The sequence below is a fragment of the Lygodium microphyllum genome, chromosome 21 (assembly GCF_053477565.2).
Source record: "Lygodium microphyllum isolate KBCC chromosome 21, Lygodium_microphyllum_v1.1.10, whole genome shotgun sequence".
NCBI classification, from domain to species: Eukaryota; Viridiplantae; Streptophyta; class Polypodiopsida; order Schizaeales; family Lygodiaceae; genus Lygodium; species Lygodium microphyllum.
This window is the reverse complement of record NC_141155.1, coordinates 68,412,614-68,556,792: the sequence shown is the minus strand read 5'-3', so window position 1 is coordinate 68,556,792 and position 144,179 is coordinate 68,412,614. Positions and strand designations below refer to the sequence as shown.

Below are 144,179 nucleotides of genomic sequence, written 5' to 3'. Positions count from 1 at the left end.
GGCATTGCCAATGTGTATGGGTTCTCCCTTTGTGGAGTTTATAGAAAGGGAAACGTTGGACTACAAAACTACAAAACTATAAACGCATAGATTAGGCTTTAGGGCGGTTTGTCCTTTAACATTAGATTGACGCTCCTAGTCCGTGAGGCCGTGAGGGTGTGTTTGTTTGTTATGAGTATGAGGTCCGGCTAGTGCCATAGCCAGTGCTAGCCCATTTTAGGTCCCATCAGTGGTGCATTTGCTGGGAGCTGCCGATACGTGGTAGTTTTCAAATCTAGGGTTTCAAGGGACCCTAAATTATCCATAAAACGGGGTTTGTTCAAGGATTGAAAAACTTGGCTTTCCCTATACAAAACTTACTAATGGACTTAGTTAGTTATGTAGATCATGAGTCCTCTGCAGAAGATAATTTATGTGATGAAAAGAGTAGCCAATTAGTGGTTACCCCATCCTCTAATGCAATGGCATAGGCCGAGGTTTGCCTTGTGTGGTCTCTACCGAAGAGAAATCATGTTTAACCATCCATCAACTTAGAGGGCATGAAACAAGCATGTTGGAAACTAGGGTAGTTATGGCATCAGCATGTCATCATGCTAAAGCCATAATGCCATGGGAAAGTGCTGACATACGATGGAATATGCTTGTGGTTGAAACATCCCGTGTAATGGGGCCACCATGACGGCATAGTAGGCATCACAAGGATGTTAGAAGCCCTAGCTGTCAAGGGAAAACCGTTGCTTAAAAGGCACGGTTTCCAAGTTTTAAGAAGTGGTAATGATAAATCTGCTTTGGATAAGGACCCAAAGCTCTTATATAAACCCGTTATGGACTTTCCTTTTAAAGGGAAAGGTAAAAAACACGGTATGATCATTTTTATGAAGAAAATGAAGAATTTTTTATAGTTTATGATGATAATTATGTTCTTATTGGATGAAAATTTGTTTGTTTTATGTTTGCATTATGAATAATTGTTGTTTATAAAAAAATCTTGGTTTTGCAATGATTTACATGCTTGATTTAATTACTGTAATCTTGACAAGTGGGTTTTAAGTGGTAAAATGCTAGTTTTTCCGTTTCGGGTGGGGGAAAAGTGTTCCCATGGGGGGAATATGAAAGATAAATTGATTGTTAACATGCTGAAGTGAGTGGAATAAGAAAAACCAGAAAATAGCCTATTTTATTAATAAATAAATCAAAAAAATAAAAAAATAAGGAAAAAACAGAAATACGCTTTTAAAAAATAAGAAAAAATATGAGAATTGTTTGTGAATGTGTGGTAGTGGCGAAGCACGAGGTTTAGCCTCAATTTGCCTATCTCTTTGTTAAAGTTTGTGATTTATTACTTTTTCTACATCAAAACATGATAAAATGAACCTCTACACCTGTGCAACGAAAGCAATACCTAAACGTGGGGGGTTGGGAGGTTTGAATGGTGTGATTTGCATGCTGATTGTTGCTGATTTTCTGATGCACATCATGTCATAGAGTTTCGTGGTATGTTAATTAAGAGGATAGTAGCACGAGTGTATCTCGGTGCTATCCTTTCATCGCTGCAACGGGTTAGTGAATAATGCATTATAAAGCTTGATTGTACACAAGCACGTTGCTGATTTGAAAATGATATTTGAGCACTTTAAAATCATTCACTTTGCATGTGCATGATGATCATGGTATCAGAATAAAAAAATCCTGGATGCATAGCACTTGTTTTCAATGACAATGACTACATTGAGTGTGGCAAGGCATCCTAAGCCATAGGATAGACGTTGGTTCTTGGGGGATTATTTGGTGAGGACACATGGTATATCTCTTGGATTCGAAATGAAGAGTGGAGTTTGTTCGTTTGTTTTATATGTTGGGCAGCGCATCAAGGGGCCAATCCCTACGATGTAGGAGAGCTGCAGTAGGGCCGCGGTGTTTCTACCGAGAGGTTGCCTCCATGTATGTGATCGTGGCATTGCCAATGTGTATGGGTTCTCCCTCTATGGAGTTTATAGAAAGGGAAACGTTGGACTAAAAAACAACAAAACTATAAACACATAGATTAGGCTTTAGGGCAGTTTGTCCTTTAGCATTAGATTGACACTCCTGGTCCGCGAGGCCATGAGGGTGTGTTTGTCTGTTATGAGTATGAGGTCCGGCTAGTGCCATAGCCAGTGCCAGCCCATTTTAGGTCCCATCAAATGTCTTGTGGATTTCGAAGAGCCAAAAGAGGTCTTGACTGAAGGAAGCAATATGGAAACATTGTTTAAGATTGATATGATGTCCATTCCCTCTTAGTATGCTGCTATAACGCACTATGTATCTATAGGAGAGACTCGAGCTACTCTATCAAAATCAACATGCTTTAAAATTTGTGTTAATCACAGGAACACTATATCGGCAGGGGGTTGATTATATCTATCGCCAATGTGTGATGCTTGATGAGGTTCCATTTATCCTAGAGGAGTGCCATGACTCCACTGGTGGAGGGCACTTTGCTGGGCGGTTGATGGCATAGAAGGCTTTAAGAGCTGGATATTGGTGGCCATCCATCTTCCAAGATTCATTTGAGTATGTTAAGAGATGTGATACTTGTCAACGACATGATAGTAGGGAGAATAGGAAGCGACCACTTATCCTGATTATGGCTATACTTCCATTTAAAAAGTGGGGCATTGATTTTGTGGGTTCTATTACTCCGTCGTCTACTACACAAAAGCGATATATTATCATGGTGATTGACTACTTTACAAAGTAGTCAGAAGCACGAGCGACAAAGAAGGACGATGCAAAAGAGATTGCCATTTTCCTATTAGAGCAGATTATATCCTGATTTGGTATGCCAAAAGAATTTGTATCGGACCGAAAAACCCATTTCCTAAACAAGGTGATTAAAATCTTGACTGAAGCATGGATAATTAAGCATAACAAGACAACTCCTTATAACCCGCAGGTAAATGGGCAAGTTGAAAGCACTAACAAGCAACTTGTGGGTATTTTATTAAAAATAGAGTCTAAAAATACGTGTGACTAGGATATAAAATTGTATGTGGTGGCATGGGTGTATAACACAACAATTAAATGAGCCATTGGCCACACCCCATTCAAATTAGCTTATGGGGAGGAGTGTGTCTTGCCCTTAGAAATTGAGTTGCCGACCATAAGATCCACAATCAATCATTCTTTGGGTGATGAGGATGCCCTATTCGAGCGTTTTACGACTCTGGCCCACTTGGATGAGCTCAAAACTAAGAAGTGGCTAAGCATTGGATGAAGCGGCTACATGATTTAAAAGCAAAGAAATATACCTTTAAGAAGGGGCAGTTAGTTCTTTATTATGATGCACGGAGAGAACTGTTTCCAGGAAAATGTGAACCCAAATGGGACGGTCCCTACAAGATTGTAAGAATAGGGAAAAATAAATCCACAGCATTATTGGCTGATCTTGAGGGAGTGGAATTTAAAAATAAGGTTAGTCTTAATAATATTAAACCTTATTATTTCTAAATGCACTAACAAAGTAAATGCCTTGCAGGTCAATACTAGGTTGATCAAGGACCTACAAGAGACGAAAGGGGTTGATGGGGTGGCTGATTCCTTATTTGGAACACCCATACTTGGAGCAAAGATATCATTAGGGGAAGCTTATCTTTTGGAGCAAAGGATATAAGGTGATTGAACAAGAGGACGGATCATTCGTTTGGAAAATCAAAAGTCTTCTGTCATCACTGCTTACGAATCTTGATGAGTATCACTGTTACATTCAATGAAGAGGGTGAGATGGAGCCTTTAGTACATCCTCTAAACATGCTAAAGTTTGACTATCATAACTATGAGTAGAGTTGACTATGGCTGACTATGTGAACCCATTGTGGACATACACAATGTACTTTGATGGGGCGTCCAAGGGTCCCAAAAAGAAAGGGAGTATAGGGATAGTTATAAAAGACCCCCGACATAGAGTTGTAATGAAATTAGCCATTTATCTCGAGGTTGAATTTACCAATAGCATGGTAGAATACAAAGCCTTAATTATGGGGTTAAATATTGCTAAGAAAGGTGGTATCCATCAATTGTTAGTGTTACCGTGTTTCCCGCAGCATAGAGGAGCGAAAAATGGAAAAAAGAAAATAGCAAAAAAGGTGCAGGATAAAAGCAGAAAAAGACGCATTGACCGGTAACCAGGCCCTGAAAATTTTGAATGTTCGGGCACGACCCTCAAAAAGTCTCAGTGTCGCCCCGAGACAACAAAAGAGTAAAAGGTGCACCATTAAAATGTGGAAGCGCTCCCGAATCCTTGTAAAAGAGCACCAGGCTCGCTCCTGTGCAAAGTATATGCATTAGTTGGGAATAGGATAAATTAGAATGTTGGGAAATGGGAAAAAGGGCCTAGGCTATGGCCGGCCATATAAAAAAGGGAAAAGGGGATGACCACCCAAAAAGGATTTAGGGCTTTGTATATAAAGTTGAAAAGTGAATGAGAAGCTCATTCTTTTAGTGTGTGGCAAAAAGAGTCTTCTTCTTCCTCTCTTCTTATCTCCTTCTTGCTTGTGTGTGCTCTTGAGAGCGGGAGTGTGAGAGTGTGAGGGAGTGAGTATGTGTGGGAGTGAGGGATCAAGAGGGTGAAGCTCTTCACCATCTCCTCTTCTCTTCTTCTCTTCTCTTCTCTTCTCTTCTCTTGCACGTGCGGCTATGGAGGATGGAGCTTGGAGATGGAGGATGCTTGAGCTAGCATCAAGAATCATGGAGCTACCGGAGTGCAAGAGAGAGGAGGGTACTTGATCAAGCATCAAGGTAAGCTCACTACACTCATAGGATCGACAGTGCGTCAGCTAGGTGAGAGATAGCCATTAGAGCTCGCTTGGAACGCTTGAAACAATAAGCGGTCCGTGGGTCTTGGCAGTTGAGTGAAGGCTCCCACATTTTGGTTCCGACCGAGACCAACGGATTCAAGCTTGAGCACTTGCGCGCCTCATATCCAGCATCGAAAGAGGGATTCATCCCCGAAATGGAGCTTGAGATAGGTAGGAAGTTTGGGTGTTTTTGATCTTCAAAACAAGTAAGTATTTTGGGATATTTTGGTTCCTTGATGATTGGAAAACATGGAGAAATTAGTTTAGTTTTTTGCTTTCGATTTTTGTTGCATTTAGAGTAGGTTAACATTAGGAAATCGCACCCGAGAGGCATAGGGTTTGCTGCTGTAAAACATGGAGAAAATCGAGGAAAACAAGTGGAAAATGGAGGAAATGCTCATTTGAATGTGTAGGAATCGCAAGGAGAGTGATCAGTAACATCCGGATAATGTAAATCAGTAGGGTTATAAGTTCTTGAAGGGAAAGGGAATCCTCATTTGCAACCAGCTGAGAGTGACACAGAGAGAGAGAGAGAGAGGGAGAGAGGGAGAGCTTGGGTGACCCTTTCGATCGATCAGTGCAAGGAGTGACGTTGCTATCGGCGATCCCTAGGTATATAGATATCTCCCCCATCACTCTAGCATCATTCTTGTTGAATCTTGTAGCCTATCAGACGATTTTATGCTCGAAAGTACGTTCGGGTCGACGGAATCAGACACCCGATTCAGTGTCCGATTCTCAGAATCGGACGTCCGATTTTGAGAATCGGACGTTCAGACAACCGTTCGATCGAACCAACCCGTCCGATTTTGGGAATCGAACACTCGGACACTCAGACACTCCCCGTCCGATTGGACTCTTAGTTCGATCGTCCGATCGAGGAAATCATACTCACGAATTAGGACACGTCAGCAATCGGACCACATGCCTGGTCCGATCGGACCACTTGTCCGATTTTTGAAAATCGGACACTTAACCCCCTTCTGATTCTGAGACTCTAACAGCTCAAACTCGGACCCACCTGGTCTGATTCCTAGAATCGGGCCACTGGTAAATCGGACGTCCGATTCTCAGAATCGGACACACCCTTAGGCAGAAAGGAAAAAGAAAACATAAAAAATTTACCCCCACGACCGACTGGAAGAGCAACCCGCTCTAGGACAACATAGCGAACGCCTTGTAGGCAGTTCCCGACGTAGGAGTCACAACCAAGGGATAGGGGGACAGTGCTGGAGCACCCCCCAGCGACCTGATGCGTTGAGAACAGAAATCCAATCACAGGACCTGTGATCGACCCCCTAGTGAACAGCAAGAAGCAGCGCAGACCCTAGAACCCGCTAGAACGGCCAGGACTTGAACAACAAAGCTTATTAGGCCCGAGACGAGACAAGAGGGCGTAATCATATAGAGATTGATTGCTGCACTCACATTGAATTCCGCACTTGAAGTACACATAAGAAAGCTGAAAGCCTGATTGGGCACGAGTGCACGAGAAGCGACACACGCACCGAGTGACCTTAAATCGAGGGTTGTATTCAATAACCAAAGGAACTCACTCAGATAAACCACTCGAGGAACCCACCAATAGGAGAGGACCCAAGACATAGAAAAACCATCAACGCACAGAGTAGGACCAAGTAAGGAGTGCCACAACGACGAGGATCTGTCAAGTCCATTGAACCTGATCGACAGCGTAGTGGAGCACGAGAACTCGACCATGACAAAAGAGAGCTCCGACCATCGGTCTAATGGGGAGCTCGATTTGAATGTATTCTCAGATGCTATTCAGCACAGCTGGTGAGCAGTCACGATGCACATGCCCGGTACGAGCACCGAGGCAGGACAGCAGACGCAATCATTACAGATCTAGAAGAGGAGAGAAGGCTAGCTCGCAAAGCATTGCAGGGCATAGCCGAGTACAATAGGGATCACCAGGCTAGGAGCCAAAGGCAAAGCATGGAGCTGCATGAGGTGCAGCGAGTGTGCTGAACTTGGCTGGCCGAAACCAAATGGACCATGAGAGAGCACTAGAGGGAGACTTGACATTGAGCGAGCTTCTCATGAAACGGCTGCTCGATAATACAGCAGTAGAGCAGAGTGCCACTGCACTAGCGATGTTGCTGCTTGTAGGATTAGGGGCGAACCAAGGCTCAAAAAGCCAAGCTAAAATACCAATTTTTGCCAAGCAACTCAATAAGTACCAACCTCATGATGACCCATACAGAATTGTTGAGCAGTTTGAGCAAGTCTGCGAAGCCAATGGCCTCAACAACCAAACTCAACGCTAGCAAGCATTCGAGCTTTGCCTAGGCGACAAGGGTAAGACGTGGTATACGAGCCTAGATGTTGCAGAGCGAGCCAACTTCAATGACCTCAAGGATCTCTTTGTCAAGAGATTTGCCAAGCTCGGATACTCCGATAACCTGCTAGTATGCTTGATGAATGTCAAGCAGAAAGAGAAGGAGAACATCCGCGACTACGTGACCCATGTGAGGAGTCTCTTTAAGAGAATCCCCCTAGGTGAGCGACCGACTCACAGAGCAGTTTCGACTGTATTCATCAGCGGAATTCGAGACGAGGAGTTGTATAAGGCTTTGGCAGGCAATTCAAGCTTGCAGCGGGACGTAATGGCTAGAATGTTTGAGGAAGCCATCAGAGTCGATGATCAGCTGAAAGAGTGGAGCTCCAGGAGCTCAAATCTAGAGGAGACCAACTCGCGAATCTTAGAGAGAACGTCAGCCTCTAGTGAGCGGTCAATCCCATCATCCCAAGATAAGGGGAAGGCCACCGAGACAGACCATGGCTTGGCTGAGGTCAAGATGGAATTAGCTAAGTTGCAAGACATGTTGAGATGACCAACGAGCCCGCACGTGCAATGCGTGTACTATGGCGGAAACCACTTGCTGGCCGAGTGTCAAGACCCTAGGTCAATACCTTGTGCTAACTGCGGTAGGTTCGGTCATGATGTCACGCATTGTAGATTACCAAGAAGACTTCCATACTCGCAACCCTACGGCCAGCCTTATCTAGCGAACATGCCATAGCCATTCTTCGGAAGGGGAGCCCCATTGGCTCTTCCCGCGCCTAACGATATGAAACCAGCTGTCCCTAGAATGGACATAAATCCTATAGGCATTCCTAGACTGCCTGGTCCTTACGTGACCCACCCACTGAGCGACGCTCTAGTACACTACGTGGAGGAGCTGAATGATGAAGAGACCTACATATACCCTTACGTCTCGCACAATGACGAGGGCAACATGCTCCTCATGGATTATCGACTTGTGCCAGTAATGGAATTGGGAAGGGGACGAGGTAGGGGCCTAGGAGGGCAGACGTAGAATCCAGTCACCTGTTGGACTTGCGGTCACCCTGGCCATGTCTCATCACACTGCCCTGAAAGAGAGCAGCAAAACATGGATAAGGCTGACCAAAGGTGCGTAGAGTGTGGAATCACCCATCTTTTTGTAGATTGCCCAAAGCGAAAGCCATCCTCTAGCTCAGCCAACTTTCCATCTGTCCCACTAGGGCTGTTTGATATTGAAAACCTCGATGGGGAGGCCACACCTATTCCACTGCGGGTCATGACCCGAGCCCAAATGAAGCAGGCCGGCATCTCTCTCCCAGAACCTAGCAACATTGACGTAGCCTCGATAGGGAAGAAAAGTCGCAGGCGAAAGAAGAAGAGATCCGAAGCTAAAGTCGCACTAAAAATCGAGATTGCTACGACTCTACCTACTAGAAAGAAGGTTTCAGACGCAGAGGCAGAGACTTCAACCCCTAAGACGGCCGAAAAGGGAAACGCTAAGGTAGGGGAATATCCGCATCCGAAGCGACAATTAGAGGCAATAGAAAAGGTGAAGGAGGCTCAAGAGCATCTCAAAGATGCTGAGCCCATCATAGAGGACGAGATCGATGATCTCTCCAGCATAAGCACGTCAATATCACCGCCTCAACCTAAGTCGGCACAAGCAACTATGCCACAAGCAGTGCCGGTAAGACCAAGCCTTGACGCGACAGAGCCTCAGGACAGCCGTGCCCATTGGCCCGGACTATCTAGGTTAGGGGAGGGATGAGTATCCAACGATCTTCTGACCACGTTGGTGACTACCCCTGTAACACTTAGCCTGGGAGATCTTCTTAAGCAGCATCCTGCCTTATGGCAAGACCTTAAGCAGTGGGTTGAAGGGTCACAAGAGCAGGTCACGGCAGGCCCTCAAGACCATGATGCAGAAACGCAATTACCAAGTTTGACATTGCACTCCGTGCCTAAATCCTTGCACGTCAATGCCTTTTGGGAAGGCTCTGAGATGCACGTGGTCTTACCGGTCCTATCCTTAGGTGACACTATAAGAAAGGGAATCGTAGACACGGGAGCTGGGGTTAGTGTGCTTAGCCACGCAGTGCTTCAGACTTGGGGAAACCCGCCTATCGAAGCTGCTAGGTTTAATGTTACGCTAGCAAATGGTATGAGAGTGATGCCATTCGGGGTACTAAAGAATTGGCCAGTGAAGATCGCAGGTGTCCAGTTCTCTGTCGACTTTATAGTCATGAAGGGAGTGGACTACGATGTCCTATTAGGCCGACCCTGGATGCGCAATGCTAGAGTCATCGAAGATTGGGGTAACAGTTTGATCTTCCTTGGCAATAGAAGGGACGCCGTAAGAATAGAGATGGACACTTGGAAGACCTCACCAGTTGACCTAGACGCCATCTCTGCTATGCTCAAGGGGAATACTCAGGTCAAGAAGCCCTATGGGCCCTTGACCAAGTATATCCCATGTCCAGAGGATGAGCGGGATTGGATGCATGTTCTTGCTACAATTGACTTGCCCTTCTCAGATCATGAGGCGTACGAGCAAGCCATCAAAACAATTGGCAAGTCCAACAAAGCACTCTCTACACTTGTCTGCATGATGGCAGGAAGCCGCCTGAGCTTGTCACCTTCCAAGTACCATCCAAAAAAAGGGAACTCCAGGGGATATTGGAATACCTAACGGACCAGCTAGCTGGCAATCCAGCTGCAAATTTCAAACCACTCCAGGATCTCTTAGAGGAATCCAAGTGGCAATGGACCAGGGTGCATAATTAAAACCTCATGTATAACTGGGCCCTAGTTCCTGACCAACGGCACGAGACATACTAAACGCTAGGAGACGACGAGCAGTCGGATGACAAAGATTCCAACGACGAATACAAAGACTGCCAATCCTTCAGTGATAAGAGCGAGGATGAAGTACATACCATAGAATACGACACTGAAGGACGAGAAATTGAGAAAATACGAGCAGACGCCAAGCCGCAGAAAAGGTAGACCCTTAGAGTAGAGCGAGGAGTCATGTGCATGGAATGCGATCGCGCTTGGTTGGAATGCATAGGAGCCATCGACCTTGAGCAAGCAGGCCTAGCCGAGCCAGGAATGACATCAATACTTAGGACCGAATCGCCATCTGAACTGCAGCCACCAGGGGAGACCACCTCTTCCAGCGAGGATGGAGGGTTTGACTCTGAATCAGAAGTTAGTTCGGACAGTGATCCAAAGATCCCTTGGTCGCCCACAACCAAACGTACCAAGGGGGACCTACCCGTCCACCTGAGCCGCAGACGGTTAAGGTAGGAAAAGACAAAGCAACCCAGGGATACACGAACCGAAGAACAGCAGAAGACGCAGGACCTCTCTAAACGCTTCACGAAATTCAAAAAAGGGGATAGGGTAGTAGTTCTGTTAGGTGCCAAATGTCACGGGCAAAGGAGCAAACCAATCAAGGGACCCGCCAAAGTCAAGGAGGTAGACTTAGCACAGGAAGGGGAAACACCCCGACCAGTGTTCATTGCCGATGACTTGACTGGTGAAGAAGAAACAAGTCTTGTCACTCTCTTGCGAGAGTATATAGACATGTGTTTCGGCATTATCTATTGGCTGCACCCTTCATCTTTTTCGTGGACCATCAAGCCCTACTCTATTTAGTAAACAAACCTTGTGCTACAGGGCGCATAGCTCGATAGCTCCTCCTACTTCTAGAGTTCGATTTCTCCGTGGTAGTACGAAGAGGAAAATAGCATTACATGGCTGATCACATGTCACGCATCCCCACAGGAGAAGCCGTTGGACAAGGCATCGTTGACGAGTTGCCCGACGCCCACCTATTCCACCTGTCCAGCAAGAGAGACTTATTTAAGGCTGATCTAACAGCATATTATGCGGATGACATAGTCCAAGTGCTAGAGCATGGACTACCTAAGCGACCAATAGAAAAAGCCCAACTTAGGCGCTTGATCCTGAAGATTCAGCCCTACCAGTTGATTGCAGGCCAAGTCTATAGGCTGGGGTAAGACGGATTGCTATGTAGATGCATGTGTGAGAATGAGATGCACAATGTACTCTCAGAGGCACACAACGGCATCGCGGGAGGACACTTTAGTGGAGACACAACATCACGGAAGGTGCTGCAGTCTCAACTATAGTGGCCCACACTTTTCCGCGATGCCAAGCGATTCGTCAACAAGCATTGTGATGAGTGCCAACGGAGAAAAGTCCTGATTGTCCAATAAAGGACTTATTGCTTCTGAGTTATTCCGTGAGTTTGAAGAATGTTACAACCAATTGGATGCACTTGAGCAAAGAGCCCTAAACTTGGAGAAAGTGGAATTATTCTTGCATGCGACTGATCCTGCAGTTCAGGACAAGTTGGCAAAGCTTCTTGAAGACCGTATGGAGCCTATGGGATTGAAGACGAATTGTCAAGATGCTATTGATGTGGTTTCCACATTGACAAAGAGGCAGAGATGGAAGGCTTGCTTGCAAAACGGCATGCAAACACCTCTAGTGATGTCTTCTCCTTCCTCGACTTCTCCTACTTCTCCTATTCCTCCTTTCACTCCTTCTCCTACTTTTCATCATGTGTCTATGCCTATTTCTATGCATGTACCTATGCCTATTCCTGCTATGCTTGTCAGACCATCTGCCAAACCAATTGTCGAGGACATGGTGGAAGAAATTTCAAAGAACTTGAAAAATCTACAAATTAAGATAACGAGAAGGGAGCAACAACAACCACTTAACCCAGCTCTAACTTTTGGCCCAACCTCTTCTACTCCTATGAATTCTACCAAAAATGATCGTGTTCGCTATTGCATGTGGTGCAATAGTCCAGACCAGAGCGAAGGACTATCAAGACTTTGAGGAGAAAAAAAGATGCAAGTTGGTGGTCTGGAAGGACAGGATGATATGTTTCAAAGATACAGAGCAATCGATCAAATCAAATTTTGGCAAAGGAGGTATGAAGAATTATTGGAGGAATCTTGCTTATGCTCTTCTTATGTGAAGCTTCAATTGGAGCAGTTGCCAAAGGACAAGTCTCCTTTATGGTCGTATGCACTGCATGCAAAAAAGAAAGGTAAAGCTTCATCATCTGAACTTTCAACCATAGGAGATGTGATCGGAAAATGGACTGAATGGAATGATCGTGTAGATGTCTTTTCTGCCTATGCTTACATCGTGAAATCTCAAGGATTTGAAGTGCTTGTTGAAGAAAAGTAGAAAATAGATAATGATCAACCTGAAGGATCGAAGAGGACAACTAGAAGGAGTGAACCGTTTCTTCAGTCTTCTTCTTCAGGACTGGAGCAGAGTATGATTGACGTACAGAAGCCAAGAGTACAAGAAGATCAGAAGGCCCCAAAGACAAAGGATCCGAAGCCGAAAAAGCACATGGATTCAAGCTACTATTCCAACATCGAGACGACCACAGACTTGAAAAATGTACTTGAGGATCAAATTCTTCATTGCAAAATTGAATTTACTCTTGGAGAAGTCTTGGGGATTGCCAAAAGAGAATTTCATGATGTTATTATTGACATCATAAAAAGAAAATGGCAAGTTATTGAAGAGCCAACACAGGATACCATCGAGAGGCTTTAGTTGTTTGAGGCTATTCTCTATGGGTTGCAAATTGAGGAGATTGATTCTAAAGAGGAGATTATTGAGGAGTTTACAGATGGATCTCTATGTGTGCAGTCCAAGAAGTATCTTTATCCTTTGCTTCAGTCCATTTAGTATGATGAGAGCGAATATGCACCTAGATTGGTGCTTCCTAGCCATTTTTCTTGAGGTCACTGGGCTCGTGCGACTACAAAACTATAATCAATCTTGGAGATACTGAAACTCCCTGTGTTTCTTTTTTGGATCATGGCTTCGAGATTAATTTCACAGTGCAAGGTTTATATGATACTAGTAGATGGCTAGTTGATGTGGATCATGGTTGGCACATGCATGCGGCCAACAACACTGCAAGAGATTTGTATGTTGCTTGTCCAAAACTAAAGATTTATATTGGAGATGTGGGTGAGTCTTATCATTTCTTTGTACAGAACTCTTGTTCTTATCCTATTATTTTGGAGCAGCCGTTTATTGTTAAGTCTCGGGTAAGGTTCTAGATGATGGGTCTGCCTATGCATAGATCCGAAGCAAGGATGGAAGAGAGTTGTCCAGTTCATGACCATTTGCATCAATCATTAATAGAATAAAGATTCTTTGAGGGATTCCCCTTTTCCAATAGGAGAGCCGAATTTTTGTTACGGATTTTTGTTAGATACCATTGTCTTGCGAGACAATGGTGGTACGAGTCAAGCAGGGAAAGCTCTCACCTCCTAGCAGTGGAAGTTTTTTCTCATGTGTTTATGGTGTATCCATTGAAAGTACTTTGTGTTTTCAGCATATTTTTGGCATGCCTAGAGCTGCCATGTAGTATGTAAAAAGAAAATAAAAAGAATTGATGCTTGCAGGTGTTTTGCAGGAAGAAGACTGAATAGATGGTCTCTATGATGGCCTTTCATGCTCAAATACCATGGAAGAACTTTTGGTATTGTTAAATGCTAATAATCAAGATTTGTCATATGTCTTACAAGAATTTGGGTGCTGAGGATTCTCAACAAAAAGTATTCCTTGCTGACATATTTCAACAAAAAGAGTTGGATGTTGTTGTTTATACACAGCAAAATTTGTGTTTACCAGGGTATTTCCATTGAGGGTTGAAATTTGCAGGTTGTAGCAATGAAGCCAGAGTTTAGACAAAATATAAGACAGTTGACAAGAAGGTTAGACCAGCTTGCAGGATTGCTACCTTTGGATAGTGATGAGGTTAGGAGAGCTGCTATGCAACCTCCTTTGCAAGATCATGTAGGTATTGGACATAAGTTTTTAGCTAAGATATTGAAAGAAATGAAGATCGAGACCAAAAATTTTCTACTTCCTGAAGAGGTAAGATGTTTTGAAGAGATGTTATGCAGACATGAAAAGTTTTTTCTTTCTTTCCACATGAGATTGGATGCATTGACCTTAGGGTTGTGACACCTATGGTTATTTTTACCATTCCGCATGTCCCTTGGAATCTACGGCCTATCTCTGTGTCGAGGCTCACTTTTACAAATTGGTAGAGCTTTTGAATGAGAAAATCAAGATGGGAATTTTAGAGTCATCTTCAGCTCCATATTCCAACAAATGGTTCACAGTTCCTAAGAAGAATAGGATACTCAGATTTATATAGGACCTACAGCTAGTAAACAAGGTCACTATTTGAAATGTTGGTGCAGGACCTATTGTGGATGAGTTTGCCGAAACTTTTGTTGGGCGTGCTATCTATTCACTCAGAAATCTTTGTTCCAAGTATGATCAATTCCAGCTTGCCCTTGAGAGTAGAGATTTGACTACGATGAAGACACCCTTAGGCCTTGTCCGAATGTGTACACTTCAGCAAGGAGCAACTAATTCGGTTGCCCATATGATGAATGGGATGAACAAGGTTCTACGAGATTTTATTCCTAAGCTTACTATGACTTTCATTGATGATTTTTCTATTAAGGGTTGCTTGGAAGAAGGAAAAGAAGACAACCCGATATGCTTTCATGAGCAAGGTATGATTATATGGATATTTCTTATATTGATGATGCTGATGATGGGGCTGATCTTTTAGCCATGCATGCTGATCATATTTTTCATGTGTCTGCTTTGGAAAGCTTTGATGAGTCTTTGTATACAAGAGAATATTTATATATTGGGCATTATTTGAGTACAATGTCTAGACAGGATGGATGGACTAATGCAGACTTCAAGAAGATCAGGAGAAAAGCTTATGGTTTCTTCTTGCAAAGTGGGCTACTTTGGAAGCATCCACGAAAGTGAGGAGGATAGCCATTGAGAGTTATTTGTGATAGAGCTTCACAGGTGTGGATCATGAAAGATATCCATGAAATTCTTTGGGCTGGGCATCGAGTTGTTTGGGCGATCTATGAGAAGATCAAAGAGTGCTTTTGATGGAGAGGCATGTACAGAGATATCTCACAGTTTGTTGAGACATGCCCTAATTATCAGTTGTTCTCTTCAATTAGGCATAAGATGAGCTTCATCCTACCTACCCGCTATGTATTCATTACAAGTGGGTTCTTGATTTGATTACTATGCCTGTTGATTTATGGCAGATGTGCTACATTATTTTGGCACGACAAGATCTCACAAATCAAGTGGAAGGAAGAACATTACAGATGAAGTCTACTTCAGTGGTTTGTAAGTTTCTGTTGGAGGATGTTATTTGCAGGTATGATGTATTGGAAAATTTATTGCAGATAGAGGTGAGTTGGATGCTGATAAGGCTAGGGAATTTTTCTCTCGCCTTGGCATTAAACTTGCTTTGACTTCAGTATATAATCCAAAAGGCAACACGAAGAGCGAAGAGGCCATCCACCAATTGTGAAAGCCTTGGCCAAAGCATGCGGTGGACTAGGTCAGGGAGTGGCCTAGATTGTTGCCTTATCCCTTATGGTCTGATCGCACTACTCATAGTGTGACTACATGTTATATGCCAGCTGAGTTGATGTATGGGCAAAAGTCAGTCATGCCTAGAGAGACTTGTACACTTTCTTGGAGTGCTTTACCGTGGCAGCAAGAAGAGATGACTAGAAAATATCTTTTGGCTCTTCATATTCATCAATTGGAGAGAAGACCTAAAAATATTGAGAGAGCAATTAAAAATCTCAAAGAGGCTAGGATTCGCAACAAAGACCACTTTGATAGTAGACACAGATTGAGGCCTAAAGAGATTAAAGAGGGAGATTGGGTGTTTGGTCTATGACAGCAGTCTAGACAACCAGTATAGTGCTATCTGAAGGTTTCCAAATGATGGTTTGGGCCCTATTTATTGCACCATGTCCATGACAATGCTACATATTCCTTGGTAGAGCTTGATGGTACGGCCGTGCAAATTCTCATTGCAGCGAAGAGAATCAAACTATTCAAAAGAAGAGATGATGCAACCTATGTAGTCGAGGAGTTGGATGATGCAATTTATGATGGACTTGAGCCAAAAGATGAAGATGATGATGTGGACATTACAGATGATTTTACAGAAGATGAAGAGATTGCTTTAACCGTCAAGCGTTGGTGGTGACGAGGATGGGTAGTTGTGGCCCATTCAGAGGATGTGCAGGTTTGGAGGGGGTGGATATTGTGACACTACATGTCCACCACTGCAAAACTAAGGGTAGATTTTTCTGCCAAGAATTTGAAAAAATTAGTGAGCCTCATTAGAAATTTGTTTTCCGTTTTTTGTATATCTTTTGTGTTTGCATTTGCATGACGCACGAGCACCTGTAGTTAGGCTAGGCACAATTTCTTCAATGCATTCACAATTTTTTTTGTGGAAGTATCGCTCAATTGATTGCATAGCATGGACTCTAATTTGCAAACTGCATGAGTGATTGGGCACAAAGTTATTTTCTAAAGCATGTTCCTAATAGGGCACAATTCATGGAAAATTGGTTCACATGAAGGTTTCTATTCTAAAGACTCGAGGACTTGGTGAAAAGATTGTAATTCGGAGAAGTTGCCAGTACAGACGATATGTCTCTTCATAAGCAAAATTGGATCATTTTTTTTTATCAATCTATGAAAGCTAAAAGTTATCCACTCATATCATGGATATTTAAGTGGAGAATAGCTACATCTGACACATGCATTCTTTGTGGTGATAGTAGAGACTTGACTATTGTCCTTCTATTTTTTATATATACTGGAATTACCTTATTGGCAAGGTTTTTCACGAGCTTGAGATAGCCATGTAAATTGGAGCTACCCAGTGCAATTTAGAAAGAAAAACAAAAGCTAACATAAACAATGGCTCCATCTCTCACTACTCCTACAAGGACTTACATATAAATTAGGACTCTTTTTACTTCCTTAATTATTAAGGAAATCATCATTTTTTCCCTATCCATATGGTAGTGTCAAGCGGTGAAGGTGGCCGATGAAAGTGAAAGGTTTTTGCTCAGTTGGTTGCAACATTTTGGCTCCTCCCTTTCACAACATATGTATCAGTGCAGATGATTTACATAAGTTAATGAAAAGAAAGATCCTCAAGCAAATCAGTGACTAGTGAATCGAGAGCATTATAAATGGAATGGCAGAACGGTCAAAGCAGATAGGCATGCGCAGAACATATGGCAGCTAACAATAAAGAAGACGATAGAAAAATCTTAAAGATTTTTGAAGCCCGTGAGGGATGACTAACGAAAGTATTGACTTCGATAGCTTTTTCTGAGGAAAAAGCTCTAATAAGCCGCATAAATTATCTATAAAAGCATGAAGCAGGGCACGGCATAGGGGGGGAAGAACGAAGGAGGATGGGACACAGCAAAAGAAGTTCTCCCAGTCGATGTAGCTGAGGGGGGAGAGAAGCAACAATGAGTTGATGTTGACAACAGCTAGGATGAAGGAAGGAGAAGTTGAAGTTAACAAAGACGAAGACAAGATGCACGAACATGAAGGTGATGAAGCAGACGAGAGACGAGGTGATTGTCAACAGCACTCAACATGGCAATTTTGAAGTTCAAGCTTTGGCGAACGAAACGACAAGCTCGTGTCATCATCTTCGGCTTCAGTAATTCTGGATAGATGAAATCTGGTGGAGCTCAGTTTGATCAACCGAGTTCAAATTGTGACATGCAGTTCAAGAGGCTACTGCAACAACAGAAGAGAGGACGAGATGACGTAGCTGAAGGACCACTCGATGACTTCCACCAATCGTCGTTGCCCAGCTTATTCATTGTCGTCTAACACTTCTGCCTTTCTACAATATCGACATCATCTTCATGCTTGAGGATAAAGAAAAACTTAAAGTTGATCTTGCTCGAAGAAGAGTCATCATAAGGGCTGCTTCATGGAGATCCAACAAAGGCGACTCAAGCCACAACAAGATTCAATTGATCAGGTTGACTTACCCTTGCCGGCCACAAGTCTTGAAGCATCGGCAATTTGTCTTTAAACAATAGTCTTCTTTGAGTACCCACACGTGGCTTTTCTGCAAAAGCTCCAACAGAACATTGTTGCTACCTTACCTATTCAGAACTTCATGGAGACAAGTATTGCCTTTTCTTTCTATCGAGTCCCTTAAGAGCTACAACTTGAGGACCTCAAAACTCCATATTGATTAAGCCCTCCCACTTAGCCTTTTTGCTCAATTTTTGTGTTCCTCCAGCATCAAAAGGAAGCTTATCTCCTTCTTTAATCTTCTTGAGCTTATCTTCATATCCTTGATGTTAAGGATACCCTTATGTATTAACATCTTCAATTATCCATTTTAATACTTAACCATGTCAAATTATCCTCTCTTGAAAGTGGGAATCTTTAATTATCTTTTGTGAAGGATAATTACAAAAGCAGCTTGTAAGAAGAGAAGGTGATCTCTTTGCCTTCACTTTGCTCCCAATCATTTTCAACTACAATCAAAACATCTTCTTTATTATGATATTTAATATGTATAACAAGTATACATACATGAATTTATCTTGAGTACTCTTGATCCATTATTCCCATCTCACTTAGCGTCCCTACGACGAGTGACTTTCATGAACCCCACACGAATCCTGTGCGCGACAACGTGCATACATGTCACACAGACAATCGGACGCACACAAGGCACTTAAGAGTGGGGCCTCAAATCCTGAGTGGCTAGACGCAGATGACTGTTGGTGCCGACTCAAGGAGGAGGCTACAAATTCTCCAGGACATTGGAGACAACAATGGGAGGCAGCGAGGGCAGGATTGGAGATAGGAGTGGTCCATCATCTTAGGAGTGGTGGCCACAAGACTTATCTGGAGGACTTTGTAAGTTTTTCTTCTATTCTTCTCGCTTATTTTTTTTCAATATCACTTGTACTGACAATCGTGTTTCTAACAGTTGTATTTTTTTTCTTTGCAACACTCCATTACAAACAGCAATCCCACCGGCCTAGAGACTTGATATCCAGAGAGACACGGTCTCACAGCATTGATCGATAGATTGTATGCACGCGACGGCCCAACAAGTCACTCATCTTTCTTGTATGTAGTTACTAATTTTACTTAAAATACATTATTGCATAGTGGACTAATGTGTAGTTGATTTTTTTTTTGTAGAGTCCATTCGATGCTCCTTTGCAGTGGGACGAGCTTTCAGATAGCTCACACTTGGATCTGTGGAGCACACATCCTCTTCTTTTTTGGTCATGTGATTTATATAAGCATTTTCTATGCACTATGTTATTATCATCCTTTGTATCTTACCATGATTCGATGATCGCTTTCATTAAGCAATCTTGTATTTATTTTATGTATCAGTCTAGTTGTGGATTCAAGTACACTTTGCCTTCATTTTGACAACCATTTTACACCTTACTATAACCCTTTTGTATAGCCCAAATACAGCAGATAGAGTGCTACATGTCGTAGGGCAACAAGTGCTACCCTGCCACCAAAAAAAAAAATCTATGTACCATCACTATTAGCATCACAAATTTACTGCACACGTTGTAGTTTGCATCATATTTGCATCGTAAATAGCGACGCAATTAGGGATGGTTCTATGGCACCGCTAGTACCAACGTGTTTAGCAACGACCGGGGAATTTTTTTTTTTGAACATTTTTGTCGCTTTGAATGTCGATATGAGGCATGTATCTTGTAGTGGTGGGGTGGTTAGTTGAATAGTACCTTTGCAATGATGGTGTGAACATGTTGACCTATAATTATGTTGACTCTCTTGGGATATACTAGGTGGGTCTTGGTGAGGGTAGTGCCTTGATGTGTGTCTAAGGGGATGTGTAGGTAGTTAGATGACACAATTGAAAGACAAAAGGGTGTTGATGTGTCCATGTGCAAATTGCAATGACCTAGTTGATGAAGAATATCAAGGCAATGTCCAAAGTTATGGATTGCTTAGATGTGTGTGCAAATGAGATGCTAGATGCAAGAAGTGTACTAAGTGGTTGGCCTTGATACATTAAATATGTCTTGAAAGTGCACATGCATGGATCCGAGTTGGATGAGTGGCTAATGTGAGTTTGTTAGGCTACACTTGTCTTACCTATTCATGCTAGGGCTAAAGGTGTGTGCCACGATATTTGCAACCTTTGAGAAGCACCTAACCTAAGGGTATAGAGATTAGTGTCCTATTCTAAGATTCCCACTTGGCATGACCTACACACAAGGTATGCTCTTCCCACAAGTTAGAAATGAGCATGCACAAGAGTGAATGTGTCTTAACCTAGGGTTTGCACATTGGTGGTTCAGGGTCTCTAAGGTCTCACATGTCCTAAAGATAGGTCCAAAGATGAAAAGGATTGTACCTAAGGGAAGGATGAAGGTGGTCAAGCATGCAGTTTCATTTTACTTGATTTGAGTGGTCATTGGGGGTGAAGGTGGGAGTTCGCTCTACTTTAGGATTGAGATGCTACCCAAATAGGGAATGGCACCCACTCTTAAGTCAAAAGATATTTGCTAATGCACAAGGCCATGGTCCTTGTAAGGCCAATTTGAGTGTCTACTAGCTTCTAAGGATTGAGATGCTACCCAAATAGGGAATGGCACTCACTCTTAAGTCAAAAGATATTTGCCAATGCATAGGGCCATGGTCCTTGTAAGGCCAATTTGAGTGTCTACTAGCTTCTAAGGTCACTTGTCAATGACTTAACAAATACATGCCTTCACAAAGTCAATGGAGGGAGAATCATGTGGACTCGTGATTTAGTTTTGTTGTTGATGGTACTCTGTGAGTTGCAAGACCTTATTGCATGCTAGGCTGAGAGAGGATTCCATGTTCTTGAGCTTCACCCTGAGGTTGGTGGTGTGACCCTTGTGTCCTTATACTCCAAATGGGTTCGTGATGAGTTGTTAGGTGAGTGTTCTTACTTTAGGATTGAGATGCTACCCAAATAGGGAATGGCACTCACTCTTAAGTCAAAAGATATTTGCCAATGCACAAGGTCATGGTCCTTGTAAGGCCAATTTGAGTGTCTACTAGCTTCTAAGGATTGAGATGCTACCCAAATAGGGAATGGCACTCACTCTTAAGTCAAAAGATATTTGCCAATGCACAAGGCCATGGTCCTTGTAAGGCCAATTTGAGTGTCTACTAGCTTCTAAGGTCACTTGTCAATGACTTAACAAATACATGCCTTCACAAAGTCAATGGAGGGAGAATCATGTGGACTCGTGATTTAGTTTTGTTGTTGATGGTACTCTATGAGTTGCAAGACCTTATTGCATGCTAGGCTGAGAGAGGATTCCATGTTCTTGAGCTTCACCCTGAGGTTGGTGGTGTGACCCTTGTGTCCTTATACTCCAAATGGGTTCGTGATGAGTTGTTAGGTGAGTGTTCTTACTTTAGGATTGAGATGCTACCCAAATAGGGAATGGCACTCACTCTTAAGTCAAAAGATATTTGCCAATGCACAAGGTCATGGTCCTTGTAAGGCCAATTTGAGTGTCTACTAGCTTCTAAGGATTGAGATGCTACCCAAATAGGGAATGGCACTCACTCTTAAGTCAAAAGATATTTGCCAATGCACAAGGCCATGGTCCTTGTAAGGCCAATTTGAGTGTCTACTAGCTTCTAAGGTCACTTGTCAATGACTTAACAAATACATGCCTTCACAAAGTCAATGGAGGGAGAATCATGTGGACTCGTGATTTAGTTTTGTTGTTGATGGTACTCTATGAGTTGCAAGACCTTATTGCATGCTAGGCTGAGAGAGGATTCCATGTTCTTGAGCTTCACCCTAAGGTTGGTGGTGTGACCCTTGTGTCCTTATACTCCAAATGGGTTCGTGATGAGTTGTTAGGTGAGTGTTCTTGCTTGAGTCAAAACCAAGTTGGAGCTGACATAACAAGTCTAACCCTGCTTGGGTCTAGTAAGGCCAATTGATAACACCTATTAGGTCTCAACATTGGGTAAGATGAATTGACTCCTTAGCCCAACTTGTAAGCCACTCATGATAATGGACAAGGCTAGTTTCTTGAAATGGAGGATCCAAATGAGGGGTTCAAAGGTGGATTTGATGGGAATTCAAGTAATTAAGGGTGATTGAACATACACTACCAATTTGTCTTAACGTGTTCTCAATAAGATCGGGTTGCTAAGGCTGGTAGCCAAATGACCAAGCATAGAGCCAAACTGACCTTTTAATGTATCCGAATCCCAAATAGGCCTACTTGATGAAGAACTTAGTTTAGATTGCACAATTTGTTTATGGTCAGGGCCTATGTAGTCTACTCGTGGTACCCAAAAGCCTTAATAATCCTCCAATGAAAATATTATGACCTATTTTGGGCTTATGTGGTGATGCAGTAGCTTACAAGCTTGATTTGAAGCACTTGTGGCTTATTACCAACTCTAGGGTCCTTGGGCCTGATTTGAAGAAGCTCTTTTGAGGGAGATGCAATCTACCTAAGTTGAGATGTGGTCAATGAAATTCATGTGGCCCAAGGCGTGAGCACAATGGCTGGGGTGATCACTTGTGTGTCCAATGGTCTTGTAGAAAGACCACTTGGATGGTTCAATGGAGCAAAAATATCTATCATGGCCTATATTTAGAGAGCTAATCGGCCAAGTTTTTTTGCACTAAGGCTTGAAAGGCTTAATACAATCGCCCATGGCCTATGTGTTGGGCAATGGCCTAAGGTCCACCCCAACGATCATTCATAAGAATGAAGGTCTAGGAGCCTAATTGGAAGGCCTTGGAGCCTTCAGCCATTTGGCCAAAACCAAAACCTGCTGGAAGGGCCTGGTCGGGGAATCAGCCTCCTCCCCTTTAAATTCGAACGAATGTAAAGTGGCTTGTCTCAACTCTTCCGATTCGTCAACCTCTCCGATCAACTTGTCAACAACCGCAGCGCTCATCCGCGTTGTCAATTTCTGATGCTTTCTTATCTCTGCTTCTCTCTCGATGCACGTCGTCAACCTGGATTGCTTCATCTACCACATCATTGATGGCAGAGCAATTTAGGAGGCCCAAGTTTCCTACCTCGGTTTCATAAATCTTTTCATCGTGAATTGCCCTAATTAATTCTTTGGACGTAGCCTTGGTAGCGGGTCTTTTAGCAATTGCTATGCATTTCAATGGGCTTCTTACTTTGGAGACATGGTCTTTCATGCCCTCCTCCTCTTCCTCCTCAATTTTCATTAACTCGACAATGAAGTTGTCATCATAACCCGCCCCTGCAAATGATTACTAAATTAATATTTGAGCAAGATGAATGACGATTTGTTAGTGGCATCTAGCTAGGCAAACCAAGTTCCTCCCTTCTCTCCAAGGCACAGTCCGAAAGCTTACACCTATTTAGTGTCACTTGTAAACGTAACGTATTCATCTTGTACACTTGCTCAAAATGTTCAAGGAAGCTATAAGGGTCATCTCTTGCTTGATATTTTTATTGTTGTACCACTGACATGATTTTTGCTTGACCTTTACATCTATGCATATGTTCCATTCCTACCAAGAGAGTTGGAGAATTATGTATACGTACTTTTAACATATTAGTGTGGTCAAACATGTATCATTGTACTAGATCCAATAATGAATCTTGTGAAGAACTTGCGGCTCCAACACTCTTCAAATGCTATCCATTTTTGCTTGCATAGTTACAAGCCATTGTTTAGTGTCATTGTTGATGTCCAACAACTAGTTGAGGGTGGTAGTTCCTTGCCCTTGTAGTTCCATGAGTTTCTATCCCATAGCTTTAGGGGTCATGGTTGAGATATCAAAGTTAGCTACCTATTGGAAGCTATTGATAGTGGCTTAGATGTTATCCAAGCCTCCAACTGAAGTTTTACCTCTCTCCATTGTACTTAGGACAATCCTCATGGTCTCTTAAGTTGACTAGATGAATTACATGGTTGATCAAGTCAAGGATAGGTGTATTTTCTATATCAAGGGAGTGGCTAGGATGCGGGTCTCGATTGGTTATACGAGTTAGGAGACTACGTCCACTTCTTAGGCACATGTGCCTATGTTGTCAAGTCCTAGGCTTCCTATTATTGACTCAGCTTTCTATATTTATGTTATTTTTCTATACTACTAGTTTGGTCAACTTGTTTGAATAATGTTTTGAATACCTAAAAAGTAACAACTTATTTTCTTAACTTTTATGAGTTCTGGTGCATTGTGTGCAAACAGGCTTTTCAAACAATTAGTGGCAAGTCGTTAAACTCACATCTCTTTGAATAATTCACTTGTCCTTAAGTTTGAGTTTCAGAGTTTCAATTGTTGTTTCAATTGTGTTGTGTGTTTTGTCTTGTCTTGTCTTTTTTCAGTGGTTTTGTGTTTCATTTAGCTTTTGGTTCAATTTGTGTGGTTTAATTGTTTGATTTCTTTGATTTCTTTGGTTGAATGTGTATTCATGCACATGATGTAATGATGTGTGGTCTTTCTTTGAGGTACGTATGTATTGTGGAACGCATGGACATGTGTGGATGAGCTATGCATATGAATGTAATTGCAACAAACTACGTGCATGGCAAATAGGGAAGTATGCTAAGTTAAGTTAGTGCAATAAATGAATATTTGTTTAATGCTTGTGTAATTCTATGATGTGTGAAGTTTAAACACACTTATGCACTCTAACAGCGCTCATGGAATGCATCTAGATTATGTGAAGAGAATTTGGACAATTGGCATGCATGTCCATGCATGCACTATGCATGTGTGCACTATGCACATACCCACATGCATTGGATGAACCTCAATGATTTTATGCAATCGCTTACATGCGGCTATGGCCTTAGGGTTCCCTAGCTTGGTATAAGGTGGGATGTATTAGCTATGTAAATCTAGATGTGGTGTACTATGTATGTGCATCATAAGGTGTGCATTGTATACCATTCATCATGCAATATACACTAGTCCATGTTCATGTGTGTATCGTGCAATGTGCATTGGAAGTGATGCATTCATGCATTGAGATGTAGTGTGTGTGGATGGGTGATACAATGTGGGTATGCACTAGGTAGCTTGGCTATGAGGTGTATGTGTGCTCGTATGCATGTGTGCATTGTGCATCATATACCATACAAGCACCATACACTATGCATTTTGCACTGTGTACCGATCCATACACTAGTGCAATGTGATATTGTAAGTGCAAGATAACATGGGATGGTGTATGTTGACCTAGGTGTACTGCAAATGAATTAACATAGCCCTACTACATGGATATGTACTAGTGCATTGCACACCTGTACATTGTGCATCATGCACCATGCATTTTACACCAAGTGGTATGCGGGGTTAGGTGTGGGATATTGAAAGCTTCTAGTATTGGGTATGGTGCACAATGTGTATACTTCATGAAAGTGATTTATGTTTTATTATCTATGGGTTTTTAATTTTTATATAATATTTATAAAAAATAATTTAGTGAAAATTCTTTACCTAAATTTTTGTTATGTATGAAAAATAGGGAAGGGAGGGGAGAGGGGATGGGGATGGGAAAGAATAGGCTACATGATCCCTGAGAGATGAGGGGCTAGGGAAGCCTCCATAAGATGGTAGTCCCAATGTCTTATTAGGCCCCTCCCTACTAAGGCGTTAAAGTCTTATAGCTTTTTTTGTCTTCTACAATATGTGTGTGTGTGTGTGTGTGTGTGTGTGTGTGTGTGTGTGTGTGTGTGTGTGTGCGTGCGTGCAAAAATAGATGGAGAATAAGTTTGAGCTAAGTATATTTGACTGTGGAATTTTGGGTATGTTACATTATCTTTTCCTTAGAGAAATCAAGATATCTTGATCTTGAGAGAAACTTGGGGTATTCTTTTTGGAGGATGGAGTACTCAATTTAGATTGCATCCCTCCAAAAAGTCTTTCCATTGGATTAGATATTTACATAAGGTTTGATTTTTCAAGGGTTTTTTCCCAATTTCTAGGGTCCGGACTCAAGGATTCCTTGGGTTGGTATTACAATTTATTCATCATCAAGAATATATTCTAGATTAGGAATATAGTATATTACTAAGCTTATGTAAAATACATTATGGATCTTTAGATTAGGAGATCAAACGAGCTTGTATGCATGTGTCCTAATTCATTTTATGATTTTGTAAGGCCCATGATACCTATGACTAAGCTTTTTGAACTTCCCAAGAGAGATAGAGAGCCTTTCTTGGGTTGAACCCTTAGGAAGACCATATCATCTTCCTTAAAGGCTCAATGAGTCCTCTTTTGATGCCAGGAGGCATATTACACAGTGGATTCCGTGTCACGGTGGATTCTGTGAGATTTTACGATAGATTCCGTAAGATTTTATTACCGGGGCTCATACACAAAGTGGATTCTTTGTGCGAGAAGTCAATGGGGATGCCTATCCTTTTCGGGTGTTTTGTTAATTTAGTGTGTACATGGGTGATTCCATAGAGGGTGATTCCGCAAAATACTTATTTAAATTAATAAACGTTTATGAGTTTAGAGTGTGCACTCGTGATAAATTAAGGTTAGGATTGATTTCTAACCAATTAATTTATTTATGTAGCTGAAGACTGTTAGGTATTCACTTTTGTCCGTTTAATTGTATTATTCTACTAACGATTGTGAATGCTTCAATTGATGTGTAGAGATAGCAACGGTGGCAATGGACAGCATTGGAGGATAGCGTGTATTCAAATTTATCGTCAATATTTTGATGGGCACATATCTTAGGCATGGCACCTATATTTTGTCGCACCTATTTATCAAGGCGTTTGATATTTATTTATTATTTTTGTATATGCATGGGCGCACGATTTAGATATTTGTATTTGGACATTGTATTTGGGTACGCCTGACTTCTTGGGCGCCCATTAGCTTTATTTCTAGTTGGCACAAAAGCAAACTCAAAAGCTAAAGCATGCTATTTTATAATTTGGGCTATTATTTGAGCTTGAAAATGATTAATATATGAAATACATGCTTTGTGGAGCGCTCACACAAGGCATGGGGGGAGATTGCACCCAATTGGTCTCTTATTCATGTCGTGCAAGCTTTCTACATTGATTTGTGTGCAAAAAATAGAGTTCTTTTGTTCTTGGGGACCTTCTGACGCTCACTATACGCACTTACAGCATTCGATCCCTGCACCAGTGGTATCAGAGCGAAACTGAAATCGAGAGCTTCCAATCGCTTACCATCTTGCGTGAAGGCGAAGCTCTTGGAACGATCGAGCTCTACAATCAGTTTCATCGCGAATGGTCAATACGGGTGACTTCCTGGCAGTCAAGAACCCCTATTTGCATCCTCTAATCGCGAAGGACTGCCTTGAGAAAGCAGAGGACCACATAAATATCTCCTTCTTCAAGCCATTTTGAACAGAGAACAGTAAGATCCATATCTCCAAAAGTTTTAAAGCTTTGAATTAAAGCATAAGTGATAAGCTTATAAGAAGCTTTAAAAAAGCTTCAACACGAAAATTCGTCACTGGGCGGCAGCGGCATCTTGACATCAGAATCGGTGCAAAAAACAACCCTCCCCCTAAATCGTTGACAGTCAGATCTTAAGCTTAGTAAAATAAGCTTTAAAATTTTCAAGTCTACAAAGTTCACCAAGTTCTCTTACTCTTGCAAGTTCTGTAAGTCATAGAGGTTCAAAACAGACTTACTTCAACCATTTCCATAAAGGTTGTTCACGCGCAGAAGCACAGAAACCGTTTATTTCTCTCTGGAAGACCTTGTACCTATTTGCAGACTTGCTGAACTAGTTTCAGCAAACACAGAAGGTCATAAGTAGGTCATACGATGATTATACACAACTTCTACGAAGATAACGAATACCACAATTGCAAAAGACAAAGCCTACAAAAGCCAAACAAAAATTTATAAGCCTTGTATGCCCGTCTTTGAGTTACGCTCATCCCGCTAATCAGATTTCGAGAGTGTGAGGTCTTTTGGATTTTACAGGATGACGGAACAACACATGGACAATCTTATGGCTGAAGGTGATTTACCCGAACCAACGATGGAATAAAAGATGGATTTGATTATGATGCAGCTTGATGAAGAACGAAGAGCCCGACAAGCTTTGCAAGTTCAATTGGCCAATCTACAACGAACTATCACCGACAAAGATGAACCGCAACCCGAAGATTTTATACGACGTACCATCGATGCGATGCTCGAAGCTCAATCCATCCACAAAGAAACAAATATAAGTAAAAGAAACTTCAAATTCCGTACTTTCAATGGATCTCGAGATGAAAAGACTGTACTTGCATTTATTAGTCAGTTTGATGATTACTTTCATGAAGAGACATATGTTGAGAAAGATAAAATTAAATGTGTCACTAATCATTTAGTCGATCGAGAATCTCTATGGTGGATGGTGGTTCACAAGAGCATTGATTGTCCCACTACTTGGGAGAGTTTCTAAAAGAAGTTTTTGTAGAATTTCCTTCCTCCTCAATTCCATGAAAAAGCTATAAAGCAATGGGATCTTCTACAGCAAAGAGATCGCGAACCTATTTCCCAATACACTGAATGTTTTTTGAATGCCTAACTGTAACTACGCATGCTCGAAGATGTACCTGAAGTGACTCACAAATGCAAGTTTATGTCTGCCCTACTTGGACATTATTATGCTGAAGTCAATGTGTTCAAGCCAATAACCCTTGAAGATGCAATTTCCTTGGCTCATGACACTGAAGACAAGATTCGAGGAAGAGACAAGCGTCCACAACAATTTCAAACTAATGGTAGCTATGGTTCCAAGCAATTCAATTCAAATTTTAGAAAATTCAATCAAAGTCGTTTTCTTCCATCTTCATTTTGTAAGTCTTGGACACAATCACCTTCTTTGCCATCAAATACCAATCAAAATCCTAAGCCATCCTCACAGCCAAATCCCAATATTCTTAAACTTCCTGCAATTACCAACAATGTATCTAAAGCCAAACCAATAGTTTGTTACAAATGCCATCAACCTGGACATCTAGCAGCCAATTGTCAATCGAAAAAGGCACTTGTCCATCTCAATTATCTTGGAGCAATGGAAGAAGAAGAATGTGAGGAAATACCTGACTTTACGGAAGACGATGACGACATTAGTACTACTTCATATACTTTGCCAGGTATGCCAACTCCACATTCTTTGTTGACAATGAAATGTTTAGTGCATGGTAAAGAAAAGATTATTTTGCATGATGATGGTAGCACATATGATTTTATTTCTGCAAAATTAGTGAAAGAATTGAATTTGCAAATTGTTTCTACACATTATCGCATTAAATCAGCATTCCTAGGCACAAGATATAATGGAACACAAGAAGTGCATAACTTAGAAATTAAAATTGGTGAATATACTGAACGAAGGAATTTCCTAGTTGTACCTTTGCAGTCTAGTGACATTATCTTAGGTATGCCTTGGCATCATCAGTATAACCCTGACATAGATTATTCTACGTATTCAATTAAAATTTATTTTCAAGGAAAACAAATTACATTGCATGGTATGCACGCTTCTAATAATTTTCCACTACTTACTCATACTCAAGCTAGACGTGCATTACGTAAAAGTAGAAAATCTTATTTAATTTGGGTGAATGAACTTCAAGCTAAAGAAAAACAAATGCATCCTAGGCATACACAATTTCTTGCTCAATTTAAAGATTGTTTTGCTCATGATTTACCACCTGGACTACCACCGTCACGTCCTGAAGATCACAAAATAGATTTAATTCCTGAAACACAACCACTATGTAAAGCACCGTATAGGCACAACCAAATTGAACAGAAAGAAATTCAAAATCAAATAGAGGAATTGCTTAATCGAGGATTAATTAGACCTAGTAGTTCTCCATTTGACACACCTGTTTTATTAGTAAAGAAGAAAATTAATACTTATCGCATGTGCATTGATTATCGTGCCCTGAATAAAATTACTGTTAAGAATACATATCCAATTCCTAGGGTAGATGATCTTATGGATAAACTACAAGGTTCTGTCATATTCAGTAAGATAGATCTTAAATCTGGTTATCATCAAGTAAGATTGGATAAATCTGATATATTCAAAACTGCATTTAGAACACAATTTGGACACTATGAATTTCCAGTGATGCCTTTTGGATTAACTAATGCACCTGCTACATTTAGTCGAATGATGAATCGCATATTTCTGAAATATCAGCATTGTGTTATAGTATTCTTTGATGATATATTGGTATTTAGTAAAAATGAGAATGAGCATTATGAACATCTGTCTTTAGTTTCCAAGTTGTTAAAAGATAATCAATTGTATGCTAATCCAGAAAAGAGTGAATTCTTTCAAACAAAAATTGAATATCTAAGTCATATTGTTTCATCATAAGGTATTAAGGTTGACCCTAAAAAGATAGAAGCAATTTTAAATTGGCCCATACCCAAAAATGTGCATGAGTCACGTTCTTTTCTAAGTCTTGCTAGCTTTTACAGAAAGTTTGTAAGGAATTTTTCATTACTTGCTTTACCTTTGACTAAATTTTTAAAGAAGGGTATTGAGTATCACTAGTCTGATAATCAACAAAAATCTTTTGATTTATTGAAACATGCATTAACCCATGCTCCTGTATTACAACTACCTGATTTCAATAGACCATTCTTTTTAGTAGTTACTGATGCTAGTGGATATGGAATAGGAGTAGTCCTTATGCAAGATAATCATCCCATAGCCTACTCTAGCTGTAAACTGAAACCATCCGAACTTAAATATTCTACGTATGATAAAGAATTGCTAGCTGTAGTACAAGCCTTACGTCAATGGAAATATTACTTAATGGGTTCTGAATTTATGATCAAGGCTGACCAACAAAGCATTAGACATCTCCTTAGTCAACCCCGAATATCTGGCAGACATATTAAATGGGCAGCTTTCATTCAGAGTTTTTATCCCCTTATACAATATCAACTAGGAAAAGAGAATGTAGTAGCCGACGCTTTAAGTAGAAGACCAACAATTCATAATATTTCTGTGATAGCATTTGATTTCCTTATCCCTATGAAAGATACTTATCATCAAGATCTTACTTTTTATGCTGATTGGAATAAATTAGTTGCAAATAATTGGATTCCTATTGATTCACTGTCTTACAATAATGGATTCATGTTTTATGAAAAAAGATTATGTGTTACAGTTCCATTTAGATCTTTTGTATTGAATGAGATTCATTGTCCTCCATATCAAGGTCATAGAGGTATTATATCTACTTTGTGTACATTGACTGAAGATTTTTATTGGCCACATATGGACACTGATGTATCTAACTTTGTTTCTAAATGTTTAGTTTGTCAACGAGTTAAAAGACACCATGGTAAACAGTATGGTTTACTAATGCCCTTATCTATTCCATCACGACTATGGGAACAGATTTCTATGGATTTTATCACTGGATTACCTAACACTAAAGCTAACCATGATATGATTTGGACTGTTGTCGACAGGTTTAGCAAACAAGCATATTTCATTCCGTGCAAGAAAACTTTAACTACATCTCAAGCAACTCAATTATTTTTTAAAACTGTTTTTACTAATCATGGTTTACCAAAAGTTATTATTTCTGATCGTGATTCTAGATTTGGTAATAATTTTTGGATTACTCTGTTTGCTAACTTAGGAACAAAGATTGATTTTTTATCTGCATTTCATCCTGAAACTAATGGTCAAATAGAAGCTACTAACAGCACTATTTTAGATCTTTTACGTGCCTACAGTATTTCAAAACCACACACATGGGATACACATCTAAATTTACTTCAGTTTGCATATAACAATACACCACACAGAGCTACAAAGAAAGCACCATTTGAAGTTATTTATGGATATAGATCGCCTACACATGTTGCATCATTATCAAACAAAATTCAGACTACTGATGATATTGCTAATATGCACGCTACTATTTTTTATGAAGTTAAAGATATGATTGCCAAAGCCCAGCTATCATATACAAAATAAGCAAATAAGAAAAGACAGGCCATGAATTTTAAAGTTGATGATTATGTTTGGTTACGTATAGAAAAACGTAGATTACAAAGTGTAGATAAACACCCAATTGTGAAATTAGCACCTAGATTCTATGGACCATTCAAGATCATTCACAAAATCAATGACAATGCATTTAAACTAGAACTACCACAACATTGGAAAATTCACAACACCTTTCATATTAGTTCATTACGACCCTTTAGAGGCCAATTACCTATACACCCTGTCTATGAAAACCCACCTTTGCTAGATGAAGAGACTGAAATCCTTGAGCTTGAAGCTATTATAGATACTGACTTTATGACCACTAGAACTGGCCGTAGATATTCTAGATATTTGGTCAAGTTTGAAAACCATCCTATTGAAGAGGCCCAATGGATGCACGCTAGAGACTTAAATGCTTTTCCCACTTTATTAGCTCTACATTGAGCTAATACCAATTGAGGTCAATTGCTATCCCACCCCGGGGGTATGATGCCAGGAGGCATATTACACGGTGGATTTCATGCCACGGTGGATTCCATGCGACGGTGGATTCTGTGAGGTTTTACGATGGATTCTGTAAGATTTTATTACCGGGACTCATACACAAAGTGGATTCTTTGTGCGAGAAGTCAATGGGGACGCCTATCCTTTTCGGACGTTTTGTTAATTTAGTGTGTACATGGGTGATTCCATAGCAGGTGATTTCGCAAAATACATATTTAAATTAATAAATGTTTATGAGTTTAGAGTGCGCACTCGTGATAAATTAAGGTTAGGATTGATTTCTAACCAATTAATTTATTTATGTAGCTGAAGACTGCTAGGTATTCACTTTTGTCCATTTAATTGTATTATTCTACTAACGATTGTGAATGCTTCAGTTGATGTGTAGAGATAGCAGCGATGGCAGTGGAAAGCATTGGAGGATAGCGTGTATTCAAATTTATCGTCAATATTTTGATGGGTGCATATCTTAGGCATGGCGCCTATATTTTGTCGCGCCTATTTATCAAGGTGTTTGATATTTATTTATTATTTTTGTATGCGCATGGGCGCACGATTTAGATATTTGTATTTGGACATTGTATTTGGGTACGCCTGACTTCTTGGGCACCCATTAGCTTTATTTCTATTTGGCACAAAAGCAAACTCAAAAGCTAAAGCGTGCTATTTTGTAATTTGGGCTATTATTTGAGCTTGAAGATGATTAATATATGAAATATATGCTTTGTGGAGCGCTCACACAAGGCATGGGGGGAGATTGCACCCAATTGGTCTCTTGTTCATGTCATGCAAGCTTTCTACATTGATTTGTGTGCAAAAAGTAGAGTTCTTTTGTTCTTGGGGACCTTCTGACGCTCACTATGCGCGCTTACGGCATCCGATTTGTGCACCATCTTTAGATCAGTGTAGGCCTTCTATCGAGGCCTTCTATTGATCATATACAACTTTTATATCTTGTTGAATTGCTTTGACATACTCTTGCATGCCATTTAACATTCTTTTAGAGGCTTTTAAAGTTTATAATTGGATCAGAGAAGTTTAGGGGAGATAGCGCTCTTACCCAAATAATGCTTGGAATGGGGTCATTTTAATGCTTTGTTGGAATGAAGCATTGTAGGTATACTCTATCGAATGAAAGGTATTTCGTTAGCTTCTTTGGCTCAAACTACAATAAGCCCTCAAAATATCCTTTAAGACTTGGTTTACTCTTTCTATTTGTCCCATCGATGGCTTTGCTCATTTACAAGGACTTGATTATATGTTCAAATATTATGAGTATAGTAGGATTTGAACATGCAACCATTAGATTAAAATATCCTCCAAACTGCATGTATGGCTTTCGTCAAAATATTGTACTAAAGCATAGTTGAGTCTCAATGGCTTGAAAGAGACTTACTTAGAGTCTGGAGGTAAAGAGAGTGTCATAATCGCTAATGATTCTTTTCAGGAGCACATGTAAATGGAGCATCTCCTTGATAAAGGTTTTGGTAATGTCAAAAGCTATATGGGTTGATTTTACAAGAATAGCATGAGCTACCTTGGTAAGCATGTATACTATCGCTAGGATAGTATCATATCCTCCTTGAATAGTGGGTAAACCAACTATAAATTCCATGTTGATACATTCCCATTTTCTCTAAGGAATATCAAGGGGATGTAATTCACTAGGAAGGCCTTGATCCTTCACAAGTCAAACATTGTGTTACATATCTTAGGACATATGCTTTCATTCCATGTTAATAGTAGCTTTTTCTGGCCACATTTAGAGTTTTGGCATATCCCAGATATTAGCTATATTGGGCTATCATCATGAGCTTGCCATATTACCTTCTTCTTCAACTCCCAGCTTTTGGATACATAAAGCCTATCTTGATAATAAAGCAACTCATTTTGTAGAACATAATCTTTGAATTTGTCCTTCTCATTTGAGGTCTTCTTTTCTAGATAGGTAATCCTATTCATTTCTAGGTAATCTAGATCTTTAGGGCATTGGGTAGCCACTGCCTCCAAAATGGGACTACTAGGTATTGAGATGAGACTTGCAAGACTCTCTTACCTTGTAGGGTTCTCAATTATTAGGATCTGAATGGTGAGTGGAAGGTGGAAGCACAAGCAAAAGCAAGAAGAGTACAAGAGCTATGGAGATTGAAGCAAGAAGAAGAGAGATTGGTATGTGGGAACTCCAATAGTCACAATGTGACTTGCCTTTCCTTATTTATTTGTCACTGACAGTGATGGGCACCTACAATCTGCACTATACATGTGTGCGGATCTATATATGAAATAAATATAGGTAGCTAGTCATAGGCAACCTTTAACACCTAATAACCTCTAACCTAAATACCAATGTGCCTCAGTGAGGAGTTTTAAAAAAAGAGAAAAGTATAACATGTACATAGAGTACAAGGGGATGAGGAAAGATGTCATCTCATCCTATAAATAATCACCAAAGGACATATGGTACTTAGCATCATCCAATTGTTCAACTAAACTAAAGCTTTTCATCAAAGCCAAGACATGGCATACATCATGAAGTACAAATAGAGTAATAGTAGCAAACTACAGTCTAACATCATCTATGCCAATGATATTCAATGTAGTGTCATCCCCTAGCCTTAAAAACCTATAACAATAAGGTAGTTGTGACACCAATGGTGATGCAGGGTAGCATGAAAGAAAGCCCTCAAATTAAGAATTCGACACTGAGAGTAAGCAAACATTGCATTAATCAACTGAGTAGCATCAAGAGATAAAGTAACTTGCAAGAATTTAATCATTAGAGCGGTACTCCAATGCATTTATCTCCTCTATCTTCACATTGGACTTGAATACAATATCAGTGGACTTTGCATTTTCATGTAGTTTTTCCTTTCCTTTCTCATTGTTTCTATCATTGCTCATTTTATGGCACTACCACCTAATATAACCATGTTATCCACAATAATGGCATCTCAAAGAGAACTTACATCTATGGGACTTACTACAAGATTGCCCATGAGACTTAGACTTGCCCTTGTTGGGCTATAATCTCCTACCATGATTATTAGAAAGATAAAGATATCTCTCCTAATATTGATACCATCAAAATAGTTATGTAAGGATGTGTCATTATCCTTCTTCTCTACTAGGACATTGATATTTGGCTCGGTTTTACTATCATTTTTACTGTTGTAATAAGTAGAGCTGAAGGATATTTTATTAGTGAAAGCATATGCCTATTGCTTGTTGATGCTTCTTGGCTATTTGGGATGATATATTGATGTCTATGGTTGATTCCACATGCTTTGCCATGCTTCCAGAATGCTTTTGGGCTTTGATTGGGCTCACTTGGATGTTACATTGAGCTTTGGATTTTATTTGCAGTGAGCTTGAGTATGCTATACCTCATTTTGAGCATGTTGTAAAGTGCAAACTGTTGTATCATTTATGAGAGTAGTCTTCTTCATTTGATGCTCTTTTGGTCATAGTTTATGGACAACTCATTATTTGGTTTGTACCTCTTATTTTCAACTTGTTTTGGCAGTGGATTTGGGGCTATTTGTAGGTATTACAATAACTCGTTTGGTTTGCATTGTGTCTCTTTTTTCTTGCTGTATGACTGGTCATTCAAATGATAGTGCCATCTTCAACATTGAAAAGTTGGATGGCAACAATTATGGTTATTGGATGACCCAAATTTTGCAAGTTTTGGTGCAAAAATCTCATATTAGAGTGATCAAATGTAAAAGAATTAAGCCTAAAGGTCACGATTAGGATGTATGGAGTGACTTAGATGAGCTTTACAAGTCCACGATTATCTTATCCCTCAACAAGAAAGTTTATTATAATGTTGTTACAGATGGGCAATCTACATGGGAGAGTTGGTTCCTTTGCCTGGTGGAAAGCATGCATTGCCATGTAAATGAGTGTAAAAGTTGAAGAGCACCTCTAGATATTCCAAGCCTATCTATAAGGCCAGATTGGTTGCTAAGGGTTTTAAACAAGAGCATGGCATTGACTTCGAGGAAGTATTTTCTCTTGTAGTCAAGATGACTACCCTATGCCTAGTACTAGCATTGTTTGCTCAGTTAGATCGGTACATTTATCATATTTATGTTAAGATAGCTTTCTTACATGGGGACTTGCATGAGTAGATTTATATGTAGTAGCCTAAGGGCTTTGAGGAAAAAGGTAAGGAACACCTAGTGTACAGATTGAGAAAGAGCCTTTATGGCCTTAAGTAAGCACCTAGGGAATGGTACCATAAGTTTGATACTTTTATGCATTCACATGGCGATACAGTAGTGATATGGATCCATGTTTATATAGAAGAAGGCTCCTGATGGCAACCTTTTGATTTTGACACTCTATGACGACTACATGTTGATTGCTAGGAGAGATCTTGATGACCTAGATGCTCTAAAAAGTCAGCTCAAGAAGAGCTTTGAGATGAAAGACATGGGACATGCCTCACATATTCTTGGGATGCACATTACATGTGACCGCTCTCAAGAGCTTTTTTACTTGTCACAAAAGGAGTATATGTAGTAGGTCCTTGAGCGGTTTCATATATAGGATATTAAGCCTATTGGCTATCCTTTGCCTTCTCATATGAAGGTGATCCAGATCGATTGTCTACAATTTGATGAGCAGAAGGCCGAGATAGCCAAGATCCCTTATGCATCCACAGTGGGGGCAATTTGATGTATGCCATGATAGCCACTCATCTTGGCATAACTTTTGTAGTGGGAGTTGTGGCACGCTATATGGCTACACCTGGCAAACGGCATTGGGATGCCGTCAAAGATATCACAAGGTATCTAAAGGGCACAATAAATATGTGCATATGTTATGGTGACCAAGATATAGGAGCCATGGGGTACACTGACTAAGTAGGACATGTAAACAATAGAAAATCCACTTTGGCTATGTGTTTACCTTTGCTGGGGGTGATGTTTCTTGGATATCTAGGGTGTAGAGATACACGATACTCTCTACTACTACTACAGAGGCCGAGTATATTACAACCAAACACTAAAGCTTGCAAAGAGGCTCTTTGGTTAGGCCATCTAGTGGCAGACCTTGGTATGACTGACATGGTTCCTACATTGCATTCAAATTCTATGAGTGCTATCCAATTAGACAAGAATCTGGAATTCCATGTAAAGACGAAGCACATTGAGGTGCAATACCACTTTATCAGAAAGGTCATTGGAACACAAGTCTATTGACCTTGTCAAGTCTCAACTGACCAAAATCCTGTAGATTTACTCACGGAAAGTCTCTCAGTAGAGCGTTTTGCCTTCCTTAGGAAGTTGATAGGCATTGGATAAGATGACCTCTATTCCTCATCCTATTGTACTCTATGTACACATTGTAATTTGTCAATTTTTTTTTCTTTTTTCCTCTTTACTTGAGGCATATTCACCTTTAAGTGGAAGGTTGTTGGGGGTAAAGGAACCTATTCCTAGTCACATGTGTATTACTACACCGACAGTACTCGCATTTGCACAATGCACGGGCACCTATAACTATCACTTCATTTTTTATTCTTTTAGTGGCATTTGAATAAAGGAGAAGCCATTCACATATTGTGACTGTTGGAGTTCCCACATCTTGACTCTCTCTCTCTCTCTCTCTCTCTCTCTCTCTCTCTCTCTCTCTCTCTCTCTCTCTCTCTCTTTTACTCACCTAGATCTATGATGGATGGGATGATGAACTAGGAGATACTCTTGAGGCTTCCTTACTTCGTATTCCACTTTCAATGTTTTGTTCCACCATAGCTCGCTTTCTCTCCCTTTCTCTAGCAAGTGTCTTTGCTATATCCACCATAGGCTAACCTTTTGCATGTAGGTTATCCACCATAGCTCGCTTGCTTGGAGCTTATCTTCCATAGCTTAATCGACATGCCATATCCCTAAGTATTCCTCCCTCTTCCCCAACTACCATAGCTCGACAATATCCTTAGCATGATAGGATGGGCTCCCCTCTTCCCCAATGGCCATGCCCAATGGTAGCATTTGATAGCCTCAATTGCTTAACTATATCCTTCTCTATGATTTAACGCCTTATAAGATCAAGGACAATATTCACAAAAAACCAAGCTTTTATGTTTTAAAAAATGTAAAACTTGTTAAAATTTAAAGTAGAAGGTTTAAGACTTCCAAAAATTTGAAAATTTCTAGTTATGGGATAGAATTTCTTAGCTTGTTAGTCATTTTTTCTTGCTAGATTTGGACTTGTTAGCCTTGCCTCGAGGTCCCTTTCCACTTGTAGTTCGGGATGTCCCTTATCATTTATACTCAGTTGTCCCCTTGCTACATGCAATAAGCATAGGCATTCCAAAGTAAGTTTAAGCAAGGACAACCCAATTGTAAATGGCAAGGGACCTCAAAGCAAGGCTAATCAATCCAAATCTAGCAAGCTAAGAATTATATCCCATAACTAGAGAGTTTCAATTTTTGGAAGTTTTAAACCTTCTACTTTAAATTTTACAGGTTTTTTTGAAAATTTGCCAATCAGTGTTTTGTGAATACTAGCCTTGGTGTTGTAAAGCGGTTAATCATAGTGGAGGATGTAGTTGGCCATGACGTAGCTAGTCTTGATGACATAAGTATCCCAGTCCAACAAGTTGTTCACCTGATTGTAGGGGCAACTGAGGCTATTAGATTTTACCATTGGACATTGGCAGATAATGCTAAGGGATTGATAGATCCCACCAAATCTATGGTTATCAAAATTGGCTCTATCAAGAGAGCGCTTGAAATCCTGTTCCAAAGAATATGAGGAGGAAGGAGGTAGTGGTGGCACAATTATTGATATCAATAGGAAACTATCTTCATTAGTTAAGAGGATTGTAAGGGATCCAATCCATAGTTTGGAACACGATCAGCTTGAACATGAATAAAGAAATAGCTTTAGTTTTGGTTTATGCCTTGAATAACTACAAAAATAGGGATTGAATTAGGAATTCACTAAAGAGCTTACTTTTCTCAATCATCCTTATTACGGGGGACTTCAATATGGTGGAATCTATTTTTGACAGGCTAGAGGGGCTAGGTAACTAGGTAAGTGGGTCAAAGAAAGAGTCTTGGGATAGCCTCAAAGGTTTCCACATCCTAGTGGATGTCAACCCTAATATGTGTCAATAGAATATATAGCCTCAACCCTAACAAATGAAGTGCCAATAGAAGTTGCTTTATACTATAGCTCTCTTAGATCATAAACCAATCCTCACAACCCTTGCCTAGGCCTCTTCATCAACCCTTAGGATTGGTTGGTTCCACACGGATCCCAGCATCTTCAAATTCTACTACATCTAGCACATCATTAGTCAGATTTGGGCCACTCCCTTCCCCTCTAGGGGTAGCCTACGGTTGATTAGTATAGCTGTAAAGGAATTCCAACATTTCCTTAGCCAAGCTAAGCACCCCCCAAGCATGGTTTGACAACAACAAAGAGCCAAGACCTATCGAGAGAGCCAAGACCGTTGAAGTGGAAACCTTTGAGGCTAGGGTATTAGTTTTTTATGCCAAGAAGCCACTCATCCAATATAAATCACAAAAAGACACTTCTTGAGAGAATGGCCAACAATTGAGTGGTGAAACGACCACACATGAGTGACGTATCAATTGTTATGGTGGATAGGAAGCTCGTGAGGTCATGGCATGTGATTCCCACGATTTCCCTTAGATAGGATGGGGGCCTTCTTAGGACATTGGAAGTTTCAATTATGGATACTATGAGCCTATGGGGAGGATTGAGTATTATCTAGTCTAGGATACGTGCTCTAAAGTAATAGTTTTTTATGCCAAGAAGCCACTCATCCAATATAAATCACAAAAAGACACTTCTTGAGAGAATGGCCAATATTTGAGTGGTGAAAAGACCACACATGAGTGACATATCAATTGTTATGGTGGATAGGAAGCTCGTGAGGTCATGGCATGTGATTCCCACGATATCCCTTAGATAGGATAGGGGCCTTCTTAGGACATTGGAAGTTTCAATTATGGATACTATGAGCCTATCGGGAGAATTGAGTATTATCTAGTCTAGGATACGTGCTCTAGAGTATGCTTTGTATGAATATGTTTTAATCAAGTAACATTTTTAAATGACATTTTGACTTATTTTTAGGTATGTGCTTGGAGAATGTGTAATTGACCCATACGTAAAAGGTCTAATCAAGAAAAGTGACAAAATACAAGGGTACATAAAGTACAACACAGGATGAGAAAAAGATGGCATCTCATCTTATGCCCATCATCTTCCTAAGAAAGGCAACATGTTCCACTGAGAGACTTTTAGTGAGCATATCTATAGGATTCTTCTTAGTCAAGATCTTGATAATAGACTTGTCTTCTACCACCTTCATGACGAAGTGATAGCACATCTCAATGTGTTTTGTCTTCACATGAAAGATTGGATTCTTGGTCAACTGAATAGCACTCACACAATCCGAATGGAGTGTAGGGATCACATCAATCATGCCAAGGTCTCATTAGATTGTCTAACCATAGAGCCTCCTTGCAAGCCTCAATGGTTGCTGCAACATACTCGATCTCAGTAGTAGAGCCGGCAGTGCATTTTTGCACCCTAGACATCCAAGAAACAGTACCTCCAGCAAAGTTGAAGACATAGCAAGAGATGGACTTCCTACTATCAGCATGTCTTGTAATTAGAGTCAATACACCCCATGACTCATGTATCCTAGCCACCATAACATCTGTATTTTTTTTATGTTCCCTTCAAGTACTTCGTGATACCCTTCATGGCATCCCCAATGCCACCTACCAAGTGTAACCATATAGCATGCCATGACTCCCACTACAAATGCTATGTCAGGATGAGTGGATATCATGGCATACATCAAAGTGCCTATTGCAAATGCATAAGGGATCTTGGACATCTTGGAATTTTTCTCATGTCACTGCAAACAATCGGCTTGCTAACTAACCTTCATATGAGAAAATATAGAACAACCGATAGGCTTACCATCATGCATATGAATCCCCTCAAGGACTTTCTAGATATACTCCTTTGATTGGCAGATAAAGGAGCCCCTTAGAGCAATCACACGTGATATGCATCCCAAGAATATGTGAGGCCTATCCCATGTTCTTCATCTCAAAACTCTTCTTGAGCTAAGTTTTCAAGGCATCCAGCTCATCATGAGCTCTCCCAAAAATAAGCATATCATCCATATAAAGTACCAAAATCATAAGGTTGCCATCACGAGCCTTCTTTGTGTATAAACACAGATCCATAACACTACGATTGTATTCCTGTGAATGCATAAAAGCATCAAAATGTAATATCACTTCCTAGATTCGATTCCTGCTTAAGGCTAAAGGCTCTTTCTCAACTTGCACACTAGTTTTTCCTCCCTTCCTTTTTCCTCAAAGCCCTTAGGCTACTCTATATAAATCTCATCGTGCAAGTCCCCACGTAGAAAAGATGTATTTACATCCATCTAATAAAGGTCTAGATCTAGCCAAGCAACCAATGCTAGTACCAAGCATAGGATCTTCACCTTGACCATAGGAAAAAGGATTTTATCTAAGTCAACACCATATCCTTACTTGAAACCTTTAGCTACCAATCTGGCCTTATGAGCAAGCTTGGGGCATGCATGGATACTTTTCAACTTGTATACCCACTAGCATGGCAATACCTTCTTGCCATTAGGCAAAGGAATCAGATCCCATGTATGGTTTTTCTTCAAAGAGCCAAGATCTAACTACATAGCCCTCTCACATGAGTGACTATCATCTCTATGCATGGCCGCATCAGAAGAGAGAGGCTCACTTGCATCTGTCACCATAACATAATCCATGGAGGACGTAAAGCACTCACCAACTAGGTAAACCACTGCCTTGCTTGAGGGCCTACCACCATGCGTGTGATCTAGCTACCCACTGCCCACCTGACCTGCCTATGATCAACCCTACTCGAGGAGCTAATGCTCTAGCTAGCTATATTGCAAACTCCTCCAGGTGTATGTGTGGGCCCATCTTGTGTAATCTCTTAACAATTTACTAAAATATTGAGTCTTCTTTGTTGATCAAAAAATAAAAAGTAAGAACTCGTTGATTTAAAAAGATGCCTTCAATGATAAGAGTTTTCGATCCTTTGCCTTACTTAAAGAGTTTTCAAATTCGCATGGGTCCTTCCAAGGGGACTTCCAATCTCCTTCTCACACTCTTTTTGCCCCTTACTAAGCTGTATCCCTTAGGATAATGACTTTGATCCCACCCCTTTGTGTGGGTTCTTCAATCATAATTACAAAAGACTCCCTTGGTTTCTCACATTTCTTGGATGCTTACAAAGGGAACATCAAAATCACAAAGGTTTTTTAGTTTATAACTTCACTCAATTTCTCACTTTCCATACCACTCAGAATTGCAACTTGCAAAGCTATACCATGGGCAATAGTCTCATCACAAGATGCTCTTGTTAAGCTCCTCCATTGGAAAAACTTTGCAAGAGCTGCAATGTTTGTGAAATGCTATTTCTCTACGTGCATGATATATTTCTCAAACAAATCCATGTTCAGCTCCTCAAACTTGGCATGTAAAATGGAAGAATAAAATTTTATATCTTCGTATAATCTATCAATTTCAATGCCTATTTCTAGGGCAAAAGAAAATTTTATATTGGCTTGATCACAACAATCATGTAATCTTCGAACAGCTACTCCTATGGGAGTACATCTGAAGCTATAAGAATAGCCAAATAGTAGTGGCTATCAATTGAGACCAGCTTTCAATACCTAAAAATGTGGGAAGCTTGGACTTAGAGGGGTTTCTCATAGGCTATACTTAATCAATTTCTCATAACTACGTGCAGGTATGCTAATTGTACCCAAAAGAGGAATAGATGGAGAAATGAGACATAGTTTAGACTGCAAAGATTCAAAATGACTTGCAATAAATGCACAATAAATAGGTAATAATTTATATGCATTAAATTCACAAGGAATGGGTTATATACAGTTTATGTGTGAAAGTCCTTTAAGAAGTGATTGTCAAAAAATCCCAAAGGATACTCATCTTCTTAACGAATTGGAGGAAACTCAACCTTGGTCTAAAAATTTCTAAAACCTATATTGAACTAAGTCCAACAATGCATAAGGTGATACTGAGGTGGTAGTGTAGGATTGGGGCCCAATCGAATGGATAAGCTGTTTGAAACAAAGATCAAGCTATCGATTAAAGGGTCGGATGATATTAGAACTTTTGTTCATAGCTGACATCTAGCTCTAGTAGAGCATCTCAAAGTAGACTGAACCTACACAACAGGTGGATCCTGGGCCATCGGAACATCAGTTGTTGCAAGTTGTCTAGCTAGATGTATGGGAGCATGAGGCTTCTCTCAAAGATCACCCTATATACCTCACCGGCTTGCTCAAGCGGCGCTGCCTATACTTCTTTTCCTCATGGAAAGCTACATCATGGCTACGGATAATCCTATGAGCATACAAATCCCATAGGTGATAGCCCATCTCACCTACATTCCTATAACCAAGAAAGATGCATTTCATGGACTTAGGATCCGACTTATTGTGCTTCTCCTTGGAAATATAGAAAAATACCTCAGACGCGCAAAAGAGTATATAATAAGGGTTTCCTATTCCATATCTCCTCTGCAACCTCGCAATCAATAGCAGTGCAAGGGGGCCTGCTAATCAAGTGTACAATAGTAGTAACTACATCTGCCTAAAAGTGTTGTGGTAAGCCTTCCTAGCTAAGCATACTACAAACCCTCTCCTAAATCGTCATGTTCATGCATTTGGCAATACCATCCCATGGAGGGTTGTAAGGAGCGGTCAACTAACGCTTAATACCCTGCTCATCGCAAAATTACTCAAAAGTTTTTGAGACATACTCACTTCTGTTATTTGCCCTTAAGCATTTCAGCCTATATCCAAACTAATTCTCAACAAGAGCAAGCCAACGCTGAAAGAGGTAAACAAGACATCCTATTTATGCTTACTTGGATAAGCCCAAACCTTATTTGAGTAATCATTAATGAAGATGGCAATGTACTTCACACCACCTAGTGAGCAACTAATGAGGCTTGGGACCACATACATCCAAACAGATGAGAGCCAAAGATCAGTTATGCGCTTCGTGCCAAGCTTCTTATGCATATTATAGGTCTAGTTGCTATATAGACAATGATCACAAGACTCAAAACACTTATAGTCTAGGGGTGGAAGATATTATAAACCGGTAAGCATTTTTATTCCTTTCAAATATGTGCCCAAGGCAACAATAAAAAAGAGATACATGTGGAACTGTAGCAAGACCAAAACATAGTCAACTAACCTAGATATAAGCATGGATAAAGGGTACTAGACTTAGCACCACATGCAATAACAAGATTCCTGTAGTAAGACCAAAACATAGTCAACTAACCTAGATATAAGCATGGATAAAGGGTACTAGACTTAGCACCACATGCAATAACAAGATTCCCATAGGTAATCTTCTATGAGGAATCATCAAAAAAGACAAAATAACATGTATCATCCAATGTGCTAGCAAAGATAAGGCTCTTTGTGAGAACCAATATACAATGTACATCATGAAGAGTGAATATGGTGCACAAACCAACCAGTTGGACATCACTAATACCAACTATCTCCAATGCCAAGTCATTACCCAAACAGACAAATCCAATAGTAATGTGATATGAGTGAAACCACTCTCTATGAGGGGTCATGAAAAGAAACCCTCAAATCTATAGACCAACATTGACTATATATTGACAAAGCATCAGTCAATTGTGAAGCATCCAAGGAAGATGCTGTCAATATGGGATCATCAAACACATCATGCTGCATTGCATTAATCTTCTCAATCTTGACACTAGACTTGTTAGGCACAATGCTACAATCATGATTCTTCTCTTATACCTTCTTTTTACCGTTTTCCTTGCGCTTGTCTTGGCGCATCTTATGACATTGTGGCCGAAAATGACTTGCTTTTCCACAATAATGATAAGTATGACCAAAACTTTGAGACAATTTTGGCTTGACTTCGAGTATTTCAGTGACAAATTTAAATATAGAGAAATTGGATATATTACAATTAAGCAGTAATAAGGCCACCACAAAAGGAATGATTTCCTCCTACTACAAAGGTTGGGAAACCAATGGGACATTTGTTATAATTTCCCACAAGTTAATCTACTATGGAGAAGAAGCCTCCATGAGCTTAGCACAACGTTAAATTAGGTTACCCTAATTGAGAAACTTCATTATTTGATAGCTTCTTCCTTACAGGAACTTTCGCATTTCATATAGGCATATGATGGATTGTTTCTTTGGTTGATGATAATGTAGAAAACTCTTTCTCCTCCACTCTATATGACTACTCCACAAACACCACATCACAATTGTTGGTGTTGAATGCCACTCTCTCTTCTTCAAGTATTCAACAACTCATTAGAAATGAACTCCTCACCATGACCACTATGGAGTTTCTTCATATTTTTGCCCCTTCATTCTCTACAAGCTCATGCCACTATTTGAACCTTATCAAAAGCTTCAACCTTGTCTTAAAGAAAATACACAATGTGTACGTGATAACTCGTGATGGATAAAAAGTTTCTTAAGTATACACTCCCACACCTTCATTAACTCTCTCCAACTTGAACCATTAGTCAAGTCCATGTAAGCCATCACACAACCATCTAATCTACAAGGTTAGGCCCTTCCAAAAGCTTCAACCTTATCTTAAAGAAAATACATGAGATGCACCTAATAACTCTTGATGGATGAAAAGTTTCTTGCCAATGTTTGAATGTACCAAAAGCTTCAACCTTATCTTAAAGAAAATACACAATGCGAACCCAATAATTTATCATGGATAAAAAGTTTATTGAGTATGCATTCCCCTACCTTCATTGACGGTTTAAAACTTGACCCATTGGTCAAGTCCATGTAAACCATTGCACAACCATCTAATCTACAAGGTTAGGCCCCTTCGAATGTCTAGTATATAACCCTGCCAATGTGAAGTGTCCATCATTGCTATTCCTCACTTGAAAGCCTTACAACATTGGGCACTTGGAGCATAAATAAGCAATTGGGAAGTGGGCATTTGAGTGACCTCCAACGCTGTGAAGTGTTGCTTCCCAATTTGGAAAGTGTCCGCATGCACATTGCACAGGAGTGTTCATGTCATGAATACTTTCAGTTTTGAACTCAAATCTTACAAAGATAACGGTTCTAAAATTCTTAAAGTTGCATAGATCAATTATTGAATTGTGCGTGTATCGAGTGGCATTGGCCCTAGTCTGAACGATGAAGATGTGGAAGCCGGGGGCGATGTTGACAGAAGACAATGTGCAGCTCATATCCTGGTTCAGAAACTGGAGAACAGCCCTTCTTCTAGAGGTACTTTAACTGACCCACAACTTGAAAGGGCACCGAGCAGGCATACAGCTCCACTTTGAAATATGGTCCAGGAAACGTCACCATACAAAATACAGCTGACACATGCACGAGAAATCGGACTTGACAGACTTCTAAGAACACATTTCTAGCCTAAAGGATAAGTGATCCCAATGTTACACATATCGAACCATCACATCTTTCATGGCCATCACAAGACCGATCAGGATGGTGGTCACAATGGTACACACATGGCATTCACATCTTCATGGCCATCAGAAGACAGATCGGGATATTAAAGACTATGATAATCCATGCATTCGCTTCTAGATGGCAAGGATTAAGATGGTCAAGGGTATAATCCATGAATTGAATTATAAATTCACATGGAGGACAGTCAATTAAGTAGGTTGTCATACTTACCAGTGTTCCACTTGTCCACATCGTTCATTGGAGGCCTTGCACTGATATTCTTCACTGATTAATAAGGTGTGAGCAGCTTGGAAGATCGTATGTGCAGAGTGAAAAGGCAGGATTGCAAACACCGTTGCTCTATACATACTCTGGTGAACTACATAAAACCATCGTACAAAAGTCCAACAATCGCCTCCATGTGATATAATTTTAGGACATGCTCATTTTTCTAAGAGTCGCCTATATAAGATTTATACAGTATTATGAATGCATTCAACAGTTCGTGACTGAATGGGACAGTGTTCCTTTACCATAATTCATACATGGGTTACAATGACAACTTTCATGCGGTCAGCAAGACAGAACCCAGTCGCAAAAGCACAAAATCAAATGGTAACCAAGTACACTAGTTCTAGGTCTATATATCCAGTCCTCCATTGAGGCAACATAAAACTGTGTTCAAAGAGTCTTTGATCCCAAGAGCAGATGCATTGCAAACCAACAACTGCAGTGATGGACAGCTGTTCCTGCCAGTCAACTTATATTGAACTACACTTAAGTCTGATAAATTAGCAGGAAGTATTTGTATCGGGTTTGGCCATAAGAACCCTTGGGAGTTTCCTATTTAGTATTGTACTTGCTACTTCTACAGTAGCGAAAGCGAGTAACAGATTTTGTGCAGTCCACAAAAGGTATGGATGGCCATTCATTTGGCCCCTTGATAGCTAGCTACATTGAATGCACCCAGGCAACAGTGGAGTTACATACATTTGAAGTGTCTCATTGCTGCTGAAAGGCTGTAGTAAAGTTAGTACCTTTGAAGTTTGTCGTTCAATGATCAAAGCCATAGTATGGCCAATTAGACCATTTATTCAAATGAGTGACGCATTCTTGACAACAATCATGCATCGGACAAGATTGATTGTCAATGCTTCAGCTTTCCTCTTTGCCCTCAGGTGAAGTTACAGTAGCTATTTTCCCATATGATTGGAGGATAATTGGAGACCGTCTCCTTTCTCTCTTAGACTTCATTGCCCTGCTTGTCCTGCAGTGCGCGCTGTCTCGAAGTTGTCTTATAGACACGGGCATACTCGGATTCAATAAAAACGTCACTGGTAAACCCATACAATGTAGTCCTCTGCCGGGCTTTTTGAGATGACACTCGCTGCTGCCGAGAGCGTCTTGTGCTGCGACAGGACCGAGACTCCAATGCATCTTCATTGCAGGCATTGTCATTGTCGAACTGACTGGAAGCACCATTGTCTCCTGCAAGTTGGCTAATGTTCCTTTCATCATGTTCAGCAGCCGTACCCTTTCTCTGTCTGAATCCCTGCTTGGGTATTTCATTGAAAAAATCTGAACCAAGTCCATCTGTACCAGGATTTAACATGCAAGACCTTCCCAGAGTATCATAGCATTCCACTCCCTCTTCTTTCTTACTTCGCTGGAGTGCATCTGTTTCCACCTCATTGTTTGAAGTAAGCATAAAGCTGTCTAAAGGATCAGCCCCCTTACCTCCAGAACTCTCATCAGTTACATCCTCATCTTTCAGCTTAACCAGTGGAAGTGTTCTCTTGGTCTTACCAGTGCCTATATTGTTCACAACATTAAAACTCTTAAGTGTAACCCTTTTTCTTTTTTTTCTGCCATGCAAACCTGCTTCAGAGTTTCCAGATAAAGGCACCTTTCCAGTGGCAGAGGGACTCTCTTGTTTAAGACGTTCCAGAATCCCATCAGTGACAGCATCAGCTTCCATCAACAGGGTAACCCTGCTGTCTTGCATGTTGACCTGTGCCATACCTTGATGATCACCTGGCATGATTAAAGGATGTACAGGCTTTCCTCGTTCAATAGAATTGTCTGAATTGGCTTCGCCTACCACAGCTGATGATATACTTTTGAATTTCCTTTTTGGTTTGTTACTACATGGAGTGGTGCTCTGTTTCTTCGGTGCATCACTTACTTTTGTGCACTCTGCATTTGGTCGAATTGTTATTGATTCCCCAGGAAGCTCAGGCCTTTCACTCTTTTTACATTTCACATGATTCTGCAGAGTTGCTTGTTGAGCATCTGTTCCCAGCTCCTGAGATGGAAATCCTTGTAAGTCAACCTCTGTGCCATTTGCACTCTTCAAGCTGATGAGGCATCGTGAACTCTCTAGTAACTCCTGATCAAGTGTCGTATCAACCTCCTGACTAGACATGCCATCAATCTCAACAGCCTTGTTTAATCCACAGTGATTGGAATCTGCCCTATCTCCATTGAAAGATTCAGAGTGTTCTTTTTTTAATGGCACCAAATAAGAATTTTCTTTGGATGCACCAGGGATCAAAGGGTCATAAAGCTTTTTCCTCTTGGCAGGCACAGTTTCATCCTTTTTCCTGCAAAAGGAAGACCTCCTTCTTTTGGGGGTTTCTTGGAACATACTGTTGCTTTCCTGCTTCATGACATGACAAGGAGCAGTTTCAACTGCCATAGGAACAGATTGGTCATTGCATTTTGCAAAGTTGGTTACAGCACTCTTACCCCGAAGCACTCGAGCAGCATCATCATAGGCTAGTGCCGCTGCCTCTTCCGTTGAGTAGGTACCTAACCATACCCTCTTTCCTTCAGGGGTTCTAATTTCTGCACCATATGCACCCCATGGACGCTTACGGACACCAAGAAACTTAGAATAATAAATCCGTTTGCCTAAACCCTCCTTATCTGGAGCTTTGTTCTTCTGACTATGGATCTGCACAAACAGTCCTCTGTCCCCTTCAAAAGTACATTTAAGTCCTGTTGTTGTGGTGTCCAATGACCCAACATCAATCAGTGACAGTATCCCAGAATTGCCAAATTTACTATGATGTTCTTCACCTGACAAAGGCAGTTGCAACCTTGACGGTGCCCACAAGTGACCCATTCGCATGGCATCTATTGGTCCAATGTCAATCAGCGTTGGACGTCCACCAGGTCTTAGCAGGCTTCTCTTGCTAGTATTATCCAAGGACTCTTCAGGATTGCTCACATTCTGAAATCCATCAAGGTGTTTAGTTTCCTTATCTGCATCTGAAGGATATAAACATTTCTTTGATAAATGATAGTCATCTTTGTCATCACTCGTGCAATCTGAATGTCTCTCCAGGATTCTTGGAGTGTTCCTCTGCCTATAGCTCTGAAACTTTTTTGAATCTGGTGTTTGAAAGTAAGTTAAACCTTCAGTAGAAGGGTGCTGACCCATTGATGCCCATGGCTGATGGGCCACAGTGGCTGCCATGAGAAGTGAAGAAAAGATCCCCAACTTGGGAATACTTTTCCAAGAGGGGTGCCCTTTATTACTGTCAAAACTACTGGTCTGCTTGTGAATCTGACAGAACCTAGTATTAAAGAAGCATTTAGAAATCATTAGCAAACCAAAGAGATGCAGAAATGATCATGATTGAATCTTCCAGAATACCAAGATGTTGCTTAAAACATGAATGTGTACTTACTTTGTATCAACAAGGTTGAGGCAGACAGGAAACGGGCATTGTCCTTCTGTTTGTTTGTCAACAAACTCACATTGCCTGTATGGGGCAGAAGAATCTTCCAGTATGTGCAAGATGCAAAATTGAAATCCATGCAACACATAGTTGGAACAAAATCCCTTGCTAGACTGACAGTAGTAAGCCTGGTATCTACATTTCTTATCAAAGGTCTTTGTCACCTGTACAATAGGTTTTGCATTTGGAATGGGGATCATATAAGATTCAGATTCATTTGAAAAGCCACAAGTTTGGTTTAAATGGCCTTGTTGACTAGCTCTAAGAGAATCCCAACTATCCATATGGTTTGAGGTTTTTGCTATTGCACTTCTGTACTCTCTTGCTTCAGTCACTCCAGCCTCCATGCTCAGATAAGTTTTGGGGTCTGGCATCAACTTCATCATGTCACTGTAGCCAAATGATGAGGTGCTGACATTTTGAGGCCCAAGTTGTATTCCACTTGACCAAAACGATGAGTCGCTAGATTGCTGAGATTCCAAGGCTTCCCTTCTCAGCTCAGACAAGGGAAAGTTAAGTTTGTCAAACCTTTTATGAGCTAGAGAAGCATTTGGCTCATGCCATGAGGTTTTTGGTGGCTGCTTTTGTGGCATTGGAGCATAAAGTTCTTGGGTTTGTCTCATTCTTCCTGCTACATTCCCTGTCATGACTTTGGGATACGGGATACAGATATTTTGGCCCCTGGCTTTACTGGCTGTGTTAGCATCCAGTAGAGTGACAGACCCATGATTATCTTCATCATCCATTTCATAATTCCTTGAACCACTCACAAGATTCGTGTGCAGGTACTCCTTGAAAGTAGGAGCCTTGTCAAACAAAGATGATAGTAAGCATATTGTCAAGCAAAAATGTTACTTTGCTCCTTTAGTGACATATTATTGAATGAAAAGTTTCCACTATATACTCACAGAGTTGAAGCTGTATTCATTGACATGTAGAACTTGAACCTTAAAATGTTCAGGTGCCAGTATCTCAATAACCAGTACATCCCCAAGTTTGAGACTGTGATGCAAAGCAAATTCAGGCCATCCAAGAGTCAAGGCAAGCCTCCTTCCAGATTGTGCAAAAGCTATCCAATCTACCTTCCATATCATACCATTCTCATCTTCTAGAATAACATGCCCTTTTGGACCACGGAGATAAGGGCTCATAAAAAGAACAGGAAGAGTCTGCGGCAAACATAATCTTCATCATTCAAAGTAGTTTAAACAAACTCACACTTGCAGGTGCATGAAATCATAAGCAAACTTACTAGTTTTCCAGTTGGGCCCAGAGATTTCTTGCGAATAGCTCTTGCAAAAGATGGTCCTTTCGTTCTCATGCTTGCAACAAGATCAGTCACTATCTTTCTGTTTGAGCTCATTATCCCCTCTCCCACAAAAGGCACATAACCCATGTTTCCATTAACATACTCCATTTGCTGCAAAGCTAAATGAAGGTCACATAAGCAAAAGTTCATCACTACCATTCACCAGTTAACTCATGAGCATGTTCTGATCTACACAATGTTTAGAAATACATCATAGTGGCTAACTATTTTTTATCTTTGTCAAACCAATTGTGGGTAGTGTGTTGCAATTTTTTATGACCACGTACTTGAGGAGTCATCAATATAACATCCTAACTTTGCACAAAAAAGAAACATTAATGCACATTGTGTGCTAGCTTAGATTCTTCTGTTAATGCATTGAGCTGCAAGTTGACCATTAGTCCCACGCCCCACACCCCCTAAAAAAACCTCAACCCTTTGCAACCCACATGCACAGCCTCTCCTCCCTCTCCCTCTCTCATACCACCCTCCTCTCTCTCTCACCTCCCTCTTCTCCCCTCCCTTGGAGTGCACACTGCCTGCTTTCTGCCACTGCCACAATCACTCTCCCTCCTCTCTTCTGCCATTTCCTCTTCTCCTCCCCTCCCACTGTCTCCCTCTTTTCCTTCTACCCTCTCATTTCTTCGTCTTTCCTTCTCGTTCTCTCTTTTCCCCCTTCTCTTTTCCATGTCTTTTCTCTCCTCTTGCTGCAGTATGATTGTCACCACTACTCCCTCACCTTGTAGTGATTGTTTGGCACCTCGTATTCTTGGTTCAGGATCTTGCTTCATGCAATGGAAACCAATGGTCTGATAACAGTGCAAGCCATTGTCTCTCCCAAGTCATCTAGATTGTGTGTCGTCCGAGAATACAATTTTGGGAAGTCATCCCATATAGGACTCAGGTCCATGGTTGGCTTTAATCCACTTTCCTCACATGTGCTTTGCACATTGCCAAAGCCATACTTGTAGTACAAGGGATCTCCATGGCTTGATTCACTTCATCCGAAGCAGCCCAAGAGCATTTTGTGTAACTCCTGCCAATGGCTTTAAGTATCCTTGTCCTATGCCTTGTGGTCAAAGTTTTGACTTGGCAAAGCGGCTTCAATGTGGTCAGAGTTTTGACTTGAGCAATCCCATTCCTCGCTATCACGTCACCCTCCTCTTCACGCATTAGGGACACCTATGTTCATATGGAGTGTTCCTGCAGTTGGGACTCCTGTCCCTTGAACACTCAAATGAATCCTCCTCCTTGGTGGGTGGCTCAAGCAGGAGAATCCCAGTTGCCATCAAGGTCCATCGTTCACTTTGCTCACGGATAATTCTTAGTGTTCATAAGAGATGCCTTACAAGGCTAATAATTGGAGGGGAGGCAACACACCCCCCCCCCCCCCAGTGGGCATTTGGGTGTGTGAGTTTAACAGAGAAAGAAAGGGTTAGTTGTTGAGATATCGAGCTCCACCCGTGATATGCCAGGGTGACCGTTGTGCATTTATGTCACCAACTTGTTAGCTGCAGATGAGGTTGGTACACTGCCCATGAATAATAGCTAGATGACAGCTATCCTTATCTACTCTAGTTCGCGGCTCAGTTAGTATGCCACCTTAGTTAGTTGAGTTTGGTTTGAGACTCATATATAGGGTTCTTCTATTTCTCTGTACGAGTGTTCTTTTTGGCTTACACAACTAAGAAGAGGAAAATTGTTTTCAGCCTCCACCTGTGTACGTATTCCCCCATAAAGCAAGTAAGAAAGCTACAAGTGAGACTTCTTCCTTCTCTCCCACAATCGTGACATGGTATCAGAGCCTGGTTCGTGGTAAGAAGCTCAAGAAAGCAAACCAAGTTCGCGGTGTTCTGGTAAGAGGACCAGTGTTGCTTTCATTTTTCGAGTTTGGGAGCAAGTCTCTGCAGGTAGCACAGCCAGAAAGTGCAAGAGTGCATTGTCTCAGATTGAGACGCCCTTCGCAGTGTAGCAAGAGGGAAGTATATGCTGCAAGATTGGGCTTTAGCCCTTAGTTGCCCTGTTTTTTTGATTCGAGGCCATTTCGGGGCCTGTTTTGGAGACGGAAGTTTTCCGCACGCACTCAAGAAAAGGCCCTGTTTTTTGCTGTGCGACCACTATTCTACAGGTCAGTGAAAAGTTACCGTAGAAATTTCATCGTATGCCTGTGCACAGAGACATTGGGAGTTACAAAATCATCCTTGTTGCCTGTTGATGCAAAATCGTCACTAGGAAGTGACTGTGTGGTCAAATACCACTTTCGTCAGTTTTGCAAATTTGCCCTTGTGAGGCTGAAGCTGTGTTTTTTCCAGTGACAGAATTCTTTGCAGTGTTCTGTAATGGCATCTAATTCTCTTTCACAGATTGTCACTAAAAAGCTTGACAAGAACAACTTCCAAGCATGGAAGTTTAGAATGACGAATTTCCTTATGGGAAAATGATATTGGAAATTCGTTGCAGGAAATGAAGAAGAACCAGTTCTTCCTGATGTTCCCAATCAACAGCAAATGCAGGCATTTAAAGGATGGCATGAGAGAGCCAGAAAAGTTATGTACTGGCTGTCTATCAGTATTTCAGACTCTATGATTGTGCATATTCCGGATGCAAGTACGCCAAAGGAGGCATGGGATACTTTGTCAAAAATGTATAGCACAAATACGTAAGCCAGGAAAATGCAGCTCAAGCAAGAGTTGCACAATGTGCAAAGAGAAAGTATGAGCATCAATGACTACCACATGAAGGTGAAGAAGATTGCAGATACACTTGCTTCCATTGGGTCGCCAGTGGAAGATGATGATTTAGTTTCTGTGACCTTGAATGGTCTAGGAAAGGATTATGCACAGTTCCAAACATCCATTTCCGTCCGTGAAAGATTTCCTGATTTTAAGGAGGTGATTGCTCTTCTAATTTCTGAGGAGCAGAGAAATGGTGGTGCATCTTCTTCAAGAGGAACTTCAAAAAAAGCTGTCTTCTACTCAAATGCTGGAAGAGGTAGAGGCAGAGATAGAAGAGGCCGATTTGGAGGCCGTGGTAGAAATCAGAATATGCAGCAAACTCAAGAAAACTAGTCCTATGGAGGAGGACGTGGTAACTCTAGAGGCAGGGGGAGCCAAAGAGGTCGTGGTTGATGGCAAAGAGGCCAAAATGCAAACAGCAATGTTGAATGCTACTACTGTGGTAAAATGGGTCATATGGCTAAAGACTGCTATAAAAAGCAGAATAACATCATGAATGGAAAATTGCAACAAGGGAATTATGCATCTTCTAGTAGACAGGGTGATGACAGAAATAAGCATTTGTTTATGGTGCAGCACATGACCAATTCTGTGACAAATGCAGAAGAAAGCAACGATGTGTGGTATGTTGACTCAAGTGCATCAAACCACATGACAGGTCATGCAGAATGGATGCAGGATGCAAGGAAAATGGAAAAACCAGGATTTGTGGAGACTGGTCATGATACTGCACATCCTATTGTGCAGATTGGAAAATTTTCTTTGTCTATGTAGGATGGAAAAAAGAAATACCTATCGGATGTATTTCATATCCCGAATATCACCAAGAACCTGGTTTCTGTTGGTCAAATGGTTGAGCAGGGCTTGCAGGTCAGATTTAATCCTCATGGATGCTTTGTTGAGGATATGAAAAAGAAAGGTCGCTTGATAGCAAAAGGAAAAAAAAAAGGGCAGAATGTTTACGTTGGATGCAAACATGCCTGAATTGAGTGCAGCAATGTTTGCACATGGGACCGGTGTAGTTGCAGATATTGATATCTGGTATAAACGCATTGGTCATGTTAATGTACAGCGACTTAAATCAATGCAAGCCCAAAATATTATTGCAAGATTGCCGAAATTCAAGGTTGCAAAAATGCATAAGGTATGTGAAGCCTGTCAATTTGGAAAACAGGCAAGGAAACCAGTTCCTAGACATGTTAAAGAGAGTAAGAAGCCATTGGAATTAATCCACTCTGATATGTGGACTACTTAAGCTGCATCTATTGGAGGCTGTCATTATTTTGTCACTTTTATTGATGACTATAGCAGAAAAGTTTGGGTGTATTTTATGAAAAAGAAAAGTGAAGTTTTTGGGCATTTCAAAACTCTTAAAGCTATGGTTGAAAAAGAAACAGGCCTGCAAATAAAATGCCTAAGGTCAGATGGAGGGGGAGAGTACCTCTCAAATGAGTTTGCAAGGTTCTTGCAAGAGCATGGCATAAAGCAGCAATATTCATGGAGTCATAACCCACAGCAAAATGGAATTGCAGAAATAAAAAACAGACATATTGGAGAGGTATCTCGTGCTATGCTCAGTGAAAAAGACCCGTCAGATTTTTACTGGGCTGAGGCAGTTGCTACAGCAGTCTACATAATGAACAGGACTCCCACTGCAGCAATACATGGCATGACTTCAAAGGAGAGGTATACTGGTAGGAAACCAGATATTTCTCATTTGAAAATTTTTTGTTGCATTGTCTATGTTCATGTGCCAGATGAGTTGAGATCCAAGTTGGATCCAAAAGTTGAGAAGTGCATCTTTATTGGTTACTCTCTGCAGCAGAAAGGGTATAGATGCTATAACCCTTCTACTCGTAAGTTTACAGTGAGCAGAGATGTTTTTTATGAGATGAGTAGCTGGTATAAACCAGTAAATGTGATTGATAATGTAGATGCACAAAATGGTAATGCTGCACAGAATTCACAACAGCAGTCACAAGATATTAGTGGACCTGGAGTGTCCTCTAGCAGTGGTTCACATTCTTCGCCATGGACAGTCAGATTGAGATCAGGAGAATCTCCTCAAAGCAATGCAGATAGTGGTATGCAGGTATCACGAAAAGAAAAAGAGAAGGTAGATCACTCTTATGTGGATGGTGAATCCAGTGGCTCAGAACAGAGCATTGATGATGAGTTGGGTATTCCTTTCGTTGTTACCCCTGGAGTAAGGAAGACCATGGATGTTTTGAGAGCACCTGGAAGTGAGCCTACTTTGCGCAGGTCTACCAGAGCTAGGTATCCTCTGGATAGGCTGAAATATGATGGATTTACAACCATTCACTATGCTTATATAGTCAAAGTGATACAAGAACCAGAACCCACTTCTTTTGAGCAAGCCATGGGAAAAGAAAAATGGGAGAAAGCCATGGATGAAAAAATTGATGCCTTGGAAGCAAATGCTACATGGAAATTGGTACCTTTGCCTAAAGATAAGAATGCAATTGGTTGTAAGTGGGTTTATAAGGTGAAGCACAATGCAGATGGTTCTGTGAACAGATACAAGGCAAGATTAGTAGCCAAGGGGTATGCACAAACATATGGCATTGATTATGAAGAAACATTCAGTTCGGTTGCAAGGATGGCAACCGTAAGAGCAATCATTGCTATGGCTGCATCAAAGGGATGGTCTTTACATCAGATGGATGTAAAGAATGCCTTTTTGCATAGTGATTTGCAAGAAGAGATCTATATGAAGCAGCCACCAAGTTATGTGCATGCTGTTCATCCCGAGTTTGTTTGCAGGTTAAAGAAAGCCTTGTATAGCTTGAAGCAAGCACCTAGAGCATGGTCTGACAAGATAGGACAATATCTTGTCACTATTGGCTTTCAAATTTCTAAGGCAGATTTTTCACTTTATGTGAGAAAAACAGAGAAAGGTATTATGTTGCTTGTCATTTATATTGATGATTTGATTATCACAGGTGATAATGATGAAGATATCCTTCATGTAAAAATGCTATTGAAGCAGAAGTTTGAGATGAAGGATTTGGGAGAGCTGCGTTATTTCTTGGGCATTGAGGTGATTAGATCACCAAGTGGGATACGGCTCTTACAGAGGCAGTATGGATTGGACATGCTGTCCAAATATGGGATGACAAGCTGTAAGCCTATTTCAGTTCCTTTGGAGCAAAATGTGAAGCTGAGCGCAGATGCAGGTGAGCTTCTCGAAGACCCTACTATGTACAGACGCATAGTAGGAAGTTTGATTTATATGACTATTACCATGCCAGATTTGAGCTATACTGTTGGATTGGTAAGTCAGTTTATGCAGGCTCCAAGGAAACTGCATTTGGATGCGGCTAGACGCATACTCAGGTATGTGAAGTCCACATTGCAGTATGGACTATTTTATGAGACTGGGGCTAGACGTATACTCAAGTATGTGAAATTCACATTGCAGTATGGATTATTTTATGAGGCTGGGGTTCAGATACAGTTGCATGGATACACTAATGTTGATTGGGCTGGTAGTATTTCTGATAGACGATCTACCAGTGGATATGTGTTCTCTTCTAGGAGTGCTACAGTCACTTGGAGCAGCAAGAAACAGCCTACAATTGCCTTGTCGAGCACAGAGACTGAGTATAGGGATGCAGCAATGGCTACATGTGAGGTAGCTTGGTTGCATAAGCTACTTTATGATATGCATCAGCCTACAGATGGGCCAGTTGTCATTTATTGTGACAACACGAGCAGTATACACTTGGCAAATAACCCAGTCTATCATGCTAGAACAAAGCACATTGAGGTGCATTATCACTATGTGCGGGAGAGGGTTTTACTAGGTCTTATTGATCTAGTTTATGTCAGCACAGCGAATCAGGTAGCTGACATATTCACGAAGGCATTGGGCGCAGAGAAACTGCGCAAGTTCAGAGACTTGCTTGGTGTGCAGGAATTGGGATCGAGCTCGAGGGGGAGTGTTGAGATATCGAGCTCCACTCGTGATATGCCAGGGTGACCGTTGTGCATTTATGTCACCGACTTGTTAGCTGCAGATGAAGTTGGTACACCGCCCATGAATAATAGCTAGATGACAGCTATCCTTATCTACTTTAGTTCGTGGCTCAGTTAGTATGTCACCTTAGTTAGTTGAGTTTGGTTTGAGACTCATATATAGGGTTCTTCTATTTCTCTGTACGAGTGTTCTTTTTGGCTTACACAACTAAGAAGAGGAAAACTATTTTCAACCTCCACCTGTGTGTGTATTCCCCCATTGTGCAAGTAAGAAAGCTACAAGTGAGACTCCTTCCTTCTCTCCCACAATCGTGACATTAGCAGGGTGGAGTACCATCACCTAGTTGGAGGACTTCAACCACCTCCAGCATGAGCCATGGCATTCACAGCATATGCCCTTTGCAGATGCCTAAATGGGGTGGGTGAGCCAAAAGTTTGGGTGGCAACGTTGAACCTCTTGCTGGATCCCCCCCTTCACTGCAGGTGATTCATCAGTCCATCAGCCAATCATCATCACTAGACACCTCAACCCATAACCCTGAGTGGCATGAGTCTATTGGTCATCATGCAGCTGGTTGTGGTAGGGGTGAGGTGGTCTAGAAGGCTTCACAAGCTCAGCCTTTGGACAGCTGCAATCTCTGATACATGACCTTGGTCACTGCCACCCCCCACCCCCCTGACAGCCAAGATCCCCCTTGCTGCACTTCTCCCCTCCCCCTCCTCTGAGCGCCCTCTTGCTGTTCTACACTACCCAGTCTGCTCCAACCCCCTATCCCCAAAACCTCCTACCACCATCCTCCTCCAATCCTCTAACTCTCCCTCCATCCTCCACCCCCAAACCCCCCGCCCCTTTCAAATAATCCCCAGTTACACCTTGCCTCCTTCACCAACCCTGTCCTCCATCTCAAGCAGCCCTGAGGTCATATTGCTGAGCAGTACACCCCACCAATTAGTGCACCTTTCTTACCCAGTCATCAAAGGAGGGAGGCAACAAAGCTACTGTACCTCTTCTTCAGCCTTGAGCACCAAACATTTCCTACATGTGTCTCCTCATAGAGTCCCCACTCCCTCTAAAGATGATCTTCGCGAGTCATGACCCACAACTCCTGAGATGGCAAGGTCCAACTTTTGGTTCCTCCTAGTGAGCAGATTCCGTCTTTGTCTAGGCTAGGTGTTCCAATCATTGGTCCAAAGAGGGGAAGGAGGAGACCTTAAGAAGCTAGACAAAGGTGCACATGTTACAATGGCTAGGCACAAAAGGGTAGGCTCACTAAGCAATGGTTCATGTGCAAGATCAACATGAGCTGGAGGATTATCATGCATCACCCTCACCTCAACATTATCTTTCATGATACCTAGCACTAGAATCTTCTCATAGATATTGCAAAGTAGCCAATGCTTGAGGTAGCTTGATACAACAATACTATAAGAGAGGTTGAAAGCTTGGCTTTAGAAAACAACTTTAAAGTGCAAGGCATTAAAACCCTCCTATAACCCTCGAGGGAGCAGATGTCACCTTCTAAACGAAACACCAACTATCATCATGGGACTCACAACTCAGACTCTTCCTTATCTTTGACCATACCGATTCACAACTTATATCATCAAAACATAAATTTGGCATCTTGGAACATCAATATTCTCCCAGGATAGTGGAGTGCACTATCCTAAGAGCTTTGTTTAGTAATAGTCCCAACTAGCTTTCCTTGCAAATTGAAATTCCTCTATTTTGCAAGACCAAAAGCTCACATAGTCATAAGCTAATCACATACTTTTTGTTGGGGGTAAAGGCACATGTGCCTACACTACACGTGTATTACTACACTAGCAATACCCGCACACCTATACACTGTAAATGGTAGATGCCCCTGCACACCTAACACTACAGATGGTGTGCCTATCACTATCATCCATTCTTTATTCTTTCAATGACATTTGAATAAGGGAAGGCTGGTCACACATTGTGACCATTGGAGTTCCCATATCTGGAGTCTATCTCTCTTGCTCTCTTGCTCCATCTGCCATAGCTCACTCCTCCATTGCTTCCACTTCAATTGGTATTGGTTTGAGGTGCTTCTCTTTAATATGCTTCAGCCCATTTTTGAAATCTACAAGTCAAGGTTTAATGGCTGCCCCTCAAGAAAGTACGCATCAATCCTATGCTTCATAGGCCGCTTCCCGGCTGGTGTAGCCTCCTTCCCAGCATCAAGAGCTCCAGTGTGGCCAGTAATAGCAACAAATAGGTCAATGTGGACAGCCCAATTTGCACCTATTTTCAGGCCTTTTCTTTCTGGCACAAACAACAAACATGTTGTCTACTCTATGCAGAACAGACCTGCTGTTTACTTTGTGTAGAACAAACCTGTTGTTTATTCTGTGCAGGACAGACCTACTATTTACTCTATGCAGGGTCAACTTGCTATCTACTCTATGCAAGACAGACCTGCTATTCATTGTGTTGTAGGACAAACTTATTGTTTACTTTGTGTAGGATAGACCTACTGTCTACTCTATACAAGACAAAGGACAACAAACATGTTTACTCTATGCAAGATAGACCTACTATTCATTGTGTTGCAGGACAGACCTACTGTTCACTATGTTACAAACAAACCTGTTGTTCACTGCATTGAGGACAGACTTGCTATTCGCCACTGTTCAAGATATACCTGTTGTATACTATCACAACAAGCTAATTGACAATGAAGTCTATGCCTATTGCCATCTTATGATATTCGGGTACTTCAATGGATGTATTGATGTATGACATTGATGCTATGCACTTGGATATGCTTATGGAATGTCTTGAGCTTCGCATTTGAGCTCGATTACATGTATTGGAGCTTTGGCCAATTGCTACAATGATCATTGACATTATGGGCTTGAAGATTCTGTTGGGTTTTATGCTCCTAGCTCTACACTTGATATATTTGGAATTTCAAATGGCCATGTACTTAATGTTTTGAGCTTGCATTGCTCATTTGGCATTCGGTTTTGTTCCAATGGGAGTCACTTGAGCTACTTAGCTATTTTGCATTTGAGCAGAGCTTTGGGTTTATGCAATTCAACTTACTTCAGTGAGACCATGGGACTCAGTTAAGTTATGTCTATACTCTCCAGATTCTATTTGGATGCAGTTGTTGCCTAGTGGGCTGATTTGATTCATGCTTTGAGCCGGTACCTATCTCTGTCAAGTTGTTCTCAATGATGTATTTATCCTACTTGGCTATGTATTGAGCTTCTTCACACTTGCTCAACCAATTGTGTATCTAGCTGCTATCTTGAGACCTACTATGTGCATGATAGTTATGCCTATTGGATGTATCCCACTCTAACACATTGAGTTTGACAATTCTCCGTACCAATTGCATGCTCAATGACTACTAGTGGTTTGTTCATACCCCACTTCTTGTAGGATATACCTAGCAGTTACAAATTGGATCCTATCCATCGATGGCTCACACTTGGTTTTGGATTTACTGATGTCTATATTTTCAGCTTGCTGTAATTGCAGGTTTATGCATCATTTATGAGGGAAAATGCTTTGACTTGACCATCATTCTTTGGCAGTTCGTAGAAAGCCCTACCCTTTGCAGTTTTTCCACTGTTAGACACAGTCTTGGTTGTGATTTTGGATTGTTTTACTATCATTTACAACAACCTATTTGTCTTGGACTCTGCTTTCATTTCTTGCATTATGGCTGGTGGGTCGAATGACAATTTTATCTTCAACATTGACAAGTTGGATGGCACAAATTACAACTATTGGAAGGCACAAATCTGGCAAATTCTAGAGTAAAAATTGCAGATTAAGCCATTGAGACATGAGGGTGTAAAGCTTGAACACTCTAATGCAGAGGATTGGTATGAACTAGATGAGTTATATAAATCTACAATCTTTTTGTCACTCTCTAAGCAGGTTTTCTATAATTTTATCTATGAAGGACTGACCGCATCAGTTATGAAAGAAGATTTGTGATATCTATAATAAGCAAAGTCATACTTCACAAATGTATTGGCTGAAGCAACTCATGGACCTTCGTATGAAAGAGGGGATGTCTCTCCACTTAAATGAGTTTCATTCTATTTTCAATAACTTATCTTTGCAAAGGGATTGACTTTAGGGAGAAACTTTCTCCCTTGTTCCTATTGCTTACATTGCCTGAGTCGTGGGCCGCATTCTGTACTACTATGTGTGCAAATATGCCTATTGATGGGCTAAAATTGTAGAATATAGAGGGTGCACCCTTAAATGAAAAGGTTAACCGAAAGAATGTTGATACTTTCCATAGTTCTCATGCTTTGATAGTCACAGGCAATAATAGTAAAAGCGATAATGACTGCCGTGGGAGAAACTCTTAGTAGTCTTGTTCTCAGTCACATGGACAATCTCACAATAAGTCCCATGGCCATAAGTCCATATTACCTTGTCATCATCGTGGAAAGCAAGGTCATATTTGGCCTCAGTGTCATAAAATGCATGATGACAAGCGTTTTGAGATGTCGAGCTCTACATGAGCTAGCATCCATTATGTGCCTTGTTGATGTGTCAAGGTATTATTCAATGGCGTGTTAGGTTACCAACATGAGAATACGCTTGGGATTCTATAATTGGACTATACCCATGTAGTCCATCATTGGTTACGGCACATTCATTGTGCCATCTCTTCCTTTCTTAGTAGATTCACACTTAGTGACCACATATACATACGTTGTTGTACTTTTCATACTAGTTTTTTATCATGTTGTAGACTTAGTTCTTTTGTGTGGAAGAAGAAAAAAGAAGTAAAATGAAAAAGAAGAAGATTCCAGTCCTATCTCTTTATGTGCTCGAGTCTCCATTGCTTTTGTGCGTGTGCTCTTGAATGCTTCACCTCTCTTCCCTCTTGTCTATTTTCAAAGCACAAGGAAAAGGAAAAGCACAAAGCGCAAAGTGTAAGAAAAGAATGATGATCACAACATTGTCCCTAATAAGTCCAACATCAAGATAGAAAATATTAATGTCGTGCAAACTGATTCTCATGATGATTACATACTTGTAGCTTCTTCTCTTGATGTTTCACAGTTGACAGATATCTCGTCCACCTATGCTCAGTGTTGGTTGATTGATTCAAGGATTTTATTTCACATTACCCCTTATCGAGAGTGGTTCCACTCCTATCGTAGCATGATAGGATCTATCAAATTGGGTAATGGCTTAGCATTAGATATTGTTGGTATTGGAGATATCCAACTACAATTCTCTTTAGGCAGCAGCATGTTTACTTTGCATGATATACAGCATGTTCCAGCTTTAACTAAAAGCCTACTTTCTACTAAACAGTTGGATGATGCAAGTTACGTTGTCTCTTTTGGTGATTCCTCATGGAAGATTACTCGTAAGAGTCTTGTCCTAGCACAAGGTACCAAGTCTAATACTCTTTATCCCTTACTTGTATCTAGGTCTATCGACCATATTTTGACAATGGCTATAGTACCACATATACCATTATGGCATCGTCACCTTGGACACATGTCACTCAAGGGAATGAAAATGCTTATCCGTTTGCAATATCTTCCGTCCCTTACAATAAGTGTTTTGATTCTTGTGATCATTGTCTTTATGGCAAGCAAACATATAGTCTGCATAAGAAGTCTAGTATTATGCGCATGGGTGAGTCTCTGTCTCTTGTTCATTCAGATGTTTGTGAACCTATGCTTTGCAAGTCGTCAGGTGGCGTAAAGTATTTCGTTACTTTCATTGATAATTACTCGTAACTCACATAAGGTGTAGGCATACCCCATAAAGTAGAAATCAGAAGTCTTGGCTACATTTCAATGTTGGTTTGCTTTTGTTGAGAACTAATTTGGGTAAAGATTGTAATGCTTGCAATCCGACAATAGGGATGAGTATGTATCTAAAGCCTTTGAGCAATTTTGTGATGAGAGAGGTATTAAGCATCAATCAACCGCCCCATACACCCCACCCCAAAATGATATCGCTAACTCCAGACCCGGTTATCTTCTCCATACCAAGGTAAGACCTTTCCTCATTGATGACCCTTGAGATAAGGCTACAACAACTTTCTATAATAGACTCTTCCACCATGGACCACAACAATGAGATGTAGGAGATTCAAGATGAGTTTGCATCTTGTGGAAAGACCATCTAATCGGAGGATATGGTTGTTACACTCTTATCACATTTCTCCTTACCCAAGTATAATGTTTTCTATTCTAGCCTCCTCCCCTCTCAGGTGCAGAATCCCATCACATGGAGGAATTAGTGCCAATGTTCCTGAAGTAGAATGTGCACATCACAATGAAATAGATTCTACAAGAGTAGATGCCACTAGCCATGCTTTTGCAGTTGGCCGATCAAGGAACAGACAAAAGAAAAAGAAAGAGAAGAGAACTAAGGAGCACAACCCAGGACAAAGGAAGGAGCAAAGGAGTCTAAAGCTACACCAGTCACACTCATAGAATCTTTGTTCATCTATATGAAGTGTATACTGCCACATTGGCTTCTTCTTTATCAAAGTAGCCTTGTCTTGTGGATACCGACGTGGGGAGTCACATGAGCTTCTGATGTGATTGGCTCCAAGATCTCCATGATAAGGGGACTCCGTTACCATAGTTGTTAGGTACGAAAGGTACGATATGATATGGTACCATAAAATACGGTACTAAATGGTACCTTAAGATTTTATAAAGGTACAGTACGATATTGGTACGAAAAAAAAATAACTTGATTATTTTGGACTAAAGATAATAGAATAGATATTTCAAGTCTAAATAGCAATGCTATTAGGGTATATAAGATAAGTACTTGAAGGTAACATGCCAAAACCTAATGTTGCATGCGCAACATGCACTACTGCTACCTACAACTTATAACTACATAGATCGGAGTGGATACATCATACATTAATGATCATACGAATAAGAGAAGTGTGGGCTTGAGAGAGAGAAGGTTGAGAGAAATTGTTTGAATCTCAAATAACCTAATCTCATGGAAGAATCATATTAATATAAGGAGTATTCAGCTAGTCCCAAAGTGCAGTTCGAATGGGAAAGATGTATCCATTAAGCTGGTACCTTGTGGTACTAATATATAAGGTACAATAGATCGGAGTGGATACATCATACATTAATGATCATACGAATAAGAGAAGTGTCGGCTTGAGAGAGAGAAGGTTGAGAGAAATTGTTTGAATCTCAAATAACCTAATCTCATGGAAGAATCATATTAATATAAGGAGCATTCAACTAGTCCCAAAGTGTAGTTCGAATGGAAAAGATGTATCCATTAAGTTGGTACCTTGTGATACTAATATGTAAGATACGGTACCTAAAGTATGGTATAGTATGAAACCTTTTGTACGTGGTACTAGTACAACTATGGTTGAGAGAGAGGAAGAGGCTAGAGAGAGAGAGAGAGAGAGAGAGAGAGGTTACAGAGCCATTTGTCCTTGCACGCTCAGTCAGACAAGGTTGCCCTTTGAGTCCTCTCTTCTTTGCCCTGGCGACTCACCCGGTCCTTTCAATGTTATCCTCAATGGCAGCTTCTGCTCAGCTGGCCGGATTGTCTCTTCCTTTGAGGCAGCACTTCATTAGCCAATCTCTGGCTGATGATAGCTTTATGATTTTGCAGACGGACAAGGACAACATTCGAAAGGCATTAGATGTTTGGACGCTCTTTGGTCATGCTTCTGGTCTTCGCATTAATGCCTTTAAATCAGCCATACTCAGTTGCACGGAGCCTGATTTACAGTCATTAGGCTGGCAGGGCCAGGTTGTTTCCTGTGGCTCCATTGTAAGGCATCTTGGATACCCATTGGGGATGGATGTTCGGCCAAAGGAACTACTGGAGTGGATTTCACAAAAACTGGCAGCAAAGTTTATGTATTGGAAGTCGCAAGCATGGCCATTCCATGTCCGCCTCAAAGTGGCTCAGACAATTATGCTGCCAATGCTAACATATTTCTTGCCATTGCTGCCGTGGACTCCTACTACTTTGAAGGCTCTCACTCGCCCCATTCGTTTCATGTTATGGAAGAAGGATTCATTGCGAGCAGGTATTTCGTGGATTTCATGGTCACATACATGTACCCCTAAACGCATGGGTGGTGGAGCTATTTTGGATGCTGAAACTCATATGCTAGCTCTTTGTTGGTCTCTTTTTCGCGCCATGTGTGTGGATCATCACCCGTAAACCATTATAGCCCGTTATTTTCTTGAGGACAGTGGGCTACGCCATGGTAATACATGACTTCGGGCCTCCTGGTGGCATGTCCTTAATGCAGACTCTCGATTTTCCAGTCCCTCTTCCTCTCTGTTACTGCACTTGGTCGGCTCTTGGAAAGTGGTGCTCCAAAAGGCCCGTTGGCATCCAGTGGGGGACCGCTTGCATACTAACTCCTTTCAACTGGAATTGTTGGCAGTCTCGAGATTACTTTCATGGAAGAACAAACATCAGCTCAGACCGAGATTTAACCACATGGCCCGTTTGGGTGTGACTTCGGTTGCGGATGCTACTCTTGCCACTCGCAAAGTCCTCGCATCGTTTCGTACTGCTAGGAGACTTTTCAGGATCCCACGCGGATACCATGATTTATGGGAGCAGCTTTTGTCGGTGCTTCAAAGTAGGCAACCCTTTCCTGCCCTGGCGGTGGATCGTCCTTGGCAGGACTGGGACCTTGCAGGCCGCTTGAGTCTGGAAAAGGCCTCTGCCAATCAGGTGTATCATCTTCTCATTCAAGATCATCAATGGCTGGGTGTGAAAGCTAATACTGTATGGGGATTGCGGAAATCCCAGTCATGGTGGAAGGCAACTGTGATGCAGGGCTGGTTGAATAAGACACCTTTCAAATACAAGGTCTTTCTTTGGCGGGTAATGATTAGTGGTCTTCCTCTTGCCTCGGCCCTTTCCAAGCGTAGAATTTCAAATGGCAATTGTTTCTTCTGTACCACTACTGTGGAATTGGCTTGACATCAATTTCTTTCTTGCCCGCTCGCCAAGAATATCTTGTCACTCTTGTCACAAGTCTGGCGCACAGTGGTGGGGTCCTCACTAACTCCTTTCGATTGGGTTTTTGTGCACCCACAGTACCCCACACCGCCACAGTTACATATGAAGATCTTATTCCACTTTTTCAGATACTGGGGATGCTGGCACATTTGGACCACGCGGAATGCCTTTCTCTTTGATTCGGCCTCTAATGTACCGAGACACATTGCCCAGCTTAAAGGTCTCTTGCATTGGCAGATAGATCTCATTCGGCACTCAGACTTGCTCCCTCGGGAGGACTTGTTTCCCTGGCATATGGCACTTGCCTCTGGGTCTTTGCCATGATTTGTGTAACCTTTTTCGTGGATTAGTACTAGGATTTTCCACACGTTGGCCTAGGGCCCTCGTGTATTTTGTAATCATGTAATCATGTAAACTTGTACCTTTTTTTCATAATTAATACAATTACCTTTTACGAAAAAAAAGAGAGAGACAGAGAGAGAGAGAGACTTGGGGGAGAGAAATAAGAAAGAAAGAAGAAAAAAAAACAAAAGGAAAAAGAAAAAAATAAAGTTGCAGGTTTGAAGGAGAGTGGCCAAAAAGTGCCTTATTTTTCGTATTAAATCGTACGGATACGTACCGTACCATACAGATCGTACCGGATCAGTCCGTACTACGTACAGAGACAACCCTGTCCGTCACCATTCGCTCTTCGGTGCCTATTCAAGATATGGGCACCATTCCTCTTTTCCTAGATCACCAAGATCTGCATGAGGCAAAGTGTTTTACATACCAAAATTGGGCTTCAATCTTCTATCCATCTACGGCCTCACTCGGCTTTGCAACTGAGTTGTCTTCACTTAGGAGGAGGTTTGGGTGGAAGATGCTTCATCAAGTGATACCCTTTGGAGCAGTCATAGAAACTACACCACAAAGAGATTATGGAGATCTGCCAATGACACAGCAGCACATGACAGAACTGAGGGTCCAGCCTAGATGCTACCCATATACTATCTCATCACTGATGTACGAAATACTATGTCCACCAATCCTGACCAGATGGAGCTAGGCAGGATGGCACCACATGGTGTCACTGCATCATTACTCAGTTACACATCTAGTCATGCAGTGATCCACCCATCACCCCCCTCCCTTTCTGGTGTATCCCTAGATGGGCATTGTACTGTACATCACTTTACACTCTGCTTTGCACTATATATCACTGATTGTCATTTAGCACATCACATTTTGATATCCAGTGACTATTACCTTTGTACACAGTTTTGTCTCACAGGCCGTTTTTGGCCTCAGCAGATGTTAATATTTCTTTCTTTCTTTCTCTCTCTTTTTTTTTTCATAAATTTCTCTCTCTCTCTCTCTCTCTCTCTCTCTCTCTCTCTCTCTCCATGGAGTTCCATCTGCCTTAGCTGCTGGTCCTTCTTCAGGAGCTCCATCACCCAATACCACCTTGGCCAAGCTTGCAAGGGCATTCGGAGCAGCTCCACCTCATGTTATCACCAGGAGATCAAATAGACATTTGTTCACGCTTGGGGGTCTCACATCTGTTCTGAACATTGCAGGATGGTACACTAGTGGATCTATCATCCTCTGTCCTGGCCCCTTTTCCTCAGCCCCTAAAGAGGCTTTGCATATAGCTCCAGCTATGCCGAGAGCTCTTTCATTTTCTGTCCCAGATCTACTGTTAACCCCATGCACTATCATGTTTTATTACATAGACTGGCTTTCACATTCTTGTTATGTCCTGCTCCTTGAAATTCTGCCAATCCAAGATCGATAACAGGAAAAGAGAGTTCAAATGTTCAGATTTGAAAATCAACATTCAGCAAGCACAGCACTAGATCAAGAGCACAAAAGCACAACAAATCAAGATGCCCACAATAACGGAAGTTGGCCAACTGGCAGATGCAGTCAGATGTTGGTTGGCTGTGGTTATCACACAACTGGTACATATGTAATTCCATGATCTGTCCTTCCCATTTCAGATGCCAGTACTTGATTTAGCTCCAGCTATGCTAAGAGATCGCTCATTTTTTACTCTCTTTATTGTTGAGCCCATGTTATACTGTGTTTTATTATATAGACTGGGCTTTGCATTCTTGTTATTTCCTGCTCCTCGAAACTGTGCCAAACCACAATTAATAACAGGAAAAGAGAGTGCAAGTGTTTAGAGTTGAAATTCAGCATTCATTTTCCAGGCCAGCATGCATGGCACTTGGATCAAGAGCACAAAAGCACAACAGATGAAGAAGCCCACTATAAAGGAAGTTGGCCAACTGGCAGATGCAGTCAGATGTAGTCAGCTGACCATAGCTATAAAACAGGTGGTACATCATCACTGTAATGATTATTGCATCTCATGAGAATGCCTCAGCTGCCAAAAAGAACTTGTGAAAGATGCTACCTCAGTGAGGCCTCGCTAATTTGGATCAGATGAACAAGGCAATGATGCTGAAGTAGATTGAGAGGAATGAGAGCCTCAGCAACACCAGGGTCTGCAACTACTGAATGGAAGCCTAAGAGAAGGAATGTTGCAAAGCTGATGCTATGCAGGAAGCAGACTGCTTGTTAAAAAAGCTCTAGCCAGCCAAAATAGGTTTTGTCCATCAAGCATTATTGGCTCAACTATCTGCCACAATAGCTTTCATCCACAATCATCTATGCTTAATTAACCTCTAGTTAGTATGATGTTAACTAAGATGGTTCATGAGCTTGTCACTGTCCTAACAAGTTTTTGCTGCAGCCCTGCATACCATGGGAAGTAAAGTCTTTGGTCGGGGAAAAGAGCTTGCCCATTCAAGTCTAGTATTACAGTATAATGATGACAATTATGGTTCATCAGATTGTTACCTTCTTAAGACAAGAAGTGTTTGTGCTAGAGGGTGGTCCTAAACACAATGTCCTTACATCTCCAAGTAGCACGACAATTACAACAGGTCAGCCGCTCACAAAGCCAAGTGGAATACCGTCACATTTTGGGCCATTTGAAGCAATCATATATTCTTCACCAAAATCTTCAAAGCAAGTTTGAAGAGAGAGAGTCTCCTCCAATTCTCCACTTGAGCAACCATGCCTCTCCCCTTAGCCATCCACAGCCTCCTCCGTAGATAAACCAACCACTAAAATAGATGCTTGGAGAATTTTGTGGTGAGAATGGGTACCTCCATAACAACTCTTGTATATGTCACTAAGTTCTGCCGACATGTCTTCTCTTCTGAACCCAAAGGTGCCAAGAACAATATGTAATCACCAGTGAAATGTACCAAATCCTGTTATTGTCTCCTATTACTTTAATCCTTCCTCTCCAGTGTCCAGTGATCCAAATTCCTGTATATCCAGTCCTTGCAAGTTGCCTCTAAAGCTGCCCATTCTCTATGACTTGAAGATAATTTTCCACCCCTACATATGGAAAATAACATGAGGAAAATCACATGTCTACTTAAAGAGTCTATCCAAAATCTGTTTTTTCCTCATTTTTACCCTGCTGTGTGTATGTGTGGGTTTTGGGGCATGGGGGTTGGATCCTATGTTGGAAGGTGTCGTTCTACAGAAATAGATTGCTCATCTACTCTCATCATTCATGCTCCTCTAGGGATTTACCAGCCTGTCATCCATGAACTCCCCCAATCTCCAACAAATCTGGCCAGTCCAAAGCTGTGAGAGGTTCCAATGTAGGGTCTTGACCCTAGAATGTGGCCTAAAGAGAACATTGAATAGAGGGTTCTAGACATTAGCATGTCCTTGTATTTGCTTATACAAGCTAAAGCTTGGAAGGAAAGATATGGGAGCAGAGACACAAGAACAGGGAACTAAACTAGAAAGGGCCCTCACCCATGAATGGCTAAATGGCAACCATCTCCCCCTCAATCTCTTAATTAAGATGTCAAGTAGCTTTTGACAATATTCTAAGCAATAACAAACAAACAAAGAGCAAGACAATACGATGAAGATGATCCTCCTCCAGTTAGCTCTAGCTTCAACGAGATCAAGTCCTCAATAGACACCTCAAAATCTCAAATCCTTGAATAGATCAATCAAATTACAGCTCCAAATTGATGACAATGCAAAATAGCCACTAGAAAACTCTAGAAAAATTTTGTCACAAACAATGAGCCCAAAATGGCTAAAAGTACAGAAAAATAGCCCCACCACAAAATATGAAGCATAGACAACCTCTTAACAAATTCTAGAGGAAACAATTGTGAAGAATTGAAAATGGAATGAAACTATAGTAGATCAACAAAAAGACCCCAATAGGTGAAAACAATGCCCTAGACAACATCATTTGGTCAAAAAGATGGCCTTCGTAAATGAAAGCAATGCTGTTAGAAACCTTCATTAGGGGAAATATGGACTAAAAAAGGGCCCTTTAGCTTAAGATTTAATCCCCTTTCCAATCAAGAGAGATTTGAGGTGGACCAATGGGAGAGGGGCAGTGTGCACTTATTATCTAGTCACCTTCCTATCCCACAACCATGTGGTCTTGGTAGACCGGTGGTGGGAGTTCCACTCCCAAACCTCGTACTGATAGGAACCTCCACACAAAGGTATCCCACCCGTGCATATCAAGCCCCCCACATCCTACCATCTCACAGGTGGCACACAATTTGCCAACATGCCAATGCCTAGTGGGCCAACCTACGCACTTTTGGCACATGCACCACACCCTAGTCAATCACTTCACTTTGGGCAAACACCTAGAGTCACCATGTCAAGCACTTATGTACCACGTGGCATCTTGCCATCTGGTCAACTGTCACTCACAATTTTATTTCATGACACCCACTTATCCAACTCCTCATACAACCATCCATGCATCTACATTTGCCAAGAATGCCCTTATAGACAAGACTCATTTCAATGGGTCTAACATTATGACTTTGTTCAATCTAATGCGACATGTCTCAAACTCTCAAGGCTTGTGGGAACTCATCCAAGGGTAGGAACTCCAACATGACCCCTAATGATTGTCATATGACGTAGTCCCCGCTCTTGGAAGTGCAAAAATGCCATAGCCATAGTAGAGCTCATGCAAGGTTGTATGCTTGACTTTCTTTCACAACTTCAACATTTTGACCTTGAATTTGAGCATTGGGTATTAAGCTAAAAAGGTACATTTCAGTTTAAACCTTAATTATCTTAAGTTCAACAGCCTCAAAGGTCTAAATGCTACAAAGTTTCTATGTCCCGTAAGCAAACGCCCAAATTTTGGTTGGATCCATCTCTATAAATATAAGGGTCATACAAACACACTACTTCATCCTTGTTCTGCAAATTAGACTCTCCATCAGCTAGCGCTCTCTTCCACTACTATACACATCCCTTGTCTCGCAAATATCACAATTCGTAGTGCAGCTAGCTTGCCTCTGGCCCCTAGTGACCTGTTCAGCCCTGCTTCGGCCTGCATTTGCTGGTCTTTGAGCATTCAGCAGCTGCTGCCATCAGTATGGGGCTGCGTTTTCATCAAGACAGGCCAGTCAGCTGCTGGCATCAGCATTGCAGCAGTCGCCCAGCAGATTCGGAGCAGTAGAAGGCTCTGTCTTTTCAGCCTGCAGCAGACATCCTGATTCCAAACATAATCATTCACCCATTGCCACAACTGGAGGTGTTGTGTTTTCACTACAACAATCATCTGGAGTTGTCCCACTTTGTGTTGTCAGCTTTGTGCAAGTAGCCTACTGCCTACTATCACGTTGTCGGGGATTGGAAAGGTCTAGGCCTAAATCCGTTGGGAATCAAGGAAAAGAGAAGACAGATAGAAGAAAGAAATACTAGAACAAGGACTCTTGAATATATTGTGGAACACAAGAAACAAATAAACCCAACAAGTAACCATATTACTCGTGAAAACTCTGTACAAATACAATAAATCCCTTCAAGCTGAATACATTGTGCCTAAGACACTAGCTTAGGCGAACTCTCTTTGAGATGATAGCTTGGCACCACTCTTTTAGTCCGGGAGAAATCACAACAGAAAATACAAAGGAAACACTTGGAAATATTCTAAAATACTTTGCCAAAATAGCCTAGATGTGCATTAAAAAACCCACAACTACTTCAACCCTCCAAATCCTTGTATTACAATAGTATAACAATCCTAAATCTGCCCCAAACCAGTAGCATATATGCACCCACAAGCATCTATCAATCTTCTCCCTGTTTACTTCAATGCTTTTCCTAAATTCATTTTCTTATGTTCCTAGCTCCAACTTGTTTCGACCATAACTTTGTCATACCAACTCAAAATAGGCCCTAAGTTCGTCCAAGTACTCAAATTGAAGTGAACAGACTTGATCGACAAGCCAATGATCATCGTTTTCCTTTTTTCTCGTCTTCAATAATGATATCTATGTTTTGTATCTTTGCCAAATATGTATAAACTAAATAAAAATTCATAGGTGAATCCCATCCAATCTTCTCTCTAATACTTCAACCTGCATCATTTAGCTCTATCTTTGGCACTTTACCCTTACCTGCAAAAGCATGCCATGGGTCCATAACTCTGCTTTCTTATCTACATTGAAAATCAAAAATCTCTCTATTTGCAGTCCATAGATAGCAATATCTACAGCTACATATGCATTGCACACTACAAGATCTTCAAGAATCTTTTGCATACCTTCAAACCTAAAGCTTGTAGGGACATACTAGTTTCATTTGCATGAATCTTCCCATCCTTCCAAAAATTCAAACTTTTTTTTAAAGCATCTCTATATGACTCACAGTCTTTGCGGTCATGCTCTATAGTATTGTGACACCATATGCAATGACGAACAAAATCTTCCCTAGGCGGGATCTTCAAAGTAGAAGCTTTCCCTTATTGTTCAGGTTAGCAACATTGATCTGTAAATCACACATATTTTTTATAAGTTGAACCGTGACACTATCTTTTGAAGAATCTGCAAAAGGCATGAGAGCCAGCTGCCTAATCACTAGCTCTAATATCCGTGTGACTGACTAAGCATGGCGAACAGCTCTCTTCTTATCTGTCTCTTGATAAGTTTAGATACAACATCCTGCATGTCTTTCCGCTTAGTCTTTATGCACTGCTCTGTAGTATCATCCTCTAACAACTTCTCTAACTCTAGCTGTAGTGGAGGGTCTACAACCTGTAAAAACAAAAAAACTTTCTCTGTAAGCAAAGATAATTGCTCTACACTGTCCAATCGATTAAATTTCATCTCAAACAATCTTTGTAGCTCTGGAATGGAAAGACCCTTTGTAGGTTTATAAATCCACTCTAGGAAAGTCTACTTGGTTACTCTATCTGCATTCTCTATGAAATACTCATCTTTTAGGACTCTCTTGAAACTAGCCCATATATTTCCATAATCTATGTGGATGCACTCTATTTGGCTTTGAATTTGATAAGAAACAAATCTAGTAAAATATCTTGGCATATCATCTACCATTACACTGGCTAGCTCTAGCTTCTTCGCATAGAAACAACGAAACCTAGAAATATTTCTGTCATCAAACTTCATCTTTGTAATCACTTCTTGTTTCTGCAAAGCCCTAATAACAGCCTTTTCATATTTAACCAATTCATAAGTCCTCATGAAATCTCTATTATGTCTTGTCCTAATAACAACTTCATTTTCAACTAGTTCTCCCATCTTGTAGACTCTGAGATGGGCCTTTCACGTCAAGTTCACCAAATGTCAAGGGTTGGGAAGGTCTAAGCTTAAATCCGTTGGGATCAAGGAAAAGAGAAGACAAACAGAAGAAAAAAATATTGAAATAAGGACTCTTGAATATGGTCATCCAAGTACTCAAATCGAAGTGAATAGATTTGGTTGACAAGCCGACATGGATAGAATTGCGAAAATCCTCCAAAGTAGCCAAAAACATCACTTTTTTATAAACACATCACTTTTTGATATTTTTCGCCTTGGAAGACTTATACCACTCAAAATAAGTCATTGTATGTATTTAAATCTACCCAAAGATCTCATTAAGTCATTAAAACTTAATACTGGATACTTGGACTATCTCAAAGATCAATTTTGTTCCTAGAAAACCCTATTAAGATTCCCTACCATGTGTCTTTGTATAAATGGTATTTCCTATGGTTTTCCTTTATTGAACCTATAACCATATGACAACATTTCAACGTATCTAGAGTTCAATGTCTACATTTACAATGACTAGTCACTTCCTAAAGGTACCTGTAGTATTTTGGGACCCATTCAAAGTACAACACACTCAAGTTCATCTCTACCCCCAGTCTACACCAAGACACAAAGATTCGAGGTCATTTTCTTTACTTCAGCATAGCATATTTTATCATTCATTTACATTCTCTCTGAGTTACTCTTCACCTTTGAGTCCTAATATTTATCTTTCTTTACATTGAGCACCATCTAGTTGACCGCTATGCAGCTCACAATCATACCCAACGTATCAACCTCAACCACAAACTCCAAGAGATCAAAATCACTAAGAAGGATGACTTGATTATCAAGGGGTCAAGTATCAGCATTTACTTACTAAATTTGCCACAACTAGCCCAATAAATTCAAATGATGATTGGGTCCCTTTGTTCATGAAATGTTGTCACCTAAATATTTCAATTTTATGCATCAAGTCATCTCAAAACCCTAGTTACCCACTTTCTATAAACTTGAATGTCAACGGTTGTGTTTTGCAAGGTTATTTAGCCAAGTTCGCAAGAAAACCCATCTACCATATTCAAAGGGGGCCTTCACTTCCACCACACAAAAGGGGAAGCAAGGGGGTGGAAAGAAGAACAAGACCCAGTCGGAAAGTGAGAAGCAAAGTAACCCCCCTCTAGGACCGAAATTAGATTGGCAAAATGTCCCCAAGAAAAGTAGGTAATGCCAACATTGACAAAAGGTTATTTTGATGAGAAGTGTCGCTCAAAGGCGCAAGGCAGTCTGCCCAACTCTGTTCTCCACTTGGGAACTCGAACATATCACGAGAGGGCCCTTCTACCCCTCCTCAACATTGAGAAGGGATCATTCTCCTACACCTACAACTTATCCACATGAACAAGGTACCCGCACTGATTAGTGTCAATACTACGATCACATGGCTTCAAGGCCACCTCGTTAGTCTAACCCTGTTACACTCCAGGGGTTATCTGATCAATCCGCCAATCCTACCATGAACTTTGGTTCTCATGTGCTCCTCATCCACCCTAAGGATAGACTAGATGCAACCTTTACTTCTCTTTCTGTATTGCCATCTACATCCACTACCCACAGCCAAAAGTAGTTGGGCCTACTTTCCCAAAAGATCCTTCAATCCAAAGAATCATGGAGCCTCCCTTGTCACTTGGTTCAAATGGCAATGACACTGATTGAGACACTACCACTATTCCCCCTCCTAGGGCTAACCTTAGTGTGTCTTCTATTTACCCTAATATTTTTGGCTTGCCTCCCTTTGGGAGTGTGGAATCTTCTAAATTCTGAAAACACAAAATACACACAAATACACACCCATAAAAGCATCTAAAAGCACTTTCATTGAAGGTGAGGTATGTGTGTTCTATGGTCTTGTATTGTAATTATGCTCCTTACTTTTGTTTTCAGTTTGGAACTAACCCCTAGACCTAGTGTTTTGATCAAAATTGAAGAATTGGATAGTTTGACTCTTCCATCTCGATTGCCCTCTTTGGTTGGGACTAAAATGGAGGCTTCTTCTCCCGTGGCTGAGTTACCACCTTCCTTGAGACTATTGTGGAGGCCCTTCATTTTACAGGTTTTCAACTAGAGACCTATGTCATTCTTCTTCTTTGGATACTTCTCCTCCCCTTCAGCATTCACATGTTGGGATGAGAGGGAATGCTTAGTTCTTCCTTTCACCATTCGATGGTGAGAGGAGGTAGTATCATTTTCTTGGTGCCTACAGGATCTTGCTCACATTATTCATACCTTTGTACCATCATCCATTTGCATCTTGATGATCATATTGTGTTTCCCCTCCCGAAACTAATTTTTAAGTACCCTTCCAGCTACCATATTGATTGTTTTTCTTCATAGCTCTTTGAGCTGAGGTGCTTCATCTTTTATTTCTTCTACATTAGGTTCTTGGCATTTAGTCAACTCCAACTCCTCTTTCATAAGCATTGACATCTATGGTTTTAGGTTTGAGAGGGGGTTGCTTCCTATTTGGTACTTTCAAGTTTCATCTTGTTCTCATTGTCTTCGATTAGTTATGCATTAAATCCATTCATTCTTTTATTGTAAAACTGTACTTGCACAAGTTTACAATTTCCCTACAAGTGCACTATCCAAGTGACACCTTGTTGCATGAGCCTGTCCCTTATTGCACCCCCTTATGCATAGCATTGGATCATGTGATTTAGGCAATTGGAGGAATGAAAACCTACAATTGTTGGCATCTTTCCTAGTGAAAACCCAAGCATTTGTGTAGCTGTTCTCTTATACCTCATCGAGCAAAGTATCATGAGCTTCCTTGCTCACCCCAAGTTCCCTAGAGGTTAACCCACTCCTTGCATCTACATCAAAACCTTGATGGTGGTTTTATACTTCGGTTTCACTTTTATGTGAACTAACTAGCTAGGTCAAACATCCCAGAAACCAAATAAAAAATCTAGTACCCATAGGAGTGTTCCATTGCCTTTGCAGTCATTGTAGACCGTTGGGCAATCCTTCATGGTTCCCTTGGTCCAATGTCTTGATTTCACTAAAGTGGACCTCTTCAATGACTCAAAAGAAGATATCCATCACCTCTACAAACCTGGTAGGCCCTTGATCAATCTTGTATGATACCCTTAGTTCAATGCCTTGGTGTCTTTGCGGTGGGACCCTTTCAAGTCTACTTTTGATTCCCTTTGATCACCCTTTTCTGGACTTGAGAGGGGGTGTTAAGTGACCTAGAACCTGCAATGAATTTATCTTTCTTTAGTTTGCTCTCAAAACGGTCCCAAAAAAGGATTATTTTAGTGAATACGAGTTCCTAGAAATTCAAAAGGACAATTATCTAAAAAGACTCTATGATAGGGAATCGTTGGTGTTTGCTACTTTCATTATTCTACACTCACCCTTTACACCAGCTCTTCATCTCTTCCTATTGAATTTTCATCATCATAGCATCAGCTTTCTCTTGCATCATCGTCACCATCATCATCTTGGCATCACCATTATTGCTAGCTCCTGCCCTGCCCATCTCACACTGTGTTTTGGGTCTAAAGTTGCTGTCAGTCTCACCTTTCGCCCATCACCAGCATATAAACATGCTGTGTTTTGGCTTCCCTCTTCTCCAAACTCTATTGTTAAGCCCATGATTGTGCTGCATCTGCTGTTCCAGCCAACTAGACTGCTGTGTTTTCAGCTTCCAACCTTACTCTTGCTATCATGCAGCTGTCTACAATCATCATTTGCAGTCGGTCATCTTCACTCTGCTGCATTTGACATATGCATCCCTCATCCTCTCTAGGGACTACTGCCTCGACTCATTCTACATCTATATCTAGCATCAAGCATTGGTGATTTGCCGCACTCAAGGTCCATTCCAGAGGACACACTCTCCCTCAGCCCATTCTCAGGAGAGATAGTGGCTGTTGGACAGAGCTCTGCTCCTTAAAGCATCCATTGTACATTCATTCCCTTTCTTCTTCATTCATATCTTGGCTGAGTTCATTATGTTAGTCGTATTCATATACTCTCTGTGTTTCCTCTAGAAATCCTAGTGTATTCTCTCAGTCCATTAAGAATCCAAGAACACCTTCATGGTCCTCCCATGCTAGATACAAACACACTGACAGGGTCGATGCCCCAATCATGGAAACTGGACTTTCAAAATCCCTCCAAATGCAGAATCAGACACTAACAATGTCTTACATTTCCCATCCATGGAGCATCATCTTTCCAAATTCCTCCCATGCCAACTATAGGCATTGATAGACTCTCTCAAGAAAGTGGTATTCACTTCACATCCTTCATAGGGACATGTCCAAAGCAGTAATCAAAAGCGGTGACCATGGTCCATGCCTCTACCACACCATTTGTAGCTGCCACATTTCAGCTTGTATGCACTCCCATGTGTTTGGCTCGCAAGTCTACATTTTGACCACAGCCAGCCATATGTTTGGCTCGCAAGTCTACATTTTGACCACAGTCAGCCAACATACATTAGTAGACCCACCATGTCTGCCCTCAAGTTGCATTTAGGAGATCGCCAAGTAATCTGGCCATACCCTCAACTTCTGCTTACACTCCATGCATACCAGTGTGGAAGGGTTTTTTCATTTGTCTATGATACTCTTTGGCAGCTAAGCATTTGCATCCTATTGGTATCTGCTGCATGTGTTCTGCTTGTTTCTGATGCAAATGCACAAGATCTTCACTGAAACTATTCCTGAGCCATTGTAATACATCTTAAGCCAGCACAAGTATAGGGTTTGTGTTCACTATGGTACATCTTCTATGAGCACTAGTAAAGCAACTACTATGTACTATTTGAGAGTGTGTTAGGAGCCAAAACTGTTTTTGCATTCTCTTCTCTCCCTCTATTGTAGTTCAGTTCCAAGTCATATAGGTCACCAAGAATGGGAAATAGAAATTCACATGGTATGATTGCCCCATTTCATGTGCATATAATATGCAACATATGGTTGAATCATGTGGCAATGGAGCTTGATATCATGCTTTATCACTGCTTTGCTCACGGTGATGATTGTGCTCACATAAAACCTGTTCTAGTTTCACCTTTGCAACAGTGCAAACAGACTAGCCGTTGCTGCTTCCCCATATGTCCCGTTGGCTTACATGTGTATGATCTATTATGCCTACACCATCAGAAAGTCACAGTTTGAAACCAGGAAGAATGCAAGAAGAAAAAGGACTCTGATATACCTGGTACTTGGTTCTGTAAGCTTGCTGCGAGTCACAAACCCATGGACCAAGCATCTCCACTATATCATGAAAGTTGCATTATGGCATTAATGTAAATAGGAAAAACAGATTAGCCAACTACTAGGTTGCTGCAGAAAGAAAGAGGCTTCAATTAAGCGCTAAACACATGTGTGATGTGCCATTGTATTCTCTTTGATAATGTTCTGGAGAAATCAGAAAAATGTCTACCACCATCTGATATGTATAATCCCATACTAGGACATGTGCTGGTACCAGAGAGTGTTGGTCACAAGGACAATATAAACATCTGCATATGAAAGCTCGATATACAAGGGGATTGTTATGTGAGTGCTATCTTCAAACCAATCAGCAGTTGTAAACAAAAGAATGTGCATGTCCGTGATCACACGCATGAATAGGAACAGATGTTGTCCTGGCTTGCCTACACAATCTTGACACAGCAAACATGAATATGTGGACGTGTAGTACGGCCAGTGTAGTTTGCTACTCAGGGCTGCATGTATGGGGGGGCAGTGCGGTACTGTTATGGAAGGTAGAGCTCGAGCCGAGCTTGATAAGAGCCGCGATGCCCAGATGGCAGCTGGATCTTTGCAGTAGAGGCCATTGAAGGGTTAGACGACTACGGCCCTCAAGATGGGAATAAATAATCTGCGCCGTAGACGGGGCTCCACGTGAAGACGCACCTGCCGTGGATGTTATCCGTGCCGTAGATGTAAGGTTGGCACCCTTCCCCGTCATCATGCATCCGGGGAGCCGAATGCGGACGTGTCGCGATACTCGGACGTAGGAATGCGCAGCATAGGGCAGCTTATATGTGCAGCACGTGCGGGTTTGCCGACATAGCTGGCCTGGAGGCGAGCTCTCAATTCTGAGGCAGAGCCGGGACGCTTCCGCGAGCGCGAGCCGTAAAGAGACGACCGCGGGAGAGCACGGCCAGGGCGCGGCGGCCGCGGAGGAGGGATCAAAGACGAGGCGGACATGGCCGCGGCATGTGTGCTACTGCACGCAAAGAAAGGGAAGACACGACGCACACACAGAGAGAGACGGACACAGGCAAGCGCACGCGCACACAGAGAGAGAGATAGAGAGAGAGTACCATTCCGTCGTGTGAGACGCTGGGGACGTGTCGGCCGCACGATCTTCTCACGCGGAAGCAAATCGACGGTCCAAGGTGGTGGCACGAGGGAGCTGAGGCAGGGCGGCGGCTGCTGGTGCTGCTGTTTTCCCGGCACGCAAGTATCTCGCAGAGAGAGAGAGAGAGAGAGAGAGAGAAGGAAAAAAGAAGCAAGAGGAAGAAATGGGGGTGGTGAGGGGTAAAGGTGCGAGACACAGAGAGAGAGAGAGAGAGAGAGAGAGAAAGGACCGAAAGCGTGCGTATAATACGAGAACGAGAGAGAGAGAGAGAGAGAGAGTCTTCACGTAAGCGCTCAGAAGGGCTTGCAAAGTCTGTGAGAGAGAAAGAGAGAAAATAAGGCGCAAGCACACTCTGAATTAAGAAGAGTCCAAGCAAATTAGCAGGCAGCGGCGTGCTCGAAGAGAGAGGGGGGGGGGCGCCTTCTAATACTACAAGCCTCGCCTAATACACACTCTTTGGTCTCTCTCTGGATCCGCAAATTTTTACATAATTATAGACCCGTCATTATTTTTCCTCGTCCTCCTCCACCACCTTTCTCTTTTGAGTCGAGTCCAGTCCCCCTGCCGTATACGCAGGCCGCAGGTATGTTCCTCCTCCCTCTCATAGTGCTGTTGATCGATTATTCACTCCCAAAAGCCGCACACGGATTAGCTAGTCTTTTGCCTTGTTTGCCGTGGCACGGGTCTCCTATAATAGATACTTATAGTATAATCGTAATTATAATTTTTGGGGCTTTTAGATCAATGGACGACTTGTTAGGAACGCCATGTCGTCATTACGTTACAATCTACACAACTCAAAGTCACTAGTTAGAATTGCTGAACAGGCCTCGTAACCCCCCCAAGCATGGTTGTCGTCATTGCGAAGCTCACAAGCTCCTCTTTTCTTTGTGGCAGCTCGTCTGTGCTGAAGGCGCTAGCACATAAACGTTCTTCTTTTTTCTAGGAATCAATGGACAACAAATTCATTGATGTAATAACGTGCCAATCACAGCATAGGTGATCAATCAAGCGTTAAGTGTTAGATGGTCAAATAAAGGTGAAAAACAAATATCTAGTTCATTTAAAAATTTAACACATAAGTTAGCAAATGCTTGCAAGATGCCATTAACTTGAGCTTGCATGAGTAGATGCATACTTGCAATCACAATATTCCTTATGAGGAGTCACAATGCAAACTATGCCTACAAAGTAAAATTGAAATTGTTGCAAGGTTCAAAAAAACTTGACAAAGTATACAATTTGATGTATACCTTGTAGTGCGTATGGTGGGGAATAAACATAATTTATAAAGATAAAGGCTTTGGTCTCCCCCATTGTCCCAATGTGCATAGTTATCGTAATATATAGGGTCAAGTCTCAGCATTGATTCATAAACATGAACGAGAAGAAATTCACACTTATTGCGAATGCAAGTACGTATGCTTATCCATAATCACATAAATTGTATGGCATGCATAGAGCATAGATATCAAAAGCACAATTGTTGAGCAATCAATGACATGTCAAATTATCTATGAATACCTATCAAACAATGTCATGATTACATATTCACAACAAAATAGCTTGGAAAATGTCACAACTACATGTTGCAATAAAAAGACTTGGACCTAGGCCATGTCTATGTATTCACAACAAAAAGGCTTGGATTACCTTTTAATCACTTGTCTTTATAAACCAAGGACCACTTCCAAATAGAATCCTAAAATTCCCTCGTGTCGATAAGTCTAATTAGTAGATACTGATCAAATAAAAGCAGTTTGGTTCTTCCATTCCTTTCCTTGTTTGGTTTGATCGTCATTTTTCTAGTACACATGTCTAATCACATTTCTAGTATTGACCTTGAAACTCCAACTAGTCATTTCCTCACAATCAAACTATTTTTAGTTCCCAATCGACTATCATAGATTTACACAGTAATCTTTTGTCAAATACTCATGCTAGTTATTTGTTTAGACTTCCACATATACCAAACTATTCTTGCAAGGCTACAACTTCTGGTCTAATTACAACCATTTTTAAATCAGAGGCAAAGCTAAAAGTGTTGGCCTTGGATGATAAGGAATAATTGTTCAAATCAACAAACTATCTTGCACATCAACGCCTTCTGGGAGGGCTCGAAAATGCACGCAGTCCTGCCAGTCCTAGCCCTGGGAGACGCAACGAGAAAGGGGATTGTAGACACAGGAGCTGGGGTTAGTGTGCTTAACCATGCAGTGTTACAGAAGTGGGGAAACCCGCCTGTCGAAGCTGCTCGGTTTAACGTCACGCTAGCAAATGGCATGCGAGTGAAACCATTCGGGGTCTTGAAGAATTGGCCAGTGAAGATTGCAGGAGTCCAGTTCTCTGTCGACTTTATCGTCATGAAGGGAGTGGACTATGATATCTTATTGGGTCGACCCTGGATGTGCAATGCTAGAGTTATCGAAGACTGGGGTAACAGCCTGATCTTCCTGGGCAACCGAACTAATGCTGTGAGAATAGAGGTGGACACTTGGAAGACCTTGCCAGTCGACCTAGATGCCATCTCTACTCTACTCAAGGGAACCACCCAGAACAAGGAACCCTATGGGTCCTTAACGAAGTATATCCCTTGCCCAGAGGACGAGCGGGATTGGATGCACGTTCTCGCTACACTCGACCTGCCGTTCTCAGATGATAGAATGAACACAACATAATTTCTCCATAATGTGTTATATTTAATATTTCAATACGTATTCATCCAAACCTCACCATCATACTTATTTTTGTATCCACTTTTCAACAAAATTAAGCATCACATTAGTGGGGTCATTGGTGCCAGATTTTTTCCACTTTGCAATAGATAAACTTTTGCTATTTGGAAGGCAATTGTAAGGGGCCAACAAACATAAGATGAGGAATGCTCCTGGATTTATAATCAAGCTAATGATGCTCTCACGATACTCTAATCGACATGCGCTTAGATTATAATTACTGGTTAGCCTAACATGAAATATAAAATACCTTAAAGATCCCTCAGTATGTGGCATTTTTTATGCCATTCATTTAATGCATTTGAAAAAGCAAGATGTCTAAAAGAAGTAATAGTTCAGCTAGCACTTGGCAAGTATTTTAACTTAATGGTAATCTTTGTATCACTAAGACATGACTAAAACCTCATTGATGATGATATTGCGAAAGCTTTTGCATTAGTGGTGAGCTTTTGAACGAATGAAGTTCATAAAAGAGTTAAATATGAAAGTAAGATAGAGACTTCAATCATTATATGTTTGTCTAGTTACCATTGAGACTTATTAAAGTAAGAATTGGTCATGGGGACCTTTTGGGTGTAGCACGCAGTGGATGACCCTTGACCATGGATAAGACCATTGTAGCTAGTCACATAAGCAAGAGATTGATATTGTAATAAATTTGAATACTTGCTTCACTTGACCCTAGACATAGTCGTGTTGCTTGAAGAACTATGATAATGAGCTGTTAAAATTATAACTAAGAAACCATGTTACATTGAAGGAAAATAATTGTGCTAATAACCAATCTTTGATGTAAGTTGGTGGGCTCACTCAAGTGAGGGCTAGTAGTCTCTTAAATATTATACAATACTTAGTTATTTGGGTACATGCAAACAATAACAACCATGGCATCTATAAATGATAATGTGATAATAATAGGAACCACTAAGAATGCATATACACAGCCAGTCCTTTTTCATTGAGACTCGTGAAGTCACCGAATAAAATGGAAAATTATATCCCTTGCAAGTGTTATGTCCACAAAAAACACCAAAAGATTATCCTTAGTCCTACCTTCCCATCATACATGGAGACACTATTAGAGCTCTAGTGACTCCCTAATTGGGTTCAATTGTGTGAGTATAACACCTTTAGAGTCATTCATCAAGTGAAAAGGCCTGCGTTCAAGTCCCCAAGGGATAGGGATTGGGTTTGGTTAGCATTTATCCTTGTCGTGCACTGTTAACTCTTGCCTATGAATCTCAATTTGAGTCAAACAAGATCATTAAGATCTTTGACATGTAACTCTTTCTAGAGCATGGATTTCTTTTTCAATCGGTTTAGGTGTCTTCACACTATGCATGTAGCAATTTCTCATGTCTTGCCAAAGGTTGTGTAGCCTATTTGTCAAGGATTTACTCCAGATGGTTGTGGTCAGCCCCATACCTATCAGATTAGCATTTTTTAAAGTTTTTCTACCCGTTGGACAACTATCAACAAGTCAACCCCACTACAACAGTCAATAGTTTTCATCATTTCATGCGATTAGCATGCACCAGGCAACAAGGGCAACTCGTTCTCTTCTATCTTCTACAAGTGCCCTCTCAAATTGCAATGTTGTTCTCTATCTCCTTTGCGGATTACTGATTGCACACTCTGTCTTTATCACCATCTCCAATGGTGTCATCATTTTCCAACCTAGTTCAGTGCCCTCATAGATGCTTTGGGCTTCATGCAGGGACTAATCAATCTGCCATTGTATTCAACATTCATTTCAGATTCAATGCATATTTTTCTTCTCTTTCTACTATCTTTTCTCTCCATGTTCGTTTTCCTCTTCCATTGTGCACTCTCATAGGTTTGTCATCACATCTAGTAGTATAGTTAAATAGCCTTGTACAAATTAGGCTATTTTAGTAGGTCTATTAACTTAAATTGTGTGAGGACTTATTAGTTTCCTTTTAGAATGAGGATAAAACATTGAGAAATAATTTAGCATTGAGGTAGTAATAACTAATTGAGAGAGAAATAACAAGGTGATACCATACAATGCTAAACAACATCCTTACAACATGCATTCCAAATAGCATGATAGAACTAAATGGGAAACATGTCAAGCTATGGGGCCTTGTACCTCTTTTCATCTTCCTCGAATTCCTCCTTGCCAAATAAGATAATTTCCAAGGTTATGGCATTGTGTATCAAAATCATGATTCCTAAACTTATAAATTGGTTTTGTTTTTTGGTAAGAGGATTCAAGATAGCTTCATCCTATTGAATATGGATTTCAACAAAGCTTATGAACACACTAGTTGGTTGTTCATCCTAAAGGTTCTACAAGAAGTTGGTGCTATGCACCTTACCTTTTTTCAATAGAGGTGCCTCATTGCACCTATCCTCGTTGCCTTGGTTATAGAACCTTCACTTGCAAACACATATCAAAGAGTACAAGAAGGATGTATTTGGGGGTGTTCCTTTATCAATAAAGAGTCCTATGAAACTTACTAAGAACTATGAGCAATTTGTAGTTGCCTCTAATCCCAAGGTCAACAAAGACAAAACTATGTTACTTTTGCCCAATTAGATGAGACCTTTACTTGGGAAGAGTGTGGCTTCAAACAAATAAACAATGGGTCAATCTTCAGGGGTTAGGATTGACCTTTGGGAGTTGGACACCATTCTCAAATAGCACTTGGAATGAATGCAAAAGTGTCTTAATGGGAAATTTTTTGAGTGATCCAACATGCCCTGAGATTGGATCGAAAACTAGTTTTGCTAAGAGCATCTTGGCTCCCCTAACTCTGTTCCCTTTTAGCAAAATGAAATGGTCCAAAATATAGCATATGATTTGGAGCATTGTGTGGACTTATGGTGGGAAGGCCTCTTGGCATGCCATAGCTTGAGAGTAGCTGATAATGTTGAAAGATGAGAGGGGCAGGTTTGAAACCGTTGAATGTCTAACAAAATATGTTTTTCTCTATTTAGAAGGTTGGAGCTTATGCACCCATGGTGCTTGATTAAGAGACATTGGATAACCACTTGTCAGTTGCCATGTCAGTTGCTAGGTGGAGATTGGGTATGGAAAGATGTCCTCTTATGCAAATCCTAGAAATTTTCACATCCCATTTTGAAGCCACTCAATAGGTTCTCATTGTAAGGAAAGGGGAATTTAAGGGCACTCACTAGGTTGGAGATGAGGATGGAAGATCTAATTCAAGGCTTGAGAAACTAATGTGGTTTCAAGAGGAACCCTTTGTCGAGGGTTTCTCTCTACTTTTGTCAACCCCAATATCTCCTTAGCTCTCTACAATAAGGGTACACAAATATGGAGGGATGTGTGGTCCATTATCCATCTCCGATTTTTTACAACCTAAGACTTGCATGTCAAGTTCCAATTGGATGATCCTAATGAAGTGCTCAAGAAGTTGAAAGAGTGCTACTGGATTCTATAGCTCCAAGCTTGTTGTGAAAGAGGAATAGAGATAATGTATTAGAAGGCCTTTGATTGTAGGGCTAATTTCAGAACTTGAAAGAGGAGACTAATAATTTTTTGGGAGAGTACTCTAATAGCCAAATTGAAAAAAATACTGTAGAATGTTGGAGCTTATAAGCTATATACTACTACAGATTTCATTATCTAGCTCCATCATGCCTTTCCTATTTTGTACCTTAGTACAAGACTAAGAGGAAGATATCATACATAAGGATTGCAATGAAGCTAAGGTGCTCTAGAAGAACAATTTTAAGCTTATGAGATAGTTGAGTCTTCACGAATTGCTTACAAGTTACATGGAAACGAGCATTATTAGGGTAGATAGGGGTAAATTGAATGAGGCAACTAAGTGTGATTGGAATGTAGTTAGAGCCTTATTGCTATGAAGATTTTTCAATTCTAGAACTGCTATCCTCTTTGGAAGGTGTGGATGTGGCAAAGGATGGGTGGGGGGCATGTTAGGAGTTAAAGGTCCTATTTAAGAGGTTAGGTGAAGCTAGAGTCTCTTTTAAGATTGCTAGTCAACTTTGATTGCAGTAGTTGGTATGAGTAGTATCCGACCCGTTGTGGCATGATGTTAGGTTGATGTAGATATTTTACATTAATATATCTCTTCATTAAGGCACATCCTTTTTTAATAAAACATGACAACATAAAATCATAAAGGTGTGAAAAAATTTGGTGAAACAAGGGATTTATTAAATGTAGTTGATATTTCTTCAATGTTAGTGCATGTGTTGGAATGATAAAACTGAAGTATTTCAATAAGGATATAAAGCAAAAAGATGGCAAGGTCTTCCATTTATAAGAACTAATAAGTGGGAGAAAATAGTGCATTGTGTGTTACTCCATTCATTTTGATATTGATAACAAAAAGATTTCAAACATGTAAGGTTTTATTTCACTTAAGAAATAACAACTGTGACTTAATGGGAACAAATGATCAAGGCCCATATAACAAAACAAATGATCATAAGGTGCAAACTATTCTTCGCTATTATTCCACTTTGATCAAATTTTATGTGGGTGTACAATGTAAAATAGTATTTAGTTAAATCAAAATGATTTTTGAATCCAAATGTATCAAGTCTATAGGTTTACATGGATTGGTATATAAGAGTGGTTGCAAGTGTGTTGACTCCAAAATTGCCACTATTTCAAGACTTGACCTTACCAATGCATTCCTTCACTCCATATCTTTGTTGAAGCTTTATAAGGAGTAACTATGAGCATATTGACTCCAATGATGCAATAATTTCAAGCGTGTGGTCTTACAAATCAAGTTCTCCATTCACAATGTTCTCACTTCAAGTTTTCAATCTCTACTTTCTTTTATTGTTTGACCTCGCTTGCAAACAAGAGCTTCAAAATTAAATGGGCATCTACTTTATTTTCTTGTTTCACCTTTGTTGTATACTTGCCTACTCTTTATGGCTTCAAGCTTCTCATTTCCTTATCTCTTTTCAATGTTTAAGTCCAATGATGGACCAAATGTAAATTCAAGTCAACACAGAGTCCTCATTTACCAATAGAGGACATCACTTTGCCTCCCTTGCTCTTCAACCAATGTAATGCATTATTATTTTTTTCCCCCTAATCTAGAGCTCACTACTGGGGACAAAGTGGTAGCTATACATCAAATCTTTCTAGCAATTGTTGGTAGGTGATTGTCCATGGCTTTGCACATTAAAAGATACAATGTAGTTGGCTCTTGTGCATTCTCTTACTAGGGTCTCAACAATAGCGTCCCTATGAAGGGTATGCTTCAAGGTTCAATTCAATAGTCCTCAACAATCTCGAGTGTCACTTGCTACCATCTTGCTACCTTTTGAGACATAAGGATACTTTTTTGATAGGGGGTCTAGAGCAATGGCTACTTATATTGGGAAATAGTATCACAATCATCGTTTTATTTCCAATTTTGGACAAATAGTTTGTTCCCTACTTATCCTAGGTTTGCACATGGCACATCGATGTACATGACCTTTCTCCCATGGTCTCCAAGTGATCCCCTTGTTGCCCATCAATAAGAGCTATAGTCCCAAGTTCTTTACTTGGCTATGTCCCACATGACATTAGGATATCTAGGGCAGACTAGAGCTTTGGAGGAGTTGATAGTCATTTCATTGTTTTGCGCACATGACATTAGGATATCTAGGGCAGACTACTATCTCTCACTCCTAAAAGTGACCTAGATGACACAACCTCTTCCCATGCTCCAATCTCAAAGGTCCCAACCACTTGATAGGCAATAGTTGTAGCTCCATCTCTTTCGGAGAGAAAGGATGCACAGTTTGACCTTTAGCTATTGGAGTATAAGAATTTAAATGATCCTATTAAATGAAAGGATATACTTTATTGAATGAAAGGATATCCTACACTATACGATTCTATTGAGAGAGCAAAGAGGAGATGTGATTTTACAATTGAGCTACTAGAGACGAGCATGGACAAAGGAGTGCATTAATCATAGAGACTTATCCACTCATATTGAGGATCTTCTTATGATTCTATTGAGAGAGCAAAGAGGAGATGAGTGGTTTTACAATTGAGCTAATAGAGACAGGCATGAACAAAGAAGTGCATCAATCATAGAGACTTACCCACACACATTGAGGATCCTCTTATGGTATGTGCTAGGATTTGGTACACACTTGTACCAACAAGGTTGATTGTGAGAGGTAGAGTCTACACATGACACCACTAGGGGGATTAATAGATTGTCATGCTCCAAGAGAATCACATCTCCCAATAAAGGTTGTTTCCATTTAAAGAACTTGCTACTTGGATAGACTTTATTATAATTCATTGTTACAATAGCTAACACAAATTCATGCAAGGGTTTGCATGCATGTGCGTGCGTGCGTGCGTGTGTGTGTTTTGGAGGGGGGGAGGACACAAGCAATATAAGATTGGGGCATTCTAGTCTTAAGGATGGACATTTAAGTCTTTCTATGTTGGGTGGAGAATATGCTCATTGGATTGATGTTGTTGCATCAATGCCCCAATGGTCAATTAGATGGGAGAAAATTTTGGACCACTTGTAGCTAGACTTTACATCTCATCAATTATTGGATATATGTAGGAGATTTTATATGGTAGAGACCTTAGGCACATGGGGGTTTGATACATTGACACCAGCAAAGAAAGAGAGCAAGTGGCATGGTAGGAGTTAATGTTGTTTAGATCACATGGTAAGATCCATTGTTTCTGATAGGCTCTGCTAGAGATATAAGCTCTTGTTAGGTTCCTAGGAGAGCTAGGGAAACAAAGGCCTTACACTTTTCTAGGAAAAACAAGTTTAGCGTAAAGGATTGGCTTATGATAGAGGAGGCTTGGGTTGCGCTATTCTTAACACCACTCTTTAGGTCACTGTCTATAGTTGGAACACAACCAAGCTCTAAGCAATGGAGCTAGAAAGGAGAGCCATATTAATCACAAGTTAGTGACACAAGGTTGTCCTCTTTGTGTGGTATAGGCCATGGACTCATTTCTAACAAATTCTCTAATAAATGCAAGACATTTTCTTGTATTCACACTATCAAGCCTGTGTGCAAAAACTATAGAGTCCTTAGGACAATAGCTTAAGAAACCATTGGGCATGAAGAATAAGGTAAGTACTTGACAAAAAGTGAAATAAGAAAAATGGTTGTGGATCACTCAAGAGATTATGGGAGGGTCAACAATTGAGGAGAGAGATATTGCTTTAACTAATATTTATTGAATAATTCTACATTTACCCTTTGATTACACATTGCTTGTAGGCAACTTTACTAATTTAGATATTCTTGGTATTTGAGAAGATTTGGAAATTGTGTTAAAAACCTACACTGGAAAAATTTCTAGCTTTCTTATAAAGCTTGAACTTTTAAGGCATCAATTGGAAAATAGTTTGTTGTTTGCTCAACCATCCTTTACTTATCCACATTATAATCTTTAAGTAGCTTTAGGTTCTACCCAGATCTTCCATGCTCTCACTTCTTTATTATGTATGACCAAAAGTGATTGTACAAATTCCCATCAATGCACCTTCTCATTGGCCAAGTGGGTTTACCAAAGCTCTAGCACAAACTTTGAATGTAAACCATAAAGGATTGCTTATTTTGTGCTCTTTAATTAGAGAATGGTGTCTTGTGGTTCAATATGAAATGATCGAATTGTTGGATCTATTGGAACTACCATTGAGGAGATCATCTTTCTTGTGACAAATTGGGGATGGGTCTTCTCAAAAACTAGGTACATCCTCGTGTTTGAAACCTCTATAGAACATAAAATATTGCTACTACAAGAATATTACACCCTTCAATTTATCATTCTATACAAATATGCAATTTTAGCCAAGAGCTTGAATGGTGCCACCCCTTATAAACCACATTGTCTATTTGTAGTGAGTCAATAAATTCTAATTGAATACCTATACTCAAGGTGCTAGTTACTTGCTTTGAAGCTCTTATATAAGATCTAATAGAAAGCTACATAACTAGAAAATATTCAAATATGATGATTCTAAAATCCCATTTGCACAATTGGCCCTTTGACAAAAGATAGATGGCAATTTTTTGCCCTAGCATTATGATTTTCAATTGCCTTTAAGTGATTCTAGCCACCTTAAACTAAAGAAAAAAAGGCTAGTACTATGATAACCTCACTTAGAAATGTTCAAGTGATGTGTAAGATATAGATGTACATCACAAACAAATCAAGTTTAGTGATATATATACATGCACGTTTACACATGCTACATACAATCAAATACTTCGAGTGGGTAACATATCAATTCACATGGTCATACCAACAATGGCACAATTCTATCACAAGTGTCAAACAACATTGAACTCGTCTAAATAAGTAAATGTTACTTCGCTTGTATATTGAGTAATAATGGGTGAATGAACAAGTGATTAGCTTTATGGTGTGTTTGAACCATTGTTGAAGGAATATGATACTACAAGATAGTAATATAGATGAAGTAACAGTGGGTGAATGAGTGTTAATATTATTAGCTTTGTAGCAAGTTTGAACCATTATCCAAGAGACGTGATACTGCAATAGAGTAAATACTCTTTGTTCTACCAATTACATTTCTGGCTATAGCCAATTTTCACCATTAAAGGGTTTCAACCTCAATGATTTGCCGACGTGAGTGCGCGCGCGCGCAAAAAAGCTAGTGAAAAAGTGGCTACAACCAATAAAAACATTAAATATGAAGTCAAGTAAATAACAACAAAAGTATAAGAGGAAGCATAGAAAGAAATTCAAAAAAGAAAGCCAAAAACAATGAGTACGAAAGAAAAATGAAAAAAGGAGACAAATCAACACAATGTGACAAACACCATCTGTGGAATGGTTAATAAAGCTCTATTGCTGCAAAAAGAATATAGCACTCCATGCACATTTAGGAGGCCCAAGGGATGACATGATTAAACACAAGAGGAACTAACTAACAAAGAGAGAGAGAAGGATGTTTATATACATATTGGCTAGAGACAAAACTAAGGCCAATACTAGACGAAAAAGGATTGAGTGGATGATACCAAGGTAAGTCACAAGCAATAAAAAAATCAAACTTTGGAATTTAAAATTATACAAGATAAGTCAAAGTATCAAAATAATCAAAAATGTTCAAGGAAACCAAACTATGGATCACGTAATAACTTACACCTACACAACTCAAAGTACAACTATGCAAAATTGCCAAGGTAAAGGCATTTACGACAAATGGGTAATTTATCAAGGTGGCAAAGTTGTCATGGAGTTTAGAAAGCCCCAACCACTAACTACTTTTTGGTCATGATGTATTGATAACTTTGATAGCTTTAGCATTTGGTTTTCTTTTTGGTGCCAATGACACCTCCTCATGAGTTTCTTTATGTGCCAATGGCACCCCTAAGTGGATTGTAACTAAAACTCATATTTGTATTTCTTCTGTATGCCTTCAAGGCATCTACAAGATGTTGATATAACTCTCTGACTCTCTCTCTCAAAGTACAAAAGTTTGACAATATGCAACTTTATTTTAGGCTCCAATGAAGTGCTTAGTGTGCCATATTTACATAATTGGAAATCTAAAATTTGTGGTTATATTTTGTAGTAGCATATCATTGACATCTCACAATCTATAACATTGATTAAAAGGATTCAACAACGAGTATCACACATTTAAGAGCTAGCCATCAATGTATTTACACATCTAATTACAATTATGTACAATTTTATAATAGATGTTATACTATCTATATTTGTGACAGATGTTGTGAATTGCTCTTTAATGACAATTGCTAGTGCCACTTGTAGAGTGTGCCATAAACCTGAGAACAAGGACACCATTCTTACTAGGAACATGAACACACCTCGTTCTAAAACAAGAGAGATTGGCCCCACTTGGGTACCATGGTAAATGTCAATGCCAGCAAAGGCTAGTTCACACAAAACACTACCAACAGCACAAATTTCAAGTCCATCCAACTGCAACTATCCTAGAGGCAAGAAAAAACTAATCAAGCAAGAGCACATTTGAGGTAGAGCATTAGCATTTTTGTGGGTGGACAGGCTATCGCTATATGTTTAATTTATAACCCAGATGAATAGTTAAAAAACAAGCATTTGACAAGTCTTTGATGAATCAAAAGAGTCAAATATCTATCGCATCCACATGCAAATGGTGTGTAAACTCAGTCACTAATTGCAATCAACAAGCTTGTCATAAAGCACCTGGCACAAAGAAACCACATGTACCACATTTTGCTACAGTTCACCACAACGTAGCAACTGAGGATATCCAAACCAGATGATGTTATACGTTAAATATGGAGATGAACTAAAGCATGTACACCCTCTGTGACTGGCATATTCAATCAAGCTTTATGTTCTAGAAACTTCACATGAAACACTCCTTCGCTACAACTTTGCCATATGCTAAATATTGCAACCACCCAAAAAGAAAAGAACTATCCATAGGTGCTACATCAATGATACAACCATAAGAAGAAATCAATTCCTTATGGAACTTAAATGCCATCCAAAGGATGTCAATGCAGAAGATAGGATGAGCATCTATCTAATTGTAATCATGTTCACCCTTACATCACTTGAAACCAATGAAAGAATAAACATCAAGTGCAACCACTGAGAAGAAACACTTATTAAAGAGGAGATACAAGCTGGCCAAATAGAACCAGAATTTCCTCAAAACGTAAATATTGACGTACACTGGTTGTCACCATAACTACAAGGATAGCAATGCAGAAACAATTCCACAACCTTGATGGAAGTGGCAAAGCAATTCCTGAACCTAACAATCTTGTACTACAAAACTGACATTAGTGATTGGCTAAATACAAGTGTATTAACTGCAAAACTTTCTAAATAGGAATTTTCTTCATATTTTTCTCCATTCTTCTCTTTTGTTCTATTTAAATAAATAGCCCTTGATAATTAATTCAATGGCATGAAGTTCAAATACCGTATAGCATTATCTTGAACATTATCATCAATGTGACTGCCTCATTGTTTTGCACAACTGCAAGACCCACTCAAGTTGGCAAATGCACATCTGATCTATGGCCCTGCATATTTCAATCGTCATCTGAGTCTTTGGCAGATAAAAACCCCTAGTTTAACCCATTCTGTTTGAACTCTACTTAGCTGGTCAAATTTTATACAGCTGTTTTCCCTGCTCATAGAAAGACAAGCTAAGTATAATATTTAATCAACCAAACGACTACTCCAACCCTGGCAGACCATAAAACCAAGAGGATGGCCTTGTCAAAAAAAAAAAAAAACTCTTTTAAACATGCAAAAAACTTTCCCCAGTTGAGGGGAAGCATTGCTCTACTAGGAGCAAACAATAAGACTCTAAAAGAAAGATGCAAACCAATGTGACTAGCTCTTTCACTTAGATTGCCATAAATACAACTAAACCAGATTTAGGGCTACAAAAAGCGTACATAATGATCATTCAGATTTGATCATTGAAGTATGCAGCTCATTTTTTCCTCTTTGATTTTGTGGGTTGTGAGATACTTCGTGTTATTTTCTGAGTAAAAGCAGTTCCCTGCATGCACAACCCAACCATATCAACCTGTCAATACAAAGCTTCAGCAGTAAACAGACAACATACACCTGACTTAACATGAGTTGAAGTTCGTCACTACTCTAGTGCACATACTGTGGGCCACAGACTAGGTTTTTATTTTTATCGTTTTCAGTTTTTTTTTTTTTTCCTGGGTTGGGGAGGGGGGGCAGGGGGGAAGAGAAAGAGAGAGCACCTGCAGCCATTCATTGTTCAGAGTTTCAACAGTATGAGTTCCGGTCTCAACTTTCTTTGTTCTCCGTGTCTGTTAGACAAATGGAAGATGAATTACAAATAATAATTCCACAAGTCTTCCCCAAACAGGCAGCCTTATTCAATAAGAAACCTCGATGACAAGAAATTGGCAAAGGCAGCCCAGAAGTAAAACAGCTTCACTTTGGTATTCTTAAAGAGAATTACATATACAGAATGATACACCCATACACATACATGTGATGTGTCATTCAATGCAGAATCATATGATAACGTTTGCACTGGCACTTGTCCTCGCACACAAAAGAGGTGAACGCCCTGAATGAAATGTTACTGAAACATGATTTTGAAATTTATAAAAACTGAGTCTTCTCAACTTTTTTGAGGGTTTTGCACAGATACTGTACATAAAATACCGTTAATGTAGTTGCCTTGTACTGAACCTTTTAAACATCACTTGAAATGATATGCTACCAGCCAGCATTGAAGCCGATAAGTTAAAGGTAAAAACCGACCTCATCCTAGGATGGAGGGAAAGAATCTCTTGTTTGATTCCTATACTTGGTCTATACTTTACTTCAACGTGCACATTTGAATGCATGCATGCATGCACCTAAATGCAAAGACATTATTTGTTAACAATAAAGGATTCGCATGGATATGTTGGCAAATACACATGTATACACATATCAGCATTTTGGTTAGACATTTCACTGAGCCCTTGATCACTAAGTCTTTGATTAAGGGTGGGATGTTTTGGGCTGAAAACCCCCGTTTCAAAGGTGAAATGTTTCAGGGCGAAATGTTGTATAAGGTACAACAATGTGATAAATACACATGCACATAGTACACTAATGCTGATGGCAGAACAGTCTTGACACAATCATCTATTGAATCACTCAAGGCAATTCCAAAAGCCTGAGGTTCATCATTCCCTGGGCTACTGACATCCTTCCTCTCAAAAGCAAGTAGTCGCATTCCTTGAACATTAGCGTGTCTCAACACACAGTCTACAATCCTGAAACTGTGGTACTTGCTGGTTGAAGTTCCAGGTGTCATTATACTGAGATCTTCAGACAGTTGATTGCCAATCACTCCAGCATGGTCAACTAAACCAGGACACACCTTGGCCAGCACAAACCTCCATAACATATTTATAAAAGGTAACACACTATTCAAGCAACCACCTATCTGCAGGGAACCGACAAACATTAAACATTAAATCTTCTAAATGTAGGGTTTTTTTCACATGGCAGTATGGCTTACCTTGGAGAGCTTTTGAACTTGGCCATATATCCACATTCCAAGAAGACCCAACATCCCCAGCCCCAGAGTCACAAGAAAGAGTGTCTCCCCACTGACAAATCCACTGGCTTCAACTACTTCAATCGTTCCATTGTAAAAGACTGATCCATATGACTGACCGTCAACTTCATAGATAATGCTAGCAGCCAATGCAAAACTCCCTGGCTAAAGGAACAAAAACAAGCAAGCATAAATATTCAGTGCATCATTCTAACTCTGCATCAGAGATTGAATAGCCTCTAGACCAAAAAGAATGTGCACTCCTATGAAATGTGAGAACTAATGGAAAGCAGGAATAGGGTGGCAACCTGTAGGTACTTGCTGACTGTGAAGGCATAGGGAAAGGATGCCTGTACAGATGGAGGAACTTCTGCACTGCCAAATTCCTGAAACAAGGGTCGCTAAGATAGTCAGAAAAAATACTGCCTGTTATCAAGGGATAATTCAGTTTAACAGGCCAGGAACACCCACCACAGCAGAGAAGTTCTGAACAAGGTATCTGTAGTCATAGGGTAAATGCAGACTTGCTGAGACGCGACGAACTTTCAAAGGCAAATCACCTGTTTGTACAACATACTTTCAGTGATACCCTCTACTGAAAGCAGTGCACTCTGGGTTAACTAGTAAGAGCAGATGAAAGAAAACACACCGTTGTTTGAAACTCCAACAATTATTTCACCCTGTTCTCCAGCTGGGATTGCTGAGCATCAAGGAAAACACAGAGTAAATTTAGTAAGAGCCTTTTGTGTGCATCAATGTTAAAAGAGTTACTTGGGTTTCAGAGAAAGTTGCAATTAGCTAGCCATGTGAATCAGATCAGTGAAAGAAACAAACATGAATTATTGCCGCTCAGCCTGTACAAGAGAGCTTACCTTTGTCGGCATGATCTGGAAAGTGGAATACAGTCTTGACACCTGGTGCCGGCTTAAGATCTTCTTGTGAGTACTCTTGGTCTTCCCCACCAACAATTCCCACTTCTGCATCTCCCACCCCATTTATGACGTCATCCTCCACATCAACGCCATCTGCACCAAGGACCCAGTCAATGAAGCACCATAACTTACAGATTATGTTATGATGGAAACCAGTACAGCATAATAGAACTGCAGAAAGTCCACCTCTAGGGTTTGTACATGTTTAGACACATCTACCACAAGAAGGTTAAGACAAATCCCGCATTGTGAATTACGACAACATCTTGAGCTTCAGTGGAGGGAGTATGTACCTAGCTAGTTGCGATTGGGGGCGGGGGACCACATTCATAGCTAGGGCAGGGAGCTGCCGTGGGCCAGCAGCCCCCTGCCCCCAATTGCACCTAGCTAGGTATGCTCTCCTTCCCTTGCAGAAGCTCATGATGTTGACCACTATAGGGAAATGGGAAAACATCCAAAACTTCTTCTGTACATGCATCGAGTGAACCATGTAGCTGATTTGACTCTCAATTATTATGACGATAATGTCTTTCCGTCCTCTTCCTCTGTTACTCTGCATAAGATATGTGCCTGTATTTTCTTATTCTGTATGTGCTTGCAAATGTGTGTTTTCAAATAGACACTTTGATGGATCTGCTGAATATATTTACGTCTTGGTGATGAAAATGTTTACTATTAGACGGTCTTATGCAACTGCTCAACTGACTCAAAGTCCAAATGCGCTCTCTCTCTCTCTCTCTCTCTCTCTCTCTCTCTCTCTCTCTCTCTCTCTCTCTCTCTCTCTCTCTCTCTCTCTCTCTCTCTCTCTCTCTCTCTCTTTACTATCGTCACCAGCTTAATCGACTATATTCGAACATACCTTGAGCCATGACGCAGGCGATTGCAGAAAAGGCCAGTAACAATCCGACGAACAAAGCGCAGCCGAACTGAGATCCGCGGGCCATGGCAGCCTCTCTCTCTCTCTCTCCCTGTGTTTCTGTGTTGTGAGCGAATCACCAATTGCCAATAATGTAATAATAATAACAAAACGCACTTAATAATAATCACAATCATCATAATAATATAATTTTGGCACCTCTTAGGGCTGGGTCGCGCCACAGAATGGAGAGTAAAGCAAGATTGATTTAGGCTGGTTCAGATGAGTGGTGACAGAGATATATCAAAGGGGCTTTGCTTTTGATGTGGCATCTCCCAAATGGTTGAGGCTTTCCTTTTCTTTCCACCAGACCTACCCTCTTTCTATCGACTCCTCCCCCTCGGAAGACCCTTGGCACTAAGAAAAAACCTCTCTTTACCTTCTTATGGCACATTGTGCCTCTCGCTTTATTGTTCACACAAAGGAAGCGGAAGGTTGGTCATGATTTGCAGTGTTGTCACCTCCGTCTGAACCTAGCCTTAATCTTGAAAGAATCAAAGACGATTGGATTTCTTTAATAGTGCTCATTAATGCTGAAAACAAACAAAAATGATTGGTCTTTTGATGAGCAATAGTTCCCCCCCGCCCGCCAATCAAACAGCTTAACCCCACTAACCCAACCTTCCCACGATGTTTTTTCAAGGGTTTAGCAAGGGGAGTAGTGGGTTAACATATCCCCACTCCCCCCCAAAACCTCACTCTATGAGTAGGTGGGAGTGGGGTTTGCAATGCTCCAGTACCCCCACTCCCCCTCGGTGGAACACAACTCTTAGAAAACGCACTTAAGAAAGGTGATGAATTAAGTCACCAATGCCATTGTACTTGTATTAATTGAATGCCAAAGCTTGCATCTAGAATTGTAGTACAAGGGCTCCCAAACCCTTGACTGCTAATTCAACGTGTGTTCCCATGGTGCACAAACCCTTGACTATTGCATTTGCAGGTCTTTTTGAGAAGAAAATAGGTACTTGTATTAATTGAATGCTACAGCTTACATCTAGACTTATAGTTCAAGGGCGTCGAAAACCTTGAGTACCAATTCAACACGTGGTCCCATTGTGATGTTCATATTAGTGACCAACTAAGTGGAGCCATAATCACTTGTTACAATGTATACCAAGTACCTTCACCATCACCTGTGAGAATGGAACCCTTGACTTTGGATTTAACACAATATCTCAGTACCATTTTGGGTTTAACACAATATCTCACTACCACGTGTGCTAGTGGGTCCTACAATTGTTCTTTTTATTTCCCTAACCCTACCTTATAAATTTTCTTAGCAATCCTTGCAAGCGAAGATTCAATGTTTCTTCGCATCATAAGCATCCTAGGACAACCCCTACCAGGCAACATATAGATTTGCAACTACAAGTTGTTTATTGATGCCCGAATTAGGGGGAGTGAGGTACCCTAATCTTGTGCAAGCCATGGCTCCATGTAGGCAATCAATAGTAAGTGCTACACTTGAATTTCTAGGCACATCCCTTGAATACTAAGGGCAAAGATTTAATATCATTTTTCAATATGCATCTAGTTTGCCAATAGACATGACCATTTTCTGAAACCAATTTGTGTAAACGGAATTAGAGAAAGACTTTATTTTCTCTTATGATTGGAACATGATCCTCAAAGAAGGTGATGAGTCACACATGGGTGGCCCCTTTTTTATGTGTGAGCACCTTGCATGGGATTCCTTTTGTTCTTCACATGGTTTAATGGATATGACTATTTCATAGATGAGTAGCTTATTTAGACAATCCACCTTCTAGTGTAATAAAGCATTTAGATTATTCTTGGATAGTAGCACATATCCATGAAATGTATGCTTCTTCCAAGGGTTGGTAGGTCAACCTACTATTTATGAAAATACTTTCTTCAATATCTTTTTTTCTATCATTTTTTCAAATTTTCTTAGATTTTATTGCTTGAATGATCATATTGTGATTTAAGTTGAATGTTTATTTTCTTAATTGTTCTGCCCTAAAATATAAGCTTATGGGGAGTTAGAAGAAGTAGATGCTACTAGCAATCCAAGAGTGGTCTGAGATACTAAAATTCATGTTGCAACCAATGTATGCAAGTGTTGTGGCAAAATAGAGGAGGGAGGTGATAACTTAGTTTAGGTATCAAATTTTTGTTATTCTACATGTACCTCAAGATGACATTATAAATAACCTCGTACAAGAGACTAAGCCTTTCTTGAAAAAGCAAGAGGAGCCAAGCCTCAATGGTTTAGGTGCACGAGTTCAATCTCAAATACACTTCTTTTGAAGGGAGTGAGCCCTGAACTAGAAGATAGAATAGAAGCAAGAGATATGGTGGAAGGAGTAAGAGCAACATATATATATATATAGAGAGAGAGAGAGAGGAGATGTGGGAACTCCAATAATCACAATGTGTGACTGGCCTTCCCTTTATTCAAATGTCACTAAAAGTCAGTGTAACTAATACATGGGCATCTAGCACAACACCTTCACCCCCAACAACCTCCTACTTAAAGGCGAATGTACCCCTAGTGAGGAGAGAATAAGAAAAAAGTGACAAACTATAAGTATATACAGAGTACAATGGGATGAGGAAAAACATCATCTCATCCATGATGTCATCTCACCCATGAAGGGAGTTAGCCCTGAAGTGGAAGTAAGAGCTATGGTGGAAGGAGCAAGAGTAAGAGAGAGAGAAAGACATATGATGTGGGGAACTCCAATAGTCACAATATGTGATTGACCTTCCCTTTATTCAAATGCCACTGAAAGAATAAAGAATAAAGTGACAATGATGGACTTTTGCCACTTTGCAATGTACAGATACGTGCATACTGTCAATGTAACTAATACATAGATAGCTAGGCACATGTAGCTTTACCCCCCCCCCCCCCCAACAACCTTCTACTTAAATGTGCCCCTAGTGAGAAGAGAACAAGAAAAAAGTAACAAAGTACAAAGGTACATACGTACAATAGGATGAGGAAAGATATCATCTCATTCGACATCCATTAACTTCCTAAGGAAGGCAACACACTCCAGTAAGCGACTTTTAGTAAGCAAATTTGTAGGTTTTCGGTCAATTGAGATATTGATAAGCTCAATGGACTTGTCCTCAATGACCTCTTGTATAAAGTGGTAACACACCTCAATGTGCTTTGTCTTCTCATGGAAGACTAGATTCTTGGCTAACTAAAAAGCACTCATAGAATTTGAATGCAATGTAGAGACCACATTAGCAATGACAAGGTCTACCACCAGACGGCCTAACCAAAGAGCCTTGTTGCAAGCCTCTGTGGTTGCAACATACTCAGCCTCCATAGTAGAAAGGGTTGTACATTTTGCACCTTGGACATCCAAGAAACAACACCTCAACAAAGGTGAAGACATAGCCAAAGGGGGACTTCCTATTGTCTACATGTTCTGCATAACCAGAGTTAGTGTATCCCATGACCTTTGTATCCTGGCCACCATAATAGATGTACATAGTTGATGTGCCCTTCAAGTACCTCATGTTACCCTTGATGACATCCCAATGTTATCTACGAGGTATAGCCATATAGCATGCCACAACTCCCATTGCAAATGCTATGTGAGGACAAGTGGCTATACATCAAATTACCCACTCTGGATGCATAAGGGATCTTGGCCATCTCAACCTTTTGCTCAGACTGTAGACAATTGGCTTGACTAACCTTCATGTTGTTACACAAGTAGTGATCGAGAGCAAGCCTCACTCACAACCCAATAACGAAACGTTAAGGATTGTCGATTAGGGTAATTGACTTTGTTCAGAAACAACATAAACAGAATAAATTTAAAACTCCACACAAGCCACAAATGAAACCAAATGCCACACAATGTCTCTTGTAGCTCATAACAAGAAACTCAAATCCGAGTAGAGCATCACACACCTTGCGCAATGTTCAAAAAAACACAAACTTCAAAGTCAAAACAAATTGTGTTAAATTCTCATACCTTGAAAAAACCTTAGGGCGGCACTCAGCACTTCAACTTCCAAGTTCCAATTCTTTACGAATGGCACATCAAGAGTCCATGCTCTCCACATGTGACCCTTCAATCTTCCTCACATAAATTACAAAACTTAACTGCAAGGAGTAAGGCAAGGCACTTAGCACCTCTCTCCTCTTCTCTTATATAGTTTTCTCAATCCACACATACGTTGTGTTTTGGCTTTTTAAAAAGCATAGAACTTTTATGCTTTTGCTTTCCCTCTTAAAAGCTAAAAGCATGATTGTTTTTTCCAAAGTTAAAAGCCTTAAGTCTTTGTCCTTACGAATAGCTTAATAGCTTTAAAGGATATTAAATTTAAAACGCTGCCACTCTACGTATTTGTGTTTCCATTTTCCCTGCGAATGCCATTATTGTGTTTCAGTATGCCACCACGTCCTACGTATCTTCAACAACAACTACCAACATAGCTCATTGAACAATGCCACCATGTCATTTCGCGTGGTCAAATGTCGTCTCTTCTACCCCTTGTATTATTCCATTCCTTTGTTATTTTTCTTCTCTAAATCGAAACCAAAAGGTAAATAGCCTACAAGAGGATCCGAAAAACCTTCCTTTGGGGACATGTAGTCCATCATCACCTCCACCTTCTTCTTCTTCCTCTTCCTGTGAGAGTGGCATTGGTCTTGCGCTCTTGACATAACTCACCGACTCTAAATCACAGGACGTGAACTAAACTCACAATGGCTGAGTTTAGGTGATGGAGGGGTAGACTGGGTATGTCTCTTGAAAGAACCCTAGAGAAGGTCATATTTTATCCCCTGTGAACACGTGCTGTTGTCTGCATTGGTTGTATCATCTCTACAAAAGAAAATCTAGGAACAATTCTTTCACCACATGAATTCAAACTACATGGACTTTGAGCATTTCCTCCCTCTCCATTGAGGCCTTTAATAATGTGATCTTTAGTGCTTTGATTGAATCAGTAGCTACACATTCTCCTAGTTTTCCCTCCATGCTCTTTCACTTGCTCATCTTTCTTCTTTTCTTTACATGTTGCCTATCTTTTGGCACATTACCCTTCCTTTTTTGCATTGGCTTCTTGGGAGCTTCTAGAGCAGCCTAAACACTCAGCTTCTCATTTGAATAAGGATCAGCTTGCCTAAGTACATAGGTTGTATCGAAAAAATCCTCATCACATGGACTTACATTCACAGTCAATGTCATATTCCCTTTAGCTTCTAGTTATGTTTTGAGATATCTTGTAAGCATGGAATACTGGAAACGCTTTTGCAGTGCTTTCTTTAGATTCCTTTGATGTTCTAGTAAGACTCTAAGGCATTGGCCAAAGACCATTGAGGTATTGTTGATGAATTTGCTCTCATTCAACCAAATTCCCTAGTTTCAAATAATAATGTTGCACTAGCTTCATATAGAACCATAATCTTCTTCCATCTCAAAAAATACCCCACAATGAAAGCGAATACCAACATCACAATTTATACACTGATGGATATACTTGTAACATTTTCCATTTCTACCTCCATGACCCCTCTTCTTTGAGTTTTATCAAATTCCATCATACTTTTGATTTTACAATAGTCTTCAACAAAGCCTGTTATTTCGAGAACCCATATACCTCTTCATATGAACCTGTTTTTTCATGCAATGTGCCCTAGTAGAAATATGCTATGAAATAGAAATTTGTGCCCAATCATTCATGATTTGAGAAATATGCAATGATGGATCCATGATATGCAACCAATCAAACGATGCTCACGCGAAAATTATGTATGCACTGAAAAATTATGCCTAGCCATCTTCATGTGCTCCTGCGTCATGCAATATGCAAACACAATTCCTTGATTACATTATATCCTTAACCTCACCTCTCAACACTCAGCAAAAAAATGTCATACTCTACCCACCCAAAATCTCATAGTCACTCAAAAAAATGATGGTCCTCAAGATGTTGACCAAGAAACAACCCATCTCACTACTGACGGCGTCCTTCACAACCCTCAAACTCACCATTACTTTTCCACTCAACCAGAGATTTCTAACTCGGTGATGAACATTCAAACTCTCGTGTGTGCAAGAAATAGTGCATCCTCAATGAGAGGTGCTCTCTCAAGTGCATGTGCGACTAAGTTTTACTGCATATAGCTGTAATGGGCCTCATGTTGTGCAAGTGCTCAATGATGGTGCAAATTGTGAATAAACCCAACCCATGGCATGGAAGTATTTGAAAGAATTAGGAGACAACCCTCGAGTACAGTGTATCAGATAAGTGCAATGTGAAGTGCTCATGAATCCATAATCCCTGTGATGTGCAAGAGTCTTGGTAAGAAAACGTATATGTTCCACAATGTTCGGTAGCTACTACTGGCAAACTCTAGCTCCAACTTGTCAAAAAAAAAAAAAAACCAAACTCGACCAAGGCTATCAAGTTTCCACACTCAAACTCCAAACAAAATGGCAAAAACAAATCTTAAGCTAAACAAACAAAGAAATGACAAAACAAACATCATGTAGACATCTAAGCTAACAAAAATCCAACCTAACCATAGTTTTTCTAGGGGTTTTCAGTTTTCAAAAACATGCTTGACAACGTGAGAAGGTAAATGGCATCGAATAGGCTTAATAGCTTACAAATGAAACTGCTCAAGGACCTTTTGGATGTACTTTTTCTATGATAAATGAAGGAGCCCCTTAGAGCGATCACATGTAATGTGCATCCTAAGAATATGTGAGGTGTGTTCCATGTCCTTCATCTCAAATCTCTTCTTGAGTTGACCTTTCAAAGCATCCAACTCATCATGAGCACTCTTAGCAATCAACATATCATCCACATAGAGGATCAAAATCATAAGGTTGCCATCACGAGCCTTCTTCGTGTATAAACATAGATCCATGTGACTATGGGAATATCCTTGTGAATGCATAAAGGCATCAAACTTGTGGTACCATTCTCTAGGTGCTTGCTTAAGGCCATAAAGACTCTTCCTCAATCTGTACGCTAGGTGGTTCCTGCCAGAAGCCCTTAGGTTGCTCTATGTAAATCTCATCATGCAAGTCCCCATGAAGAACATCCGTCTTGACATCCATGTAATAAAGATCCAAGTCAAGCTGAGCAACCAAAGCCAATACCAAGTGTAGGGTAGTTATCTTCACAATGGGAGAAAAGACTTCATCAAAGTCCACACCATGTTCTTGCTTAAAGCCCTTAGCAACCAATCTGGCCTTGTATCCTAGCTTGGGGCATCTAAGGGTACTTCTCAACTTGTACACCCACTTGCATGGCAAAGCACGCTTACCACTAGGCAAAGGAACCAAATCCCACGTATGATTTTTCTGCAGTCATTTCTACTACTTTGCTTGCATTGCCCTCTCCCAAAAGTGACTATCACCTCTGCACATGGTCTCATCTCATAAGTAAGAGGCTCACTAGCATCTATCACCATAACATAATCCATAGAGGGATCAAACCACATAGGCTATTGTCTATCTCTAGTAGACCACCTCAAAGCTAGCTATGGGGCTTGTATCCTATGGAGCATCAAACCTAGGCCGCTGGGGCATTAATTGCTGTGATAGGGTGTCTAGTTGGCTCTACAGTAGCAATAGGATCCTCCTAAATATCACCTTGCGTACCTCGACAAAATGCTTAGGCTACTTATGCATTTTCTCCTCATGGAAAACAATATTATGGCTGCAAATAACCTTGCGAGCGCCTGCAGGTCCCATAGGTGATAGCCCATCTCACTTGCATCCCCATAACCAAGAAAGATGCATTTCCTAGAGTTAGAATCCAGCTTATTACACTTGTCCTTGGATATATGGTAGAAAGCCTCACAATTAAAGATACACAAATGAGCATATGAGAGAGGTTTTCCAGACCATACTTCCTCTATAACCTGATAGTCAAGAGCAGTACATAGGGACCGATTTATCAAGTGTATGGCAGTACTTTGTCATGCTTCCAACTTGCTTTTGAGCTAATATTGGAGCTTTGAATCTTGACCTTGACTGTCATTCATTGTTATGTATGGCTATTTGATGCTCTAGCAAGAGCTTTGCAAGTTACTTAGATTAGATGCTCCAAGTTATATACTACTTGGATCTCGGATGTACGGATGCCTTCCACATGATGTTTTGAGATTGGCATTGATTTCTTATTGCTATACCTCATTTGCAGCATGCTCTAACTGTAGCTTACTGCACTGATTATGCAAATAGTCACCTCCATTTGACAATTCTTTGCATTGTGTTTATGGATAGTTCATTACTTGGTTAGTGCCCCTTGTTTTCAGCTTAATTTAGCAAAAATTTTAGGGATATTTGCCTTAATTACAATAGCATGATTTGAAAGATTTTGTACTTGTTTGCCTTCATTATGGCTAGTGGCACAAGTGACAATGCTATCTTTAATATTGATAAGATGGATGGCACTACCTATAGCTATTGGAAGGCCCAAATCTAGCAAGTTTTAACACAAAAAATGTAGGTTAGGCCTTTGAAACATAAGGGTGTTAAACCCAAACTTATTGATGTAGATGATTGGACTGAATTAGATGAGCTATGTAAGTCCACCATTATATTGTCCCTCTCTAAACATGTGTTCTACAATGTTGTCTTTGATGGGCAATCCACATGGACTTATGGAAAAATATTCACAATGTCTATGACCAACAGAGCCTCACTTCTCAAATGTATTGATTGAAGCAACTCATGGAACTTTCGTATGAAGGAGGACACTTTTATGTCATCACTTAAATAATTTTCATTCAATTATTACTAATTTATCTTCGTAGGGGGGATTGAATTCAGTGGCACTCTTCTTCCCTATTCCTCTTAGTTACACTACCTAAATCACGGGATACATTTCGTATTACTATGTGTGCCAATGTGCCTACTAATGGGGTAAAGTTGAAGGATGTAGAAGGTGCACTCTTCACCAAAGAGGTTAACAAAAAGAATGTCGATGCTTCCTGCACCTCTCATACTTTGACATTTAGAGGCAATAATGGTAGGAGTGGTGATGCACCTGTCGTGGAAGAGACTCTCAATAGACTCGCTCTTAGTCGTGTGGACAGTCTCACTCTCAGTCATGTGGACAGTCCTGTAGTAAGTTCCATGTCCATCAATCCTCATTGACTTGTTATTATTGTGGGAAAGCACGACATATTCGATTGTAGTGCCATAAAATGTGTGAAGACAAGCATAAGGAAAATGGCAATGGTAAAGTATAGGACAACAATGATAACCGCAGCATTGTCCCTAGCAAGTTACGTGTTAATATTGAAGAGATTAATGTTGTATAGATTGATTCTGATGATGATTTCATACTTCCACCTTCTTCACTTGATACTTCACAGCTAACTGATGCTTTGTTATGGTATACTCAGTGTTGGCTAATAGATTCAGGGGCTTCCTTTCATGTGGCCTCCTCATAGAGAGTAGTTTCACTCCTATTGCACTATGACTGGATTTGTTCATCTGGGTAGTGACCTAGCATTGGCGATAGTTGGTATTAGTGATGTCTAGCTATACAATTTGGTTCAAGTTACATGTTTACTCTTCATGATGTACATCATGCATTAGCTCTCACGAAGAGCCTTATCTCTACTGGCACTTTGTATGATGTAGGTTATGTAGTTTCTTTTGGTGATTTCTCATGGAAGATTACTTGTGGAAAACTTTTCATTGCACGTGGTGCTAAGTCCAATACTCTCTATTTCTTGCTTGTATTTGGGTCAATTGACCATATTTTGGCAATGGATGCAGCTGCAAATGTATCTTTGTGGCATTGTTGCCTTGGGCACATGTCCTTGAAAGGAATAAAAGTGCTTACCTGTTTGCAGTATCTTCTGCTTGACTATAGATGTTTTAAGTCTTGTGACCATTGTTTATATAGTAGGAAGATAGACAATATGCATAAAAAGTCTGGTATCACATGCATGCGTGAGCCTTTGGCTCTTGTTCATTCGAATGTATGTGGACCCATGACCTGCTAGTCGTTAGGTGGCATGAAGTATTTTGTTACCTTGATTGATGACTATACGCATAAGGTCTTGGCATATCCTATTAGTAGAAATCCGAAGTCTTGGCTACACTTCAACATCGGCTTACTTTGGTTAAGAACTAGTCTTAAATGTCTAAGGTCAGATAATGGGGGTGATTACGCCTCTAAATCATTTGAGCACTTTTGTGACGAGAGAGGTAGTAAGTATTAATTGATTACCTTGTTCACCCCACCCTAGAATGGTATGGCTAAGTGCATGAATAGAACAATTCAGGAGCAAGTTCGTAGTATGCTTAGCTAGGCAAGCTTACCACAACATTTTTGGATTGATGCTGATTTTATGGGTGCTCATGTAGTCATTGAGACTGATTGTTTGTCGGTATTGGGTATGATTACTAGTTATGCTACCCCGGACATTGCTATGCTCTGGTGGATTGCATACATTAAATCTTTGAACCCTGAATTTCAGCATATTACAGGAAGAGATAACCCAGTGTTTGGAAACATGTTATCTCGAGCACACTATGAAAATGAAGATGGGATGATGGATGAGGAGGAAGAAGATGACTTTCTTGCGGCTGAAAGGGATGTTGCAAGAGTGAATTTAGCAATGCAAGGTGTTGCTACAGCATTAACAGAAGCTTGGACAACAAAGAGAAGACACTTGAGATGTTTTGCATCTTGTGTAGAAGTATTTCTGGAAGACAAATATGCAGGAGAGTGGTTGAGAATTGGTCAATACCTCAGTACATTAACAAAAATAGATGAATGGTTAGATGAGGAGTTTAAAAAGATTAAGAGGAAAGCCTATGGGTTTTTCTTAAAAGATAGATACTTATGGAAACATGCTAAAAAGAAAGAGGGTATGCCATTGCGAGTTCTGGGTGACAAAGCTTCACAAGTAAATGTTATGCAAGAATTTCACGAAAGCTTATGGGCTGGTCATAGAGGTGTTTGAGGTAATTTTGCAAAGATCAAAGAAAGATATTGGTGGCAGGGTATGTATAAGGATGTTGCTCACTTTGTGGAAACATGTACGACATGCCAAATGTATTCATTTGTGAGACATCGGGATGGATTGTAGCCCACATATCCATTGTCTCTTCATTTTAAGTGGGTGGTGGATTTGGTCACAATGCCTACAAGTCTTTGGCAAATGAGGTATCTTGTGCTTGCCCATGAAGACTTGACTAATCAAGTGGAAGGGAGAGCTTTACGTACTAAGACAAAAAATGTTGTGTGTACTTTTCTATTGGAAGAGATCTTTTGTAGGTATGTATGTGTGGGAAAAATTATTGCAAATAGGGGTGAGCTAGATGTAGATAAAGCTTATGATTTCTTTGCACGGTTGGGGATAAAGCTTGCTTTAACTTCATCCTATAACCCTGAAGGAAATGGAAAAAGTGAAAGAGGTCATCCACTTATTGTGGATGTATTGGCAAAAGCATGTGGAGAGAAGGTAAAAGGGTGGCCATGATTAATCCCTTATTCTTTGTGGACTGACAGAACAACTCATAGTGCCGTTATATGATATATGCCTACAGAATTGATGTATGGTCAAAAACCTATCATGCAGATAGAAGAGATGACAGCCACATGGAGTGTGCTACCTTGGGAGGAGGAGTTGAATCGAGAGGAGTTATTAGCCTTACGCATTAGACAGTTGGAAAGAAAGTCAAAAGACATAGAGGTAGCAATTGCAAAGTTAAGGGCAACAAGGATACAGAAGAAACGGTTTGAAAAAAGACATAGACTAAGACCAAGAACCATACAAGATGGGGATTGAGTATTGGTTTATGATAGCAGTTTAGACAACCAGCATAGTGCCATGCGTAAAGTTTCCAAAAGATGGTTTGGACCCTATGTGGTAAGACAAGTGTTTGATAATGCTACTTATGCATCAAATGAACTAGATGGGACATCCATAAAACTTTTGGTAGCAAGGAAAAGAATCAAATTATTCAAAAGGCGGGAATCTACTACCTATGAGTTGCCAAAATTGGAAGAAAATGGTGGCCATGATATAGGGGGTAGCCAAGAAGATATGGAAGATGAAGAAGCAAAGGATATGGCTACAGAGGATGAGGACTTAGAATCTGGTGACAACTAGGATTTCGACACATACCGGAGGATGTGCAGGTTTAGAGGGGGTGGATGTCGTGATGCTATGCAGACACAGTGTAAAAAAACATGGAATGCATCATCATCCGACTTTCTTATTAATGTAGAGATTCGATGTGATCTGAGTCATTAGTGCTAGTGTCCGTGGCATGGATTATCCAAAAATACTAGATTTTTGGATAATTTTAGTCTAATTTTTATATTATTTAATGTAAAAATTTTAAAAAAGTTAAAAAAGCTCCTAGATTAGGATGGCATGCAAAAAGTAAGTTGCTTTTTCAGCCAGTTATGGGATTTTCATAAAAAAGACAGATTGACGAAATTGCGTGCGTCGCAATCGCTGTTGACAGGCAGAAAACTGCAGTTTGAACTGGAAGAGGAAGAAGAAGTGATCTAGGAGATCCGTGAACAGGTGTCTTGAAGTTTTACCCCCCTTTCGGAGCCAACGAAGCCATCAGATTTGGATTCTGAGCAGCAGAGAAGGAGCTCTTATTTCTGATCCACGTTTTTGTTCTATAAGGGAGCTCCAGGAGATCTAATGCCTAGAGAGTGCTTCTGAGTAGTGCCAGACAAAGGATTTCAGATTCTGTCAATACGTATTGATTTGATTCATTGTGCTTTGTCATTATTGTGTTTATCTCTTGTGTATTCTTTATCTTCTCTTCCATCTCCTATCTCTACTTCCTTTTACCTCTGATCCTCGGTGGATTCGACCTTTTGACAAAAACCCCTCTAACAACAATCAAAATCATTCACCTTAGCCCACCCCCTTCTCTTATGCACTAATCCATGAGAACATACAACAAGAGGAGAGAGGAGAGAGGAGAGAGAAAGAATAAAATCAAATCTCTTCCATTAATGTATCATTTTCTGATTGGTTGGGAGTGATAGATGGCAAAGAAATCAAGCATCTCATGGCCTGGAGCATTCCCCTCATGATCAACAACAACAAAATAACATTTTAAAATCCAAAAATGGGGCGACGAAAAAAATGCCCCCCCTCCCCTCCACGTTTCATGAAACTTGTGACTTTTCAATTCTTATAAACTTAAGAAAGCTTAAGCTTTAAACCAAAAAAATTGGTTCAACTTTTGTGTGTTCACACTTTGGCAAAGTGTTTTTTTTTTTTTTTGCCGAGGCAAATGAGCTTGGATTCGAGATCGGTCTTGTTGAATGGCTTCATAGCATTGAAATCTATAAATCTGGCCTTTGTCATGTACTTTTTGGCTCCCAGATCACATAGCTGTTTTATAACACTAAACCTTTTGGGGATTAAATGAGGGGTCAAATGGACTCCGATTGATGAACCAAGACTTGCATTGGGTTCTCAGCATCGAACTCCATCTAAGAACACTACAGCTCATTGTTTCATTTTTCATGAAAAATTGGTCTTTTGTAGCCTCTCGAGCTCTTTTTCACTTCAAAATGGGCTCTAAAAGTGCACTCTCATTGTGCAACCATGAGATAGGGTAACTCAGCTTGTCGAATCCCATGAATTGATCTACATTAGCAACAACCATGAAAAACATTAAGCTGCCATTAAAAAAATACTCAACAAAGCATAAGAATAGCTCTCACTCTACCCCTTGACAAAATCAAGGCATGAAGATCCTCAAGGAATAGGCCCAATATAACCTTGTAGAAATTCGAAGCAAGTTGCTAATCAAATACTCCAACACAGACTAGTAAAAAGAACCATCAAAGAGGTCATCCTAGTGGTAGCATGAATGACCTGCCTAACTAGGGTAACAGGACCAGGAACTCCTACTAAGCGAGGACTCCTATAGCCTGGGCATCATATATTTTCTTTGAACACATGTTCTTGTCAAGGTTTCCATACTCGGGTGTGTAAAAAGGAGGGAGTTGAGCATAGAGTGACCCAAGGAGAATAGGCCCAAGGAGAATAGGGCATTGGCCTCAGGTCTTGACTCGGCACCCACCAAGAACCTACCAAGCTCTTGCAAAGCGACGCTTAATCCTTTTCTATTCCACTTACTTTTATTTTCTCTCCAACCTTCCTTATTTCTTTATTTTGGCTAGCTGCTACCCCAAGGCTATCCCTAGGAAGATAAGGCATTGGCCTTGAGTCTAACTCATTCCCAAGAACCTAGTAGGCCTTCTCAAGGCGATAATCAATTGCTTATAAGTTTTTCCTTCTTTTCTTTTCTATTTTAAGGGGTTAGAACACCTTTTTACACACCTTTGTATTGTTTTATTTTTCAAGTATATTCAAAATTTCCTCTTCTTTTTATTTTGACAGGCTTGTCTAATAGTCTCATACTAGCAGGGACTCCTAGTACAGTTGTCTAATGGGCTAGTAGAACAGGGTCACTAGGACTGCCTTCTAAAACAGGCATTTAATGCTTGATAGGAGGTAGACAACTACTTAAATCTCCCCCAAATATAGCTAGCCAAACCCTAGGACATCATGCCTTGATTTTTGGTCTCCAACAAACAAAAATAAAATAACCCCCACATACACATATAACACTGTTAGCTGAAGGGAAAAAATCAAAACTGCGATGATACCACTTGGAATGGCCACAAGAAGCTCCCGTGCATCAAAGGATCCCTTCAACACTTCATCAAACCTGTCTAATGCAATCACTAAAAAACAAAACTATTAAATGCACTCATACCAAATAGACACATGGCCCTCTTGGCCTAAAGGAATATAACATTCCACTATAGAAAAACAAGCCCTCTTAGCCTGACGCAATCAAACATTTCAAGGGGTCTGTAAATGGTAAAATGCCTATATTCTTGTGGATACATGCAAGATACATAGTATTGTAAATATAAAATATTTGAATGGGTTGAAACCACTACCTAAGGATATGGATGTGCCATTGAGGGCACAAGTTTCCAATGGGCTTTTGAAGCTAGTCGGTGAAGTGTGCCTGCGAAGTGTGTCTGTGTACTCATATCAATTTGTCACCATCATACACTATTTAAGTTGAACTTGTAGCCTTAGAAATGGGAACCATTGATATAGTTTTTGGGTCTGATTGTCTTAAGACAATTGGCAAGTTTACCATGGACTTTAACTTAATGAAAATGGAATTTTCTTGGGGTGGATAACAAGTAACATTGCATGGTGTAGATCAAAGTAAGTGACAAAGAAAGGGCGACATGTTTCTTTCTTTCTGAATTCCTCATCAATGAGGTTGAACCTGCCGAGCAAAGTTGACCTGGATATATTGGTGGCTCCCATGACATCACTATAATGAACAAATCCATTGACTTTCAAACCTTGCACATGTCTATCATAAAAACATCTGTACTCCTTAAGTTTATCATCAAGATCCTCCAATAACTCCTTCAAATCAAAAGGAACATTGAAAATTTCCCTGATATAGCAAAACTTGGAAGAATTTCCAGTGTTGTGTAAAAAATCAAAGAGCCTATCATCAGATGTCTCAATTATCTCCTCCTCATCCATTCCTTCCAGAGATAGCTTCCTCTTTGTCATATTGACCAGAAAAATATTTATTCCTGAAAAACAAAAGCACAATAGAACAATATCCAATAAAACAATATGATATCATGGAAAGAGGCCCCAACATTGATTTTCCAAGACAAAAAAATCAAAACAGGAGAATTTTTTAGTTGACCGGTGAAACGCGAAAATTCAAGTGTGTAAGGCAAATGCCTATGAAGAAATTGCGTTTCATCGGACACTAGCTTGAAGACAAAAATTATTCTAATATGTAGCGGTGAAACGCGATACTAAGCAAAATATCATCAACAGAGACATTGTCTTGCGTTTCAATGGTCAAAAATTGCAAATGAAGAAAAAAAACATGAACAATAAATAAATTCTATGGAAACACACAAATTGATTATATAATCATTTTTGGAAAAGCTATGCTGCTTTTGAAAGATAGAAAGCACATAACATCTTTAATTATTCAAGTGTTATAAAACATTCTTTCTATATTAATCAAATTTATTTTGTTAAAATGCTTGTAATAAAAAAATTTGTTACCTATCAAAGATTGTTGAACTACTCTCCACACAGGATGCAGGGACCTTGAAGGAAAGTCGAGACGAAATTTTGGCAGAGAAGAAGACAATGTCGGAGAAATGGGTTTGAAATGCTTTTATATCAACCGTTAAGCATGTGGTGATAGTTCCAACGAAAAAGTTTGTGTAATAATGGAAAAATACGTGTACACGTGTCTGACTTAACACAACGTAATAAGCTCCTCAGAAGACGTGCGCATTCTCTTTTTCCAAAAATACGTCAGACATGTGTTAAATAACCCTTTTCCAAGTAAATAAAAAATTTCGGTAAGCGAGAGTACGTCACACGTGTGTTATTAACACTTTGCGAAGAACGTTGAGTCCATGCAAATTCACCGCCTTCACCTTTCATCGCATTTCATCGCTACTCCATCTTTGTTTTTGGTGTTCCTTTCAGTCTCCAAGCATTTCCTTATCTCCAACCATTTCACTGCTTCCCCAACAAAGCAAACCTTCAAGCATATTGTCATCTTTAGGCTGAGATTGTGAAGAACAAGCTAAAAAGAAGGTATGATTTCTGCATCTTTCTTTTCAATAACAAGCTCTATTCAATGCATTGTTTTGATATTTTTCCTTAATCCTTTATGTTATTATTAGCTCTAGACCACTACAAAAGAATTTTTTCCACAGTGAAAGCATTTCTTAATATTATGGATATTTAGGGAAATCTTCAAATTTCCTCCCTAATTCTGTGGATATTTTAAGTAATATTAAAAGCTTTCCTTGGATCAAAGCTCTTTTTTTTTTGTTTTTTCAATTTTTATGCTATTCATGAGCTGTCCGGTGAAACGCGAAAATAAGGTACTTCAAGCAGGTTTCCTGGCTTAAATTCGCGTTTCACTGGACACAATGGACAACAAGTCCGGTGAAACACGAAAAGAAGTAGCTGCAAGGAGGCGCCTTGCTTCACACTCGCATTTCACTAGACAGCTCGAGAAAAATTGAGCTGATACGAGAAAACGCCATGCAGCATAGATAACTCTTGTCTGGGACTCGCGTTTTGCTTTACATGCTGGAGAAGAAGTAACATATGTTTTTTTGGCAGATGGCTAGGACTAAGGCAACAGCAAGAAAAGAGAAGATTGATCCTAGGGATTTAGCATCAAAGATTCATCAGTCTTCAAAGCCTCAGAAGCTCTCTAGAAAATCAAAGCCAAGGAGAAGGTTTTCTCAAAATGTCAGGTGTCTAAGGGAGATTAGGAAGGCAGTAAATGCTCTTGACAATGCAATTCCAAAGTTGTCTTTTCAGAGGCTTGTCAGGGAAATTTGTGACAGATATAGTTTGGATAGTTTCAGATGGACAAGAACAGCTCTTAATTATATACAAGAAGCCACAGAGGATTTTCTAATTGAGTTTTTCCAAGATGCCTACATTTGTGCTGCTCATGCTCATAGGCTCACACTCATGGACAAGGACATGGTAATTCTTAGGAGGCTAAGATATAGATTTTCAAAGGTCCTTGAGCCAATTCCCCTCACTGATATGAAGACATTTAATATCCTTAATGTGCCTCCAGCTAGAAGAAAGAAAGATGATTCTGGTGTCAGGGTTGAGGATGTCACCCATGAGAAGGATACAAGGCAACATGAAAAAGAGGACAAGGCTAAAGAGGAACAAGCAGATAAATGGAGAGAGTATAGGAGGCAAAGGGTTGAAGAAAGGGAAATAGAGCAACTAGAGTCCTTTGAAAATGAGCTAGCCACCCTTCTTGAAGCAGCTAATCCAAAAGGATTCAGTGTGTTTTGTTTCTTACCTGGTGACTTAGGCAAAAGAACTGAGGTTATCTCCTTTGATGCTGCATGTGTTCAGATTCTTAAGGATAAAAGAAGAGAAGTAAATGACAGTCTTATTCTTGCTGGCCTAAGGTATGTCCATCCATAATTACTTATACTTTTTGATATTTTTTTAGCAATAAGATTTTTCTTGTTTATACTCACTATTTCTATGCCTTTTCTAGGTGTATAATGCATGAGTTTCCTTTGGATATACAACAAAAAATTGAGGTTTTTGATCCATCTATCTCATTCTTTATGAGGAATGAGCTTGATGCAAGTTTTATTGAGCACTGGCTCAATTTGATTGACTTCGATACTTTGGAGCTGCTTATAATTCCATATAATGAAAAGTAAGTGATTCAATATTCTATTAGAGTTTTTGAGATTTTATCCTACTAATTTGTTGATATATGATTGCTTTTAGTTCTCATTGGAGCTTGATTGCAATAGACCTTGTGGATAAGCAATGCTTTTTAATCAACTCTATGAAAGGAAGCCATGGAAATGCTAAATTGTAAGTTATATTATCCAAGGGCTCCTTGATATTTCAATTCTTTTTTTTGTAAGTACTCTAAATTTCAACATATTTTATATATAGAGGTGCCAAAAGATTAATTGAAGAGCTAGAGAAAAGACCCCCTATGCCATCTGATTTGCTTGCAACAATGCAATATAGACAAGTTGCTGTAAGTTATTCATTAAAATAATTGAAACATGAGTTTATTCTATGAACTACCATTCGTCCTCTTTATAGTTTTACTTTGTGTTGGTGGTTGCAGTGTCCCCATCAGGATGATAGCCATTATTGTGGCTGGAGGATGATTGCAAATGCTAGAAGAATTGTTAACTTTGTTTATCTTAATGATGATAAACATGTAAAGGTAATATGAAAGATGCTAAACTTTAAGATAGATATTAATTGCAAATAGTCCATTGATGATAAAAATATAGTCTATTGTAAGAACAATAATGAACTAAAACTCTTTTTTCTATAAATGTGTGACAGTTTTCGAAGGATTGCTATACATCTGAGCATATTTGGTACATCAGAGCAAAGCTCTTGAAGTATATGATGGTCAATTGTATACGACCAACAACAGAGATTGGTGGGGATTTGCACCATGAAGGAGATGCGGTGCCTATAACCACGGAAGGCAAATCCACAGCTTCAACACCTTCTATACCCAAGACATCAAAGAAAGGCAAAAGGACTCCTAGAAAGGATAGTTCTCCAAAAAAGAAATAGCTTTGCCATATCGCCTTGTAGGCCTTCATATATAGAAATTTTCCCTTCAGCCCTTGTATATCTCATAGAGATGGCAGATAGACATCTGCTACAAAATTTGTACATGTATTTTATATTGATAGTAAAGATATCTTTTCTTGAATGTCATTGCAGTGTATTTTATTTTCTCTCCTTTTCGATATCTGCAAAAAATAAATTACAAATGTTTGTTAGTTAGAAAGTGAGATCTTGATATACATCTAAGTACATATAATATGATGTGAAAACTTACTCGTTTCTTGTCAAGTTGGAATACAAAGGAGCATGGTAGTTCAATGTCTTCATTTTGTAAATCCATCCTCACTTGATGTAGCGTACATGATTTTCTGATCTTTAAGATTGCAATAATATCCTCGTTGAACCAAATATCAAGATCCACAATAGGATCCTTGCTGAAATCATTAAGATTCTGGTCTAAAGCAACTAGACTACTACCAACAAAATGCCATCGACTATAGTAAAAGCTAATGATAAAATTTTGAGTAGCAATCATATATTTACAAGCTATAGAGTCTTGATCTATCTTACATATAATTTTTCCTTCTGTCCTTGTATCCCATCCTTCATCAACAAATTGTATGATATGATCATATGTTAGTCTCTTCACTGAAAGCATGGTTTTTGTTATTCTTATCTCCATATTAGAGAAGAAATCAATAAATATATTAATAGGCATAAATAAAGTAACTTTGCTTAGCCTACTTGAGATATTAGATTTTAGTGCTTTCTGGATCTCAGAAAATATCTTACATCTATAACCCTCACTAGTAGCTGGACTTGGCAAAGGCCACTCAAAGCTTGAAAAATCTGGCAAAGGAAGGAGTTTTATTGATCCCCATTGGCAACGCCGCATAGGAATAACATAAGAATGGTCATAAAAGAATATTCCATTCTCTGCAAGCTCTGTCTTCTTTCTACCTCTATACATTTCTTCTCCAATTGAACCATGTATAACATCAATAACATCAATAATAGATTCCACCGGCTGCCATTCCTCAAGATTAGAGGGATAGACATCTACAAGACAAACAAATATTATAATGGAAAAACCTAAACCATGTTTAAGAAAGGAAAAACTTTAAGAATCAAATTCTTACAATTTGGTCTATGCATTGGAAGCTTTGAAGATCCAGGTTTCAAACACAGCTCTCTATGCATGAACACATGTTGCACTAGTACATCTTTGATACTATTCTTATTTGCTCCAAGCTTAAAATCTCGGATTCTGCCCTTCCAAGCAGAGATAAACGAGCTCTCATGTCTTTGCCTTTTTCCACGTTTTGCTTGTTGCATGGTGATCCAACTACCTTTGCTAATGATAGTAGGAATCCATCTTCCATCAGTTTGGAATGAGTTAAACACTGATATGGATGTGATTTGGGAGCTTGGACGCCTTGTTGAAGGTCGAATTTTTGTATCCATGGTAGAAGAGAGAGATACATGCACAGAGAGAGAGAGAGAGAGAGAGAGAGAGAGAGGACTAGGCTATCATAACGGAGGGAAAAACAATAGAGGAATAAAAGAAAGGAGGGAAAAAACTGAGCGCCATGCTTTTCACCAATTTGAATTTCGATTACATCAGTCATTATCATTAATCTAGAAACATCATTAAATAAAAGTAGCCGAGACTCTATGCCATTAATGCAAAAGATGTCATAATCACGAATATAAGAGACTAAAAATACATAATAAAAATACAAATTCGTAATATTATCATATTTATATATTTTTGTAAAATGATTTTTTAATTTTTTTAAAATAGAAGTTCCGTTACGGAGGCTTTGCTCTTATTGGTCTAGAGCACTCTCTCTCCACATCCTAAAAGGCGTTTTCGAGACCTCAAAACTCCCCTAATGCTTACCCTTGCCCTCGATGACCGTGGACAGCATGGCTTCAGGTACTTGTGCACTTGAGCCAGGCCTATCTTCCCTAGGCAAACTTAAGGTCCCTAGGCCATCGAGTCAGCTCTGTTGTTCTATAGTCTGGTGAATTGCTTCGCCATGTCTTCCTCCTCTTGTATTCTCAACTCTACCTCCTCTTCCATAGCTCTTCTTTCTCTCTCTTCTTCTATTTTCCTTGCTTCCTCAGCCAACCTTTCAACTTCTTCCTTCTTCTTCTTTTTCCACTCCGTCACCTCTCTCACGGATTCCTTTATTGCTCTTTCCAAATCTTCTTCTTCCTTTTTCATGCCCGCCTTCTATTTCTTCTTCTAAGTTGCCTTCCCAGCGAATTCCTTTGTTTTTCTTTGTATGGATTGAGCCGCCCACTCCTCCTTCTCTGTCTCGATTTCTATCTGGTCACTCGATTGCTCCTCTTTTTGATGGGTCAGCGACTTGTCTAGGGTCTCATCTGCCCCTTTGCTTCCCTATTAGGCCTCTTTCACAGCCTCCTGGATGATGGCCGTTAGTATGCTTCCATACGCGATGAAGGAGGCTTTCGAGGAAGGTTTCTTCCTCTTCATATTCTTAGATGCGGGGGATTCTCCACCTTCCTGTTTGTTGCCCAAGGCTAGTGCTTTGGCCGCTTGGTCTATTGTTTTGCTTACATAACCATTCCAATCCAGCTCGTCCAAGGTGCAGGCTGCTACATTCTCCAGCACAGGTACACTGATCCGATGCATGTAGGCGAATCGCAGCATCAAGGATGTCTTGTAAGCTAATGTCGTCGTTTGTCAAGACTTCTTTCCTATTCATCTTCAGCAGGGCATACACATCCCTCTTACGTTTTTTCTCCACCCTAGGTTCGAGTCCCAGTGCTTTCTCCACCAAGGCTTGGGTTAGTGGTATCTACACTTGCTGGGCATTGTCTCCCCTTTCCACCATCACCATTCCGCACTCTCGGTCAGGGTTGTACGTTCTCAAGAACTCCACACACCTCATGTGGTTAGGTTCATGTGCAAACTTCTCCTGTGGAGGTGGCACTATTCCACTATCCTCCTTGCGGCCTGCTCCTTGGCCACCATCTTCTCAAGGTCGTGAATGCTGTGGAATTTTAGCTGACTGTAAGCTCAATTTTCCAGGTTGATGCCGTATTGCGCTCTCTCTTCCTCCGTGAAGGGGAGTCGATGGGCATGGTCGTGTTGCGAAATCTCTCGTTCCTATCATGACCATACTTCCCATAAGTGCTACAATTAATATACATACAAGAATTTTCTAAAAAGAAAGGTTTTATGTTTGTTGAATGAAAGCATTAAGATCCAATACAGATTCTTCCCTTCAGACTTGTTTTGTGACATCCCTCCTACATCACCTATTTCTTATGTGTTTATTAGGTTTACTTGATCTTGATTGGTTTTAATTTGATTCACCTCACCCTATTCACCTTCAAGCTACCCTCGTACCCTCTCCCCTTCCAGATTGAGAAGAATCCTTCCTAGGATCAAGGTTAGGAGATCCAAGGCATTCAGCATTCGGGTATAAGGGTTACTTGTGCATGAGCCAAGTATAGAATTCTGGGTTATATTCCAACTGAGCCTTGGGGTCCAGAGAGAAGGGTCGGGTACTTACGTGTGTGATGTAAGTGAGGACATTGGTTAGGAAATCGCCGTGGAATCGACACGGCTAGCAATGTGGAGCTCTTCCTTGGTCAAGAGGCGATCAAGATATGGGTGTCCCTTGATGTGCTCTTCCATGGGTCGGCCACAAAGAGTGGTTAACACTCTATATGAGGTGGGTGTGACATAGGTTAGGTCGTACTCCAATGTCTTGATTGTGCGATGCTCCTTAGTGTTAGTCAAGATTTGTCATCCTTTGAATTCCCAACTGCAATCGCAGAGTGTACCAATTTCGTAAAAATGGGGAGTCAGTATCAGCTAATGCTTTCAACTCCTCAACTTCTTTGTCAGTGATGGAAGAAGTCACACGCTTATCGTAAGACATAATGAGGCATTGTTTGATGCCTTGTTCTCTTGATATCTCAACGGGTAGCAACTCGGCAGGCTGAGTGGGGTCTTTTGACAAATGCGAATTCAAATGTTTCCCAGTAACAAGGCATCATGCGAACTTTCGTCACTAAAGGCCCTTGCAGCAGGCCTAAGTCCAACCGGTCATACCTTAGAGCCAATGACATGAACGTGGCATCTAAGCATCTAAGACAAGCAATAACGTCATCCCCTGTGTCTTTGGCTAGGTCTACGGCTAGAGTTAAGAATGATTTTTGCTCGTAAGGTGGTTTAAGGCCCGTAGGTGGCTAGGGTTTACTAGGGCTAGTAAGCACAGCGGCAGATGGTGGTAGTTGCCCATGAAGCAGTAGTTGACTCCCATGGATAAGTGTCAGAGTAGTGGCTGCTACGGATGGGCTGCTATACTCGGATTGGGTTTGGCAAGTCTCATCGGCATTAGCAAGGGTTGAAGGGGATAATGTTGATTGGGGTTTGGGCCGATAGTCTTGCTCAACTCTTCGGAGCTCATGCTACGCGGGTGAGCTGGTAGGAGGCGACTTCGGGAAATGCTGCGGTTTCTGGTTCCAAGGTTCCATAGGGCTCGAGGTGATTAAGTGTGAGGGTGGTGTTTGAGTGATGTCGTGGGCCGTTCTGGCCTTAGGGATTCATAGCCAAGCATTTCCTTCATAGTAGCATTGTGTGTGCAAGAGGGCTTTAGGAACCCATCTTGGCTTGATCATGCTTTGATTTCTGTAACTGTGTCTCGGCCTTCTAGGTTTAGAGTTTCTTGCATTACGAAGACGTGAGCGTCTACTCCTAGGCGGCGGTTGCAATTGTTTAGGCCTCCATTGAAACTCGGGTTGTTGGGCCTTAGCTTTTGTCGTTGTGAGCGGCGGCCCATGAGACTTGGTGGATGGTGGTTGAGCCCTATCCCCCTCTGTAGACTTGGCTGCGAGTATTTCTACTGGTGGCCTTAAGAACTTCAATGGGGTCGCATAGCCCTTGCTGAAGGCTGTATCAATATGGACGTTTCGTATGGCAAGGTGGATGCACTATGACTCATGATCAACATTGCAGTGAGTTTGCTTCTTGAGGTTTGCCCTAGCAGTGACTCTGTGCCCACGCCTATAGTGTTTGGCAACACGTAAAAGATCATTGGTACAGTCTCAAACTCGATAGCAATAGCGGTCCTGCACTTGCCAAGAAGTGTGTATGAGTGGCCCCCATATGGGTTTAATTGGGCATTAGTGGACTCTAGTGGTGGTTTACCAAGTTGGGTCATCTAATGATCGAGAGTTAAGACATTGAAGTCCGCTCCCTCGTCGATCAAGGCATTGAAAGCGCATGTTTGCTTCGCAATGACCGTGATGTGGAGGTATACAGGTTCTACGGCTTCCTCATCCTCATCCCCAATTTCTGTGAGATTATGGCGACTTGTACCATGACAGGGGTTCCAACATTGGTGGCTCATGCAGCAGATGCATGGGAGGGTAGTACTTCTTAATGTGACTACCATTAAAAAAGCCTATGGCCTCGCCGTCTAGAGACTTGAGTACAACATTGCCAGTACGCGGCTGATTGCACGAACCTTGAAAGGCCCAAGACCTCTAAACTTCTTTTTCTGCTTGTGTCCTTTAACTGAGTACAAGAGCACTAAGTCGCCCTGTTCAAAGTCGCACTGTTTGACATGCTTGTCAAACCAGCTCTTGCGTCGTGCCTTCTCACATATGAGCGCATGAGTGGCCAGAAGGCTTGTTTCCAAGAGGCATTCAAGTTGCCATCAACTTGTTATCCCAGTCGCTGCACAAAGCAGAGACTACTTTGGTCATGACATTTACCAAGATCTTATTTGTGGATTCTTCCTGTCCATTTCCCTGAGGGTCGTATGGAGAGGATTTTCAATGGATGATCAGAAAGGTGGATAGAAGATGTGGTATCACTTCATTGATGAAGTGCATGCCCTGGTCACTGACTAGTTCGATGGGGCAACCGAACCATGAGATCACCTTGCGGGCTATCATGTCTCTGCTAAAGTGTCCTCCAGCAATCTTGCTATGCGCCTCTGTGAGCATATCGTGCATCTCATGCTCGCATATGCATCTACGCAATAGTCCTAACCTATATAGTTGGCCTGCTATCAACTGATAGGGTTGGATTTTGAGGATAAGTCGCCTAAGTTGAGTCTTTTCTATTGGACGCTTAGGTAGTCTATGCTCCAATACGTGGATAATGTCATCTACTCAATATGGTGTTAGATCAGCCTTGAATAAATCTATTTCGCTGGAAAGGTTGAACAGATGGGCGTCTGGCAATTCATCGGCAATGCCTTGTCCAGCAGCCTCTCCCGTGGCCTCTCCTGTGGGATTGCGTGACATGTGGTCAGCCATGTAGTGATGTTTTCCCTTCCGTACAACCACAAAGAAGTCGAATTCTAAAAGCAGAAGGAGCCATCGAGCTATGTGTCCTGTAGCGCAAGGTTTGTTCACTCTAATAGATACACATGGGACATACTTGGTCAAGGGCCCATAGGACTTCTTGACCTGAGTGTTAATAAGCATCGTGGAGATGGCATCCAAGTCAACTAGTGAGGTTTTCCACGTGTCCATCTCTACCCTCATAGCTTCCATTCTATTGCCCAAGAAGATTAAGCCATTACCCCAATCTTCGATGACTCTCGCATTGCGCATCCAGGGTCGGCCTAATAGGATATCATAGTCCACTCCCTTCATGACTATAAAGTCGACCGAGAACAGGACACATGTGATCTTCACCAGACAATTTTTAAGTATCTCGAATGGTTTCACTTTCATACAGTTTGGTAGTGTGACATTGAACTTGGCGATCTCCACAGGCGGGTTTCCCCACGTCTGAAGCATTGTGTGGCTCAGTACACTAACCCCCACTCCTGTGTCTACAATCCCCTTTCTAGTTGTGTCGCCTAGGGCTAAGATAGGTAAGACCGTGTCCGTCTATGTCATGGGATCTTCTCCTACTGGTGGGTTCCTTGAGGTGTTTATTTGAGTGAGTTCCTTGACTTATTGCATTCAATTCTCAATTTACCTCTACTCAATAGGTGTGTGTTCTTTCCCGTGCACTTGTGCTCAATCACGCTTTAAATTGTCCTTAAGTGTACTTCAAGTGCAGAAATTCAGGGTGAGTGCAGAAAACAAGTGTCTAAGCGGCTTATGCACTGTCTCACTTCGTTTTGGGTCTGGTGACCGTGTCCTCCAAATTTGCCTATTCCCTGCACCAGAATCGAGTTCCGCGCCTCGGGGGTACTCAGGAAGGTTTATGCAACCGGAGAATTTGGAAAAATCCTGACTTGGCCCAACTCGCCCAAGTTGCAGGGGCCGAGTGTGTCACTCGGACGGGTCGAGGGTTGAATGGAATTGTAGGCCGAGTGGATTCACTCGAACGGACCGAGGGTCGAATGGTAACTAGTCTGAATGGGCCGAGGGCCGAGTGGTAACTAGTCTGGATGGGCCAAGGGTCGAGTGGTTGAGTGGGCCAAGTCGAGTGGGCCGAGGGCCGAATGATGAATTCGACCGGGCTGAGTGTCGACTTGTCCGAGTAGTGCTGGGCCGAGTTAGCAAGTCCAAGGGCCGAATTTTAAAGTTGGTCCGAATGCTTCACTTGGATGGGCCAAGTGAAAGGCGTCCGAGTATAGTTGGCTGAGGGCCAAATGGTCAAGTGGGCCGAATGGTCAAGTGGGCCGAGTGCCGAATGGTCCAAGGAATCCTAACCTACTCTAAATGCAACAACAGTCAAAGGCAAAAAACTGAAATGTTTTCTCCATATTTTCCAATCATCAAACTAGCAAAATAACCGAAAGTGCTTACTTGTTTTGAACATAAAAAATCCAAACTTCCTATCTACCTCAAGCTCCGATTCAGGGATGAATCCCTTACTTCGATGCTTAATATGAGGCGCGCGAGGGCTCAAGCTTGAATCCATTGGTCTCAACAACAAAACCAAACTGTGGGAGCTTTCGCTCAACCGCCAAGACCCACGGATCACTTATTGCTTCAAGCATTCCAAGCAAGCTCTTATGGATATCTCTCACCTAGCCGATGCGTCGTCGATCCTCTCGGGGTGTAGTGATCTTACCTTGATGCCGAAATGAGTTTCCTCCTCCTTCACACAAGTCGGTAGCTCCACGATCCTAGATGCTAGCTCAAGCATCCTCAAGCCTCCTCCATCTCCAAGCTCCATTCACTATAGCCACGTGCAAGGCAAGAGAAGGGAAGAGAAGAGAGAAGAAGAGGAGGTGGTGAAGAGCTTCACCCTCTTGATCCCTCACTCCCACACACACACACACTCACTTACTCACTCACACTCTCACACTCACTCCCTCAAGGGCACACACACAAGCAAGAAGAAGAGAAGAAGAGAAGAAGAGAGGACACTTGTTAGCCACACACCAAAGAATGAGCTTTCATTCACTTTTTGAACTTTATATATACAAACCCTAAAACCCCCATGGGCGCCCATCCCTTGTTACATAACCGGCCATTGTGGCAAGGTCCCTTTTTCTCCAATGCCTTTTGATCCACAAGGACGTTGGATTTATTGTGTATCTTCAGTACATGGAAAATTCTTCTCCAGATATAGACCAATAGAGAAAGCTAGAGGATATTGCAAGTATGGATAAGGAGGTCGAAGAGAAGGAGGAGATGTTCCAAGAAGATGTTGAGAATCAACTTGTCCAAGGTTTTGATGTAGGTTTATTCAAGAGTGACAATATCACAATGGTGGAAGAAAAGGAGATTGAGCCAAGTGCACAGGTTGATGAAGAAGGTCCTCTTGCCTGTGTTCCAACATTTCCCACTTATCTTATCAACAAGAAGAGATATGTGTTGCTAAATGATATTCAACATCTTTTTGATCTTAGAGAAGATTATTGCTTAGCAATCCTTGCAGGTTGGGGCAAAAATGACATGAATTTTATAGGTTATGAACAAGAACCACTAGAAGTCTTGATGTTGAGGGAGAGAATTTCCAAGATAGCTCTATAGCCTTACATACATGTATTAATCAGATCATAGAATACGAAAAGGGGGGGCTACCTACAGAAGAAGAGTTCTTGCAAGTCCAGAAGAAACTTCATATTGATGATGTAGGGTATGAAGAGAGATTGAAGTCTCCATCAGATGAGAAGCCCAAGAGTTCAATAAATCTTTATGATGATAGTCTTCTTGAAGAAGATGAACACCCTAAGGTATGAAATATAATTCGAAGTTACCCATTGAGTTTATGTTAGACTTTATTATGCATTATAGATAAATATCTTATATCTTGTATTGTTGTGGTTTGTTCTATAGATTGAGATTGAAGATCTGGACAACTTTCTTGGAAGGGCCAAGGGCTCTAGGCCAATGAAGCTTGGAAAAAATCAAAGCCTTGGCCATTATGTTGGAAACTTAAACAATCAAACAATTGTAATATATCATAGTAGATTGTCAAGCTCTCCAAGTCTACCAATGATGGCTTTGAGAGCTATCTCAAAGGTAATTGGATCTCAAGTTTTCAGCAGAGGTTTGGACAAGATCATTTTGGTGGAGAAGGAAGAAGCCATAAGAGTTTTTGGCTTTATGCCTGGATACAATGGATTTAGAGCTAGATATTTTGGAGTTCTTGGCTCCTATTTGCTCTCTTATGTAGGATATAGTAAGAATTTGAAGCTTATTCCAGGCTATCGGAAACAAGAGTTTTTGAAATACAGAGGTCTTATTGAGTGGGATGAAACAAAAGATTCCTCTAGAGGCCCTGTCGAGCTACCTGAAACCAAGGACTCCTCTGAAGGCCCTGTTGAGGTGCCTGAAACTAAGGACTCTTCTGCAACACAATCAGACTAGAAGATGCCAAAGATTAAGGGTTTCTTGAAACCCATCTTTTCCCAACTCTTTGTTTGGTTTGTAACCATTCTGTAAATCTTTGCTTTGCGTAAGAATTTAAATATCTATCTTTTCTTCTTTGGGTAACAATTTGTATAGTCCTTGCTAAAGATGATGTATTGCTTGATGTGGTTGTATCTTTAAGCTTGAATTTATGCCAAATTTGTCGATAGAACCATTGAAAGACCTCTAATAAACTGTTGGCTTTGTGTCTTCCACCTCCATGTCTTGTATGTCTGAAATATTTTGTTCTTGCTTGATAATGTGATTTTTCCATACCTTGGGTTGACCAGATAGATAGAGATCCATATTGTTTAATAAAGTATGGAGCATGGTTGTATAGAATATGCTGCATAGTCAACAAATAAGGAAAGTTATTAAAAAACATTATATGAGTTCGACAATGAAGAAACAAACATATATAAACTTCTTACCATATAGTGAGTAAAGTGTTGATCACCCCAAGCTTCTGTCATCGCCTTTTTGAAAAGGTTCAATTGGTTTTTAAAATCTTTGAGATCATCATCATTCCATTCAGTCTTATCACAATAAAAAAACACTTTGTCTAGTGTTTCCCAAACTTTAGCTTTTCTATTTCGAGCTTGTCCATTATCAGTGTGATCCTTAACTGCATTATGTAGGGATTTCCACTGATTAAATTTAATAGTTGAGCCACCATTTCTCGAGTTTATCTTGCCAAGTCTCCCATGAAAGCCTAAAAACCTTCTAGCCTTCACTCCACCAATAGATGGTTTTTTTGGGACACAATTACCATCCTTAGACTTTTGAAGATCTGGTTCAATAACAACATTGCCACCATGCAAACCAATTGCAGAGAGAACTTTTTCAACCTTTGTTATAGCATCTGTTCTAGTTGATAATGGCTTCAACTTCCATGCAAATCCTATATAGAGATGAACAAGCTTTTCGATTATCCTGCAAAGTGCATGAAGTGTACAAATATGGGCATTCGCTAAAGGAATGTCCAAGACTGGTTTAAACTGTGGATCTTTATTGTGCCTAGAGGGAGCTCTATTCCAATTGCTTGAGTTTAACTCTACAGCTGGTGACATGCAGTATAAGCAAGGAGATCTCGAGTTAGCTCCCTTTGATACATTATACATACATTTGAGTGTCTTTAGGTCACCAGCTATGTGCCACTCAATCCTGTAGTTCCCTAATCCTTCAACAAATAGCTCTTCTCCTGCTTGTTGCCTTTGAATAACATTAGGTATTGATGTTTGATGAAAAACCCAATATAGTATATCAAAATTCTCAGTATCTACCTCAAATGCTCCTAGCCACCAGATGTTATATTCAGATTGAACACTAAATGATGTTGAGTGATTGCAATGACTTGACGAAAGTGCTCTATTCATCAAGGTGATAGAGATTCTCTCCAATTTTTTACATTTCAGAATCTCACTTTCATCAAGTTTAATCACAAATCTAGCCACTCCCTGTGCCTCTGCTACTGACAAGTCATAAAATTTGATCATTAAGCATTGTAGGGTGGGCAAGTCAAGGAAAATATTGTTAAATTCATTGAATGTAACCTCCTTTTTCTTGCCCTTGAAGCTAGCCTTGATATGAAAAGGCTCACCTAGAATCTCCATCACTTATTAACTCTCTGTCTGATAGTCCTAACCACAAATGGTTTCGGAAGTATGCAATTGTGTACCTGTCCTTGCTTCATATTTGATTGTAAAAGTTGGAAAAGTTGCATATAAGCATCTCGACTGATACCAATACTATCCAGTGTCTTCTGTACCAACTCAGAATCCAAAGAATGATCCTTCACAAATGACTCCAAGCATTGTTTCTTTGCCTTTTTAAATTTCTTCTTCTCCAAAATATCCTTTGAAACCACTGAAGGAAGAAGATGATAATAAAACTGAGCTGCTTTTAAAGAATGTCTTTCACTTGCATTTGGTTGTAGAAGAGATCTAAGCAAAATTAACATCACAAATCAATGCAAGTAGTTTAAATAAAGCCATATTTAAGATTTTTCAAGTGAAAAAAAATATACCTTGCTGCTTGGATTCTTTTACCACAGCCTCCTCCTCCTCGTTTGAGATTCTCAATATTTTTAAGAGCTCTTTGTCGATTTCGAAGGCCTAATAAAGTTTGCTTTTGTTGATAAGCTTTGATACGCTTTTCCAATGAATGAATTTTTTGTTGACAATCCTCTAGCTTCTGCAACAACTCTATATTGTGTTTCATCAAAAGATGATTCTCTAGTCCAAGGATATCCTTTTCTGCAACAAGATTAAGTGTATAACCTAAAAATCCATTGTAGCCATCACCAATAAACCTCATTAATGACGAGCTATTATAGAAAGGAGGAGTGCCATTTCTGCTAGGATCTTTGGGATATAGCTTTCCATCTAACCAAAGATCAATATTCTTCTTTTCTTCAAACCTCAGTATATGTTTCATAGACTCTGTAACCGTGATAGATTTTGTTCTCTTTCTTATCGGTTCATACTCACTGTCCAACTCAATATGAAGATGATAGAGAGGTCTTTTATGAGAGCTACAGAGATCATTAGATGATTGATCCATAGCTGAGTTACAGAGATCATTGGGTGATTGATCCATAGCTAAGGATATGATTAGAAGCAAGAACGAAAACAAAGAAGAGACTAATAAGGAGGAGAAAAAAAGAAGAGAGAAATGATGGAGGGAGGCAATCGAGTATCCACCAAAATTCAAATTGAATATTACTTTTCACTTTAATGAGGAGAGGTAAGATCTTCATTATGACAACCTTGCCAACTTTATGGCGACCTAGATTTCTAGGTTTGATGTGACCACGAGAATATCACGACAATGACTTATTAACGAATTTTGATATTTTAACTTACCAAAATATAAACCTTTTAAAAATTCTATAAAATGATTTTATTTCGTAAATTGTTTTCTCTCTCTAGGATCTCTTACATGGCATTTTCGAGACCTCAAAACTCCCCTAATGGCCCCCCTTTATCCCATTTCGGCCCCCTTGGTACTCGACAACAAAGCCACCACTGCCACCCCCAGCATCCCGGCTAGCACCGACATGGACATCTTTGTGGCATGGATGCAATACTTTATCAATAAGGAACTAGCACAAGGAAGGAGTGGGGAGGCCATAGCCACCGGGCACAAAAGGCCAACTACGGATGTCGAACCTAGCCAAGAGCCACAACACCAAAAAATGGAAGCCTCGACCACCCCAATCCCCACTACCATGACGCCACATGCAAATTGTGATGAATACGTTGATGAACTGCTCTTGTAGTTAGAAAGGGCAAGGGAGGAAAGAAGGATCGCAGTGGCCAAGCTGGCGGTATAAAGGGAAGCAGTAGCGGCCTTCCAGCTCAAAAAAACAAAGCAAATGACTGCACAACAAAAGGAAATTCTCGACCTGAAGAGGAAACCAAAGAAGAAAAGGAGCAAAGCTGGCGGCGACAACTCATAGATGAAAATCAAGAGCTCGAGAAGATGCAAAAAGAATATGACCTGCTGATCATGCAATACGAGGATCTAACAACGAGCGGATCGAGTAGGGCGGCATGAAGGAGTTTACCACAGGGGAGGAAGGGAGGAAACAAGAAGAGGAGCACCATCATCGAGAAATGGAAACAATGACTGAAAGGCTGAGCCTCGAAAGAGAAGAACAGGAGCAAATGAGCAGAGAGTTGGAAGATCAGCAGAGCGGAGGCTCACAGCCTTGGTGCAAAGATAGGGAGAAGGCATGGAAGAGATGAAGAAGAGGGCTCAAGAGTGGGTAGGCCAGAATGAGCAAAGAGTGAAGACCTTGGCGCATTGCGTGGCTCTGGTGGAGGCCTTCCACACTCAACAATGAATCTTCCTGAACACCTTGATGGATGCCACTCATGAGGAGGAAGGGGAATCCTTGGAGGTAGTAAAAAAGAAATTAAGCATAGCACGCAGAGCCCTGTGAGCAGGGCTACACATGCCCTCCCAATCCATTACAGTGGGGCTAAGCTCGGGGGAACAATGTAGGTATTTGCTATCGGCCGGCCTAAACCCCCAAGAAATTGATGCCTTAGGGTTTGTAGAAGGGATGCAACAGCAAGAATGCCCAGGGAGTGAGACAGAACTACACATCGACCTAGGCGGATTCAAAGAAGAAGTGGTTCCACAACCCTCTTCACCCCATCTTGAAGGGCAAGGGCATCCAGGAGACACATCTGTGGAGAGAAAACCACCCTGAGGGAGAAGAGGAGGAAAATGGTGGAAGAAGCCAGACAAAGATTAAGAGCTAACCCTATGGCCCAGCCCTCTGTACCCCTCCCGCCATGCCCAAATGACATGCCCCTAGTTTTCATGTGGAGCTCATACGCTAGGAGAGATAAGAACATGAGAAGAAACCCTTCACCTTCACCTTCCTCTCCCCCAATGCCCTACACAAAGTTCTTTCCACTAAAATAGTGGACGAGGTGATCAACATCAGAAGCCACCTAAGCCAGTAGTGGTGGTTGAAGGAAAGAGAGAGGAATCCCACCCTCTGGGGCACCGAGGATGTGGAATACTGGCAGAATAAAGTTTTTGAAGTGCCTCTGTCCGTACCCGGATACGAGTGCCAACCAATGTGGTGAAGGCGCACCTGCGATGGCAACGTATTCGCATGGATAGCCTTCTATAACACTCTCCCTTCGGAGAGGAACGACCCTGCCTACATGGTGTACCCTTGACGAATAGGAGTAGACTTCGATGCAAACGCCTACGGCCGTTACGACTTCCCTGTAATATACAACCCCTGTACCACCACTTTAGCCCAGGCCCTCACCTTCATCTCTGACAGATTAGATGCCACCATGACACTCTTTATTGCTGATTTCTCCTCTTGCCCAGATCCTGCTTTCATCACCACTTGTAACTATCTTAGGCTCCTAAAAATCCTACTTAGGCAAGACTCCACCCTGGCCGAACATGGTCTTCCCCCGCTCTTTTTTTATCCTAATACAATTGACAGCTGTGCGATGACCCGCCTCATGATGCGAGCCATGCTCCTCCCTTCTTTCTGCATCACTGTTCTTGAAGACATGAGCGACAACTGGTTCACTCACTGCAGCCATCCTTTCCTCTCCACCACTCCCCTCCAGGTTTGCTTGAACCTTAAAAATTTTCTATAGAGTTGGAGGTTTTTGAGCCATTCCATTAAATCTCCTTCACCACCCCCCTGAGGACGAGGACTAACAATTCCCTACTACTAAACGCAACAAAAAAAAAAGCATCTGCACGTAGGTCACAGAACATTGCTCACAATCCCTCCACCTAGGGGTCCTTAAGTTAGGCGTGTCCAGTGACCTCGGTCAGCCGGCCCCGTTCCTAACCCCTAAGCCCTTTTTTGCCCCCACTTCACACTTAGGGCACACCAAGGAAAGGACACACTTAGGGAGGTAACACTCACCTGTCACCCTACGCTACACTCACTGCACCTCCCTACTGCACGAATAGGGTCCTCAAGTGTGGGACATCACCCAAGCCTACCTGTGGTTAGACCCAGCTCCCCATTCCACCAGCACATGCACAAGGCACCCCGCAGTTAAGCAGACACTCCCCTTAGGTAAGAGCACCGCACTTTCTCCTCTCAAATACTGCAAGATGTGCCAAACCATCAACTTTGGAGGCCCCATTACCTACTTGAAGGTATTGTCCACACTCCCACGACAGCCCAGCCCACCTATGGCCCTACCATCGCTTGACCAATAACTTGCAAACCGCATGTCCTTCCCCAACAAATAGCTCGACGTGCCATGGGATTGGCACCCGTCTCGGAGGGGGGTAATGTTAACCTCAAATCAGAATGGTGGAAAAATAAAGGAATAAGTGCAGAAAGAACGGAAAAAGAACAAGGCGTAGAGGCAGCCTCTAAAACTAAACTGAGGCGAAAAGAGCAATTTTAAAGGAAAGGTGCCTCAAAAACTCTAAAAACTCTTGTAAAAGAGCACCAGGCTCCCTCCTGTGCCACTTGTAAAAGATAGACAGGTATAGGCTTAGGGCATGAAGCAAGAAGAGGGAATTAGAAAAAGGGACCTTGCCACAATGGCCGGTCATGTAACAAGGGATGGGCGCCCATGGGGGTTTTAGGATTTGTATATATAAAGTTCAAAAAGTGAATGAAAGCTCATTCTTTGGTGTGTGGCTAACAAGAGTCTTCTCTTCTTCTCTTCTTCTCTTCTTCTCTTCTTCTTGCTTGTGTGTGTGCTCTTGAGGGAGTGAGTGTGAGAGTATGAGGGAGTGAGTGAGTGTGTGGGAGTGAGGGATCAAGAGGATGAAGCTCTTCACCACCTCCTCTTCTCTCTTCTTCTCTCTTCTCTTCCCTTCTCTTGCCTTGCACATGGCTATAGTGAATGGAGCTTGGAGATGGAGGAGGCTTGAGGATGCTTGAGCTAGTATCTAGGATTGTGGAGCTATTGACTTGTGTGAGGGAGGAGGCAACTCATTTCGGCATCAAGGTAAGCTCACTACACAACGAGAGGATCGATGGCGCGTTGGCTAGGTGAGAGATAGCCATGAGAGCTCGCTTGGAACACTTGAAGCAATAAGCGGTCTGTGGGTCTTGGCGGTTGAGTGAAAGCTCCCACACCAACCACGCTAAACTTCTACCCCTTGAGGTCGATTTGTCAAATCAAAGCCCCGTTTATAATCCACATATCTACGTCCTACTTTCTTTCTCATCTTTTGGACTTGGCCAAGATACCATGTGCCATGAGACTTGTCCATTTTATTTAAGTTTGTGGCTTTTCCATCACTCTTTGGATGCTTACTACTACCTTGATCTTGCATGTCACACACAAAATATACCGCACAATCACAACCTATCCCAAAGAAATTCACATTGTTTGATGATTGTGATTTTGATTCGTGAATGAAATAGATACCTTGCCTTACTCTTGTCAATCGATATTTTGAAAATGTTAAATTCCCATTCAATTGGTTGACCAATGTGGACTTGAATATATACTTTCCATCAACTTCTACTGTTGGGTTCATGTTGGGACCTAAAATGGGTTCAACATTGGCTCTCTAGGACTAGCGAGACCTCTAAGACACACAAAACAACACATCGTCTCGTGGCCAAGAGTGTCTAAAGCTCACACCACACTAACTGCTAATATCGATTTTGCATTTGTAATAGGACACAATCCAATGTTTACCTTCCCTTACTCCCCAGAGGGAGGTCCCATAACATATAGGTATAATACCTCGCATCATATACACAGGAGGCAACCTCTTGGCTAAAACACTCCGGCCTCACTGCAGCTCTCCTACATCTCGGCGATTGGCCCCAAGATGCGTTGCTTCAACATAAAGAACAAGTGTACAAGCTCCACTTTTTGATTTATCGAATGATCTAGGAGTTGATGTTTCCTCACTGAACTTACCCCAAGGAACCGCTCGTCTAACTTATAGCAAGGAATTTCTCACACTCTCAGCGTTGGCTAATGTTCGGTATACATGTGCTATGCATCTAGGATTTCATACCATGTGGTATGCAAAATGAAAAAGTGGATGCTTATTGTGCACAAACATTTTATTCTAAAACAAATCAACAAAGTAGAGTGTAAAACTCAGCCCTTCAATGATTTTCAATCTACTCGTTGTTGCTGCATTGCTAGAGACTAGCATCGAGTTACCTCATGCTACTAGCCTCTTAAAACTTAAATTTTTATCGATCTATATGACGTGCACAAACAAAAGATCAAAATTTACTTCATGTTCTGCACTTAAATGCTTCCACAACCCTTTTTTTCCCCTACCCCTTATGTGTTGCATTGTTATATAGGTGTAGGGTTTTATTTTTTTGTCATTTTCAATGTATAAAGAAATAAAAATGCACTAAAACATACACACAAGGGTGAGCTGAGGCTATACCTCATGCCTCAAGCTTGTGAAACATGCACATAAATTAATCATATTTTTTCTTATTTATTTATCGCAAAAAACCTAATTTTCCCCATTTTTGCTATTTTCTACTATTTATTTATTAAGAAAATAGAGAATTTACTAGTTTTTCTGATTATGACAACTGAGAATCACTCATTTCTCATCCCTCATGCATCATTTCTATTAAACTTGAAATGACAAAAAACCACATTTTCTTTGCAAAATGTATGGTTGTTGGGTTTTAAAAAATTATTTTAAGCATTATGGCATTATGTATTCTGATTTTTTTGACATACAATCATCAAACATACATCAAATAACGTTCCTACCAATTTTCATCCAATATGAACATCATTTGGCCAACCAAACCTAAAAAAGAAGCATTTTTCCTTTATAAAATAGAGTTACTTGGTTTTTTATGGTTGTGGATTTCTAAAACTGGATTCGAGACAGCAAAACAGTCCACCATTAATGCTCAACCCATCTCCAAATCATCCATCTCCAGCCCCAAGTCGAGTTGGAAGCGATTTGGTACCACGCTGGACAAGCATTCACCACCTGAGCTTCACACGCAGGAATCGCCCCTTGCAGGAGAGAGAGGGAGGAGAGAGAAAAACTAGATTCACAGTAGACCATCCGAGTAGCCATTGGAGGAGTGGAGGGCAATGATACAGAGTGAAGATCTTCTGTATCTTCCTACTGTGGTTGCTTTATGGGGTTGTATTGAGGTGGGAGATGGCTTATAGTGCCCCCTCTCCACAAAAACTCATTGTATGTTGCCGCCTCATCTTCTTTTTTTCATTGCCATGAAAAAAAACGGCTCCCCCCCGGTCACGTGAAAAATTTTGGGGGGTGGCCCCAAAGGTCACACCCCCTCTTACCCCTTAAGTCCTTTTAGACTTGGCTTCTTTTGGTCTTGGCCTTGGTCTTTGCCTCGGGTACTCCCATTTCTGCGTCCGGCCTTCGATTCAACTCCCAAAAATTACTGCACGTCCATCTCAAAGTCCCCCACTGCCGGGAATTTCCTGAAGTCTCGTCTGACATTTCAAAAAATTATGGAAATTCCGCAATCGTCACTTGGTCCCCCTCTCCACAAAAACTCGTTGCCTGTTGTCGCCCCATCTTCTTTTTTTCATTGCTATGAAAAAAACTGCCCCCCTCCCCATTGCGTGAAAATTTGGGGGGGTGGTCCCAAAGGTCACACCCCCTCTTACCCCTTAAGTCCTTTTAGACTTGGCTTCTTTTGGTCTTGGCCTTGAGCACTCCCATTTTTGCGTCAGGCCTCCGATTCTCAACTCCCAAAAATTACCGCATGTCCGGCCGTCTCGAAGTCCCCCATTGCCCCGGCATTTCTTGAAGTCTTGTTTGACATCCCAAAAAATTATGAAAATTCCACAACCATCACTTGGTGAGTCTTTAAAGCAGTTTTGGCTTGCCGCTTAAAATCAACCCAATTCCTTTTGCCACTGTCGCAGCGCGTAGGGTTCAAGGTCACCACAAGGGTTTAGCAAGAAATCTGGACAAGATAGATGGGGATGTGACTTCAAGGGATGGGTAGTTACAAGTGAGTATTTGAGGGTTCAAGAGAATCATTCACAACCTTTAGTTCTCCATATACTTTGGCTTATCTTGGAAAGATAGATTTATACATAAGATGGTTGAATAAATGGGAGAGCTCCTTTATCTTCCACTGAATTAGAGACAGCAGATGATCCATCTGGTAGTGAGACATCATCCAGTGATGAATCTAAAGCGGGGTCCACTACAGAGGATATCTATCAGATAACTCTAAATGAGCCGATAGAGCCTCAAGATAGGATAAGAGATGCGGATGTGATTGAGTTAGACCTTGGCATGTCGAATGATTTGCGGCCAATTAAATTAGGTTCCATGCTCAGTTCATTAGAAAGGGAGGACTATGTGTCCTTGATTCAAGAATTCCGCGATATCTTTGCTTGGAGTTATGACAAGCTGAGAGGTATTCCTCCCAGCCTAGCTGTTCATACTATTCCTGTAAAAGATGGCAGTCGTCCTGTGCGTCAGAAGGTAAGGCGTATGCCTTTTGAATTGAGGGACGGTCTGTTTGAGGAGTTACAGAAGTTAAGAAAAGCTGGTTTGATCTTCCCTGTACAACACACAGAATGGTGTTCACCAGTTGTTATTAGGAAGAAGAAGAACAACCAGATCCGATTATGCGTAGATTTTAGAGAGCTGAATAAGCAGACAGTTAAGGATTACTACCCGTTGCCGTTCATTGACCAGATTTTGGATCAATTAGCAGGTAGGGAGATATATTCGTTTATGGATTGCTTTGCAGGATACAACCAGATGGAAATTGCAGAAGAGGACAAGTTGAAAACGACTTTTATTACTGTCTTTGGTACTTTTGCGTACCATGTGATGGCCTTTGGTTTATGCAATGCACCTGGATCATGGCAACGAACAGCAGACAAGACCTTTGGTGACATCTCCCCAGATGAATTGAAGGTATTTATTGATGACCTAGGGGCAGCCACTGTAAGGGAAAGAATGTTGATTATTTTGAGAAAGTGCTTTGAGTGCTGCAGACAATTTTGTATCGCTCTTAACCCACGGAAGTGTGTTTTTGGAGTACCTTATGGACTATTGCTAGGCCATGTGGTCAGTTCAGTAGGAATAGCAACTGACCCTGAAAAGATCAAGGTTATAGCTTCTATGAGTCCACCACACACTCCAAAAGAGGTACACAGCTTTTTGTCATCGATAGGGTACTATCGGAGGTTTATAAATGCCTTGGCACAAAGAACGCTACCAGTAACGAATTTATTATCCTATAACTGTCTATTTGCATGGAGTGATGCTTGCAAAATATCATTTGAGGATGTGAAACAGGAGCTAGTAAAAGCGCCCGTTTTAAAAGCACCTAAAAGAGGTGAGATGTTCTATATATTTTCGGCAGCCACCATGTATAGTATCAGCTGTTGTTTAGCCCAAATTTGGGAGGAAAAGTGGTACCATCCGATAGCTTTCGCTAGTCAGAAATTGGGCATTTCCGAGATCAACTATACCTACATGGAGAAGTTGTGTCTTGCGATGGTCTTTGGGACTAAGAAATTCAGGCACTACATCCTCTATGAAAAGGTAGTGTTTTATACAAAGGCAGAAGGGCTTAGATTGCTTATGAACAAGCTGCAGCCACCTAATCGTTTGGCAAGGTGGCTAATCACTTTGCAGGAGTTCGATTATGAGATTAAGAGTAAGCCACCGAGGCTGCAGGGTATTGTGGAATGCCTTGTGGATTTCGGGGAGCCAAAAGAGACTTTGGCTGAAGGAAGTGATATTGAGAAAATGCTTAAAATTGATATAGCTTCTATCCCATCTTGGTATGCTGCTATTACACACTATCTATCAACAGGAGAGACGGGAGCTGGTTTGTCAAAGTATGAAAAGAGGAAAATCAAACAGCAAGCTTTGAAGTTTTCCTTGATCGTAGAGATGCTATATCGGCAGGGTGTTGATGATATCTACCGCCGATGTGTGATGCCTGACGAGGTTTCTTTTATCTTGGAAGAGTGCCATGACTCTACATGTGGAGGGCACTTCGCGGGACGGTTGACGGCGCAGAAAGCTTTAAGAGTTGGATATTGGTGGCCGTCCATCTTCCAAGATTCTTTTGAGTATGTAAAGAAATGTGATACATGTCAAAGGCATGACATCAGAGAGAATAGGAAACGCCCACTTACGCCTATTATGGCTATTCTTCCATTCGAGAAGTGGGGCATTGATTTTGTGGGTCCTCTTACCCCGTCGTCTACTACCCAAAAGAGGTACACTATAGTAGCCACTGATTATTTTACAAAATAGTCAGAAGCGCAGGCGACGAGGCAGGACAATGCAAAAGAGACTGCAAGTTTCCTTTTAGAGCAGATTATCTACCGCTTTGGTCCACCAAAAGAATTAGTGTCGGACCATGGAACCCATTTTCTGAATAAGGTAATCAAAAGCTTGATAGAGGCTTGGCAAATCAAGCACAATAAAACGACTCCTTATAATCCACAAGCGAACGGGCAAGTTGAAAGTACTAATAAACAGCTTGTGGGTATCTTGTCTAAGATAGTCTTTGAGAAGAAACAAGACTGGGACAAGAAGTTGTATGTGGCAGTATGGGCGTATAATACCATGTTCAAGCGGGCTACCGGCCATACTCCATTCAAATTGGTTTACGGGGAAGAGTGTGTGTTACCCCTTGAAATTGAGTTGCCAACCATACGGTTTGCAATTAACCATTCTTTGGTAGATAAGGATTCCCTTTTTGAACGTTTCACGACTATAGCCCACCTGGATGAGCTGAAGTTGTAGAGCTTATTACACCAGGAGGTAGCAACGTTGGATGAAGCAATTGCATGACCTTAGAGCAAAGAAATATACCTTTAAAAAAGGACAGTTAGTCCTCTATTATGATGCGCATAGGGAGCTGTTTCTAGGGAAGCTGGAACCCAAATGGGATGGCCCCTACAAGATTGTTAGGTTAGGGAAAAATAGGTCTACGGCCCTATTAGCTGATCTACAGGGAGTAGAGTTTAAGAATAAGGTTAATCTTAATAAGATTAAACCTTATTATTTCTAAGCATGCTAATATAGAGAAATGCATTGCAGGTCCATGCTAGGGATGATTTGAGACCTGCGGAAAAGAGCTTAAAGTTGGTTGATGGGTCGGTTAATCCCTTATTTGGAGCACCCATATCTGGAGCAGAGATACCATTAGGGGAAACTTATCTGGTGGAGCAAAGGATATAAAGTGATTGAGCAAGAAGACGGAACCTTTGTGTGGGAGATCAAAGTCTTCTGCCATCACTGCTTACGACTGTTGACAAGTATCCCTGTTGAGTTCAATGAAGAAGGTGGGATGGAGCCGTGAGTTCATCCTCTCAACATGCTAAACTTTGATTACCATAATTACGAATAGAGGAGTTCGTGATGGTAGGCTGTGTAAACCCATTATGGATGTATACATTATATTTTGACAGAGTGTCCAGGGGCCCTAATAAAAAAGGGAGTGTTGGAGTAGTAATCCAAGATCCTCGACGTAGAGTTACGATGAAGTTAGCTGCTTATCTCGGGGTAGGATTCACTAACAATATGGCAGAGTATAAAGCCTTGACTATGGGACTGCATATTGCCAAACAAGGTGGCATTCGTTGGTTGTTAGTAAAAGGGGATTCCCAGTTGATCCTGAATCAGCTAGATGGGACATACACAGTGCGGAATCCCATTCTTTGTATGTATCATCGGATTGCTATGACCCTACTTGAGGAGTTTGAGAGAGTGTCTTTTTAGTTGATTCCACGTTATTGGAATCAGTTTGCGGATTCATTAGCAAATCTTGCTTATGAGGAAGACCTCTTCTTCAATTGTGGTCCTAGTTTGGATATTGTGATCAATGATGAAACAGGACCCGGTCGTTTGTGGGGTATGTTATTAGAGCATGCAATATATGGCAGACGATGGTTGATATGGGTGATGCAAAGAGTAGCCGAGACCAATCTACCATTATTATCTTGGATCCATAGGTTAATTAGACAACATGTTATGCATACGCCTCTTGCTATCTATGCAGGAGGGATGGGTCATAACCTTATGCATTTAGTTTAGGGCTACGAGCCTATTTTTCCTCCTTGGAAGGGAGCATATTATTGTATATCTGTGCTATTCCAGGGAAGGATGTGTAGGTACTATTCTCTTTGATTTCTTTAGGCCAAGAGGGCCCGTGTTGCGAGGTGTTGTTACTTTATTTCTTTAGGCCAAGAGGGCCGATCAAGTTTTGTAGTGAAGTGCTTTATGTCATTAGGCCAAGAGGGCCAGTTGCCTGTTTAGTGCAGGTACAGTTAATGATTTCTTGTTTGAGTTTTGTGCTAGACAGGTTTGAAGAAGAACTTGGAAGGAGCCTTTTGTTGCGTGGAAGCTTCTCGTGGCCCTATCCAAGTGATATCTTTCCTTTACGAGTACTGTGTTTTGTTGCTATATGTGTCTGTGTACTTGTGAGGGTTCCTTTTCTTTTTAGGAGACCGGCAATCAAGGCATGAAGTCCCAGGTGTAGGTTAAGTATATCTGAAGGGAGGTGTGAGTAGTCGTTGCCTCCTGTAAAGACATTTTCAGGCATTGAAAGACCTGTTTTAGAAGGGAGTTCTAGTGACCCTATTCTGCTAGCCTGCTAGGCGGTTGTTCTAGGAGTTCTTATTAGTTGTGAGGCAGTTAGAGAAGCTTGCCAGAAGAAAATGATGATGATAAAGAGAAAAGAAACCCTGAATATCTTCAAGATAATAAATATATACGAAGGTGTGTAAAAAGGGGTTCTAACCCCTATCAAAGAAAAGAAAACAAAGAAAAATTTATGAGCAGTTGATCGTCGCCTAGTGAAGGCCTGGTAGGTTTCTGGGGATGAGTCAGACCCGGGGCTGATGCCTTGTCTTCCTAGGGGTAGCATCTTGCTGGAAAAGAAGAAATTAAGAAAGGTTGGAGCGAAAATAAAAGTGAGTGTTAGAAAGGATTAAGTGTCGCCTTGCGAGGGCTTGGTAGGTTCTTGGGTACCGAGACAGGACCTGAGGCCGATGCCCTATTCTCCTTGGGTCACTACGCTCAGCTCCCTCCTTTTTACATACCCGAGTATGGAAAAATAAAAACCTAAAAGCTGAAATGTGTTAAAAGAAAATACTTCTTGATCAGGCTATAGGAGTTCTCACCTAGTAGGAGCTCCTAGTTGTGCTGTCCTTAGTTAGGTAGGTAGTTCAGACCACCACTTAGGGCAACCTCTTTGACAGTTTTTTTAGTTTGGCCGTGTTGGAGCAGTTGGTTAGTGACTAGCTTCGGACCTTTTATCAAATTATGCTAGGCCTACTCCTTGTGGATGTCATGCCTTGGTTCTGTCAGGGGGTAGGGTGAGCATTGTGATGTGTTTAGTATGTATCTCTTTTGTATCAGCTTGATGCTTCCTTTGGTTGTTTTGTGCAGATTTGGTGTGGGATTCGACGGGCTGAGTCACCCTATCCCATGGTCGCCAATGAGAGCGGAATTTTGATGCCGATAAGTGCTTAAAAATAGCTAAAAATTATGAATATCAAGGGAAAAATATTCAACGTCGAAGGCGGCGGCTCGATCTAGATTTTAAGCGTCAAAGTGCTTTAAAGGCGCCCGAGCGACACTTGTTGATTTTTCATAATTTTTCAGACTGTCGTGCGGGTTGTCAAGAGCTACCGGCCAATGCGGGATGCCGAGCCGGATGCCTAGGATTTTTCAAAGCTCAATTCGGAGTCCGGACGGGGAAGGAGCTAAGAAATCGGGCAAGATACGAAAAGGTGGACATTAGAGTGGCCAAATGTAAGTGACCTTTGGGGGGGCCTTGGGGCATTTTATGCCACAACAAATCGTAGCATTCTTTGGAGGAGAAAAAACGTGAGGAGAGGGCGCCATCAGGAGGCGCCGAAATTTGTGCTTGATGCATGGAGATGGATCATGCAATCTCAATACAACCCTTGCAAATGATCATTGCCCTTGTCTACCCTCTGCGTGCTGGTCTTATCGCCGCCTCTCGCCCGTCAAATGAAGAAGAAGAATGGATGACGGATGCTTGTCCAATGAAGACCGGATTGCTCCATGGTTCAAGAGGAATGAAGATTGCTGATTGTGGACTGTCATGGACATTAATGGTTGCTGGAAAT

General features: G+C 40.8%; 2 protein-coding genes across 3 annotated transcripts; both read right to left on the bottom strand.

The window, feature by feature from the left end:
* Window positions 1–47,696: 47,696 nt before the first annotated feature.
* On the bottom strand, window positions 47,697–82,576 carry LOC148018117 (uncharacterized). The gene is made up of 5 exons (XM_087662200.1): window positions 81,936–82,576; window positions 52,179–52,346; window positions 51,835–52,095; window positions 50,876–51,732; window positions 47,697–50,761 (listed from the first exon to the last, which is right to left on the bottom strand). The coding sequence occupies exons 1-5, from the start codon at window positions 81,936–81,938 to the stop codon at window positions 48,424–48,426; spliced, it is 3,627 nt and encodes a 1,208-aa protein (XP_087518326.1). The 5' UTR covers window positions 81,939–82,576; the 3' UTR covers window positions 47,697–48,423.
* A 12,775-nt stretch (window positions 82,577–95,351) lies between these two features.
* Window positions 95,352–99,817, bottom strand: LOC148018116 (translocon-associated protein subunit alpha-like). Of its 2 annotated transcripts, XM_087662107.1 has the most exons (10): window positions 99,777–99,817; window positions 99,561–99,669; window positions 98,642–98,794; window positions 98,419–98,469; window positions 98,241–98,329; window positions 98,078–98,155; window positions 97,731–97,934; window positions 96,448–96,516; window positions 96,127–96,233; window positions 95,352–95,745 (listed from the first exon to the last, which is right to left on the bottom strand). In XM_087662107.1, the coding sequence occupies exons 2-9, from the start codon at window positions 99,643–99,645 to the stop codon at window positions 96,165–96,167; spliced, it is 798 nt and encodes a 265-aa protein (XP_087518233.1). In that variant the 5' UTR covers window positions 99,646–99,669; window positions 99,777–99,817; the 3' UTR covers window positions 95,352–95,745; window positions 96,127–96,164. The 2 variants fall into 2 exon arrangements, with proteins under 2 accessions (XP_087518233.1, XP_087518232.1); XM_087662106.1 differs by lacking the exon at window positions 99,777–99,817 and having other exon boundaries at window positions 95,352–95,852; window positions 99,561–99,716.
* Between the last annotated feature and the right edge of the window lie 44,362 nt (window positions 99,818–144,179).

Coding starts and splice junctions, on each gene's coding strand:
- LOC148018116 (XM_087662107.1), bottom strand. CDS start 99,645: ATGGCCCGCGGATCTCAGTTCGGCTGCGCTTTGTTCGTCGGATTGTTA. Junction 98,795..99,560: donor CGCCTGCGTCATGGCTCAAG/GTATGTTCGAAT, acceptor TCCTTGGTGCAG/ATGGCGTTGATGTGGAGGAT. Junction 96,234..96,447: donor TGAACAATGAATGGCTGCAG/GTGCTCTCTCTT, acceptor TTGTGCATGCAG/GGAACTGCTTTTACTCAGAA.
- LOC148018117 (XM_087662200.1), bottom strand. Junction 52,096..52,178: donor TGGGCCCAACTGGAAAACTA/GTAAGTTTGCTT, acceptor TGTTTGCCGCAG/ACTCTTCCTGTTCTTTTTAT. Junction 51,733..51,834: donor ATGAATACAGCTTCAACTCT/GTGAGTATATAG, acceptor TTGTTTGACAAG/GCTCCTACTTTCAAGGAGTA.